At 37.3% G+C, this 121,896-nt stretch overlaps 2 protein-coding genes across 2 annotated transcripts; one reads left to right on the plus strand and one right to left on the minus strand.

The window, feature by feature from the left end:
* Positions 1 to 10,619: 10,619 nt before the first annotated feature.
* Positions 10,620 to 15,858, plus strand: LOC308649504 (serine protease HTRA2, mitochondrial-like; the record flags this gene model as incomplete). The annotated part of the gene is given in 4 exon segments (XM_081295038.1): positions 10,620 to 10,661; positions 14,365 to 14,569; positions 14,572 to 15,306; positions 15,344 to 15,858. Coding segments are annotated over 4 exon segments (1,314 nt in total). The 3' UTR covers positions 15,676 to 15,858.
* Positions 15,859 to 36,359: 20,501 nt separating this feature from the next.
* LOC308649974 (lethal(3)malignant brain tumor-like protein 3) lies at positions 36,360 to 120,892 on the minus strand (the record flags this gene model as incomplete). The annotated part of the gene is given in 21 exon segments (XM_081295895.1): positions 36,360 to 36,513; positions 44,763 to 44,865; positions 46,589 to 46,703; positions 55,599 to 55,709; positions 56,541 to 56,626; positions 61,712 to 61,788; positions 72,385 to 72,536; positions 74,960 to 75,051; positions 75,720 to 75,855; positions 82,382 to 82,486; positions 84,490 to 84,581; positions 86,240 to 86,264; positions 86,268 to 86,294; positions 86,298 to 86,327; positions 88,053 to 88,185; positions 89,376 to 89,535; positions 90,960 to 91,034; positions 91,404 to 91,515; positions 98,784 to 98,900; positions 118,524 to 118,607; positions 120,277 to 120,892. Coding segments are annotated over 19 exon segments (1,887 nt in total). The 5' UTR covers positions 98,886 to 98,900; positions 118,524 to 118,607; positions 120,277 to 120,892.
* Between the last annotated feature and the right edge of the window lie 1,004 nt (positions 120,893 to 121,896).

Consider the following 121,896-nt stretch of genomic DNA (forward strand, 5'->3'; position numbering starts at 1 on the left):
GCCCGTTCGCATCCCGGGCGGCGCGAGATCCCCGCGAGGAGCAGCCTTCCCCGGGGCAGGGGCAGGCAGCACGCGCGCTGGCGCGAGGCGAGGGGGCGGCGTTCACCGGGCTCGGGCCTCGAGCCGCACTGGGTAGCGGGCGCCGCCTCCCGCCAGACGGAGCGCGAGTCGGCACCCGCGCTCATCCGTGCAATCGGCAATCCCCTGGCCCGCCTGCCTTGGTTCCCGCCCCGCGCTCCGTTTTCCCCGCGACTGGAGCCCGAGGAGTGAGGCAGTGCCAATCGATGAGCGAGCGCGCGAACGCCGGTTGCTGGTTTCCCCGGAGCTGGAAAGCGGGCCCCGGAGCGGAGCTCCGTCACTGTCAGAGCCCACCTCGCGGGCCACGCGGGTGGGGCGGGGCGGAGTTGAGAGGGTGAAGGTGGCCAGGTGTAGGGGAAGAGTAGGTGGTTGGAGGCTGGGAACTTGGGAGTTCCTTTCCCTACCCGCCACCCCATCCTGTCCCGGCTTTGGGATCGGCGCGGGCTGAGGGTGTCACCAGTTAGTGCGGGATGGCGGCACCGGGCAAAGGGTCGCGGATAGGTGGTGGGTGGAAGTGAAAGAAGGCTGAGGGGCTGGATCTGACGCCCACGCTTAAGGTGCGGGGGATGAGCAGAGCTAGGTTAGTGTGGAGCAGTTCCAGTCGGGCGGGGAAGCTGTGTGACATCTCGCGGCGGGGGCGGGTGTCTGCAGGACTCCAGCACTGGGTTGGAGCGGACCTTGGGGTCGGATGCTGGAAAGAGGGATCCTTGGGTACTCCCTAATTTCCCTAACACCCCCCCCCCAGCTCCCAACAAATGTGACCCTTCTTCCCTTAGAACCCCTTGACACTTGTAAACATGTCTGTAGTGACACTGGTGCAGCACACCGTCTGCCTTGTTTTTTTTTAAAATGCTTGCTCAGGGTCTTATCTCTTGTTAGATTTATCGGTAGCCTTTATAAGCAACGATAAATTATTTTATTATATACTGTCCTACTGGTTCTCTCTCTTTAGTCCATAACAATCTTGTGACATAAATATTAATCATATTTTATAGATAAGAAAATAAGACTCATAGAGATTAAATTACCCGAAAAGATAGCAAAAAAAAAAATCGCTTGAAACAGTTTTTCCTCATTCCAAAATCAAGATTATTTCCCCTGTGCCACTGCAAACCCAAGCACAATGCTTAGGGCATAGTAAATGTTAAATTTTAAGATATCCTTTTGGTGAATACATAGAAGACTTTCGCTGTATCTGCTCCTGATTTGTCTGCTTTAAGATCCTCCCCCGGAAAAAGGAGAAAATAAATGTTACAAAATTATAATTAAGAAATCTTGTATCATCTGGCAAAATAAACAAATGATCAGAACTGCAAAAATGTTTTCCATTCTCTGGAGAAAAGGAAGCAACTTCAGTGCTCACCCAACAACCTGCAGATTTTTCTGGTTTTAGGATCCTACCCTCCACTTGCTTGTTTCTTGAGATCTTATAAATTGTGCTGTGTTATGGTGGGGTCGCTTACAAAGCAAAGAAGTAGACTGGGCTGCATCCCATCCTCCGCACCACTTTCAGTACCATTCCAGCATCCCTGTCCCCAATACAAGACACAGGATGGATGTCCTCATCAGACCCTTACTATCCCTGCATTAACACCCCTTCTACTCCTACACTTTCTCATTTACCTTAAACTTGTCAGGTTCTCAAAACTTTGGTAAGCAGGCTCCTTTAACAATCTTAAAATTTAGCTCTAACGAGCTTTTGTTTGAAATTTACCATTGAAATTTACTATTCAGAAATTAAAACAAATTTTAAGTATTTGTAAATTATTTTATAATAAAAATGTGTTACACGTTTACATTGCTATTTTCTAAAAAATTAGAAGAGTGGCATTGTTTTCTATCTTCATAAATCTTAATCTGGTTTAAGACAGCTGTTTTCTCATATGCATCCAATCTGTTTCAATATGTGGTTTTGGTTGAAGTATATAAAGAAAAGACTCACAGAGATATATAAATTGGCAAAGGAAGGACTTCGTGTAACATTTGAAATACAGTCTCAGGGCCAATCCCACCAAATATAGGCTAAGTATCCTTAATCTGAAAATCTGAAATGCTCCAAAACATTGAGCTCTGAGGGTCAATAAGTTTCAGAATTTGGAGCACTTTAAATTTCAGATAATTAAATTAGAGATGCTCAACTAGTAAAGTCTACGCACATTTTCCAAAATCTAAAAAACTGAAATATGAAACTTCTGGCCCCAAGCATTTCAGATAAGCGATACTCAACCAATTTAAAAAATTCTTTGTCTATCTTAACATCTTTAAAACCCGAGTTCTTTGTTGTTTATTGGAAAGGATGCAGTAAGTAGATACAAGGATGTTTCATGGAGGAATCTTTTTTATTTACATAAAAATAATTCTAATAGAATATCAGACATTGGTAAGGAAAATGGTATGAAATAGGTATAACCTTTTTATCACCTCATCTACCTACTGGGAATCTAGGCTATTAGATCAAGTATTTCATCTGAGGAAACCAAAATCCACTAAAACTAACTGTAAAATGGTTTGTATTGGTAACAGTTCCCCTGTAGCTAGACCACTGATTTTGTTTGGACAGTCTTCTGATCTGCAACCTATAAATAAAGCATAAATCATGTCCCTGGGACCCATGTGTTTCTTTGTATGTGTGTGCACCCATAGGCTTGTGTTACTGAAGATTTAACCTGTGGTAGTCTCCCACTGAGCTACAACCCCAATCCCCACAACCCTTATTTTAAAATTTTTATGTTGAGACTAATTCTTACTAAATTGCTGAAGTGGGCCTTGAATTTGTGATCCTCCTGCCTTAGCCTCATGTGTCGCTAGGATTACAACCAGAGCCACCATACCACAGATCCATAGGTGAACTACAGAGAGTCTCCTATGCTTTCCAAGATTGTATTATACTTGTGTATTGATATACTTTTATAGGGAGAAGATTATTTTCAGTAGATGAAAAACCATGTCAACCAGTAAAAACATGTTTAAGAAAAATTTAGTAATGCAACTTTTTCAGTTGTTTCTCCAGTGGATCTTCAACTTCTCAAAAACGTGTAATTGGGAGTGAAGTAGTACACAGACTGCCTCTTTCTCCCTTAGCATGTTGGGAAAAGCTCACAGTCCTCTCCACTTTATGGTGGTATGCCCCAAATCTTTTTGTTTGATTTTGAAATTTTCTACTTCTCCCTTGTTTATCATCTTATACAGTGGTTAAATTTTTACTCTTATCACCCATAAAAATTCATTCCAGCCCAGTGTAGACCCTGCTCCACTTATTAGCATTTGAAAATATCATCTACACTATGAGCTAAGACTGGGAATTTGTCTACCATCTTTTATTGGAAAGAAAATTGATGATAGTGGATTTTCTACTTGGCATGCTGCCAAACAAAGCTAAGTCTTTTAGCTAACCCTCAAAGGAATGTTTTTTTTTTTAAAGAAAAACAAATAACACATGTAAATAACTAAAAGGGAAAGAAAAATTCTTGTAAGGATGGTAGTTAAATAAGATTTCTTTACAAGCAAATTGTAATTTCCATTGGAGTTGAATAACATCGGGTAGTAAATGAGATCCATCAATCTAGGCAACATCTATACCAATTCTCTAGCACATTTATTGTGATTATTATTTATTATGTTCTGTGCTCTGACAGCATACCAGCATTGTACCAAGTAGTCAAGGCATAATTCTGGCTCTAAATTAAATAGTCCAAGTCCACAGAGATTTAGTTTTGCCCTCATAAACCCAACTTCTTAACTGTAAAACTAGACCAAAGAGCATGCATGAACTTAACAATAGTAATAAAACTTACCTCTTGTTCCCACCAAGAAAAAGAAAGGAAGCGAGAATCCATTATAGAAATTGGTAGTGAAAAAGCAACACTTAAGACTCTTTATTGTTGCTTAACGTTAATTTTCAAAATGCACACTTTGTGTTTAAGCTCTTCTTGTAACGGATTGAGGATATGAACTGGAAATGCTTATAGGACAGAAATTCATCCCAAGTTCCCGTGAGCCCGTTAGCAGTGAATTTGGCAATTGTGATGGCAGCTGAATGTTTTTTTCTAGGGAAATATTACTAATTTCAGGTGCATACAACTCATTTGTTTGTAATATGCTCAAATTCAAAAAGAACTTGAGGTTACCTAGTATATTTGGCATTTTGTATAGTATACTGTAGTGGGTAAAGGAATAGATCTGAAGAGTTTAACAGGGCTTCATTTGATCATGTGTTTGACCTTTGTAAGAACCTAACTTCTTGTATCTCATATTTCATCCTATATAATGGGGGAGGAGGTGATGAGGCCTCATTTGATGATATGCTTTAAGTGAAATAACAATAATTGTTAATATATGTTGAGTGTCTATGATATGCTACGCATTTAATTCTCAAATAATCCTTTGACATAAATACTATTATTATCCTTATTTTTAATTTTATCTAGGTCACACAGAGGTACATGGCCAACATTTAAACTCAGGTAAGTCTGAATCCCAGCATGCATACTTAATCGTTCTATTGTGTTGTATGTAATGCACTTACAATACCAGACTCTTACTAGGTACTCAGTAAATGGCAGCTGCACCTATTATACCCATAGAGATATAAGCAAAACAGTTCTTGTTATCTAATATCAAATAATTCAAAATAAAATACAATTACTTTCTCTTTTATTTCCAGAAGTAGCCAATACTACTTTATGTTCTGTTTAAATTAAATAGGCATATACCTTTTTTAGAAAAAAAATTTTTAAGAGAAAAGCCTGCTTTTAAAGTTTTATTTCCTTGAATTTGGGAAAACATCAAGTAACAATTAAATAAAGCATCTGTCTGGCTTTTTGTAGCTTGTACTAATTTTTTTCCAGTGACCTTGGAGTCATTATTTATAGTTTCTTTGAAGATCAGAGAACCCTAGGTTGCTTATTGCTCTAATCTTCAGAGAAGATCTATGACAGATTTTTCTGATCTCAAAGAATATATCAAATCATATGAAACTGCTCAGTTACCAGGCCATGAAAACAGAGGTCATTTCTACTAAAGAATAGATTACTCCAGCTTCATCATGAAAAGAATATTCTCCTTGGAAATACCCAGGCGGGTTTGCATTTTGAATATGTACCAGCTGTGATGGAAAAGAACAGTCTAAGCCTTTGGATTCCCGTAGTCCGTGGCCTCCGTTGCACAGCAGGGAACGTGAAAGAAATTGTATCAGAAGCATTTCAACATAAAAATTTTATTTTCATACTCAAATGAATTAAGTAACTAAAAAAAATGTTAAGCACTTTAGAACATTTGTCAGCTCCTTCTAGACACCAAGGCACTTAAATATAGTCACATTATTACTAGCTCTGCTTAAATCCAAACACTCCCGAGATGGTAACCCCAGTTTATAAATACTTATACAAAATTTCACAAATACTTTTTGTCCTTTAAATGCATGGCTTAAGGCAGTTCATGGTAATTAGCAGGTAGAGACCAAGGAGGCTACCTCAGCTGTCCTGTGAATGAGAGGAAAGGGCGAAGTTCCAGAGCAGCTGTGCTGACAGCTCCTGGCTTGGATTCCCAACAGCTCTAACCTTCAGTACTCTGGAGACCAGGACTTAAGGGAATAAAGTTCCTTTGGACATTTTGCCCATTTATCATTGCTTCTCAGCAGAAGCAGGGAGCCAGGCTGCCTATCATGCACACTTGTTATTCTCCACTTCTATCCCACCTTCCTATTCAGTGGATGATGTCTTTCAAGATATCCCTTTTCACATTGTTGTCCACCCTTGTTAGGATAAAGGTTTCCCAGGAGCCTCTTAGGACAGCTTTCAGAACTGTTCTGGCAAGCCACTTCATGGACATCCCTTATTAACTTGGAAAAGACCATATTAAGAATTGATTCACAGCCCTCTCTGAACAAAGAAATGCTCTGCATGCCAAATCCCATCTATAGCCTACAGCCTGGTGCATTTGCTAATCTGGAGAATAGACTTAGAATATTCCGATTCTCCCATCTTCATTGAGAAAGAAGGAAGATGAGAAGGAGAGGAAGTTCCAAAGAGACAGGGACTTTTATCTGTTTTGTTCATTACTGAATCCTTAGCACCTTTATGAAGGCCTGTCACCAACAGATGCTTGATAAACATTTATTGAGTGAATATATAAAGGAACTCAAGAATGAAATAACTCCCTGGGGAAAATGAAAAGCAAAGACGTTAGACAGTGTTAATACAGAAGAGAGAGAGGAAGAGAAGATAGAGACTTGTCCTAATATTAGTGCCACAAAAGCCCTGGTAGCTCTGGAGCCCAAGCAGAAAGGAGTGATGGTTGTTCTTAGGAAGAGCCAATAAACTTCACTGCAGGACAAAGCACATGTATTCTTGTGCACCGATATTCAAGATATTGTTTAATGAGGTTTTAAAAAATATTCTAGCATTGAAGCCATAGTTTTCTATAATGTTTAATGCAAATCAAAACCGCCCTAAGATACCACCTCACTCCAGTAAGATTGGCAGCCACTATGAAGTCAAACAACAACAAGTGCTGGCGAGGATGTGGGGCAAGGGTACTCTTGTACATTGCTGGTGGGACTACAAATTGGTGTGGCCAATTTGGAAAGCAGTATGGAGATTCCTGAGAAAGCTGGGAATGGAACCACCATTTGACCCTGCTATTGCCCTTCTCAGACTATTCCCTGAAGACCTTAAAAGAGCATGCTACAGGGATACTGCCACATCGATGTTCATAGCAGCACAATTCACAATAGCTAGACTGTGGAACCAACCCAGATGCCCTTTAATAGATGAATGGATAAAAAAAAATGTGGCATTTATTCACCATGGAATATTATGCAGCACTAAAAAATGACAAATCATGGGATTTGCAGGGAAATGGATGGCACTAGAGCAGATTATGCTTAGTGAAGCTAGCCAATCCCTAAAAAACAAATACCAAATGTCTTCTTTGATATAATGAGAGCAACTATGAACAGAGCAGGGAGGAAGAGCAAGAAGAAATGATTAACTTTAAACAGAGACATGAGATGGGAGGGAAAGGGAGAGAAAAGGGAAATTGCATGGAAATGAAGGGAGACCCTCATTGCTATACAAAATTACATATAAGAGGTTGTGAGGGGAATGGGAAAATAAACAAGGAGAGAAATGAATTACAGTAGATGAGGTAGAGAGAGAAGATGTGAGGGAAGGGGAGGGGGGATAGTACGGGATAGGAAAGGTAGCAGAATACAACAATTACTAATAGGGCATTATGTAAAATTGTGGACGTGTAACCGACGTGATTCTGCAATCTGCATTTGGGGTAAAATTGGGAGTTCATAACCCACTTCAATCTAATGTATGAAATATGATATGTCAAGAGCTTTGTAATGTTGTGAACAACCAATAAAAAATACTATAAAGGACTTAAAGAAATTAAAACCTATTTTTAAAAATTAAATATTGAAAAAGGGCATATCTTTGGTTATGTTTGGTATACATTTTAGTGAATGCCAGTGTGGGTTTGAGGCCAGCTGCTTGGCATTGAAAACTATAGAACATAGATGGAAGAAATTTAAGAAGGTACAATATTATCTTGTGTTTTGAATTAGATGAATTTGTATGGTTAAAATGTCCATATTACTCAAAGTGATATACAGACTTGATAACAATCACTGTTAAAAATTCAATGACATCACAGAATAAAATAGCCCAAATTATATATATATATAGATCGATCGATCTCCACAAAAGTCATAGAATAGCCAAAGCAGTTATGAACAAAAAGAACAAAACTAGAGGTATCATGCCATGAGACTTCAAAATGTCCTATAAAGCTATAGTAATCAAGACCACATAGTGCTAATATTAAAAAAAAAAAAAAAAAAAAAAGGGCTGTCACAGTGGCGCACATCTGTAATCCCAGCAGCTTGGAAGGCTGAGACAGGAAGATCGAGAGTTCAAAGCCAGCCTCAGCAACCATGAGGTGCTAAGTAACTCAGTGAGACCCTGTCTCCAATAAAATACAAAAATTGGGCTGGAGATGTGGCTCAGTGGTTAAATGCCCCTGAGTTCAAACCTTGGTAACATCCCCCACAAAAAAAAGGACACCCAAACTAGTGGAACAGAAATAGAGAATTCCAAAATAAAAACATGCATTTATGGTTACCGATTTTTTGACTGAGATGCCAAGAAGAGACACTTCAAGAAATACTAATAATTAGAAATTAAACATATTAATAAAAATTTTCTAGTGATTGAATAAAAGAATAGTTTAAAAAACAGTGATTTTCTAAAATTTAATTTTTTAAAAATACACTTTTTTAGAGAGAGAGAGAGAGAGAATTTTTAAATTTTTTTTTTAGTTTTAAGTGGACACAACATCTTTATTTTATTTTTATGTGGTGCTGAGGATCAAACCCAGCACCCTGTGCATGCCAAGCAAGTGCGCTAACGCTTGAGCCACATCCCCAGCCCCTACACTAGATATTTGATGCTTCAAAATTAATTTTTGAGAAAAATATTTTATTGATTGGTTATGTTAATACCTACTTGAATCTGATATCAAAATTACTATTTTGACTTGTACATTTTCAATCATCAGAAAAAGTTGGAACTTATAACTGAGGAGATAGAACTTTGTCTCTCAACAACCAGAGAGAAAATTCAATAAAATGAAAAGTGAAACTGTTAGTTTCTTGAAGAATGATTCATCTGCTTTGTGTTTGAAGACATTCAAGCTTTTGAAATAGTTAATTAGCTAATTGGTTTTGCTATTTCTTTTGCACTGAAATTTGACACTTCTTTACACTCAAATCTATTACTTGTTTATGAAATTCTCCCAATGTATTTAAAATTAAACGTCCTTCCTTATTAAGAGATAGTAAAAGAAATATATTTTGATATATGGAATGATAAAATGATATTTCCCCCAAATAACTAAATGTCCCAGAGCTAATTATTGCAAGTTCTCTTTTTTCCTTTTTGATTTTATTCAGGGTAATATGTAAGACATTATTAAAGCCAATATATAAAATCAATATTTTTAGTACATATTGTGCTTTATTGATACATCTATACTTAAACAACATTAAACTCTTTAAATTACAGTATGTTTTACTATAAAGAGCTACTTTCATCTTATAACTCTTTAATGAGGAAATTTATGGAATAAAACCTCAGGTACATGATCATATACATGCATAGAAACACAGACACATACACACATACACACACAACACAGACACACTCTACTGGAAAATTACATTGGTATTCTAACATATCTACCTACTCAGGCCCACAGGCTGGGGCATACTATCCTCCTTAGTCTCTGCTTTATCCTATCTATTTACTTGGTCCCAGAAAGTTCAGTATCTGAACTACTCAGTCTGTCTTGACTATCCTTTATTACAAACTCCTTTGGGGCCTGAAAAATCATACTACTTTGAACTTATTGAGATTTGCAGTCCACTCCTCATCCTGAGAACACACAGAAGTTCTGCTTATTCTAGGGTCTAAAAGAGCTGTGAGTGTTGGGCAGTCGTGAATACGGACTCATGGTGAAAAGTTCGACTCTATCTAGAACTGATGACACATTCTACTAGCTTTATTGACTACTGCTTGAATTTCCTTGTCCTATGCCCACTGTCACATGTTTCCCCCCTGCTCTCAAATGATTTGTACTACACAAGGTAGACCATGAAGTGGAACCAATTAATAGTGGGCATATGACTTAAACAGACACTTATCAAAAGAAGAAATGAAAATGAATAACAAATACATGAAGAAAATGTTCAACATCATTAGCAATCAGGAAAACGCAAATTGAAAAAACCGTGACCCCAAATAAACTTTTCCTCTTCTAAAATTATTCTTGTCGAGTCTTTTAGTTACAGCAGTGAAAAAGCTAAGACTATAGTGTAAATGGATACCATTGTATTTTATTTATTAATCTTGTGTCTTGCAATCTTCAACATTTTTTGGTTTATTTTTTATTTACTAGTTCTAGCAGATTTTGTGTTGGGGTGTATGTGTATTTTAGATTTTTCTGCATAAAATAACATGTCATTTTTGTGTAAGATCAATTTATACCTCTTTTTCAATATGGTTGTCTTAATCATCATCAACCTCATCATCATCCTTTGAGTTTGAAACCTCCTGTACAATGTTGAATGAGGCATCAAGATCAGACATTCTTGTGTTTTGCCCTCTGTTAGGAGAAAAGCATTTAGTCTTTAATCAATATGATTTAGCCATCAGGTTTTGTATATATCCTTTATCAGGCAAACAATTCCCTTCTCTCCCCAATTTGTTAATAGTTTATTTGTGATTGTGTGTTTTATTTTTGAGATACTTTTTTTTTTGCATCTATTGTAATCAGGTGAGTTTTGTCTTTTATTCAACTGACAGATTGTATTACATCAACTGAATCTGAATGCTAAAGCCTCCTGCACTACTGAGATAAGTCCTTATTTATGATGGACCTTTCGTAAATACTGCTGTATTTGCTTTCCAATATTTTATTAAGGATTTTGTGTCTTTGTATGAGCATTATTGGTCCATAGTTTATTTTTTCTTGTGATGTCTTCATTTGACTTTGGTTTCAGAGTAATTGGTATCAAGGTAACAGTTACAATTGGTACATTCTCCCACTGCCTGTATTATCTGAGGGCAGGATTAGGTATTTTCTACTTTTCAAATATGTATAGAATTCACAGTAAGGCAGTCAGACGGTAGTGCAGTGGCTGATGTAAGTCACATGTACTACTGCCACTGTTAAGTTGATTCTTCACACATTTCATAGTTTAATTGTATGAAAAGACAACAAGCCTAAATGAAGGCAGATAATTTAGTATTTAAACAACAAAAACAAGATAAGAATTATGTCAACTCCCTATGCCCTTAGTCCCACTGGATGACATCAGACCAGAGTGCAGCTGACAGACAACAAGTAGTGTTTTCATGGAGAAAGAGACTTTAAACTATATCGAGTTTTTATAGATTTCCAGATAAATATAAAGATGTATCCTAAGGTGTGCCAGTTGGAAAGTTCTTCACTCAACTGAAATTAGGGTGATGGCCGTCTCCCTCAAGATAGGACTGAGAAATTGCCTTGCCTCAACCTCATCAGGCCTATCTCTCCTTGTTCCAGGAGGAATTACAGGCCATTGCACCAAAATTGGGGTTAGACTGAAGTCAGACCCTGCCTTCAAGACCTGCCAGAAGGGCCTGTGGAGATGTGCAAGGTCAAAGGGGTCCTTGGGAGAGCCATTTTCATAAAATCCACCTGGGCCTGGGCTTTTCTTTGTGGGAAGATTTTTAATTACTATTTTAATTTCTTTTCTTATAGATCTATTCAGGTTTTTTTTGTTTGTTTGTTTCCTCTTCTATTGGAAAAAAAATTTCTTCAATCAGTTTTGAATATTTCTTTCTAGAAATCTGCCCATTTCTTCTAAGTTATCTAATCTGTTGGCAAAGCACTAGAGTATTAATGCTTTCTGTCATTCCTAAAACTGGCAATTTTCATCTCTTTTTACCTAGTTCAGTCTAGCAACAAGTTTGTCAATTTTATTAAACTTGTAAAAGAGCTAAATTTTAATTTCATGGAGCATTTCCAGTTTTTAAATTTTCTGCTTCAGTGATTTTTCTCATTTATATTACCTCTGCACTGATTTACATTTGTTTTTCTGTTTTTATCTGATCTTCTTATGTGGGAGATACCATTACTGATTTCAAATCCTTTTTTTTTTTTTAGCTGCATTCTACAAGTTTTGATAAATTTGCACATTCATTTTTATTGAGTCTTCATTATTTCATCTAACGAATCAGATCTGATGTTCATATTTATTTTGAAGAGCAAACTAACACATTTAAAGATACATTTGTAAAGTTTAGTTGAGTTAAAGGTTTGTGAGGGACATGGCTTTTGATATTCCCAGCTAACAGTGTGGAATGTTTCAATGTGCCAAGAGAAGAATACAAAGTTTCTGCAAGATTTGGAAAAGATGATTAATACTTGATGAGAAATTTCTCTCACTCCAAACAATTGGGTTGAATTTGCTGGTATTTCGGTGGTGAAGCTGTCCTGAAAAGACATTTATTTCTGTTTGCTCTGACTGCCCCATGGTTAAAGAGCAAAAAGTGTGCCATTTCTGTTTGCTCTGACTGTCCCCATGGTTAAAGAGCAAAAAGTGTTCCTAAGGCAGAAAATAGCCCTGTAAGAAGCTGCCATAATTAATACTAAATTCCAAAGGCCCTGATTTTATTACTGGAGTGTTATCATATGCGGCACTAATGTACACACATTAAAAGGAGAGTGGTTATTATTTTATTTCAATATTCTTTAGTTCTTGTTTAACTAAACCTAGAATTAGTGCTGTAATATTTTTTAATAAGAAATATAGGATTCAGAGTGTTTTGAATCTTGCATGATGTATCTTTGATGGTGTTGAATGATGATATTATTCTTACTTCATTATAGAAAAGCCTAGATCATAATCCTGGCTTCAACTAGTGGGGCCACTTTGGAGAAACTAATTAGAGAATGGAAAGAGATAAATCAGAACATAAGGTAGATTCTGAATGCTTAAAAATTTTAAAGTAAGTTATGAAAATAAGAGGAAATATTTAATTTATTAGAATTTGATTTTCTCTTGATACTGGAGGAAAATCACGGCAGCTAGCCATAGTTGTCTTATATTTGTGATGTTGTCTAGAGGATAAATTGACCTCTTCACTTACCTTCCCCAATGCCTATTTTTACACTTCTGTATCAAGACTTTCCATGTTGAAACTCATATTTTAGTTATTTCTATGTATAGTGTTTTTCTCCCGATGATTTTAAGTCCTTAAGGGTAAAGACTTATGTTACATTCATTTTTGATCTCTTATAGTTTATACAAATCTATATCATATATATATATATATATATATATATATATAAAAGTTTTAGTTCATACCCATTAAATTGAAATCAAATGAACAAAGATTTGAAGCTCAAGTGATAAATTTCAGATAGATATAAGAACAGAGCATATGAAAATGACAATGGAATTTTCAAGCAATGTAGAGTCCTAAAATATTGTATACAGAAACAAATGGACAAATAGTGCCTTAAAATGGTAGCCCTAGAAATGCAAGCTTTAAAATGATAAAGTTCTTCTAAATGTAAATATTGTTTCAGTTAAAACTATGTAGACTATCATCACAGCATATGATGTACTTTGAACATGTGAACAAAATCTCTTGGTTTCTAAAAATGAGTAATGTTCTAAAAATTGGAGTAGTCTAAAAGATAGGAAGAACTACTGGTATTTTTGTATGCAATTTCTCGTTCCTAATTATGAGAGTATATGCTTACAGTAACTTTAAGTTGCCTCATCTTTAAAATAAAAATTAAAAAAAGTTAGGTCAGGGACTCTTCTAGTTTAATTTTCTGTATGTTAAATTAGATATTTTAATTCACAATACATTTCTACAATGACATGATGAAACTCATGAGATCGACACATACATTGGGTTAAAATATAAATGTATTGTCTAGCAGCATTCGTATGAAGTGTTATTTAGGTTTTAAATTGTGAGATTTTTCTGAAATTGCTAACTAAAGGACTCAAAGATAATCTTGACTTTAAAAAACAATAAATAGCAGTCATCCATAAACTTAGAGGGAAATAGACATAATTTTTGTAATTGTTTTTCCTTCTCAGTAATAAAATCCATAATTGTTCCTAGTGTCTTCATGTTATTCTATGAGAAGTAATTAAATCTTCTGTGAAGAGTACTTTGAAGATTAAAAAATAGCACTAAAAACGTAAGATTTTGTTGTTATTCTTTTACTTTCATCAGTACTTTTGCCAAGTGCTTTTCTGAACTAAAAAAAAAAAAAAAAATAGCCCTTGAGCAACAGCCAGGATTACCAAAAGACCAGGTAAAAGAACCTATTTAGTACTTAGCTCTTTCACAGCAACTGTGGGTGAGTTATTTCTTGAATTCATTCTGTGGGTATTTTGAGTGCTTTGACTTTATTTGAACTTTTTTTTTTTTTTGGATAGGAGTCTAAATTAGATTGGAGCTGATAAATAATTGAGCTGCCTCCAGTTAGAAGCCTTAGGTAGGTACCATTTGAATGTGGGTTTTTTCGATTCTAAAGAGCTTGGAGCTTCATTTTCTGGGACTCTGGCTAATTTAGGCAAGAATTACCATCCTAGAATCTATATATGTTTGGAAAAATGGATTAGCCATACTAAGAACAACTTTTAATTATAGCAGACACTGAGGGAAAGTTTTAATCTAGATAAAGTTGCTCACTTGAAAGTCATATTAGAAAAGAAAAAAAGGGGTGACTTATGGGACCCCCGGTCTCCGGGCCCGGTTGTCTGTGGGGGTCCCTGAGTCGCGGGCTTGTCTGACGTCTGGGACCCCGGGCCCCCGGGCACGACTGACTGCTGAGACTCCAGATCCCCGGACCCAGGAGTCCTCGGGGACCCCTGGAACCCGCTCGCGCGTGTGGCTGGCGGTAGCTCTGGGCGCTCTGTGCTGCTGCTGTTGTGGGGTGGGGGTCGGGGTCCCCCATCGGTCCTTGCTGCTGTCTCTGCTCCGCCACCCACCTCACCCAGGAGCCAGTACAATTTCATCGCAGACGTAGTGGAGAAGACGGCACCTGCCGTGGTCTATATCGAGATCCTGGACCGGCACCCTTTCTCTGGCCGTGAAGTCCCTATCTCGAACGGCTCAGGATTTGTGGTAGCTGCTGACGGGCTCATTGTTACCAATGCCCATGTGGTGGCGGATCGGCGCCGAGTCCGTGTGAGGCTGCCTAGTGGCGACACATATGAGGCCATGGTCACAGCTGTGGATCCTGTGGCAGACATTGCCACGCTGAGGATTCAGACCAAGGAGCCTCTCCCCACATTGCCCCTGGGACGGTCCGCTGATGTCCGGCAAGGGGAGTTTGTTGTTGCCATGGGAAGTCCGTTTGCACTGCAGAACACGATCACATCTGGCATTGTCCGCTCTGCTCAACGTCCAGCCAGAGACCTGGGACTCCCCCAAACCAATGTGGAATACATTCAAACTGATGCAGCTATTGATTTTGGAAACTCTGGAGGTCCCCTGGTTAACCTGGATGGGGAGGTGATTGGAGTGAATACCATGAAGGTCACAGCTGGAATCTCCTTTGCTATCCCTTCTGATCGCCTTAGAGAGTTTTTGCATCGTGGGGAAAAGAAAATTGTTGATAGACCTTTATTTTATTTATTTATACATGGTGCTGAGGATCGAACCCAGTGCCTCACACATGCCAGACTCCTGGTTTGGAATCAGTGGGTGCCAGCGCCGCTATATTGGAGTGATGATGCTGACTCTTACTCCCAGCATTCTTGCTGAACTACAGCTACGAGAACCAAGCTTTCCTGATGTTCAACATGGTGTGCTCATCCATAAAGTCATCCTGGGTTCCCCTGCACACAGGGCTGGTCTACGACCCGGTGATGTGATCTTGGCCATTGGGGAGCAGCTGGTACAAAATGCTGAAGATGTTTATGAAGCTGTTCGAACCCAATCCCAGCTGGCAGTGAGGATCCTGCGGGGGCCAGAAACACTGACATTATATGTGACTCCTGAGGTCATAGAATGACTGGATTAGCAAGAGTGTGAGGCTCTTGCTTGGATTTCCTCTTGGACTTCCTAGCCTGTATTCTGAGGGCACCTGGGCAGAGGATTTAATGAACCAGTGGGGGGCAGGTCCCTCCAATCACCAGCACCAATTCCTGGGCTCTGAAGAATCACAAGAACACTTTTTATATAAAATAAAATTATACCTAGCAACAAAAAAAAAGAAAAAAAAAGAAAAGAAAAAAAATCCAAAAACATCAAAAGATAAAAATGGAATGCAGTCTTTAACTGATACACAGAGTCATCTCTAAAATTAAATGAATCCAAGATTGCCTCTAAAAGATCCCTTTTAGAAGGCAAATGGCAAGTATACCCAAATTTTTTTTCACAAGTATTAGTCACAAGCTTTGACCATCTGGGCCAGTAATCTTGTTCATTGCCCAGAAAAGCAATTCAGCTCCAGATATTCTTTAATAAATTAGTAAGCTTCGTATTATTATATTTGGCATGTAGATAAAAATTTTAAATAAAATATATAAAATATGTTTTTATTTATATGTGTTTATATGTTATCTGTATGTAAACTTTTCTACTTTTTGTAGTATTGCCAAAATTAAGTTGTCATAGAACTTTATTTAATTAACTTAAATATAATAATAAGTGCTTACATTAATTAAGTATACCTTAAATTCTTACAAGGATATAAACTAACCCAAATTGTTTTCCAATTGTACTGGGATAATCTTTGGGAAAAAGAAAAACATCTAAAATGTGTCATTTTGATTAAAATAGACATGTGTTTTGAGTTGTCAGAAATAAATATAGAAATGAAACTTTTCCTATCTAGGTTTATTAGTAAAATAAGCTGATGTTATCTCTATAATACAAAATTTTTTCAGCAAGGAAAATAACTCAAGATGATTGCTAACTATGCATTGTCTCATTTTCATAAGCAATAGTAGCAAAATTGCTAGTGTCTTAAAATATGTAAGATAAAATTCCCATGTGAGAGATGATTTTCCTATACCAAAATGTTTTACTATTCTTATCATGATGCACAGAAAGTTGAGGCTGAGGGAAATCTCTATTAACTATATAATTCTCAGACCTAACTTAAAAAAAAAAAGAAAAAGCTAAGAGAATTGAAATAAAATTTTTCCTCCTTTACAGTTTCTTATTAAAGAGAGACTGAAGATATTTGGAACAGTTATTAAACATATTCTGTGATGTAATGCAAATTGTGCTGTAAGAAAACATATACTTGTAGAAATTATGATTCATAGACTTCCAATCCACACATTGTTGGTGTGACTGACAGTTCACAAATTGCCAGTGTTCACTGAAAATTAAGGTAAATAAGGGTTAAGAATTCTAACTAATATATATGTAGTTGAAATCAATGGAAGTAATGAAGGAAACAATACCATATGCAAGAATACAAAGAAGGGAAGATGTACTTTTTAGGAAATCTAAAAGGCATGAGAATGTTAAGGGAAACAGAGGATCATTTTTGTTTTAAAGTAGAAAGACTAGTGGATTCAAAGTGAAAAAGAGGAAAGGTACGGGACAAAAACTGAATGGATATAAGAAAGTTTTGCAAGACTTATCGAAGAGTAATCTTTGAAAGTGAATTTTGTGTCTGACCAAGCTGATTAAGATAAAAAGTAAATTATAAGTTTTTCTAAAAATTGAACATTGATATCAAAATTACATTAATGAGAAACTAGAAGCTGATTCTGCTAAGTAAATTTTTTTTTTCCTGAAGTGTTTGTCTGTTCTAAATAGGGAATTAAGAAATGATTTTCGCTGTATTTCAGATAATTGAACTAGAAAACAAAGGCTCTGTTTCTATCAAGATATTTCTTTGTTTTCTCTATAAGATTGAGCCAGGGTCAAATTACCTATGATAATCTACTTAATAAACAGTGATACACACCTGAATTGTAGAAACAAAACAAAACATATTTAAAGATATTCCTTTGTTTCACTTTGTCTTTATTAGGTCATTTATTACTTAAGAAAACTGAATTTTGTAAAATGAGATAAGGGGTTCCCCCCCTATAACTATATAACTTTCTCTATTTGCCTTTGAAGTATTTTTTTTAGTCATCTGATTAATCAAATGACTATTGTGATTCTGTTTTAATCAAGAGCTTTAAACTCTTTGAAATTTTTGATAATTTCTCCAAAACAAATTTTAAAGAAATTCTGATGAGATATTTTTGGAGTATTGGTTTCTTATGGCTCCCTAAAATATCACAAAAAAACTTTATTAATTCTCCTTATAAAAATAGAACTATTAAATTAATTAAGATGATTTGATATGTTAAATTGCATGAGAAACATTGTAAAATAATAAATTATACTTAGCTTTCTTTAAGTTATATTGAGTATGTTGAGTATGTAACCAGTGTGTGTTTCAAAAATGTATGAAATCTGAGAGTCCAGGTGTAGTTATAGTCAGCATACTAATTATTATCTTAAAATATTGTGTTTTGAAGAAATAACAAAATTTCCTGTCAGTTGCATTCTAATAAACTCTCATCAGATCTTTAACCATGGTTATGTAAAACCTTGTCATCAGCTGATAGTTAATTATTTAATTTTGGTATACTTCTGAAAGCTATGCATGGAAGTATAAACCTAAGATCTTTAGTACTGAGAAGATTTATGGAGAGAACACTGGCACGTACAAGTTTTTGATAACTTTAATATCATACCATTGAACTGGGTAAGAATTCTCAGAAATCCATTGAAGAAAGTGGTTGGCTCATTTAAAACATCTAACTTAACATTAAGTAGTGTAGGAATTAATTTAGTACTAGGGAAATGCTTTAGGAGACTTTTAAGTGAGCCAGTAATGAAATTGTTAAAATATACAAATTGAATGAACTCTATAAGATTGAGCCAGGGTCAAATCACCTATGATAACCTACTTAATAAACAGTGATACACACCTGAATTGTAGAAACAAAACAAAACATATTTAAAATAATAAAAATTCAGTGTTAAGAATGGATCCATGGATAGTCTAGATGACCATTGGCCTTCTTGAGTTATTTTTTAAAAAACATTTTTAATTTGTTCTTTACAGATATACATGACAGTATTATTATACATACATGGAGTATAACTTGTTCTAATTAAGATTCCATTCTTATGGTTACACATGAAGTAGAGTTCCACTGGTGGGGTGTTCATATATAAACTTGTAAAGAAATATCCTATTTATTCTACTGTTTTTCCTAATCCTATCTCCCTCCCATTCATTCATTCCCCTTTGTCTAAACTACTGAATTTTTATTCTTTCCCTCCCTACCTCTTGTTGCCTGTTAGCATCCACATATCAAAGAGAACATTCAACCTTTGCTTTTTGGGAATTGACCTATTTCACTTAGCATGATGTAGGGATTCTGACCGTGGAAATGTACAGAGAAGTGTTCCCTTAATGAGCAAACTCCTGGGGGTTAACAGGCACCCTTTTTCCCACCCTTAGAATGCCATGCAATCTCTCTTAGGATCTAGTAATATAGCTAATATATGTGCAATGTCTAGCTGGTATGTAATGCCCTGGGAAGCCTCTGTGTTAGAGCCTCATCAAACTTTGACCTTGATTGCAAGCACATAGCTCCTGGGAATAAAGAAACTAGTTTGTTAGACAATTACAATGTTTCATCAAGCTCTGTTACTCTCCCTGCCTAACAATGACTTCAGACAATGGACTTTCTTGAGAACTCCACGAAGCTCCTAACATTGCATATGGTAACTGTGAAATGTAACTGCAGTATAAGCAACCTTACTGTTACTCTAAACAATAATGTAGTTACCGTACTAATGGCCTAATGTAATGTATTGGTATAAATAAATGTGGCAGCTTGGACAAAGAGCCACTCTGTCATCTTCCCTGCCTCTGCACCTTGTCTCTGTCTCTTCTTTATTATTATTCCCTACAACTGGTGACCAATGTTGGGGCACAAGACAAGCTATTTCCCCCCTAAATCCTCTCAATCCACAGAGAGTTTGGGACAACAGAATCTGCCTTAATAGAGACCCTTGTTGACCTTGACAGGCAATAGGGAAGGGAGTAGCTTACTCATGCCTGGAACAGGCTTCTGACATGCATCGCTTTCATCGGCTAGTACTGACCCCTAATCAGTAGGCTATGGGTAATTCTCCATCTCTATCTGTCACTCAACAACATCATCAGGTCGAGCTTTCTCTCTTATTTGCAAGGCTGGACATACCATAAATAATGCTGATCTTACGGCCTTGCTGACAGAGATAAGCTCTTGTTGTCTTTTTATCCAGAAAGTGGGAAACTAAATTTAAAGGACTGGGAGAAAATAGGTGAAACACTTCATGAGAAGCCACAAACTTCTATATCTATGCTTCAAAGTTTTTTTTTTTTTTTTTTTTAAGATGTGCTTGATAAAACCTCTATTTCCCAACCTGCCTGCTCTCCTCCTTCTGTGCCTGGTTATGTGGCACCTTTAAATCCCCCACTGCTCCTCCCTCAGCATTGACATAGCCCTGGCAACAACTAACTCTGCCCAGAGCTGTCCTGGAGCCTCCCATGCATAAGAAGCCTCTAATTAATTCACTGCCATTGCCTCTGTGGTCTACTATAACACTGTGCTGCCCCCAGCTAGATCCCTGTTAATTGAGTGTTTGGGACAATCTGTGGAGGAAGGGGAGTCTAATAACTTACCTGTCTGTCCTATTGAGATAAATTCTGCTAATAAACCTAAATATAAATATAAACAGTTCCCTTTTGATGTATTCAAAGAGTTAAAATGTTTAAATGAAAGGAAAAATACAAGGTTTGACTCTACTGTCATTGAAGCATTTTTATCAGTTACTATAAGTAGACCTAACTTAACTCTGTTTAAGTGAGCAGTCAAGGGTTATCAGACACAGATATTAATGTCATGGTAATAAATACTTTTATGGTATGGCTTTATGCATGGCCTTAAGAGGCCACCATGGTCTGGGGCAAAGGAAATAAAATAAACAAGTATTCAAAAGCTCCCTGTGGCTACCATGTTCTATCCTTTCCAATCCACAACAAATCATTACTTATAACCAACCATGTGTGGAAACTGTTACAAGATTTACAATATTTAAAACAAAAAGAAAAAAAGAAAAAATAATTCTCCACAAAGTAGATAAACTACAACACCAAGATTTAAGAAAATTATAAAAGAAAAGAAAAAAATGGTTACAACAGTTTTACTTCCCTTGAAACTTCTGCTGGATCTCTAATTTTCCTAGCTTTATATTTAAAATGTAAATTACAGGACCTACAAGATTTACCTTATGAAAAACCAGTTAAAACAAAAGAAAAAAAGTGTCTCTTTTAAATCCAAACTGCTTGGCTAGCTATCTTACCTTATCTTATCTTTTCAGCCAGCTTTCTTAACCAGTTCCTCCCTAATGTTATAACACAGAAAGAGAAAAGTAGAAACATTCTAAAAGTATAAGCTTCTTTTTGAAAAAAAAGTTTTTTCTTAAAAATTTCACAGGCTTTCAACTGGCTCTTATCTGAGCCAAAAGTACATTTCGACCTAATAAAAAGTATTTCAGCGATGTAAATTTTTAAATATTCTATATAAGTTGATGTATTTTTCTGATTGGTCTTGTTTTATCTAACTATAAAGGTTTTAACAAAGGCCAATTTCTCTGGAGTTAACTCTCATATACATTCAAAATTCCTTTTAATAAATTCTAAAAAGATAGAAACATGTTATATTGGGGATGAATATGATAATCATCAAGGACATATATCTGGCTATATAAAACCTTTGATTTCAAGGTCCATTATAGCTATTAAGTTCTATACCTGACATTTCCAATTGTACAGGCCTGTCTTAAATCTATATATTATGTACTTGATATTAAATTGACACTTAAACAAATAAGTGTTCATCAATTAAAATTTAAATTAAAAAAATGGATCCAAATAACTTAATTCAAATCAAGTAATCAAATAAAAATATAGATGTCTTTAAGGTTCTGGCTTATGGGTTTTTCTAGGTGACCAAACAATGACATCTTAATTTCTAAAAAATATATATAATATTCATTACGTGTAAAATTTTTCTTCAACAAAGATGATTAATACTATAAATAATGTTTGTCTTATGTTTTTTGTTATAATTAAAGTAAGTAAATTAAATTTAACATAAAAGAAATTAACCTTCGTAAGTATAGTTTCTTAAATACATAAATTAAAAATTACAGCTGATGCCAAACTGATCTCTCATTTTTTCCAGTTGTTAAAAAAAGGACACTGACTCCTTTCTTTATTTAACTCCTTCTTTAAAATAGGCTTTACAAAAAATTAATAAATATTATCAACAATAATGGTGGATCAACTTTCAATATCTAATGTGCCATTGTCATTGAAAGTTATTGTTAAAACACCTTATGCTTTCACAACAGTATTTGCTAATTATAATAAAAATATATTAAAATAATTACATTGTCCTCATTTTTTCAGGCTATGATATTTTGCCTTTTACTGACATGTATGCTCAATTAATTACTGATAATCATACCAAAACTTTATCCTTACCCGACTTGGACATTCATATTTTACACCTTAGTTATGAAAAAACTTCATATCTCAGGCTGGGGATGTGGCTCAAGCGGTAGCACTCTGGCCTGGCATGCGTGCGGCCTGGGTTCGATCCTCAGCACCACATACAAACAAAGATGTTGTGTCCGCCGAAAACTAAAAAATAAATATTAAAATATTAAAAAAAGAAAAAACTTCATATCTCTATGCTTACAGATTTCCTCTACTATCAAGTTATATGAACAGATATTTTAACACCAATTGATTTTCACATGCCTCATGATGGACAATTTTCTGTTATATCAGGTTTCTTAACTATAGCCATCTTAATTTCTACCATTCCTCTTATAAATGGATTAAAGGAGTATACAGATAAAATTAAATAAAGAAGAGTAATATCTGTTCTTATTAATGATAAATGGACTATTATACCCTACCTCAAATCTCTCCAGAGTGAGAGCATTAGCTGCCATTATCTTAGCGCCAAGACTATTTTCTAATACTTTAAACATTATTAAAGATTCTAAATGTATTTTATTTGTTTATTTTTATGTGGTGCTGAGGATCGAACCTAGTGCTCACACATGCTAGGCAAGCACTCTGCCACTGAGCTATAATCCCAGCCCAGACTCTAAATTTATAACTAAACTTGTTCCTCTTATTTTTATAGCTGTGTTTTGCCTTTGTTTGGATTCCAACTTACTATCTCTTTTTTTTTAACCCTTTAAACTCTTTTGCAGCACCATATGTCTTCTATCTTCCTCTCTCCTATACACAGTCACACCAAAATTCCTGGACCTTTGAGAGAAGGTAACACTCGCACGAATAAAGCTATGAAATCCCTTTGTCCTTTATTTTCAGATACTGTAAAATCCCTTGGATTTTTTTCATCAAAATACTCAATCACTAATAAAAATGTTTTCCATTTCTTCTCAACAGGTTCATGCTATAGTCAACAACTGTTCTCAACTTTTGGGCCCCTATGTGAAAATCTGTAAATCCACGAGGCCTACATTCTAATGCACTTTGACAAATGGATATTACCCATTTCCCTCCTTTTCATCCTTAATCCTTTCTTCATGTTTTTATTGATACTCATTCTGCATTCATTTGGGCTAGTGCCCAAAGATCTAAAAAGATATCTGATTACATTTCTTATTTATTACTCTGCTTTGCCACCATGGACGAGTTTATCTATTTAAAAATGGATAAGGCCCCTACATATACTTCTTGCACTTTCACACAATTTTGTAATCAATAAAATATAATTTTAATTCATAAAATTTCTCCTAATCCTACTGGAAAGGTTTTGGTTAAACGAGCACATCGTATTCTTAAAACTTGCCTTTTAAAACAAAACTGTGATGATTCAGTAAACCTTCTAAGACAAAATTTAATGCTTTGACATTTTCCTTAGTGGATATCCCTACATTAGCTGTCGGGACTTACAAAATCACTATGAAACTGGCCTGTGCTATTGTAAAAACATATGAATCATACCTCTATGACAATTGATATGCTTAATGTAGAACAAAAAAAACATCATCAAACTCTTCTTGATAATCAGGCCACAATTTATTAGTTGTTGCTATTACATCATAAAGGATGTCAGGAGCTTAATAATATGTGTTGCTTCAATTTAATAGTAACTCTATCGCAAAGGAGTTAGACTACCTTAAAGATATCATTTAAAAGGTTCAAGAAGACAATGGAGGTTTAGATTTATTGGATTGGCTAACTTCTTGTTTATCCAACTTTACTTGGGTCAAACAATTATTCATAGGTACTTGTTTATTAATATTGGGATTATTATGTTGTGCTTGCTGTTGCCAATGTTTCCCTACTTTTTTGCCCATGGTGACATTAACAAAAAGACAAACAATTATTATTCATCTGAAAGGCCTTAAAAAACAAGAAAGGGGACATGAAAGGATTCTGATTGTGGAAATGTACAGGGGAGTGTTTCCCTGGTGAGCAAACTCCCAGGGGATCATAGGCACCCTGTTTCTCACCCTTAGAAAGCCATGCAATCTCTCTTGGGATCCAATAATGTAGCTAATATATGTGCAATGTCTAGCTCGTCTGCAATGCCCTGAGAAGCCTCTGTGTTAGAGTCTCATCAAGCCTGGATCTTGGTTGTAGGCACATAGCTTCTGGGAATAAAGAAACTTGTTTGATAGATAATTACAATGTTTTATCAAGCCCTGGTGCTCCTGGATCTGCCTGCCTAACAGTAACTTCAGACAATGGACTTTCTTGACAACTGCACAAAGTCCTAACCTTGAATATTGTAACTGTGAAATGTAACTGCAGTATAAGCAACCTTACTGCTACTCTAAACAATAATGTAGTTATGGTACTAATGACCTAATGTAACCTATTGGTGTAAATAAATGTGGCCTATTGGCAAAGAGCCACTCTGCTACCTTCCCTGCCTCTGCACCTTGTCTCTGTCTCCTCTTTATAATTATTATTTACAGCACGATAGTTTCCAGAACTATCCTTTTACCAGCAAAAGTCATAACCATTCTTTTTTATGGCTGAGTAATATTCCCTATGTACATATACACCACATTTTCATTATCCATTCATCCGTGGAAGGGCAGCCAGGTTGGTTGATAGCTCTGCTCATAGTAGGTCAATTCACAATAAACATTGATGTGGCCATGGCCCTATAGTATGTTGATTTTAAGTCCTTTGTGTATAAACCAAAGAGTGGGAAAACTGGGTCAAATGGTGGTTTCACTCCAAGTTTTCTGAAGAATCTCTAGACTGCTCTCCAGATTGGTTGCACACCCATCGGCAATATATGGGTGAACCTTTTCCTCAACATGCTTATTTCCAACATTTATCATTACTTGTATACTTGATAATTGCCATTCTGACTGGAGTGAAATGAAATCTCAATGTAGTTTTCATTGTATTTCTGTCATTTAGTTTGATACCATACCAATTATTGATTCTTTATTTTACTCCTTGTGTTTTAGGAGTTTTGTTGAGGAATTTGTTTCCTAAGCTGATGTGATGGAGATTTGGCCTACATCTAGTAGGCACAGGATCTCTGGTCTAATGCCTAGGTCCTTGATCCACATTGAGTTGAGTTTTGTGCAGAATGAGAGGGGGGGGGGGGGTTGGTGATTTCATTTTGCTACATATGTATTTCCAGTTTTCCTAGCATCACTTGTTAAAGAGGCCATTTTTTCCTCCAATGTATGTTTACGACACCTTTGTCCAGTACGAGATCACTCTACTTATTTGGGTTTGTCTCTGTTTCTTCTATTCTGTTCCATTGTGTCCATGTTTGTTTTTGTACCAATGCTATGTAGAATTTTTGTTGTTGTTGTATGTTTGTTTGTTCATTTTAAGGCCTGGTGTTGTGATGCCTCCTGCTTCACTTTTCTTGAATAGAAGTGAAGAAAGAGAGCTTCCATGTCTGGTTCCATGTCGGGGGGAATGCTTTCAATTTTCTCCATTTAAAATGATATTGGCCTTGGTTTCCATCTACATAGCATTTGTGAAGTATGTTCCTACTATCCCTAGTTTTTCTAGTGTTTTGAGCGTGAATGAATCCTGAATTTTGTCAAATTCTTTTTCTGCATCTATTGAGATAATCATGTTATTCTTCGATATGGTGAATTACATTTATTGATTTCCATATGAATAACAAAATTGCATCCCCAGAATGAAACTCACTTAATCATGGTGCACTATTTAATATTTTTTGTGTGTGATTTGCCCATATTTTATTAAGAATTTTGGCATCTATGTTCATCAGGGATATTGGTTTGAAGTTTTCTTTCCTTGATGTGTCTTTGTCTGGTTTTGGTGTTAGGGTGATAGTAGGTTCATAGAATGAGTTTGGCAATCTTTCCTTCTTCTCTACTTCATGGAATAATTTTAGGATTGATGTTACTTCTTCTTTAAAAGAAAAAATTCTACAGATTCGGAGAATTCATCTTATCCTAGGCTTTTCTTTCTTGGTAGGTTTTTGAGAGCATTTTCAATTTCTCTACTTGATATTGATCTGATTAAATTTTCTATATCCTTCAGATTCAATTTTGTCTTTAAATTTTTCTATTTTATTAGATTATAAGTTTTCAAAATAGTTTCTGATAATCCTCTGTATTTCAGTAGTGACCATTGTGATATTTGCTTTTTCATCATGGAATTTGGGTCTTTTTCCCTTTCTCTTGGTTAGGTTGTCTAAGGGTTTTATTTATTTTTTCAAAGAACCAACTTTTTATTTTGTTGATTTTTAAAATTTTCTTCTTTCAATTTTATTGATTTCAACTGTGATTTTAAGTTTTCCTGTATTCTACTGCTTTTGGTGTTAATTTGTTTTTCTTTTTCTAGGGCTTTGAGATGTAATGTTAGGTTATTTATTTGTTGAGTTTCTATTCTTTTAATGAATGAACTCAATGTAATGAACTTTCTTCTAGAACTGCCTTCATAGTGTCCCAGAGATTTCATATGTGTGTCACTATTCTCATTTGCCTCTAAGCATTTTTTAAATTCCATCCCTCATTACTTCAGATGAACATTGGTCATTTAATAGCATGTTATTTAGTCTCCAGGGGTGTGTGAGACTCTCCATTTTTTATTTTCTCATTGATTTCTAATTTTATTCCATCATAATCTGACAGAATGCAAGGCATTATCTCTATTTTTTTTTTGTATTTTCTAAGAGTTGCTTTTTGGCCTACGATGTGGTCTATTTTAAAGAAGGATCCGTGTGCTACTGAGAAGAAAGTGTATATAGTCACTGATGAATGAAATATTCTATGTATGTTTGTTAAGTTTAAATTAGTAATTGTATTTTTTTAGTTCTATAGTTTCTTTATTTAGTTTTTGTTTGGAGGATCTATCTGGGTTTGGGAGAGATGTGCTAAAGTCACCCAGTACTATTGTGTTATGGTCTATTTGATTCTTGAAATTGAGAAGTTTGTTTGATGTACATAGATGCTTCATTGTTTGGGCATAAATATTTACAAATGTTATGTCTTGTTGATGCATATTTCCCTTAAGCAGTTTGAAGTGACCTTCTTTGTCCCTCCTATTAACTTTTGTTTGAAGTCCACTCTAACAGTGTGGTTTTGAGGCAGCAGAGTTTCTATCCTGTGGGATTATAGTGTCCCTGAAGGATTGCAGTATGTAACTGCTTAGTGGGAGACAAATAATAACAACAACCAATGTAAACAATATACGGCATTAAACCAGATAGTTCCTGCTATGACATCTACAATTATTATCCACAGTAAAAACAGTAAGATTGCAAATGGGTTTCCAATTTTGAGTGGTGAACAGGGAGCAAACTAGGAGTGATTGAGGATGTGTTGATTATAGGTGGGATACAAATAAAAATAAAATATTATTGGGAGAGTGAATGATACAGCAATAAATATTGGCAGTTAGCAGATAAAAAGAGAAATAGAATCAAGGGAAACAGATAAGTGAGAACAAAATATATAAAATAAAAATTTTAAAAATAAAAATAAAAGAATACAAAACAAAACCACAATATACTAATAAAACATCCTCGTCTTTAAAACATTGATCAATGAAAAACAACTACCTTCAAAAAATTCTAGAGATGAGAAAAAAGAAACAAACATGAATATGTATAAATGTCCATAAACTGTTCAGGTCACAATTAAAGAGAAAGAAAGAAAAAATAAAAAGTAAATAAAATTAAAAGAAAAGAAATAGAAAAAAAAATTGATGAAAATTTATAGAACTGATTCTGTTGGAGTTGATTCTGATCTTCCTTTCTCAGCAGTGATTGGTGGGGTGGGATGGAGTGTGATGTCTGCTCTACCCTCAGGATGGGGTCATTGGAATATTCTGTGAGAGAAAATCCCATAGGCAGAGCTACTGGAGATGAGGTTTAGTCTTGGGTAGGCTCTGGTTTCTTCTTGATTGACAATTGGTCTGAAAATTTTAAATCTATATATCTGCAGGGCCAAGAAGTTGTCAGTCCATGCTGGAACACTGTACCCCAGGATCTCTCCTGGGTTCCACTCATGCAGTGGAAGAGCCAATCCTTAGTTTACTCTGTCACCTGCAGACCCTTTGTTTCCTGGTCACTCTTCGGTAAATCACTCCTGTCCCTGACCTTTCAAATCCGTGGCTGGGTGCTTCTCTTTCAGCTGGTCCTGCAAGCCACCAGTCTTGAGGGGGAGAGGGGAGCCAGGTGGGTTTCCATGACCTGCATTCCCCTGTGTAAACTTCTCTTCACCTTTGATTTTCTCCTGGTCACTTAGGCACACTCTATGCTGTGCAGCATTGGTTTCTTAGAACTGCATTTTCAGTTAAGCTCTAGTTTTCCAGGAATTGGCTCTGACAGCTGCTGGACTCAGTAAAGCAGATACAAAATATTTCCTTCATCTGTACTCCATGTCCATCTGGGAGAGATGTGGCTTCTTTCCCACACAAGGATGTGCAGCATGCCTTTCAGTTTAGTCAGACAATGTCTTTTATCTCTGATCGCTCCATACCCAAGCATGCCTCAGGCTCCTCAAAATGTGGATTCCTTTAATTCCCTACCCTTCCACTTTGCTCACTGGGGTACCACTTTGGTTGGTGCTGCTGCTGGTGATGTCACTGGGAATTTCTCCCTTATTTTATTATAGACAAACTGCTGAGTTCACATTTGCTTTGAATGTCCAGTATTAATTCCCAGTAAAGTCCCCCCTCTTTTTTTTTTTTTTAATCAACCTTCCTGTGAAGCTGCCTATTTGCTTTCTTGGTTTAACACCAAGAAGCAACCAGGAAAGCAACCCCCTCTATGCTACTATCTTGAAAAAGTCCCCCATCTTGAGTTTATAAATAATTTTGAGTTTCTAAATAAGTTTTTAGTTGTAGATGGATGCAATAATGTTATTTATTTATTTACTTTTCCATGGTGCTGAGGATCAAACCCAGTGCCTCATGTCTGCTCTACCAATGAGCTACAACCTCAGCCCCCTTCTTGAGTTCTTAAAGCTTTCATTGTTAGAAGTTTTTCACTCCATGACTCATCACAAATTAGCTCAAGCCAAAAGAAATTATGAAAAAAAGATTGGTGTGATGACTGCTCTAAAATTGCTGGTTTATAACCCCCATGTTTGATGTGTTTGTAAACCCATAACTTGGTACAAGAATCAAATTCTAAGGTAGCACTTTTCTGGTACTGGCTGTATTACATGAATACTTACAAATGCAATTCATTCAATTGATACCTTCAAAGCACATTTTCTGGTTGTATTGGAATTCTACCTTGTAGAATGTTGATGCCATATGGTATCTCAAAGGCTATAAGAAAGTATATTTTATTTAAGTTGCATTCCTGACAAAATACCCAATGATGGATGTACTTATATCATTGGATACTCAATCCATTTTATTCACATGCACTTGATAATTTCATGCCTTCTTGTTTATCTATGGCCTGATTTTTGTAATTTATTTATTGGTTTGAATGTAGCATTTAGACTCTGCTTCTCTGCCTCTGGAGTTTCTTTTTTTAATTTAATTTGATTGTTTGTCTTAATTTTGAGCTCTTATTAAATTTATGTCCTTATTAAATTATTTTGTAGCACAATTCTGGGGAATGATATTTCACTAGGTTTGATCATTTGTTTTTCCTAAAACAAATTCTTCATCTAGCTTTTACATATCATGATCTCTGGGGTTTTTTTTCTTTTTTTTTTTTTTTTTTTTTTGATGTAGTGTGTGTGTGTGTGTGTGTGTGTGTGTGTGTGTTTACAAATGTATGCATGTAGTTCCTTCATTTAGCTTATGCTTCATAGAAGCAGCTTTGAATAGACCTCTCACTGGATCTTATTTGGAGAATATGTGGTTGTAATTTGCCTTTAACTACCATATCTGATATCTTTCTAATTCTGAGATAAATTTTAGAGCCATGATATGGTGTTTCGAGTTACATTTCAGAGCCTCTTTGTGGGCAAAATCCAGACAAGTCATGAACTTGTTAAGACTTGAATATACCCTATGTTGTGTGGGCCTGTTCCTTATTTCCTGACTTGAGAATTTTGTCTTATGTCAAGTTGGAGTTGTACCATTTGTCCTATAGCAGTTGGTTTGGGATTATTTTCTCAATTTTGATTGAAACCTTCTAAAATGGTGAGCTCAGGCAACTCTGCTGCATTTGCTGAGAGCACAAAACCCAGTCACTAATAACACTCTTCAGGATTTCATCATGACGTATTCCTGATTGCTTATCTCTCTACTGATTATGTGATACTAATGAGATTTGTCAGAATTTGACTTTCTTCTTTCAGTTCAGATTTGGAGGCCCTGGATAGGAGCTCTTTGCTAGCCATAATTCTGTTTCTTACCTGGCCGTCACTTTATAAACATCATAGAAGATATGTTGCAGTTCTAATCCCCAGTGCCTCATAAGGTATCTGTATTTGGAGAGAACATTATAAAGAGAGGATTAAAATAAAACGTGGTGATTAGGATGAGTCCTAATTTGATAGGATTGGGATCCTTATAAGGTGAAATTTGGACCTAGATGTGTATAAGGGAAAGACCATTTAAAGACACCAGGAGAAGATGGCCATCAACAAGCCAGGGAGACTGGCTTCAAAACAGAGCTGCTCATCTCATGGAGATCAGAAAAATGGTGAGGAAAAGGAAGAACTGAGGAATGAGATGTCCCCTTCTAGGGAATCAATTCCAATGACCTACCTTCCAACCATGCCCTACTGCCTACAGTTTTTACCAAATCCCAATAATCCTGTCAAATTATGAACCCATCAGTGGGTTAATCCACTGATGAGGTTAGAGCTCATGATCCAATTCACCTTTCTGTAGAGCCACCTGGGCCACAAACTGCAAGTGCCCCTCAGCTCTCTTTTGTCCACCTCTCTATTTGGATTACAGATTAACACTCTCAGCTCTGAGATAGAAGCCAAAATTTATGTGTCATTTATACTGTTTAAACAACAACAGATAATATTTACATTAGTACAGTAAAGCACTTACATAACAGGTAAGAGAGTAGATGTCTGTTTTTTGGGGGGTGGGTGGGTACCAGGGATTGAAGTCAGGAACTCTCCACCACTGAGCCACATCCCCAGCCCTGTTTTGTATTTTATTTAGAGACAGGATCTCACTATTGGTTTTACTTTGAAAACTTTGACTACTAAGACTATTGCTTAGCACCTTGCTTTTTTCTGAGGCTGGCTTTGAACCTGTGATCCTTCTGCCTCAGCCACTGGGATTAAAGTCTGCATCTGTTGAAGCTGATGTCTTTTACACTTTCCTCACTCTTAATTGTGATTATTTTTATAGTTTTGGAGGCTGTATGATATTTTTGGGAGAATTAATATTAGCTGCAAGTGTAGCCTGGTGAAGGAACATTAATACTTTTAAAAAGTGTATATCGTCTCAAAAGATATGTAAGTTATCATTAGAATTATTTTTACATTCTAGGCACCTATTGGGAAAGAGAACAACTAGAAGTTACTTTCTTTCTTTCTGTCAGATCCATGCAGATCTAGAAATTCAAGCCTGAACAGAAAGGGCCAAATGACCGTCCGGGTTTTAGAGGTATCAATGGTGACAAATACCAGTAAATAACATTAAGTTACTTGTTTTTTCTGCATGGAGTACCTTTTCCCCCATGAATCACTACTGCTTCTCCTGCCTCTGCCTCAGCAGAAATGCCAGACTCTGCCTTCTCTGTCCATGGCACAGAGCATGAGAGCTCACTAACACGCCTAAGGAGGAAACAATTATCTTGGCCACTTTCTTTCTGCACCAGGAACACCTGAATTACTTTTTTCTCCTTTTAAAAATTCTCCCGAGGGATACATTTCAATTATTATTAACTTTAAACCCTTTTGCAAGCTAGTAGTGTAGGCATCAGGAAAGTATACATTCATTCATAACTGATTTTTTTTAAATTAACAACTCAGTTAATCTACATTTAATAAAGCAATGCATTGCTCTGAAGCTGAGTTTCCTATGAAACTTTCGACTCCTCATCATGGTTGATGATTCTCATTTCATTTCTGGCAACTATTTGAAACTTTTTATTTTGATCATACTTGCTAAAGTATCTTATTAACCTTTTAAGTACATGTTTTGTTTTAATTCGCTAGCCCCTGATGCTTTTTTCCTTGGTTTCATTTGTTGTTTAAACTTTATATTAACTCTTTCTTACTTATTTCTTCTATTCTCTATTCCATGTTTTCTTCTTGTTGTTTGTGGTATTGGGGATTGAATCCTAAACTGAGATACATCCATAGTCCTTTTCATTTTATATTTTGAAACAGATTCTCAGAAATTGCTGAGGTTAGCCTCAAACTTGCTATCCTCCTGTCTCAGCCTTCCTAGCAGTTCGGATTGCAGGTGCGTGCCAGTATCCAGGTATTTTCTTAGGTTTTTACGTTAAAAGCATATGCCATTTGATTTCAATCTCTTTTCAAATACATATATCTAAATCCCTGTTGCTTCTGCCATACTCACCATATGACTATTATAGTATTTTAATTTAATTCCATCTTGATTTTTGCTTTAATCTAACAATTATTTGGCATTGTTTCTATGGACCTAATTTCATTATATATGGAATTTTGTCTTTTGAGAAGTCAAAATTATTGTAATTTTTGATGCACAAGGAATTGCAGCCTGTGTGATAACACCTTAATGGAATGGGCTGGCGTTTTCATTGTGGTCTAGGGCATGGTAAATTTTGGTGGCTGTAGCCTGTGTGTTTGAACATGATATGTAGTTTTGTGTACAACTTCTTGGTATAGATACTCAGTCAGGCTTCTTAAGTGCATTATCCAGCTCTTCTCAATCCCTCCCTGCTTGTTGGTGATTCCTTGTTTGGGTTCTGAGTGAGGGATGTTCAGTTTATGCCTTTTATTCTGCAGGGTTTCCCATGTTTTTGCTCTACATACCCCACTGTGTGGTACCCCAGATAACTATCTTATTGTTGTCCTGTGCTCTTTGATCCCTGGTATATAATACTGAAAGCATAAAGCAGCCTGTTTCATCTCAACTTCTTCAAGGGAATTTTTTCTTGCACATCCTATATTTGCTTTTGTTTTTTGCAATTGATCTACTCCTTCATAATCTGTTTTTGTGTTCAGTCCTTGAGAATTCTGATTCTTATTGTTGATCACTGAGCATTTCAAATGTCCTTTCTAATTTCTATGAGGATTTGGTGGTAGAAAGAGAAAGAGAAGTGAAACATGCTCATTTCCAGCCTTTAAGACTGAACTCGAAATCTTAGAGTAGTTTTGAATTTAACTTTTCTAAGTGCTAGTGATAATGAGCATATTTGCATATATTTGTTGATTAATTGTATATCATATTCTGAGAAGTGTCTGTTCAGGTCCGTGGCCCATTTATTGATTCGGTTATTTTATTTATTTATTTATTTATTTACTTGCTTAGTGTGTGTGTGTGTGTGTGTGTGTGTGTGTGTGTGTGTATTTAGATTTGTGAGTTATTTATTTATTTATTTATTTATTTATTTAGTGTGTGTGTGTGTGTGTGTATTTAGATTTGTGAGTTCTTTCTATACCCTAGAGAGTAGTTCCGACATAACACTCCAGTGAATTCAGTGCAGCTGAATTCAGAACTGGCAGAAGCACCAACGGGAATCCATTCTTGGTTCCTTGTTTTTTTTTTTTTTTTCTCAGCAAGAGAAACAATAAGAGAGGTAAATAGGGAGCCTACATCCTGGGAACAAATTTTTACTCCTCACACTTCAGATAGAGCCCTAATATCCAGAGTATACAAAGAACTCAAAAAATTAAACCATAAGATAACAAATAACCCAATCAACAAATGGGCCAAGGACCTGAACAGACACTTCTCAGAGGAGAACATACAATCAATCAACAAGTACATGAATAAATGCTCACCATCTCTAGCAGTCAGAGAAATGCAAATCAAAACCACCCTAAGATATCATCTCACTCCAGTAAGATTGGCATCCATTATGAAGTCAAACAACAATAAGAACTGGCGAGGATGTGGGGAAAAGGGTACACTTGTACATTGCTGGTGGGACTGCAAATTGGTGCGGTCAATTTGGAAAGCAATATGGAGATTCCTGGCAAAGCTGGGAATGGAACCACCATTTGACCCAGCTATAGCCCTTCTCGGAATATTCCCTGAAGACCTTAAAAGAGCGTACTATAGGGATACTGCCACATCAGTGTTCACAGCAGCACAATTCACAATAGCTAGACTGTGGAACCCACCTAGATGCCCTTTAGTAGATGAATGGATAAAAAAAAAATGTGGCATTTACACACAATGGAGTATTACGCAGCACTAAGAAATGACAAAATCATGGAATTTGCAGGGAAATGGATGGCATTAGAGCAGATTATGCTAAGTGAATCTAGCCAATCCCTAAAAAACAAATGCTAAATGTCTTCTTTGATATAAGGAGAGCAACTAAGAACAGAGCAGGGAGGAAGAGCATGAGGAAAAGATTAACATTAAACAGAGACAAGTGGTGGGAGGGAAAGGGAGAGAGAAGGGAAATTGCATGGAAATGGAAGGAGACCCTCATTGTTACACAAAATTAACAAAAAAACAGGGCTGGGATGTAGTTCAGTGGTAGAGCACCCCTGGGTTCTATACCCAGCATCACTAAATAAATAAATGGGAAAGCACTGAACAGAAAAGGATTGCATCACTGATAGTATTTCCTCAGGGTAATAACATTTGAGAAAAATACCTAGAAGAAATGAGAACCATCATTTTATAATACCTAGTATAGCATCAAAAATACTCAATAAATATTTTTTAATCTACCAATAATAATTTACTTTCAGGAAAGTTTAACTTTTCCACCAGGAATTATAGAAGCTCTTAATCAATATGAGGTTACTTACTTCCTCTAGGCTTTAATTAAGCAAAAAATTGGTAATGCTATGTGCATTCCTGAATATGTTCCAAATAATCTTATTTAATGTATAAATATAATGTAGCAGTTAAAAACAAAACAAAAAAAAATAATAAATAGAAGGAAGACCAATACAGCAGAGGAAGAGGATTGTGAGGGGAGATGAGAAAAGAAACAGGAAGCACTGGGGAATGAAATGGAGCAAATTATGTTATGTCCATTTGTGGAAAAGTCACAATAAACCAATATCATGCATAATTATAAGGCACTAATAAAAACATAATGAAATATAAACTTTTTTTTCAAATTGATCATCTTTGTCATTTTTTTTTATTCTAACTTCTTGTTATACTACTGATTTGCCCTAGGTGGACCTTTCTTATTGTTTCTTGGTTGGTGGAAAAAAATGAGAAGCAAAGTAGAATTCCATAAAAAAAACTAGTTACAATGTCTGTGAGGTAGTTTTTTTCCTGTATATTAAAACTGCAGCTTTTGCCAAAGTCAATGCAAAAAGTGAATTGAGAAGATGCAATTAAAGCAAGTGAGCACATGTGAGCCCTCAAGAACAAGGCTCCAATGGTCTCTAACAGAAAAGGATTAAATCCTATGACCAGCAGAGTCCTGCCCCTATTTCTCCTCTCTCACTTGACATGAGGTCACTGCTGCTCTGTCATTGTCCCTCCACAAGTTAGAAAGGGACACATCTGCCATTTTCATCATAATGGAATAAGACACTTGAAAACTATTAAAACATACACACAAATCAAAGTAAAACATTACTAGTTAAGATCTTCCTGAAAAGAAGGAAATGCACTAGGAAAGAAATGGAAGACCATTTCTTTACCTACTAAAGACAGTGTTTCCAGCCTTGGGCTACACACTGAAATTAGTTTTTTTTTTTTTTTTTTTTTTTCAAATGGAGGTCAGTCCAGCCTTGAACTCCTGAGCTCAAGCCATCTCCATCTCCCAAGTCCCTGAATTTACAAGTATGAGCCACCATAGCCAGATTTGTGTTAAGGTTAAGAAGAAAACAAGAAGAAGTAGAGGAAAGATTCTTTGATCTGTTGGGAAAATGTGAGTCAGGATGGAAGAGGGGGAGCTGTCAAGCACTGAATCCTACCATCATTTCATAGATGAAGTGCCTTTTCAACAATGCACAAGAAAACATTACCACAGAACATAAAATGTCTAAGACAGGCAACCTCTTCAATAAGAGTGCTTCCCAACAACACAAATATCATCATTTTAATTACCTGATTTCAGGAGATGAAGAGCTCTCATTTGTGTCTGTCCTTTTATTTCTTGGAAATGATGGGCTAGCTGGAGGCATCTCACCACTTAAGCGGTCTGGGAAAATTCGGTCTTTATTCAAATTGATTTCTGAATAGGGACAGTTGGCAGCACTAACAGATTAAAAGAAAAAGAAAAGAACATTTCCATTAGACCATACTTAACTTCTTTCAATTAAATGACAGGCTACAGAGTATAAAATTCTAAAATTGATCTGAGTATGTTATGTATATTTATATATGTTTATACGAATGATCAAACCTATTGTATGAAATACTGTATCTTTAAGACATAATTTAGGTAAAGTCTGATAGAAAACATGCCTTTGCATAGATTCTTAAGAAGCAATTTGCTGCAATCTTTAAAACTAAGCAATGGTCATTAAACATTTTTCTTTGTATTGTTCAAGGGTAAAAAGCTGTGCATATCTCCGAGAAGAAAATGCTTAAAGACATCACAGGAGGGCTCCTGAGAGAAGTAGGAGAGACTAATCTGGTCAATGAGGCACATCTGCTTCCTAAGGGGATCCTCCAGGCTCCAGAGAGTCAAGAGCTACAAAATTTCCTTTGTAATAGTTGCTGCCTCCAAAGGAGGGAGGACCCGCTGTGGAACATTCCCATCCTCAGGTCTGCACCTATAGTTAATGTATTAGAAAATACACACATAAACCTAATCCTATCCCTAATATGATAAGGGACCAGAAGCTGACTTGGACAACCACCCCTGTAGCTCCTTTCTCTTCCCTCCCTGTGCCTGCAGGTCAGCTCTGAGGTCTGAGGATGATGGCTCCTATTATCTAAGCCAAGGAAATCAAGATCATTAATTGTCATTAATTGTTAATTTAGGTAGACACCTGTACTTGGGTGTCTCCAGTCTTCACAACAAGTGAAGAACCCAAAACAAGTGAGAACCTGTATCTCACTGACCTCTCTAACTAACTGTCTACCTTGATTGTTTATAGGAAGCACCCCCAGACTCCACTCTGGGGTTCTGATGGAACTCAGGGCCTACAGAGACTCCTGATGCAAGAACAAGTACTCTGCCACTGAGCTACAGCCCCAGCCCCAGGAAATCTTCTTAAATCTGTAAATGATTTTTCTTTGGGTAAATTATATTCATGTCTTATGTGTTCTTTTCTTTAGTTTAGGTCATAGTGAGAATATTGATAATTACCCAGGGGAAATTTTAAACAATGCTTATTTACCTACCATCCACTAAGACGGTACACACTGATACACACTCCTGGAAGAAAGAAGAGTTTTTCCTACTAGATAATTGTAATAATGGCTTATAAAATTTATCGCTAATATCCTGTAAAAAAAATGCAACCTTTATATCATTTAACTACATGCTACTGTACACTGGTTAAGCAAAAGAAAAAAGTAAATAACACCTGATCATATGTTGATATAAATTCACATAATGTTAACCCAGCAATAACAAAAGCAATAGCCAGTAATATTTATGGAGCATTTACTATCAATCAAGCATAGGGCTAAGTGCTTTTCATGCTACATTTTGCTTACTCTTCCCAACACACTATGAAGAAAGCATTTCATGAGATAAACTAGGGCTTAAAAAGTTCAGTAACTTCAGTCTTTAATTGTTCCAATAATTTTGTATGTATTTATCAAGCAAGTATTTATCAAGTGCCTATTATGTGCTAATTACCTTTCAAGGCATTGGAAATATAATAGAAAATAAAAAGACTAGATCCTGATCTTATGGAGCTGATAGTCTATGGGGAGATGGGCAATGCAATCATCCAAATAAGTTAAAGAACTTCACACTGAAGAAAGTAAAACAGTATGACATAAGAGAGGATGTAAGGTCTCCTGGGAGGAGCAGCATCTGGGCAGAGCCCTAATGGTCAGAAAGCAGATGCTCTGTCCACTCGTAGGGGAGACTGGTCCAGGATGTGGGACACAAAGCCAGAAGTGTTTGAGGGAGAGACAGACCAGCTTGGCCAGCATGTGAGAATGAGGCAAACCAGGAGATGCAGACAGGGTGAGGATCATGCAGGGCCCAGCAGTCTTCAGTAAAAATTTTTACTTTTGGTTTATTGGAAACCATGGAGAGCTTCAGGTAAGGGAATGATAGGGTTTAACTTAAAAAAAAAATCACTCAGGCTGCCTTGTGGCTAGATCTCAAGGGGGCAAAACTGGAGCAAGGTAAGAATTTAAGAGTAAAGACACGATGGAGATGTGCATATATGTGGCCGAAATGGAGGAAAAGTAAAAAGGACCACCATAGCATCTTCTGTGATCCCAACGTGACCTGCTAGTGAACAAGGGATGGCATGTAAAAACAGCCTTTAGGTTTCTGGCTTGAAGAACTGGTGGTAATAGAAACACCACTTTTGTCCTTTTTTTGAGATAAGAATGACTAGGGATAAGTAGATCTGGGGCATATCAGGAATTAGCCATCCAAGCAGAAATACTACTTGTCCAAGGTCATATAATAGTGAAGCAGCTCAGCAGAATGAGTGCTCTATTTTATTCATCTTACTGAGAAGAGGAATACAGAGGAAGGCTGAAGGATTAGGTTTGGGCAGAGAGCAGGGTGCACCAGCATAGTCCCTTGGAATGGTCTGCACAGGATAGGGCTCCTGGGCCGCAACACTCATGCCACTGACCACAGGCTCCCTGCCACGCCCCGACCTATTCCTCAGTTTCATAGAGGTGCGGATGCCAACTCTGACTTGCCTTCATACCACTTCTCAAGATGAAAAACCTGGATGGCAACATCTAACTGGGATGGGAGGGTCTTCTGCCAACACACTGTAACCTCCTGAGGAGGGAAACCAGGCTCCTTCCTTACAGACCCTTACAGGAGGTGGCACCTGCCTAACACTGATCCTGATTTTAGGCAGAATCCAAATGTCTACAAAATGCTTCTACTCAGATATCCTAAGTCACCTAATAAGAGATATGTTTAAGACCAAAATTTATCATCTCTAGTAAATCCTGCTCCCTGTTCCCCATCCCTGAAGAGTAAAAACAGAACTAGCTCCTCCTGCTAACTCCTGTTCTTTTTCTTTCTTCTTTTTTGGTAACAGGGATTGAACCCAAGGGCACTTAACCACTGAGCTACATACCTAGCCCTTTTCTATATTTAGAGACAGGATCTCACAGAGTTTCTTAGGTCCTCACTAAGTTGCTAAGGCTGGTTTGAGCTCACGATCCTCCTGCCTCAGCCTCCCAAGCCACTGGGATTACAGGCATCCACTACTGTATGGCTGGCCTATTCTCTTTTTCTGACAAAGGAAATACATTAACCTGCCTCAGATCTTAACCATCATTGATTCCTCTTATTTTATATTTTTATTGCAAATTTATCTACTTGGATTTTCTGACAACAGAAGAGAAGAAAAAAAATCCAAAGACAATGTTTTTGTTTCTTTTGACAATATGCTGCTAATCCTAGAATAGCACAATCATCAAGTTTCACTTATTGTTAAATTCACTTATTGTGGCTTTGCGATCAGTGAACAACAGTGTGTACGTTCACCTTGGAATATGATGGGACACAAAGCAAATAAAAGAACATAGAGGTCCTGTTCACAGTCCCAACAACACAAAGACTTGCAGGATTCTTAGATGGTTGGGTCCCCAGCTAAACACCACAGGCACAGAGTAGATGACTTACATTACATGCTCTTCAGGGCAGAACTTTCATTTATTGAATAAATGAAAGAAGAACAGATATTTCTTGATCACCTTTGTAAACTTGGGTAGCCAAGAGAAAAGCAGAAATGCTGGTCAGATGATGCTTACTATCTAAATCAATCTCTTTCTGTCTGTCTTTCTCTCTCTCCTTGGGACAACAGATTGCCAGAGCCAAGAAGGGAATCTCAAAATTCTCAATCCAAAGTAGGGAAAATAACCACAGGCTCTCAGCAGAAATTTACTAATGAGCAGGTAAACACCATCCACCCAGGGAGCCCTGTGATGATCAGCTATTGACTTTACACTGACCCTTTCACTTCTTTTGAGCCCTGAGAAAAATAAAAAATGCTTGCACACCATCCATTCTGCCGCTCCTGTGGGGCGGAGGAGGATGCCACTGGCTACTGAAGCAGGAGGTGATGAAGAAAGGGGATGCCACAAAACACAAGCAGCCACAGCCCTAAAGGGATGGCATGCTGTGCAAGAGAGCAGGCAGCCTGGTTCTAAACACTCTCTGCTGCTCTGTCCTCCACTCAGTAAGGATCAAGCACAACTTTCCAGGCTATTTCTTTATCATCCTCAGTAAACTGTGACCTCTCTGGGCACCTTACCAGGCTAGGTGCTCTATGTGTCTTACCTAATTCATCTCTCACAACCCTAGGAAGTAGTTCCTACTACAATACTCATTTTAGCAGATGCAGAAACTAAGGCTTGGACAGGGCAACTGGGCAGTTTCACTCAAATAGTTCTTGGTGGAGTTTGACCATGAGCTTTGGCTGTCTCTTAACTGCTGTGCCATATGGGTAAAGAGTGCATGGGAATGTTGAACAATTTTCTTATTCCTAATCCATGACAATTAAATGGATGTGAAAGTACCATCTTGTAAGCATGAAACTGCCACCTGTTCTCTAGACGTACGCAGCTCAAACGTACCACACACTTACTAAGTACCAGGTACTGTTTGAAGTACTTTATCACATCCTCCTAGTAGTCAGATACTACTGTCACCCATTTTACAAATAAGGACACTGACAGAGAAAGGTGAAGCACTGGCTCAAGGTCAAGGAACTTTGTAAAATAATTCTTACCTGATGCCTTTCAAGGCAAGCCAACACACAGACATATGTCAAGTATTTCAGTACCTCACCCATCCACACTGACTCCCCCTTAGGATAAGAACTATACTGCAATTCATAAATAATCACGTTTTCAAGGAATTGAGGTCACTCCTATGTCTCCTGCTTAAAGGAACACAAGAGATTTGTGATTTTTTTTTATCATATTACAAATGCTGAGTATTCTGTTTACTATTTCTTCTGTAATGTATAAATATAAGTTATTTTTAAAATTGTACATGAACTTTGAAAAGTCACTAGTGCTGATACAAAGAGTTACATTCTTATAATACATGTAATGATTTCTAGTTGTTCATGTATTAAGCTTCTAGTGACAAAACCTTAGTAAGGTTTCATTCTATAAACAATGTATGTGTATTCAATTACACAATTCTTCAGAGCAGAGGAATAGAACATAGGATTACACTGTTCTCTCTTTTAAGGGTTCTATTAGGCTGCATGTGGCTCCATTAGCAAATAATTCCATATCAGCCATTTAGACAAATACTTGCCTAATGGTCCCTCTCAGGGGGGCTATTTTTTCTAGGTAACACTGGTCTGCTCATTAGATAAGGTGAAGGGACCACCTGACTCACTACTTTCCACTGCCATTTTAAAAACTTTATAACTGGAAGCATATTTATTTAAATAATCAGGCAAGATCTCCAGTTTAAATGTTCCTATGATCATTCTCACACTCTGTCCTGATAAAAAACACAAGACAGGCTCTATCAGGAAAGCCAACATACAGACATATGCAGAGACGCAGATGCCCATCAGGGCTGGGGTGAATCCTGCTTCTTCTGACACTCTTCCTGGGCACACACCTAGGCATCGAACCTCAGCCTCCACATCTATAAGATGGTGCCCAATTCACAGACTTGAGGAGCGTATTAAATAGGTCAAATGTGTGAGTCCTTGGAATAGTGTGTGGGAAATCTCTGCTACATCCTACCAAATTACTGCTATTAATGCTGCTTTACTAGGGGGTTAGAATTAAGCAATATGGCTAGGAATATCCCTAGAAAACATGGTACCCCACATCTGACACTCTCACTGATCATTTTTATTCCTAAAAAAAGGTCACATTCTCAAACTTCATTACTGAGATGCATGTTCTGTTTCTAACACTTCTTGGATCAAATTCAATTTATAATCTTCAGAGATGATAGCAACAAATGCTAGTCAAAACACAGCCTTTTCGTTATGTGTGCATAAAACGGACTATATTCATGCTAAAAGAGCATCTTTCCTTGTTATCTAAGCAAAGAATGCATGTTTTGATTTATGCAGTTTCTCAGCAAATTAATCCAGAGAGAATTTTCTCATTATGTTTTCCTAAACACAGCATTCTTTGCAAGGACAAAAATAAGTGCCAGTGAAATGAACCTTTCAAAGAATATCCATGATGCAGCAAGCTATTCCATGAGCCTACTAAAGAAATGGAAAGCAGGCTGGCCTTTTAAGGATTAATATTCTGCCAGAATAAAGAACACTGGGAGTCAAAAATAGGACAGCCTAGTCAGGGATCCTAAGAAAACCCGGTCCAAAGGCTGAGAAGAGCAGAGGGCACTTGGGCAGAAGGTGGAGCCTCCCACCCATTCTGTGAACTGCATTCCTCTGTCCAGAGGCCCCTGACCACCAAAGATCAAATAAAAATTCAATGGCATCCCAACAGCACACTGTCAGTGTTCACCTGTATTTTGAATTTCTTTATTCTTTTCCTTCACATTTGAGCAATTTGCCTTTAGTCCAGTGAATGTCATGGGATTGTATAGTGCTAAGGTAAATGTGACAAAGCTTCAACATTAATTATTGTTTTGTATCTTATATTTTAATTAAATTGTGTATAGCTATCTAGTTCCACCAGTACATGAGTCTTTGAAGGCTAGGTAGATGATGATTCATGGAGTAGTGCCTTGAAAAGCAGCCAGGGGGAGTGGTAAAGAATATAGAGCCTCAAGCTATACAATGCTCCCATCAAACCAGCTATAAGGCGAGTTATGAAATCTCTCTAGTGTCTCAGTGGTTTCACCAAATCTTGTGGGAAAGTAATAGCTCTGATATCATTGGGTTGTTCTGAAAGCTATCCAATACATGTAGAACAATTAGGGCAATCCCTTGCACAGAGTAAATAAATGGTCGATATGTATTCATTGTTCTATTGGCTGCTCACAAAAAATTTACTAAATGTACAATGGCAAATTAGCATGCTCATGAATTGTTTCTGGTATTTAGACTTATTTAAATGCCTGAAAAATTCAGCTGCTTTCACTAGGCAATATTTAATAACTTCCAAGATGTAGTATTTTAAACTCAGTTTAAATTAATCCAGTAAATTAATCCAAAAAAGGATTGCTAAGTGGATACTTGCAAATGGAATCATCATCCTCTGTTCAGATTTTTTATTCTGGGACATACTGATCCTCATAAGAAATGGAGAAGAGTATTGCAAAAAGAAGATAAGCATAATTAGAGGTCACAGAGATGAAAGAAAGAGGAAACTATACCCAGGAGAAAATAATTATACCAATCTTGCAATTCCTATTAATATTTGGAGGATTAGGTAGAAAATTTTCAGAATTTTTAAAGACCTAGATTTACAACCTATATAAACTTGGAGAACTAGATAAATAAGAAATGACTTGTCATAGTAGGTATTTCAAATAACATGAGTTTGTAACACACTGACAAATTATTATTTTAATACACACCAAATGGATGATGTTTTTGTTCCTTGGAAAGTTCCAGTTAAATCACAAGAATTTATTGGTATTTTACTAATATTTTCAGAATATCTACAAAGATCACCAAATCAACTAAACAATAACATTAAATTTAAATGTAGAGATTAGTTTCCTTTTAGTTATGAGCAAGAGAAAAATATTGAAAAACACTTCTCAACTCCACTTTCTCATGTTTGATTATATTTGTGCTTTTTTGTGATCTTCACTGATAATCCACAATATTCTAACCTCTCATTATTCAAACTATTAAGTCACCCAATCACATAATATTCTACCAAATATTTTCAACAAGGCCCCTTCTCATTACTAATGACAAACTTAAAATAACTAGAAGCCACACATCTATAAAACAAGGCAGAATGCCACAAAAAGCCAAAGAGCTGGAGTAAATCTATTTTAAACAATGAATGCATTTTTCTCCCAGCAAGATTTAACTTCAGATATATGCTTCAATTTTACACAATCACCATGGTAACCATGTTTCTTATAGAATCTAAATTTAAAGTTAGTTCACATCTATTAGAATGAAATCATTACATACACACACACACACACACACACACACACACACACACACACACAGAACAGGAAGCCATCATATGACCATTTAAGCATTTGTCATGTGAAGGGCTGGGGTTGTGGCTCAGTAGTAGAGCATATGTGAGGCACTGGGTTCAATACTTAGCACCGCAGAAAAATAAGTAAATTAAATTAATAAATAAATAAAAATAAAGGTATTATGTCCACCTACAACTACCAAAAGAGAGAGAGAGAGAGAGAGAGAGAGAGAGAATAAGTGTCACGTGAGCAGTAGTGTATGCTGAGCACTTACCTGTGAGGGCCCAGGTGTCTGGCTCTCTTAAAATGGCCAATCCCTTTACATCCTGGGGTTGAGCATCCACCATGTTCTGAAGCTTCCATTAACTCTAATGGGCCTTAAAATAAAATTAAAAGAAAAAGAAAGTGGGACAAAAAGTTAAGCAGACATCGCTAAGAATTAAATGTTTAGGATCAGAAAAGGGGAAGAAAAAAGTCCTTAAAAATTCAATTTTTGAATCAAAATATACAAACAGAAAAACAAGCAGATTCTATAAAAGTTAAAACCATATTAAAAATCTCTATTTTTATGGAGTTTTCTCATTGACTTCATTCACAACCTATACAAACTTGTAGAACTGGATAAATAAGAAATAACTTATAGGTGATTCAAATAACATGAGTTTGCAATTTGCCTTTAGTCCACATGATTTATCTTTCTTTCTTCAATAGTGAAATGGTAAACTCTGATCTCTCTCAGAATTCCATCAATTACATAAAATAAATCTTAATGAGAAAATTTTAAGCAATATTTATCAAGTAGATAATATAATTTACCTATACTCACACACTGTGAAAACTTCAAACACTATGTAACAATGCAGGATGAGGATTACAAACCCCCTTTCTGGCTCTTCTCTGTATTCTGACCTTTCATCTGGGCCACATAGGGGAAGCTTTACCCTGCCTAATGTGCCTCTAAACATTCAGATTCAATCTATATGTGTATATGCACACGTATCAAGTTTCTGGTTTTGTTTTGCCATATAAAAGGTACAATACAGATGTGTACTGCTCAGAAGCACTCTCCTTTGGTTTTTAACTTGTCTTATAAATCTTCCCGTGGCAATATTAACATTCTTCATGACTTCTGTACAGTGTCTGTAGTATGGTACACCACAATTTATTTAAACAATATTTCCAAGTTTTGTTATTTTAGACTTGCTGCAATGAATACATGTACCTGTGTTGTTGTGCCCATAAGCAGTTTATAAGCAGTAACCAAAAGTAAAGTAAATAAAGAACATTGATATTTTTTTTAAAAACCTGACTATAGTATATCATATTTCCTATGTTTTTTTTCTAAAAGTTATTTATCCTCCTCCAAAACTGAGACCATGATATGTTAAATACTCTGTTCATCTGTTTTTAAAAACTGAATTAAACTGAAATGTTTATTGACATAAATGTAGATTCCCATGTAGTCATAAGTAATAATACAGAGGAAGATCTCATTTACACTGCCCAGTTTCTTATGGTAACATTTTGCAAAACTCTAAGGTCTACATTAGGGTTGTACATTAAATTTAGATACTCTGACACACTGTCTTTCAAAAAGTTAGTGTGTGTGGTGTGTGTGTGTGTGTGTACTGCATTGTATATATTTTGTTGTGTTGTTGTAGGGTTTTTTGTTTGTTTATTTTGGGCAGTACTAGGTATTGAACCCAGGGGCACTCCGTCACCAAGGTACACCCCTAGCTCTTCTGATTTTGAGATAGGGTCTCAGAAAGTTGCTGAGGCTGGCTCTGAACTGAGATTCTCCTGCCTCAACTTCCCAACTCATGAGGATTACAGGTATGAGTTGCCTCACAAAGCACTAGTTTTAGAAAGCAATGCTTATTTTTTAATAAAAGTAAAGGAATATCTATATACTTTTCCAGGCACTATTTTTTTTCCTTTATGTTTTTGTGACTATGATAATTAAAAATGTAATAAAAAATGATTATATAGTGTAGAAATATTCAGTAGAGATAAAAAGAGAAGGGGAAAGGGATTTTAAAAAATTACGCATGCTACAAAAGCAAATGGAAATATTTGTTCAAGTTATCCTGTGTCTCTTACTCAAGGGAGGCTGAAGAGGATGTCCAGTTTTGGAACACCAGCCTACAGGGTGAATGTCAGGAGAATCTGCATCTATCCAGTAGTCATAGCATCCATTCCAGCCATCAAAGTGAACCTATAGAACAGAACAGGACATTAATGGTCACAAAAATTCCTATGGTAGAAGTTCTGCCCATAGCATAACTTTATATACATTCTCCTAACTTACAAATTCATACCGTGAGACCAAAGGCCCTTTAAATACTTTCAACATAGTATCTAAGCAAAAAATGCCAAAGGCTTCTGAACATCAGTTTTACAGGTGTACTATGCATATCTTTCAACATTATAAGTAATGGGAGTACAGCAAGTATTACAGTATCTTCCTGTGCTCCACATCGAACACCCAATAAATATTGCTGAAACAACTAAAAAAAAACAGGGAAAAAAACAAGGAGAGACAGAAAGGAAGAGTGTAGAGGAAGACCTTCCAAGTAGATGTTAACTAAGGATTTTACAAAAGAATTCAATGCCCTCCTGCAAATATATCCAAATATATACAAAATACCTCTCCAGTAAATGCATTTTTAAATATCTTTTTTTCCCTTGTAAATCAATACAATATCTCTCAAAGATACAAAGAGGTCAGTGTTGTCAACTTTATTGGTCACCATGTAAAAGGGCAGCTGGCCTTTCAGTCAATGTCACTAGGAATGAGTTACATCTTTTAGGTAGCATATATTTTTTTGATCTTTTAAAATGAGAGAAAATACTGAAATGCCTTATATATTTTACCTTTTCCCCCCCCCCAGTGATTTCTTTTTTAAAGTCTACAGATCTCTAACTCCTTCTAAGGCGATATATGCCAAATGGATTAAAAATTCAAATAATAAAAGCTGAACAACAAATATTGTAGAAGATTGCATGAGTGAATTTACTTGTAATCATGACAAGTCACCAAACTCAAACCCATTAAAAAATAAAGACTGATCAATCTGACTACGTAAGAGATGTAAAGCTTCAGAGTGGCAAATACAACCACAACAAGACGGAAGACCCACAAGAAACTTGAAAAACACACAAATTACCCAGGTGATCAAGTACCTTCTTCCTTAATCTTTATTAAAACATATATCAATATAAAAAATTAAAACTCCCAACAGAAATATGATAGACAGAAATAGCTCATTATCAAGAAAATAAATATAAGTGGTTGGTAAACAAATGAAGAGACAATTTCACTTAAAACTAAAAAAAAACCCTACAAATTAAAGCCACAAGATGCAATGCTTCACCAGCTTGCCAAAACTAAAAATGCTCACATTTTGGTGACTCCTATTGCTGGTTAACTATGAGAATAAACGGACACTCCCATAGACTGCTGATAGGAGTGTTAACTGGTGAGACATTTCTTGAGAGATATTTGGCAAAAACAATCAACAAAAATACATCATCATTGACTTGATCATCTCAACAAAACAATTTGTAATAGAAAACAACTAGAAGTAACCCAATGATCCACTATCAGGAAACTGGCAAAATAAATTATGATATGTTCACAGGATAAATAGTATGCAATTATTAAAAGTACATACTTATGGGCTCAAAATAATGTCCTCTGCAATGAATCCACTTTCTCAAGCTTAAATTACCCCCCACCCCCCACCCCCCACCAGATTCAAAGCCTCACAGAATTCCAGGCCTGGAAGAAATCACAGATCCTCAGCACCACATACAAACAAATAAATATCAAAATTCTCTCTCTCTCTCTCTCTCTCTCTCTCTCTCTCTCTCTCTCTCTCTCACTCTCTCTTTTAAAAAAAATTCTACCAATAAATGAGTAATCATAATTTATGACATTATAGTAAGTTTTAAGGATTCTAATTTTCAATTCATCAGAGTAGATCATCTTCGTTGTACTAGACAAGAAACTCTAATTATTTTGATCTTGCCATCCCTAGATTCTTTCTTTTACATAGGAATCAGTGTTAACATAACTCATACTCCCTTTATTGTAAACAACAAAATTTCAAAAAATTTAGTATCTGTCTTTTGTAAATGAGCTCCAATCCTCAACAAGATAAGTGACTCTCTACCCTGGATACACACCAGAATTATCTATGAATACTGGGGGGAAAAGAGAAGAGGGAGAAAAAGGCAGAGCCCACCTTGGAGGTTCTTACTGCACAGGTCTGGCTTGGGTTGTGTCCACCTGTGTGTCATTTACTAAACTCCTTAGTAACTTTGATGTGCATTAAGAATGAAACCCAATGATACTAAGTAGGACATACTGTATGGCAATATAGTCTCCAAAAATCTTAATAGCATCACAGATCAAAGGGTTTCTTTTTAATTTTCCTCAGGTATAAATACAAATAATGTTTATATTGAAGCTATTATATCTAGTGATACCATATCCTTTCCAAGTTTTCATCTAAACTGACATCTCAGTGTGGCAATTTAAAGGTGATCTAAGATTAATATACCTTAGACACTGAAGATAGATCTAATACCATCAACAAACTACGCTAGTAGACAATCTGAAGACTTTTAGAGGCTAAAATTTCATGTATAAAATTTAGTTTAGAAATCAAGAACAAATGCATTCAGAAATATACTATATATGCACAAAAATAAGTATTAATCTTAACATTCTAACTTTAGAATCCTAAATTTAAAAAACCATTAGGTAAGGTTGTATAGTTTCATTTCATCTTTGAAAACTTTTAAGACTTCAGTCTGTAGCATATTAAGAGTTTTTTAACAAACAAAAACATCATGTTATAGAAACGTTTAGTAACCATTCTCCTTTTGCTGGGTACTACCCTGAAATAAAGCCAAAGGCCTAACAAGAACAGCAGCAGAGAAAGACACATAAACATATCATATGACACATTTACAAATTTTACAAACACAAAAGAGAAATATAAAATTATTTGGACACTATTCTATTGTAACAATCCTGAATTAAAAACAATTCAGCAACACTGTTGAATTTTATTATATTTCTAAGGGAAACAGAGTATTATTGATCAGAGCACAGAACAGATAATGTAACTGTTTAAAACTATTATTTAGGAAACTGGATACATTTTTCACCTAGAAGTATAATTTAAACCCTTTAAATTGTACACAGTGACAATTTCAAGATTAAAAGTTATGTTTTTAGAAAGCACACTATTTCTTTAAAAACAAGAAAAGATTTGGCCAGCTTTTGTTCATGTGAAGGCAACTCAGTAAACACACCAAAGACCCAGGAACTTACCTCCAGTCTCTCCTGAAATTCAAGTTATACTTGAAAAGGCATCAACCCACAAGGACAAACTAGAAAGGAAAGCAGCTGATAGTTGGGAAATGACAATGATGATTCTGGGAGGAAAAAATAGGCCAAGGAGGTGCTGAACTACTTAGGGGAGTGGAGGACTGAAACTCGGGTGCCTGCAGAGGGGATCAGAACAGAACTACTCCGTTCCCCGGCAGAAGCTAAGGAGGACATGGGCTGGATACCACAGGTGGGTGAAGAGAAGGGTCTCAAAAAGGGCAAGACTGGTTTCCACTCTGAAGATGGGACTGCTTAGAACTTTATATCTGCTCCTCCACTCCACCCAATTTGGCAAGGCCCTTTTCAGCCACCCTACAAATGAGCAAAGGTTTGCTTTCTAGAGAAAAACCATCATGGGCATGTGATGAAGTGCAACATGGATCGTCTCACGCAGCAGCAGCCAAGTTCAGCCTTCCCCCAGCTGCAGACCAGCAGAAACCGATAGGCTCCAGATGCCAAAGGTGGGGATCTCTCTGGAAGAAGCCTGCCTCTTTGCTTTCCTATGCCATGGCACAACCTACCAGTCAACCCAGGATTTCCCCTTTATCAGTTACCTTAGGTACAGTGGTCAAAAATATTAAATGGTAAATTCAATATTTTTAAAAAGAGAAGGGGAGAGAGAGAAACCGCATTCACATAACTTCTATTGTGAGATCTTCTTAAAATTGTTCTATTTTTATTAGCAAGTAGTGTTAATAATCTCTTATGCTGTCCCTAGTTTATAAAATAAACTAGCCACAAGTATATACATATGGGGAAAACTGTGTGTGGGGGTGTCAGTACTATCTGTGCCTTGACCATCACTGGGGGGTCATAAACACGTCCCCACAGAGAGGAGGAGCAACTCTAAGTCTACCCATGAAAGCAGGCAATGTATGGTACCTCTTTCTTAATATGAACAGAATCAAGGATCACTAGACATTTGAGGAGAGCCAACAAAAGCAGAGACCACGCTAATTAAGAAAGAAATTTGCAGGAAATAAGCAAGGAACAGAAGAAAAACCATCACTTGTATCCTCAGATTAAAAAATAATACTAGGACAAGATATAAAAAGAGATACTATTTGAAAAAGAAGAGGACCAGAAAAAAATCTTAATTTTTTTTTTTTAAATCACAGGTGTAGGGCTGGGGATATGGCTCAAGCGGTAGCGCGCTCGCCTGGCATGCGTGTGGCCCGGGTTCGATCCTCAGCACCACATACAAAGATGTTGTGTCCACCGAGAACTAAAAAAAATAAATATTAAAAAAATTCTCAGGGCTGGGGATGTGGCTCAACTGGTAGCGCGCTTGCCTGGAGTGCGTGTGGCCCGGGTTCGATCCTCAGCACCACATACAGACAAAGATGTTGTGTCCGCCGAGAACTAAAAAATAAATATTAAAAATAAAATTCTCTTCTCTCTCTCTCTCTCTATCTTCAAAAAAAAAAATTCTCTCTCTCTCTCTCTCTCTCTCTCTCTCTCTCTCTCTCTCTCTCCTCTCTCACTCTCTTTAAAAAAAAATCACAGGTGTAATTTAAAATGCAATAGGAGGTTTGGAAAATAGGCTCAGTATTTATAAGCACTTAGAATTAAAAAAATAGAGTGAGAGAGAAAGACTTGCAGAAGAAAGAAGGAAATAAGAGGGTCAACCCAGTGCAGTACCAGAATAGCAGGACTTCCAGAAAGAACAGAGAGAAGAGGAAGCTATCAAAACAATAGGAGAACATTTCCAGAAACTGAAGGACATGAAGCTCCATGGTGAAAATGCACAAGTACTCTGCCTGACAAAGGAAAAGACCCTTGCAACAAGGCACACTACCACAAAGCATCAGAACATCCGCCAGGCAAAGATGGACCTGAGAGCTTCCAGAGTCAAGAGGAACATCGCCCAAACAGGCAGAATCAGAATGGGCCTGGGTGTGCCGAAGCCCAATGCCATGTCTGAGAGGAAGGCAGAACTGTGTTCTTAACACCCCAGGGGGAACAGCTCTTTACCCACAACATCTCGCCTAGTCATGGTAAGAGTCAAACACAAAGCTGGCATGCTGGCATCTTCAGACATGCAAGGAGTCAAAAAATCCGCTTCTTATACCCCCTTTTCTTAGGAAGACACAAAAAGACATGCTTCAGCAAGATAAGTGTACACAAAGAGAATCAAAGTGTGTGACTAGACTTTGAGATTTTCAGGAAAATGAAATACAACTTAGTCGTGTGTCAGCAAAGAGAAGTCCCAGGCTTAGACTATATCCACTCAAGAGGCGGCTGCTGAGCTGTGGGGAAAAGATTTCAAGGAAAGAAAGAAAAGAAAAACACACTTGAGCTTCTGACAAATATTGGAGCATTTGTTAAAAAATTCATGAGGAAGCAGAAGATTTAAAAAATAAAATAAACTATGAAGAGATTATCGGTGCTCAGAAAAACAAAAAGTCTTAAGAAAAGACTATTTGGCACAGTAGTACTAACTCATAATGAGAAGAGTGAAGGAGAAAAAGGAAAGAAAACCAAACCAATATTGTATTGCTGAAAGAATAAGGGAAAATAAGAATGGCTTAAGATATAAATCCCATTGATGAGAGAATAAATTAGTATAACTACTATGGAAATCATTATGGAGGTTCCTCAAAAGACTAGGCATGGAACCACCATATGACCCATCTGTACCACTCTTGGATATTTATCCTAAAGAATTAAAGTAATCACACTGCAGTGATATGTGCATCCCCATGTTTAGAGCAGCACAACTCACAATAGCCAAACTTGGAACTGGCCTAGGTGTCTGTCCATCAAAGGATGAATGGATAAAGAAAATGGTGTGTGTGTGTGTGTGTGTGTGTGTGTGTGTGTGTGTGTGTGTTTTATTCAGCCATAAAGAAAAATGTAGTTATGTCATTTGCAGGAAATAATTGGAACTAGATACCACCAGGTTAAGTGAAATAAGTCAAATTCAGAAGATGAAGGGTCATATGTTTTCGCTCTTACATGGAAGCTAGAGACGAAAATGGAAAACAAAGATGTGGGATCTCCTAAACATCAAAGAGAAATCAGTGGAGGAAAGGGACCAAAGGATGAGGACAGAAAGGGAGGGGGGAATGTTGTGGAGTGGTATTGGTCAGATAATTTTGTCATATGTGTTCATGTACGATTACATAACAACACATCCCATCAATATGTACAACTATAATGCACCAATAAAAAAGTGTGGTAAAAAAATCTAAATCCTGAACTATCATAACAGGAAGAAGCCTTACTTAAAACTGGTGAACTGAGAAATTCCAGGATATATAATATTTTAGAAAACTGTAGATAAAACATCATAAGCAACCACCAAGACTGAAAGTTCTTGCCTCTGGGGAGCCAGACTGGGGACTGGAATGGATGGAGAAGGACTGTATTATGTTCTGTTACAAAAACATATGATAGGAAAACATTCAGAATGTTTTTCATCAAGATGGTCTGATAAAAAGATATTTTATTATAATAGCCCAAAATGTGGAATATTATATATTGTTTAACTTAAACATTGAGATTTTTAAGACTTGATTTTATCTCTGAGAAACTTAAAATAATAAACCACACTAATGACTTAAGTATATATTTTCCTCTTCTTTTTCTTCCTTTGCAAAAAAAAAAAAGAATAAGCTTTCCTGTTGTATCACCTCTCATATTATTAGAAAAACTCCTACTGTTGAAACCTTTTATATTTTTACAACCTCCAGTGAATCTGGAAGTGAGTCACTGCCCCTGTTTACTGACCTTTAAAGGTGATGATACATACCAAGATATTTGTACAGTGTTCACCTTCAGCTGTGACATTCATTCCAGTAATTATGCAAAGGTTATCATCAACTGTACAGCTCACAGCCAGTTCTTTTGGGGAGTGTCAAGTACTGCCAAGGATGTTGTTTTGGAAGAAGGATTCGGTTTCAAGTAAAAGGCTGGATTCTAGCCTAAACCTCTCCTGTTAACTGAGTCCTCTACTTGAGAGTGTTGAACGCCTCTGGGACAAAATTTCCTCATATGTAAAAATCAAAGAGTTAACCTAATTTTCTTTTTATTCTGAAACTAATATATGTTCCTGAAACCATTAACAAGAGAAACCTAATGATTTATTAAGTTTGGCACCCTGAGATAAGCACTGTTATTACTACAATATGTTTTTTTCCAGAACTGTTTAACTGTTCTTCAGAATAAAAAGAAAAAAATCAAATAATATTATACATAATGTTAAACTTGAACTTTTTACTTCTCAATATTAAACATGCATCTGAAATGCTTCATTTTAACATCATGTAGATCTACTTTATCTTGCCATTGGTGCCTGTGTTGTCCTTGGTGTTAAATCAGCGTGTTGTTGCCTACTTTTTTTGGTTATTCCCCAACATAAATTCCTATGACTAAAATTCTTGAATTAAAGAATGAAAAATACTCTAAGATTCTGGTGCCAAAACTTTTCTTCATAACAGCTGGGATATTTATATTCCTACCAGTCATTATGTGAGAACAACTTTTCATGCACCTAAACTAAAATCAGTTTGTACTTTTCAATTCTGTGCAAACTGACTTATAAAGATAGTATCATGCTTAATTCCACATTTTTTTTGACTGCTGGTCTATATTGTTTTTAAAAATACTTCTACATCTAAAATATTATGGTTACTTTATGATTTACACCAGAACCAAACACAATTGATAAAAAAATGCACTTGAAAAAGATTAACACAGGCCTCACATTATTTCTAAAATTTTCACAAATGTTACATGATTATGTAACCTTAAGTACAATTAAACATTAAAATTTATATTTTATATAAATACTACATTGGTTTGGTTTTTTTCATGTTATTTTGAAATTTATTTTCTCATACGTTATCTCATTAGTTAGTGGAGGATGTGATTTTCTTTTTAAAATGAGCTTATGATTAAGGCTCCTATAGCATGGAACTGAGACTTAGTTCTGCCACTGCCAGTAATGAATAAAGTAATTCATTTAATCTTTCTGAGTCCCTGACTCATTAATAAAATAGGGATGAGAGCACACATCTCCCCACATTGCAATTACTACAAATGTCAACTAATGCAAGAACACTGCTACCCTGTAAAATGCCATGTACAACGAATGTCTTGCTGTTATAACTATTATTATCCGAACAGTAATTCCAAACAATCCCATGAAGGAAGAAAATGGATGCTGTTCTGGTTGAAAAGGGAAGTAAATGTTGAAGCCAGAAACAGATAAAACCTTCTACACAGTGCCCCTAATCTGGAACCCTATACTCGCTGCACCACACTCAACAATAAGAGGTTTTTATGAATCTCCATTTTTATTTATCAAGCTATTTATCTTTATTTGTCCTGTATTCAAAGACAGTATATTCTTCTGAAAAGACTACATCTAACACACCTTACAAGAAACATTAATTATTTTTAGAAAAACATACTATTGAAGAATGAAGATATGTTTTCTTTTGAACAGAACATTAGTTTATTGTATCTACATTTCTCCAAATACTCAAAACCTTAAATTGTCACTTATAATTAAAGAGAAAATGTCTGAGGTAGATTCAAGGAGAAAAACTTGGATGAATGCTGACTTTCCAAGAAGCATAGTCACTAACTTTGCGTATTCCTAATCCTACTGTTTAAATACAGGACTTTACAAGTATTTTTCTGAAGTTTCCAGGCATGGCACCTTGTAACAAAAGCCAAAATCAAAGCACACAGAGTACTTACTTTTATTCGGTGATCATCCGTGTCTGCGACAGTTGCTACTCTAATAAACATGGGGTTTCTTTTGTCTACAACCTCAAGCTTCATTTTTTTCTGGAATCCATGTGGAGGTTTCTGCCATAACAAAAATGTCATGAAGTGAGATTCAGAGGAAGAGCAGGTGGGCTGAATGTTACAAAAAATAAGAAATAGTTGAGCTATTTAGGGAATCAGCTTTTTAAACTCTCAAGCTCCCAGACTGGCTCTGGATGGCACCATTCCTATCAAAAATTACTATCCCAAGGACACATGCAAGAGAAACAGTCTGAGTGCCTAGCTGTGGACTGAATACGTAAGGCTGAAGCAAAGGTATTTTAGTTATTTGATTAGCTATAGGGACGATGACAATTTTTAGCTAGAGGTAGCTCAGCAAAACTCAACAAGCATAAAATCCAATTTTAAAAGGGGGAGGAAGAATATTCAAGTGGCTGAGACAAGACACCAAGACTAAGAAGTGTTAATGAGAGAAAAAAAGCAGAAGAGAGCTTCAAAAAAAGAAAGAAAGAATATTAGTAAGATACAACAGATCCTACAGCACAGAAATGGAAAAGGGGGACCCAGAGCCACCTCTACCTCAAACCCCACAGACACATGTTATAGGCAGCAGAAGGTGAGGGGATAGCTGGGCACAGTGCAGGACTATGCAAAGCTTATGTTTTGTAAGCTTCCAGGCCCTTTTCTGTAAAACGGAAGTGTGTGTGTGTGTGTGTGTGTGTATACCAACAACAAAAAGCCAGTAACAATTATGACTTACAAAATTTTTAAATTTTAAAAATATCTCACTTATCCTTTTATTTTCTTCTCAAATGTTTACGAGGACATCCTCTTTTTGTTCTTAAATTTCAGTGAATAAATAATATCATCAACACAAATTAAACAAATATAGTGCAAAACACATCATCTCACCACTTTGAAAGCTCTTGCAGGAGCTGGTAAAGAATTTGTTTCTTCTAAATATTTATCCCAAGAAAAATGTTTCACATTTGGATATCCTACAAAATAAAACAAAAATATTATATCCTATGAGTTTTAACCAACGATAGTGAGAATAACAAAATGCTCTATGAAAAAATTATGAAATATTGCTACCATAATAATCTAGGCAACTCTTATTCACATGCACATAACATCTCTAAATCAGTCACACACTCAGAACTATTTGTTTTTTTTTAATTATTTTTTTTAAAGAGAGAGTGAGAGAGGAGAGAGAGAGAATTTTTTAATATTTATTTTTATCTTTGTTGGTATGTGGTGCTGAGGATCGAACCCGGGCCGCACGCATGCCAGGCGAGCGCTCTACTGCTTGAGCCACATCCCCAGCCCCAGAACTATTTGTAATAATCACTTTGTTCTCATCTAGATCATGATTTCTCTATCATTTTTCAGATGAAAATTTTATATATATATATATATATATATATATATATATATATATATATACACACACACACACATATATATGTGTGTGTGTGTCATTTACACTCTCAAAAAGGATAGGTTTAGACATAAGACACACAAATACATTTTAATCTAGCAGTTGTATACCTTACTAACAAAATTTCATGTATATGTATGAAGACAATGCATAATTATTTGTAAATGTGAAAGTAGAAAAACAAATTAAATAGACACTCGATATAGAAATATGCAAAAATGTAAAGTACACATGAAATAGGATTTATTAGAAAGAATAATTAAGATTTATATGTGTTAATATATGATATTCCAGATACCTCCTCATATTATAAGGTCAAGGAAACACACACAGATCACAGAATATTATTAATAGAAGGTACAAAAATAACTATCATTTCCTCTCTCCCACTGCTTTTTGTTTCCTCCAGAGCCTAAAATCCATTAGGTAGGCATGAGCAGACATTAATGGTGGCCCAGTAGGATAGGAAATTTGCTACACAAAGGGGACTGAGAAAATAGGTAAACATATTAGAGATAATGGAAGCCAGGTTTCTCCCTGACAGAGAAGAAAGGCATAAATATGGACAGAGTAAAACTGGAATGAAGCCAACAGTATTGGATCTGAATCAGAGCTAATAGTATCAATCCATGGTTTCAATATATACAGATGCAGAAACAAATCAAAATATAAGTTTTTGTATATATTCACATATGTGCATATATTTCCTAAGTCCATTGAGAGGCCTGCGACACTCCAGTAGCAAAAAGCACACCTAGCAATCAGATCTTAAGTTTCTAAATTTCAATTTCGACAACACCAAAAAAAAAAAAAAAAAAAAAACACAAGGATCTCTGGAGAAATGTTTGACTGTAGGACTGGGTCAAGGCAAGCTGAGCCAGAAAGTATGATACTCTCAAAAAGTGGTTAAGATATGTCAAAGGGACAGGTCTCCCAATTGCTAAAATTTCACAAAAATCTTACATGAAAATAAATAATGCCACTCACTGATTAAAAAATAATAATCTATGGGTCCAAACACATAACTAAATGAGTAAAGGAAAAGTGAGAAAGCTAGTCTTTTCAGAACAATGTTAAATAATTACAAAGAGTTATGGAATAAGAATAATTATATTTTATCAACTTAGAATAATAATTCATACTAGAAATATCAACAGATGCCAAAACTAGTGAATAAAACTGAGACATGGGATAGTTAAGGAATCTCAAAGTGTATCTCCAAATGCTACATATTAATTACAAATAAGAAAATAACTACATTAGGTGACCATTATCAATTAATGATAGGAAAACTGACATCATGTATCACCTGAGAAGATGGAATGAGAACAAAATGCATAATCTGCTTCTGATCATGAGGAAATACAGTCGTACTGAAGTAACAATCTATAAAATGATTTATTTGTAACTCTCAAACATATTAAGGTCAGAAAACTCAAAGACAACTGAGGGAGACTACAGGGGTCTGCTATTGATGCAAAGCCTAATCCTTTTGCTATACAGGATATCATTGGGACAACTGACAAACTTGAATCAGTTTCTGGGTCAAGCTAGGGTACAGATAAATTCTGTACCATCCTTGAAACTTTTCTACACTTGAAATGTTTTAAAAGCACACACGCAAGTCTATTTCTATCTATACATTTTTAAAATCTGGTTTTAAGAAACATAAGTTGCACAATTTAAGCATTTAAATCAGAATAATCTACTAAATAAAACTGATATATTTGGGCATGGTAGTTCATGCCTGTGATCCCAGTTACTTGGGAGGTTGAGGCAGTAAGATTGAAGGTTCAAGGTCAGTCTTAGCAACTTGGTGAGATCCTATTATAAAATAAAATTTTAAAAGACTAGAGATATTGTTCCATGGTACGGTGCTTTCCCAACATGTGCAAGGGTCTGGGCTCAACCTATAAAACTGGAAAAATAATGATACGTAGACAAACATGTGAGCACACATATAGGGAAAAGTGCTAATGACAAACTAATATTGAAGTATTAAGAAAGAAAGTGAAATAAGCCAATCCCCAAAAACCAAAGGCCAAAAATTCTCTTTGATATGCAGATGCTAACACACAATGGATGGAAGGTGGGGGGAGAACAGAAGTTCTTTGGATTAGACAAAGGGGAATAAAGGAAGACAAAGGGGAATAGGAGGGGTTAGGAAGAGGAAAGAGGAGAATTTATCAGACATAACTTTCCTGGGTTCATACATGAATTCACAACCAGTATAACTCCACATCATGTTCAACGACAAGAATGGAATCTCATTAGAATAATTTATACTCCATGTATGTTTAATATGTCAAAATATATTCTACTGCCATGTATATCTAAAAAGAACAAAAAAAATTTTAAAAGATAACAAAAAATAATTTTAAAATGTGAAGATATTAGTTTTGGGGAAAAAAAAAAAGTAAAGACAGGTATGTTTTCAGAAAAAGTAACACAGGGCCAGGAGGGCTGGCTGGTCAGGGGATAGACTCATTCTTGAAGCAGCCAGGGAGGTTCAAGAATAGCTGCCCAAGGCACCTGGCTGATCAGGATTTCTTTTCAGACAGGCGGTGGGAGAATGAGTCAGGAATTTCCCTTTACACCAAGGGTGTCCTGTTTTGTCATGGAGCAAAGAGCAACATCAGCACATGCCCAGTAAACCACTCTTATAATCTGCAGGTTGTGGTTGTATTTTTTATTGTGGTAAATTACATATAATATAAAATTTACTATATTAATCATTTTTAGGTATCCAGTTCAGTGGCCTTAAGAACATTCATTAGGCCTCATGTACTTTTTCTTCCTCCACCAAATTATAAAAGGCAATGAAAGCACACACAAGGTGTTGACTCTCTTATAAGAAGTTGGCAATAATGTCTTATACCATCCCTTCCCAGGGTACATCACCAGGAACCTCTGTTCACTGTTTTTTTTTTTTTTTTTAATATTGTAATTTATTTTCTCCTCTTTTGTTTCACAAAGCTCTTATACTATTGACATATGGTTCATTGTTTATTTACCAAATTTTTGAGTATGACCAAAAATGTTATAGAAAGAAGGGATTGATATAAAACTAGAAAATATTAGAATTTAGAGTTCTAGAGTATAATCTAAGAGTAGTTTAGATGAGAGTGACAGAGAACAACTACACAAACAGCTAGCTTATTCTGTAAGCTATGGGACACAAGAGGGCTGAATACCAGGCATTTCCAGGCAACACCATATTTGGGCAGTGATACCACTAACACCTTCTGCTAATACTTCATAACTTAAGTCTCTTTCATCTTCAAAACAACCCTGTAAATTAGGTCAGAGGCTTTCCTTTCCTCCCTTTAACATATCAGAAAACTTAGAAGTGGAAGGGACTAGGCTCACCAGCCACAGGAATGGTTGGTCCCCTGAGGAAGAAGATCAGACAGTCTAAGTGAGGCACTGCATCAAGGAACTGAGGACAAGCCTTGAAATGAAATCAGCCCCTAGAATGGAACGAGACTAGCATTTAAAACTCCAAACTGAACCTCTGCTCTCACCTGCTGTCAAGCTGAACCTCTGCTCTCACACGCTGTGGACCACATTCACAAAACAGCTCCTAGCAAAGCTAGGCCTCCGTTTCCTGTGACTGCTGAGCAGCCACCTCCTGTGCTGTGAGGCTTTGTGTTAGCCCGTGTCCCTGCCTTTCCCTACCAGTAGGGACTATGACACCATCCATAGCGAAGTGCTCAAAAACACAGTCTTGACTACAACGAAGCTGCAGAATCTGTTCTTCACCACACAAAAAATAAATTCAAAATGCCACAGAACAAGGATGCAAGCAAGTAAGTTGGGAAGGCCCTAAGGCCAGAGGCGGACAGCTGGAGGACCAGAGAACTTCAAAGAAAAGAGAGGTACCACTACTATAAGGTGCAAATCTATTTCTGAACCAGGAATATCTCTCTCTCTCTCTCTCTCTCTCTCTCTCTCTCTCTCTCTCCCTCTCTCTCTCTCTCTCTCTCTCTCACACACACACACACACACACACACACACACACAAAAGGAAAAGGGAATGTGTGAGCTCTAGGTAAAAACTTTAAACCTTCAAGTGCTCACTTAAATATGAATGGTGTGGCCCAGTGTTAGGTATAATTATAATACACCAATAAAAAGGAAGAAAAATATGAATGGTGTGAATATCATGATGCACCCACAGAGCTGTGTCCCCCCAGGCACCTTTCTGTACTTGTTCAAGCCTAGACAACTCACGTCTGCAGTCAGAGAAAATCTTTAAATTAGACAATATCTTTAAATACTAATATAAAGCCTAGAGATGAATTTCAAGTTAAAAATGAAAGTTCCTTGAAAGCACAACTTATATTTCCAAAGAAGACAAAAAACTGAGACTGATACAAACTTAGCCAATGCTTCACCTACTTGAAGGGACCTCAGGGGTCAGTGAGCTAAGCTTGCTGCATGTTTTACAAACACTGTGCGACTACAGCACAACCACACTTGTTCACTATTATTACCTGTGGCTGCTTTTGTGCTACCATTGAGTTGAGAAGTTGTGACAGACTCTACGGCATGAAAACTTAAAAATATGTACTGTCTGGCCCTTTCCAGAAAAGGTTTGCTGACTCCTGAGGTATATGAATGATACTAGACAAACACAAACCTGGTGGAGTAATAAGGGTCCTTCTATGTTCTTTACACCAACCAACGGGATGAATGTGGGGACTAGATGCTTCACACCTGTAGGTTACATAAATTTAAAAAATGTAATTAGATAAACTCACAAATAATAGCAGAATTTTTTTAAAAAAAAAAGGTTAGAGATTCTGAACACTGTTAGAGAGTTCTGCTTATTATGGTCAAATTTGAAAACAAATTGCTGGACTAAAAATCTTTCGCTCTTCCAATACATCGATACCAAGTAGATTTTAGCAAATAGCATATGCTTTTGACACCATGAGGTTTTCTTTGCCCCACTAATTTTGTTATTTACTGAAACTTCAAAGATAACATTAAAACATTACAAAGGTAACATTAAAATTCGGAATTTCCATTATGTGGAAAAATAAACTTAAGACCATGTGCATACAAGAAAACTAAAATTATTTCACAGCATATGTTCAAAGTTGGGAAGCTCAATCACTTTGCCCCACTAATTTTGTTATATACTGAAACTTCAAAGATAACATTAAAACATTACAAAGGTAACATTAAAATTCGGAATTTCCATTATGTAGAAAAATAAACTTAAGACCATGTGCACACAAGAAAACTAAAATTATTTCACAGCATATGTTCAAAGTTGGGAAGCTCAATCACAGTCAATCACATGCTATTTCCATTACCCATTAGAATGGCAGAGGCCAGATACTAGAACATGCTGTTTCTTTCCTCACCTCTTTCTTCTCCTCTCTGTTATCTTTACTACAGCCACATATGTATTCTTCCAGAGCCTTTCTATCTATATATAAATGTACATCTGACTTCCTCCTAACCGTACTTTTTCTATGTATTCCCCACCTCAACATGCAATATGCTTCACCCATTCACGTGCACACTTCCTCATTCAAATATTGAGTGTCGATGATGTGCCAGGCACTGTACAGAATCTGAGGAAAGTGTGGCAAATAAAACAGATTAAAAGTTGCTGCTCTCACGGCATTTGCAGCATAGCAAGAAGAGACAACAAATAAACTAACAAAATACAGTTGTCCCTCTGTATCTACAGGGAATTGGTTCCAGGATCCCTACAGGTGTCCATATATACAATGGCACAGCATTCACATACAACTTCTGTGTCTACCCTCCTGTATACTTTATCTCCTTTTCTTCAAACCCTTCAAGTCTTTGCTCATGTGGTGTCTTACTTGAGAACCTGTTTTGACTAGGCTATATAAAAGGAACACTTCTGCACTTACATAATTGACTCCTTGACTACATTTTATGTCTACGTAGAGTTGTGCCACCAAAGTATCTATACAGTTGGCCCTTGTTACCACTGGGCTCCACGTCCACAGTCAGCCAACCACAACTGAAAGTGTGGCTAGATCTGTAATGGTTCACCTAGACTGAACATATGCAGGCTTTAGACCTTTTAAAAAATGTTTCTAAATAGAACAGTATAGCAACTTTTTACATAGTGCTAGTACTATACTAGATACTACAAGTGTGCCAGAGATAAAGAGAACTGAGCCACTTAAACATGTATGAAGGAAAACTATACTGGACAGAAAAGACAGCAAGTCCAAAGGTTGTGGAGTGGGAACCTGGCAGGATTATATCAGGAATAGGAAGGAGCAGACTGAGGGAAGCAGGACAACAGAATACGATGTCAGACAGGAAGGGCCTTCAAGCCACATTAGGACTAGGATTTTACTGGGAGTAAACTAGAGTTTTTAGGCAGAGAAGAAGATTAACCTGGTAAATGTTTCAAATTTTTCTGACTTCCACAAAGACAGTAAACCACTCTGGTGGTCAGAAGGCGACTGCAGGAGTGGACCATGGTGGCCTGGGCCACAGGCATGCTAGCCAAGAAGTGATCATATTTTAGACATATATTTAAAGAGAGAACCCAAAGGATTTACTAATGGATTTAATGAAGAATGTGAGTCCACTGAAGAAGCTGAGACATCATAAGGCTCTGGGAACGCACAACAGGAAAATAGCTTCTGTTTTCGGAGGATGAGGGAGACAGCAGACACAATCACTGGTGTTCCAAGTGTTGAATGAGGAATTCTGTTACTGACATGTTTGACAGATAATAAAAGATGTCAAATAGATAACGATCACAAACCCTGGAGTTCAAGGGCAATATCAAGGCCCTTGCAAAAATACAAGTTTGGGAGTCACCAATATCTGAGATCATATTTAATACCACAAGCAGAGCTAAGACATCTAGAGAGTAAGCAGAGTAGGAGGCAAAGTCCACGCAGGACTGATGGTAAATAAGGGGAGAAAAAAAGAGAAGAATGAAATCAAATGGGTCACATGCTGCTGACAGACCAAAGAGCAGAAGAAACAAGAATTGATCACTGAAGTCTTCAATGTAAAGGTCATCAGTATCCTTGACAAGAGCTGTTTTGGTGAAATTGGGGATGGAAAATAGCAAAATACTGAACAAACTGGGTTTAAGGGAAAATGGAAGAAAAGAATGGAAATGGACATAAAGAAAATGTGTTTAAGGGATTCTGTCATAAAAGAAAGCTGAGAAATTAATCACTAAAGAGGAAAAGAGAAGTTTTGCTTTACTGTTTGAGTTGTGAACTTAGGGGAAGATCGGTGAGGTATTTGGGGGAATTCTTTATACTATTTCATAAACCTTTTTATGTTTAAAACTACTTGAAAATAAAAATGTGCTTAACGAGATGAAAAAATAATTACCGGATTTAGGCAAGAAGTACATGCCTAGCAAATTCCTTAACAGGACATTGTTTTAGATGCTAGGGATACAATGAGTATTAAAACAAACAAAAACCCTTCTCTTATATGGCACTGGTAGAAATAATTCAATAGAGAAGGTTATCTACTGATGAAGAAGAGAGAACTCACTCAGTGAGAAGAAATGGAAACCAGTCCCTGAGAGGAGAGCCCAGTCCCTGAGAGCAAGGCGTGTCACCCACAGTCAATCTAAGGGTGGAAATGAGAGGTGCTGCCATGAAGAAGTCTCCTCTGCTTTTTTGGTTTTTTCCTTCCCAATAAAATAGGAATCAAGGTATCAAGAAAGAGGGAGGATAGGAAGAAGATGTGAGAAGTCTGAAGCAGGGAAAAGGGAGAATGAAATTTAGTAGTTTGGAAAAATAGACAAGGATAGGACAGGACTCCTAGCTCACTTCAGGTTGGCAGCCACCAACAGCAAGTCGACCAGTCAGTGTGCCATGTGTCTTTCTCCAGGTTTATTTAACTGCTCCCCTACAGGAATAGAATGGGCAGAAAGTTGGATCCTACTAGGTTTGGGATTTTGCCAGGCAAATACAGTATAAGGAAATGAAGGCTATCTTCATAAGGGGATAGACACAATAATACTACAGAATGCATAGGCACCTAAAGGTAATGTCACAATATGTTTTTGAAAAGCGGTTATGATAGTTCCCCAGGTGTGTTCTCAAAGATGATAGGTTTCCTTAAGTTAAAATACATATTTTTTCATACTTAAATATTTTGACCATGTGACACAACATAATACTTCTCAGAGATTTACATTCACATGAGCATACTAAAGACTATGAAGTTATTCTATAAAGAAACCAGTTTTGAATTGTTTAATGTAGCATTTCCTAAAGACAGTTAATGATGAAAGCCTGCTTTATTAAGCAAACTATGAATATCAGTTTGGGAAATGTTGGTCTAAAAGATGCCAAGGAGCCCAGTCTTCCTCTATTCTCCAGGCTGTATTTATTCTGAGTGATCTGGAAGTCTCAACACCATCCTTGAGATGGGAAACCAGAAGGCAGAAAGCCAGAAGGGCAGCAATGGTTAGAGTTTCCAGCAAATAAGCAAGTCTAATGAGTACTGAAACACAAAGGACTTGTTCAGAGTAAATGAGGTCAGCATATAGTCACCACCTACAAACCAACCTTCCAGAGGATGCAGCCTTGTGCAGTAGAACATGATGAGTTGACATAACCACTATAGCATGCTGATTTTTTTTCCAGCACTTACTTCAGTAAAATATACCTTGAATTTTACAGTTAGATGTTTCTTCCTTTCTTCTTTTATTCTTACATTGTCTCATACCTTCCCCTTCCACAGATGACCATTTTTATTTATATATTATAGGTGTGTATATCATTATTTTAGGAATATGCAAGAAAAACAAATACTGCTAGGTCAATGCCAAATGCATATGGTAATCACTATATTTCTTACATTTTCATAAAATATATTTCAATGCAGAATTCCTTAAGCTGCATTGTTATGAACTGCATAAACAGGGTTATGGGGCTTTATTTCCAGCTACCCTAATGTTTTTGTAAATATTCACTTTGGTTATGGATTATTACTAATGACAAATTGCCTTTACTCTAAAAAAGGAGGCTAATTTACATATGGATTCAATAAAAATGAAAAAATAATAAATATATAACAACTGTCTGATTCTTTCCTTCTCACTCTAATACAACTGTAGAGTACTTTCTAAAAATTATCTACCAGACTCAGGAAGGTTCCTTTAAAGAACATTAAATATTAATAACTCTGTTTTTATTTTATTGGTTTTTCTCTTTAAATAATAATTAAGGAAAATACCATGAGCTATTATGGCCACTCACTCCTGTACTACCTTAGTATTATACAAGATCTTACTACCTATATGTTGATCAAAGTTATTTTAAAACAAGAAAGCCATCTCAATAGAGAATATAAAAATAGGCCCACTTTTACCTATTTTACTTAAACGCTCCCAGTAGCAAACAACACTTCATTCAAAAGTGAGAGGCTGTGAAGCCCACTGCAAAACAAGTCATCTCTTAGTCCCACCTAGTGTTCAAAGGCAGAACTGTCACCAAAAAAGAAAAGAAAAAAGGAACAACCAGTGGTGAAAAGGTCAGCACATCACTGATCTCTGTACCCCTCTATCTTAGGGTTTTGTGTACATCATGAAAGAATTTTTTAAAAATTAAAGTACAGGCAGATTATTAATGAAGACTGTTAAGAGTCAATCAGATCTAAACTAGTAGATAATTAAAAGGGCGAATAATTATATGAATAAAATCCATGAAAAATCTATGTTTATTGTGGAAGGATAAAGTGAACAGAAATGAAGATCATTTATGGAAATGTAAAGAAGCTAAGTGACTTCACCAAGCCCTTGAGTTGGAAAAAAAGAGATCCTCCTTTTATTTTGTTTATTTCACTCATTCATTTTTGGTACTAGGAATTAAACCTAAGGGTGCAAGCTACTCCCCAGTCCTTTTTGATTTTTATTTAAAGACAAAGTCTTGCTAAGTAGCTGAGAGCCTCACTAAGTTGCTGAGGCTGGCCTCAAAACTTTCAATCCTCTTACTTCAGCTTCCTGAGTCGCTGAGATTATAGGCATGTGTCACCACACCCAGACATCCTGGTTTTATTAGCCACAGCCAAAAGCTAAACAAAGATACTGCATACATTCAGAACTTAACCGATCTAGGCATAGGTCAAGCAAGAACATTTTAAGACACTTGCTTAGGGTTGGGATTGTGGCTCAGAGGTAGAGTGCTTTCCTACCATGCGTAAGACACTGGGTTCGATCCTCAGCACCACATAAAAATAAAATACTGTGTCCGTCTGTAACTAAAAAGATGAAAATATATATATAAAGACAATTGCTTAAAGAAAACATCAAAGTATCCTCATTTAAGCAATAATGATTTAGGTTCTTTGAAGAAATGCAGGACACTTGGCCTCCCCCACTCCTTAAACCCAGAGCATGACTCTGCCGACTTATTAACCAGGACCAGACTCTCCTGGCTCCTCATCATATGCTAACTCTTCAGGGCCTCCTTCACTCTCTGCTTTACCACTGAACCCCAAAACTCATCAGGTTCAGTCACCTCTTTCTCCTTTCCATCCCTAATTTGACCAAGCCCATTACCCACAGTAGCTGCTGTAAATATTAATTAATTGCTTCAAGGTGAACATCTCTAACACAGTGATCTGGAAAAGATGAAGAGGATGTCATTTCATCACACAGATTTCCAACTTTCCTTTTATTTCTTCCTTCCAGGCTGAGAGAGACAAAAATTATTGGTGTCTCCACAATCTCAGATACCTCCACTTGCCCCTTGCATGGTGGTCCATGACCTCCCTCTGCCAAACAACCACGCTCAAAACACCCTGTGTGCAGGAAGAGTCCCCTTAAGCAATAATCCTTTTCTGACTTCAGCACCAAACTTCTCTGACTTCCTTTATTACAATCTCTTCACCCTTTTGCAAATTTGTTTCTGCTCCTAAAACTTTTTTTAATTCCCACCACACAGGATGAAATAGGTATTAATATTAATTCCCTCTTTTCTTTAGGGGAAACTAAAGCTTAGAATAGTTAAGTCATTTACGGAAGAACAACATTCTACCCCTGGGACAAAACACATTTTTATCATGTTCCTCCTTTGAAGGAAGAAATACTTTATTACAACCAAACATGCAATATCACATAAAAAAATGTATATAGACTATCTATGTTTTCTGATTCCCACTTGAATACAAAAAGAAACAAGATTACTATCCAAATCAAAGGAGGAAGAAAATCTCATTTCGAAAGTATTTCGAATTGAGAAAGGCAAGCCAATCTGTAACTTCAATTACACACCAATGTAGTTTATGCAGATAAAAACCATTCCAAAATTCAAAGATCAAAGAACATAATATTTAATAAAACTGGAGAAATTCCAGTGTGCTTAAGTAATTTTCAGTGTGCCTTAACTGAATGTTAAGGAAGAGAACATACAGTATTCTTTTTTGACAATTAACAATATATGATTTCATGTCAATAGTCAAAAGTACAAGTAATCCCAAAAAACATTCCATCCTTAAAATAATTACATTCGTTTATGTTTACAAAAGTGTAAAATCAGAGTTATAACAGTCTTTTTCTTTACTTTTTCTAAAAAAAATTCCAGGATCCTTTCTGTTTGTTCCCTAGGCATTTGACACTAAGAAAAATGAGTGTGACAAATTCTTTTAGATTTTTTTTGTTATTTTTTTCCAAGACCAATTTGAAAGGCAATATATCGTCTATCAAATAAGCAATGTGTATAGTACCTTTAAAACACAACAATACTTATGAGCACAAAAATAAACTAATATTCACCCATTTTGTTTAAATCACACAAAATCTTGAAAATAAAAATTCTCCCAAAGTGAATCAGAACTCTAAAAACAAAACAAGGGCTGGAAATGTAGCTCAGGGACAAGTGCTTGCTTAGAATGCACAAAGCCTAGGGTTTGAACCCCAGCACTACAAAATAAAAATTTTAAAAAATAAAAAGGAAAACAACTTCCCCATTTCAACAAATTCCAATAATTTAGTATCATTTATTACTAAAAGGACTGGATCTAGAACTGCCATCTTCACAGACCACCAAACAGGAGCAGTGAAATATGTTTGACCTACGGCAGGTCAGGCTATTTCTAAAATTAAACTTTTCTCATCTATTTACCCAAAATAGATATAAACAATCTTAAATGAAAAAAAAAACAATTTTCAGAAAATATTAAGAACAGAAAAACATGGTATGACAGATAAGCAAACCCATACTGTGGGAGACTCAACAGAACAAAACAATTCAATAAAGATTAAAAAGTTAAAAAAAAAAAAAAACCATAAAGGAATAGGGAGCTATCAATGAAAAGAGATCAAGAAAACATCAAAGCAACTATAAAGAATATGCCTTATTTCACCCTAAAATTAAAAAAAAAATCCAAATACTAATAAGATACCAAGACAAAACTGGGAGAAATGTTTGAGTACGTTAGTGACATTAAAGCTATTAAATAAAAAAAATTTTAAAAATTCATCTTTCAACACCAACTGAATTATTCACACATCAAAACCTTTGTTATCCAGTATACAAAGAACTCAAAAAATTAGACAATAAGATAACAAATAACCCAATCAACAAATGGGCCAAGGACCTGAACAGACACTTCTCAGAGGAGGATATACAATCAATCAACAAGTACATGAAAAAATGCTCTCCATCTCTAGCAGTCAGAGAAATGCAAATCAAAACCACCCTAAGATACCATCTCACTCCAGTAAGATTGGCAGCCACTATGAAGTCAAACAACAACAAGTGCTGGCGAGGATGTGGAGAAAAGGGTACACTTGTACATTGCTGGTGGGACTGCAAATTGGTGCGGCCAATTTGGAAAGCAGTTTGGAGATTCCTGGGAAAGCTGGGAATGGAACCACCATTTGACCCTGCTATTGCCCTTCTCAGACTATTCCCTGAAGACCTTGAAAGAGCATGCTACAGGGATACTGCCACATCGATGTTCATAGCAGCACAATTCACAATAGCTAGACTGTGGAACCAACCCAGATGCCCTTCAATAGATGAATGGATAAAAAAAATGTGGCATCTATACACAATGGAGTACTATGCAGCAATAAAAAATGACAAAATCATGGAATTTGCAGGGAAATGGATGGCACTAGAGCAGATTATGCTTAGTGAAGCTAGCCAATCCCTAAAAAATAAATACCAAATGTCTTCTTTGATATAATGAGAGCAACTATGAACAGAGCAGGGAGGAAGAGCAGGAAGAAAAGATTAACATTAAACAGAGACATGAGATGGGAGGGAAAGGGAGAGAAAAGGGAAACTGCATGGAAATGAAGGGAGACCCTCATTGCTATACAAAATTACATATAAGAGGTTGTGAGGGGAATGGGAAAATAAACAAGGAGAGAAATGAATTACAGTAGATGGGGTAGAGAGAGAAGATGGGAGGGGAGGAGAGGGGGGATAGTAGGGGATAGGAAAGGTAGCAGAATACAACAATTACTAATAGGGCATTATGTAAAATTGTGGATGTGTAACCGACGTGATTCTGCAATCTGCATTTGGGGTAAAATTGGGGGTTCATAACCCACTTCAACCTAATGTATGAAATATGATATGTCAAGAGCTTTGTAATGTTGTGAACCAATTAAAAAAAAAAAACCTTTGTTATCTGGAATTGGCTTGAAAACAATCTTAGAGTTGGGTTTTTAACAGCAGGGTTACAGAGGAAACGACACTGGACATAAGTTGGCAACTGCTGGTATTAAGTAAAAGACATTCAGGAGGAACTTTGGTGGGGCGGTACCAGGCACTCAACCACTGAGGCCCATACCCAGCCCTATTTGGTATTTTACTTAGAAGCAGAGTCTCACTGAGTTGCTTAGCATCTAGCCGTTGCTGAGGCTGGCTTTGAACTCATCATCCTTCGGAGCGGCTGGGATTACAGGTGTGCGCCACTATGCCCAGCTAATCATTTTGTATATGAATATATTTCAATAAATTTTTTGTCACAAACTGAATAAAACATCACATGAGGCAAAATTATGCTTTTGAAAGAAAAACATAAGGGAAAACAACCAAAATATTCTAAAGGATTTGACTCTTACATATAATCACGGAATGACTTGTCTCCCTGAGTTTACAAAAATTCTGTAAAAAGTAAACATATAATAGAAAGCATTTAAAAAATCTGAATAGCAAATAAATTTAAATTCACTCTCTTCTTTCTTAAAACAATTCAAGATAAATATCTAAGAATTCAGTAGGAAGAGTAATGAAAGTTCATTGATGGGTCTATTGAATATTTAAATATGTGCACATTAAAAGTAAGGTCAAGAAATGAGCTTCCCAGAATCTTGGCCATATTGACATAACTTAATGTTCACTTGATACTATAACATTAGCCAAATTTTATAAACACTTTTGTCACTTCTCTAAAATATTCTCACTTCCAGGGTTCTCTAAATAGAACTAAAGACTTAAAAAATGACTTTAACCAGGAAACTGAATTCTAGCAACCAATGAACATGAGTTGGGTATAGAAAAATCCTTTGAGTGTTTAATTACAGTTTGATGGCTTGTCAGGTGTGGGGGTACACACTTGTAATGCCAACTACCTGGGAAGCTGAGACAGAAGAATTGCAAGTTCAAGGCCAGCATCAGCAGCTTAGTGAGACCCACTTATTAAGTCCCACTAATTGACTCAAAATAAAAGGGGCTGGGAATACAGTTCAGTGGTAGGGTGTTTGCTTAGTCTGTGTGTGGCCCAGAGTTCAATCCCTAGTACATCAATAAATAAATCGATGAATTAATAAATAAATAAATGAAATATGAATGCTTTACTACACTATTTTCCAATCACATAATTTTAGAATATGTTGTCTTTACCTTTTACAGTATATCTAAAAATGGTAAGGATTAAAACAATGTTCATCAATTAATGCAGCTGCATTCAGCTATTATGAATGGTGAAATTAGCTACCAGGTATGAAAATATGGAAAATTAAAATAAATTCCTAAAAAAAATGACAGAAGACACTCAGATGAAGGGGAATATGTAAGTCTGTATGTGCACACACACGTTACACTGGGAATGTGGGGGGTGGTTATGGATTTCACTTTCATGGCAGGAAGTCAACTAAAATAAAATCATGAAGTAGCATTAAAAGATGTTATTTAGAAATACATGCAATATGGAGCAAGTGAAAACTGAAAAATCTGAACTAGGAAAGAGTGGGGCAGAGCACTGTTGGCTTTGTTATAAGCTTTGCCTTGTTACTGTTTTCAAACTGTGCACCTAGTTAATGTGGATAAACACTGCATTTTAAAAAGCACACATTAATGGAAAATGTCTCACCAATAGTCATAGCTCTCATCCCAGTTGTCAAAATGTACCAGGAAACAATTGTCCACCATATCTGTTACCGTAGCAACACAGATGAACGCAGGATTCTTTTTGTCTTCAGCCTCAAGCTTCATTCCAACTCGAAAGCCTGATGGGATCACTGTCTATGGAAACATGCAGATTTAATTATAGACAAGCACACACTTAACAACAGCCAAGACCTGTACACTTTGCACCCCTGCTCAAAGGCCCAGCATCTATTTCTATATTCACATAATTTTAAAATCATGTGCTGGTTTCACAGCAGGATCATTCCCCTCCCCCACAAAAAGACAATTAAAAAATACCCTCTATGGTTACACCCAATTAACTTTCTGAGCCTCAAAACTACAACATCCACAGCCTAGCAGAATAATTAATTTTAACATGTGTTTTGGTACCTTAGTTAGAAGACCATGCTAGGCAAGCAAGTTTTATTCATCATATAGTTCCCATTTTGGCTTTCTTTTCCTTGATTAGAGACTTAACAACAAAAGTTATTTCAAAAATATGCACTTACTTAATCAAGTTAAAAATGTGCATGAGTCAGTACAAATTCACTCCCACTTTTGAGAGCTCCCAAAAGAGTACTCTACAGAAAGTAGGTCATCTTCATATATGAAAGGCTGCAGATTATTACAACTTTTATTTAATGCTACAACAGCAGCAAATGAAATGACTGTTAATGTACAGACAGCCATTCAAAATAGCTAGTAATTTAAGGAAATCTATAGATTATCAGTCATCTTGGACTTGAAATAAAATTCAATATGAGTTAGTGCTTGAGGGACAGTAATATGAAAACATCTCTTATAATCTTTTATGAGAAAAATATCCTAACTGCAGAATAGGGTACTCAGATGTCAATTATATCAATTGCAAGGGGTTTTTTGTTGTTGTTGGTGGTGGTTGTTTTGGATTTTTTTTTTTTTAGCCTTCTAAAAAACCCTTTCTATTCAGATTGAAGTATACAGGTATTATTCTAACTAAGCAAAATAAAAATTATTTCTCTTCTTACTATAATTATACAGGGATTGTTATAAAAATCTAGATAGTTACATATCTGAAAAATGTTAGAGAAAATTCTATACGAATTAAAGGAGCAAGTACAAATAGTACACAGAAATTTTTAATACCCATTTTAGTCCTGCAATTATTTATCAGTGTTATAAACTTAAATATTTGACTATTCTGAGGTAGAGAATCTAGAAATAGAAAAATCAGTTGCCTCTTGGATATCAAACTCACAACCTGAGATTAAGTTGTATGCTAGCAATGCACAGAATGTAATAGGACAGGTCAGCACAGTTAATCAAATCCCTGCCTGAAATCATCAGAGAACCAGACAGGGATTAGGAACTCGGAGCAGAGATAGCAGGCTGCCGAGTTTCCACCCAACTGACCTTCCTCCCAGGGGTAAGTCTTAACTGAAAACCTACTGTCAAGGCAGTGTTTACATTTCAACAATTGAGCTATCTTCTCAATTAGAATGTTATAAAATAATAACCTAGCCCATTATCTCTATTAGATCTCTAAACACACACTCACATTCCCACACATTCACTCTCTCATATATCTTAATTTCTCTAATTCAACCTGGCTTATATTCAATTTAATCAGAGAATATTTCATCCATTAGCCTGATGCCTTCAAACCAACTGGTTAATGTCATTTCCCAAATGGAGGGTTTTTCCCAGCTCCCAATGTTTATTTCCATTTGGAGTGAACTCTGTTCATGAAAAATGACTGCCACTCTCCATACTGCAACTCACTGTTACTGAGCAGGTGCATATGGGAAGGAGGAGAAGCTGGGCTACAGGGTGCACAGCTTCTGCTCTGCCAGAGGGTCCAGTGTTCCCTGGCCCTAGCAGGTAGAAAAGGGCAGTAAATCCCTTAAATTCTGGGGCTAGGATCAAGAAGTTCATTTGTCTGCAGAAATAGGTCATGTATGTTGTAAAGATGATATTTTGATTTGCCTTCTGCACTTTCTGATTAGAGAAGAACTTGGGAAAGAAAAGAGCCTCTCAAGATTCCAGGCTTCTCAAAGATGCAGAAAAGAAACGGAACGAGAAGTGGGAATATAGGTCAAGATGTAGTAAAAATGCACATATCCTGCCTTGCTTCTGTTACATTGTAAATAAAGCTGTAAACCACAGTGAAGTACTTCATAGACTCCAGTGACCTCCTGCGTGCAAACCCAAACAGGGCTATAGTCATCTCACCATATGAATACCATCTGAACACCACTTCTAATTAAATGATGGCAACCATAAAGTAATCCACTTTGTATGCATCTTTAAAATATTACACCTGGATTTGAACTATGTTGCCTACTATCACTCAATAATAAGACAACCTTAATATGGCTATGACATAGTATTTATTCATGAAGATTTTAAGTTAATTTTAAAGTTTAGTAATGATAAGAGAACTCTATTTACCAAGGCAATAAAATTTATGATAGCTCCTTGTTATCACTTGTAATTTATCTTATAAGACTCTCAAAAATCACTTCCTTTGAAAGAAAAAGTATTCTGGATGTACTTACTATATTCTGATTTTCAAATAATGACTTAGGAGCAGCTTGGGCTTTACATGTCTTAAGATAGGTCTGCCAATTAAATTCTTCCTCTTTGTATCCTACAGTAAAAGCATATATGAACAGATTAGTAAAATATCAAAACATTTTGCACTTAACTTTTCCAGTCCGACTTTTATCTGTAACTTCAACATGCCAAATTCAAGCATTTGCACAATTTTTTTCAATAAATAAAATTTAATTCATAATTTATAATTGCATTTTGAGACATGAGCTATGTTTACTTTCAATAAGTTTTAATAATCTTTTTCAATTCTAAATGAATAGAGATGGCTACAAAGAAAATTCGTAAGGAAACAAATACATTTTACACCTATGCGCACTTTTTTTGATCATCAGGCTGTTTCTGTCAGAATTCAGTTAGAATCCTCAGCAGTACAGTCTGTGAGCTGATTCGAATGGATTTTATTTTTTCCCTCAAAATATTCTATTTCGGGGGAATACTATAGGCACAAGTAGGAAGTTGAAGAAATATTAATAAAGCAGGTAGGATCTTTTTAGCTTATCACCACAAAAATGACAATTCAAGGCTTCTGAAGTAAGGATATTAGCAAATCACCAAAGAAAAACCATCCTTGCCTTAATTTTCATAATTTTATTAAAGTTAACATTGCCTCAGAAGAGGAGATTGAGCATTTTAATTATCTGATAACATCTAAACAAATGGGTTCTTACTGATTTTAAAATATGAAACAAAAAGTGATAATACCTTTTGGAGGATGAAGTTTATGGCCAGTTTTCTCACACCACCCAACTGGATGAATATCCAGAGCATCTGCATTTACCCAGAAGTCATAACAATCAGAATATCCATCAACGTGAAGCTTTATTCGGTATCCACAAACCTGAAATAGGAACTCAGGTTGAGTAATTAAAGAAAAAAAGTACACATACAAAAACTAATTAACAAGGACATCAAGGTACGAAATAGCCTACGTTCATCAAGCCACCCTCATTAACAGCAACAAAAACAACTATACAAATTACAAAATCTAAAGGCAATATTGCAAAGAGCTGATGTTCTGGCCACATTTCTAGTACCATTAGAAGCACAGAGATATGGGGTGAAGAATAATTTTCCACAAATACAAAATATCTTCTCTCCATTCCCTGAACTGTACCAGCACAAATCACCATGGTGAGCTGGCAGGGCTGAAGCCAGACCAGCAAACTGGACCCAGCTCAAGCAGGACCCAAGGTAGAGGCTCCTACTCTGCATATTACAGGGCAAAGACAGAGGAGACACAGAGAGAAGTCACCTGAATCCTCTCTACCAGCACCTGGGCTAAAAGAAAGAAAAGCTGCTTCCAGGTCATACTTAGGCTAGACAGGTTCCATGCAATGCTAGTAAGAACTCACAATGTAACCCTCACTGTACATCTGCCTACACGACCACAATGAAGGATATTCTGGATTTATGGGACCTGTCTTGGGTAATAGTCTATCCTGGGCTCCTATAAGATTCAGCCCCTCAATGTTCTTTTCACAAGCACCAGTAGATGAGTTCCAAGTGGAACTCCCAAACACGCCAGACCTCTAACTACTCCAGGAGCACATATGTGTCCTGCAGAAATCCATCCAACAAGCCTGAGACCAGAGTACACAGTCAGAGCAATTAATTCCAAAAGAATGAGGCAGTTGTACAATTATTGTCATGGAAAGATCTCTAAGACACACTGTTAAGCTTTAATTGGCAAACAAATTATATAGGATGAGTCTGTTTTTGATAAAATTATACGTGTGGGAGAGTCTGTGTGTGTACTTAAGTATCTTTGGCTGTGTGTATATACATACATATGTATGTATAAAGTACACATTTATTTTTTAAAATACTTTTCATTGCAGGTGGACATAATACCCTTATTTTATTTATTTATTTTTATGTGGTGCTGAGTATCAAACCCAGTGCCTCACATGTGTGAGGCAGACACTCTGCCACTGAGCCACAACTCCAGCCCTAAAATATGCATTTATACATACGCATTTATGTATACACTTACAAATATAAGTTTACTATGTAAATTCATACTAAAAAAAAAAGCTTGATGAAAATTTGCCAAAACATTAACAATAACAATGATTTCTTCTGGAAGTGCAGTGAGAAGAAAGAGGCAAAACAAATAATGCCCTTTTTTTAATTTTATACATTAGTATTTTTTCAATTAGAATGTATTGATACATAAGATTTACAACTAATCTGACTTCCCTTGGAGACTACAGAGTCACTGCATTGAGAAGAGATTGGCAACTCTGGGAAACACACTCTCTCAGAAAGGGCAGGGCTGTTCCTACCTGTACATCCACCCATGCCAAGAGGGAGTTCATGGGCTGCTTCTCTACCCTGCCTTGCATGCAGCATTCTGTGGTCCATGGGAAGGAGCTAAGCCCCTTAGTCACCTACAGCCTCTTGTGCCCTTGTAGTAGCACGGCTCTGAGCTTCTACCCCTTGACTCGCCCCCTTCACTTCTCTCCATGGTCTGTCAATATACCTCTTGGTCTCTGGAATGCTATGCTTTGGGAACAATCTCAGATATCCTCAGCCTCCCTGCCCAGAGATTCACCCAGTCATCCCTCTAAAGCTTTTCCTCAAGGCTGCTCATTTCTTCCAACTCTCCAGCACAGACTCATGAGTACTTGGCCATCCACAGGGAAACTCACCCAGGACCCTGGTTTCCTTGTGCCTTTCATTTCCTCTCCATTTGGAGACTCACTCCTGTGATCTGATCTGCCTGCCATGAGGAACTGCTCTGCCTCTCAACACCTATACTAAAAAGTCCAACCCTGGGAAGACACCTTCTGTTCTTCCAGTTTGCTCACCCAGCTATTCTCAATACACTTCTGCTTCTATCTCAGCAAACAAGAACCTTGCGTTGATCCTTCTATCTTCTTCCTAGCAGCCCCTCACCAAGTCTTGCTTCTGTAGCAATCACTTAAAATATTTTCTCACCAATTTTTCAAAACTCTGGTCCTGATATCATTCCTGAAACTTCATCTGGCTAAACTTCAATATCCTAAGGGTGTACGTATGCCCTAGCTATACCCACTATACCCAGTCTAGTGATTAGTGCTGGGAAAGAAAAAATGATATACGGTTGGTTTTCATTATTCATGCATTCCAAATTTCAGAATACACCTGCTTGCTAAAACCAATTTCTAATCCACAAAATAATACACCAAGTGTTTGTGAACATGTGCATATACTGTGGCAAAAAAAAAAAAAAAAATGTGAGTCACCCAAGGCTGACAAGGCGGTATTATCTTCTTACTTTGGTCTATACTGTAAATGAGTCTCCTTTGATGTGTCTTCTTAGTAATACAATGCGTTAGCTTTTTGCAACTGTGATCTTACAAGAATAACTTAAAGGAGGGAAAGTTTATTTCAGACCCATGATTTCAGAGGTTCAGTCCACAGTTGGCCAACTCCACTGGTCTGGGCCTGAGGAGAGGCAGAAGGGCGTGGTGGAGGAAAGCTGCTCAGCTCATGGCAGTCAGAAAGCAAAGAGAAAGCAAGAAAACAAAATATAATCCCCAAGAGTACCCCCCAGCCCCTATTTCCTCCAGCCATGCCCCACCAGCCTTGGGTTACCACCTAGTTCACTTCAACTCTGAACACTCCTGCAATGGGGAACCATGCTTTCAAAACATGAGCTTTTCAATGAACATTTCTAGATCCAAACCATAACACATGGTTGTCACATTTTTGTTGATGTCTGCTCTTTAAACCCAAAGAGGTTGGTGATATAATTCAATGAAAGAGTAGTTCACTTAGCCAGCATAACGCCCTAAAGTTCCACTCCAGTACTAGAAAGAAAAAAAAAAAGGAGGGGGGGCCCTGAATGCCAGAATGCTGTGACGTGCCTTACAGAGAAAATACATGGGTTATATAAGCTTCATCTAGACATGAGTTGTAGTGTTGCTGGCTACGGGCTCACTATTAATGAAACAAAAATATAAGCTAAATAAGGAGTCTTTAAACAGAAACTCATGTAAATCAGGTTATCTATTGATCAGTTTATAAAAATACTGTGCCCAGAGCCATGAAGGAACCTAACACTGTATGTCCTCTGGAAGCAACAGTTCCCTGTGCACTAATTTGTGAAACAAAACCATTTCAAATAGTGACAATAAACTCCTGAGAACCACCCATGACCGAGTGCTGGGATGGCCCTGCTACATAGGAACACTCCCAAACAGCTCTGTCTACTCCCTTTCCCATGCTGCACGACAGCCTTCAAATCCTCTCCTACAGCTGCCCATCCCACTATTTCCACTCCTCACTCCCAGGCAATGATTCACCTTCTGTGTCAAAGATGCCCCTCAAGTGTCTTCCTCCAAGTGTACGACTTGCCTGTGCTCAGGAATAGCAAGCTGTTCCCCCTTCTTCTGTTCAAATGCAGGAAGAAACTCCTCCTCAGGGCTGAGACCTGTACTCCCCTGTGTATCTGCATCCCATCTGCTCCCATCCCCTGTGTCAGCTGCTCTCTCAGAACCTTCCAGGACCAGACTCACTAGTGGATTTCTCAAAATTCAAACTATTTATGGTTTCTTTCCATTACAAAAGGAAAAAGAAAAGAGGAAGAAAGAAGGGGAAAAGGAATATGGAAGGAAGGAGGGAAAGTTTTAAAAATCAAGAAGAGACTTGTCTTTTAGTCTTAAACAAATTTTCATACATCCTTTGTGAGAATGTAACAACTGATATACTATGAATCACCAAGTAACAACACACATCAAAAATGTAAATATCCAAGCCTGATGTGGTGGCATTTGCCTGCAATCCCAGCAACTGAAGGCTTAGTGGGGAGGATCTCAAGCTCAGAGCCAGTCTGAGAGACTTAGTGAAACCTATCTTAAAACAAAAAATAGGGCTGGGGATATAGCTTAGTTGGTACAGGCTTGCCTTGCATGCACAAGGCCCTGGGTTCAATCCCCAGCACCACAATAATAATAATAATGGCTAAGGATGTAGCTGCAGTGGTAGAGCTAGTGCCCCTGGGTTCCATCTTAGTATAGTGGGATGTGTCACACACACAACACACACACACACACACACACACACACACACACACACACACACACAAAAGAGAGAAAGAAAGAAAGAAAGAAATTTAAATGTCCATAAAATGTCCAGAACTTCTCACCTGGCAATTCTAGGAATGGATCTGACAGATGTACTTACATAAGCAAAAACATATCAGATATAAAAGATATTTATCCAAGTACTTTTTGTTAATTATAACAAAGAAAACCACACAGTTGTTATCAATTTGAGAGTAATTAAGTGAATTAAAGCAATTCCATGAAATGGAATAATACCCATGGCCAAAAGTACATACATATATTATATATGAAATATATAATACATATGAAGTACATACATATGTATATAATATATGTGTCACAAAGAAAAATATGCATAGAAAACATCTAGAAGGACACAGTAAACTTCTCAGGTCATGCTCTCTGGGCTACAAAAGAGGAAAAGGGGATGGAATAGAGAACTAGTGCTTTCACACTAGTTGATATTTTCCCAGTGAGCAAACAAAACTTCTATAATAAAAAAAAAAAGTCTGGAGCTGGGCATGGTGACACACACCTGTAGTTCCAGAGACTCAGGAGGCTGAGACAGGAGGATCTCAAGTTCCAAGCCAGCCTCAGCAACTTAGCAAGGCCCTGAGCAACTTAGGGAGACCCTGTCTCAAAATAAAAAATAAAAAGGCCTGGGGATGTGGTTCAGTGGCTAAGTACCCCTGGGTTCAATCCCTAGTACCAAAAACACACACAAAAAAAATCTAGACAAGGTAAAATACATCTCCTTCAAAAACCAAGAGCTGGAACACACACACACAGCTAAACTTCTCAAAGACAATCTATGCTTAATCCAATTCTGCTCTACTTAAATTCAAATTCAATTCTGCTTTACTTAAATGGGCTGGCTCAGGACACAGTGACCTCATCCTTCTGGAGAACAAGCACAGCATCTGACACTATTCTCCCCTTCCTTTCTATGGCAGACCCTGCTCCTGGCACCCTTCTCTGTCTCTAGCTACTCCTCAGAATCCTCCAGCTCATCTTCTTCTGCCTGATCCTTATTCTTCAAGGGCAGCGCTCACACCTGGCCCTCAACCACTCCAGGGTTCTCATCCTCTTCAAAGGACACTGTCCATAAAGAAGCTCTCCCCGGGCTGGGGATGTGGCTCAAGCGGTAGCGCGCTCGCCTGGCATGCGTGCGGCCCGGGTTCGATCCTCAGCACCACATACCAACAAAGATGTTGTGTCCGCCGAGAACTAAAAAATAAATATTAAAAAAAATTCTCTCTCTCTCTCTCTCTCTCTCTCTCTCTCTCTCTCTCTCTCTCTCTCTCTCTCTCCCCCTCTCTCACTCTCTCTTAAAAAAAAAAAAAAAAAAAAAAAAGAAGCTCTCCCCTTCCAACTCAGGGGTTCTAACAAAGACTCCAGAGTCCAAAAAAGAGAAAACACACAATCTGAATCACACTGTCCCAGTATTCTCATGCTGTATATAGAATCTGCAGAATACAGTGTTTTCCTTTCACTATATATGTGAAAGACAGAGGAATGGCCTCCATCTCAAAAGCTTGTTTCCAATATAAATTAAGAGATGGAAGGAAGCTGGATCACTACCTGGCATGTGCTGCAGGTTAGAGTAACTGTCGTTATCACTCACTATAATTGCCATCATCCAACTGTCATATACTATGTGCTCTGCAAGAGCCAAGCTCCTTACAAATTCACCAAGTCACTGAAAGAATATTATGATAACTAAACCTAGTAGCCAAGATCATCTTATTCTTTGGGGAAGGTTTTTAAAAGATGCATAACCTTGGATCACAGGAAGGAGCAAGGAGGCAAATAAAGAAGGAAAAAAAGAAATCAAAAAGAAATGTTCCCAATAAAACTCTGGACTTATAGTACATATGGAGAAAGAGATATTTGACGTAGCCACTTTTTTGAAAATTTTTCAGAGACACCCCAAAACACACACAAAAATATAAATATCTGTTGGTCTGCTCCTTATGTTAAGGAATGTAGCATGGAAACATTTATGGAGTCAGAACTGAGGCGAAATCCTGGTTCCACCACGATGAGGCTCTGTGGCCTTGTACATATCACCTTCACATCTCTGAACCTTAGCTCCCTCATCTATAGAACAAGGATAAAAAAAAAAAAAAAAAAAAAAAAAAAAACCCACAATTGGCACAGATCAGAATTCTCAAGAAGGTAGAGGAGATAACGTACACACGACACTGAGCGACCTGCCTGGCATGAAGTGAGCACTCAGCCCAAGGCACAGTTTTCCTCATAACACCCAGGATCACCATTTAATTTTAAAAATAAGAAAGAGGCAAAGCTTACCTCAGCCACAGTAAGGACGCAGTACATGGACTGATGCTCAGGGTCCACACCTTCCAACTTCATGCCAACTTTGAATCCATTTTTGTTATATGGGAAGGACTGGTACTGAGAAGCAATATGACAGCAGCTTTAGTATCACCTCAAAGGCCCAGTTATAAATGTGAATAATTATCATTCCTAAAGACTCTTTAGCCAGAAAAATAAGGGAAAAAAATTAAAAAAACAACTAAATATAAATTATAACAAAATATCCAGAATAATTCAATGCAAAATGGACAAAGATTAAGGCAAGTCATAGAAAAGAAAGTTAAGGTTTACAGCCTTTGTCTTTCACACATTTGAAAAGATACTCAACCTCACCTATTAGTTGCACAAATTAAAATTAAACAAGGATGTCTTTCACCTATGAGACTGGTAAAGAGCTGGATAGGTGGCTCTAGGAAAACTGGTAAAGGTATGCATTGCTAATAGGAACGAAAACTGGTACAATCTCTAGTAAATTCATAATATCTGTAAAAAAAAACTGAGTATTCTCTTCAAATCAGCAATTCAAAATTTTAGGAAATTACCTAACATACAGGTGCAAAATGACAGGTGTACAAGGTCACTAGAGCATATAGTGAACGTCTGAAAATATGTATGTGTCTGTGTGTCAATCAGCAGGGAACAGTTTCAATTTTTATGGAGCAGATGTAAGACACAGTAATACACAGGAGTATAAAGAATGATCAAGGGATAAACAAAATGAAGTGGAATAATCCACAAACTATGAAGTTAAACAAAAAAGCAAAGTCCAAAATGTATGGGACACATGGTGTCACTGGTTTAAAAGAGGGAGAAGAGGATTTAGATATGCAGGTTGCTAGTATGTACTTAAAAATTTCTAGGAAGGAAATAGAAGAACTAGTACTGGTGGTCACTTCAGGGGAGGCAAATGTTGTGCTTAAGAGGACAGCGGCTTAGTGGACACCTGGCAAACCTGGTGCTTAAGAGCACAGAGCTTTAGGGAACAGCTGGAAAACCTAGTGCTTAAGGGGATAGAGCTTTAGGGGACTTTGTGTTTTATGTTCTTTTGGTACTTTTATATTACGAATCACTTGAATGTATTACTGATTCAAGTAATTAGTTGTACTTTCATAAAGAAGAGGAAAAAAAATCTGGTAAAGATCCAGACTTACAGAAAATAATTATCCAGAACAAATCCATGTGTAAAACAAATTCATTGTTTAAATTAAATATTGTCATTGTTGATGTAACTACCCTAATACAGAAGGAGTTTTTAAAAAATGGTGACATGTTTTAAAACCTCCTCATGTTCATTCATGAAGATATATAAGATATATATGATAGATTTATTACATAACCACAATTAATTATAACTAAATAACTTAAACCAAAGGTTAGCAAACTGCAGTCTGGGAGTCAAATCCAGCCCACCGTAAGTTTTATGAATAAAACTTTGCAGGAGTGAGCTAACCACCCCCTGACTCTGCCACGTTCCACACGGTGCCTTCATGCTACACAATCAAGTTGTGCTGATGTAGCAGACACCAGCAGACTAAAATATTTACTATCTGGCTCCTCTGTTTTAGCCTGGGGCAGCAGTTCATACTCAGAACTACACCTGAAACCTACATTTTTAACTAATTTAAAAATATTCTATGAAAAATATTTCATTATTACTAATGCAATATAGTTACCCATTTTTAGATGTTTCTTTGTTATAAGACCTAAATCTCAGTAACCCCTTTTCATTCTCTCTGAGCCATGATGTTAACATGAAATTTCATGCTAGTTTTTCTTTATCCATTAATTTTCCAGTAATAGTATTAGTATTCCTATTCAAAATCATAACTGAAAGTCTAGTAAATGTTGATAGAAAATCGCATGTGAGTGCCACACATGCCCCACATGGGAAAGCAGGCATGCACTGGTGCTAACTGGCCTTGGAGGTGCCCTTCTGGGTCACACACACATGAAAAGCAGTGTGTTTGAGAAATTATCCCAAGTCACATTTCCTAAACAGACAGCGGAAATGACAATACTAATCCACATCAGTATTCGAGCCCCTTTCGCCCTTACACACAGTACTTCTAGAAAGGTCGTACCTCCTTGAACAGCTTTGCAGGCACTGCCACTGCTTTCTCCTCCTCCAGATAGGATGCCCAGCACCAAGCTTTCTTGCCTTTAGGAGGCAAACCTGAAAGACAAGTGAGACTGAATGATGGCATTTCCAAATCTAAGAAATCCACTGTGTATTTTGTGACCTCTCACTTCCAACTGTACTATTCCCCTCTCTTCTCTTACTTCCATGGCTCGTATTTCTTTCCAAAGAAAATGAGAGCTGTGGTGAATACCCACTGATATGAGGGTGGAACAAAGAAGCAGAAGAGCTTAGAATAAATTAAGGAGACCTGTAGGAAGCAGAGAGAGGTCAGTCCATGGAACCTACAGGAAGTGAAAAGTTCTAAAAGCAGGATGCTCAAATTTTTTTTTCCTAAGAGATTATGAAGTAGAAGACTGAAAAAAGGCCAGTGCACTGAATGTTTAGGGAACATCCACTGATCTTAGAAAAGGAGAGGAAACAAATTGATGCAGTGAGAGTCAGTATTTTTCAATTCAGGAAAAAATATGTAATTGATAAAAAAGGGAGGTAGTTCATATCTATTTTATTTTTGATTAATCTGATAAAAATATTAAAAATGAGGGAAGGAGTACAACAACTTGATGGGTAGGAAAGTCAGGGGGAAAATATTCAGGGGATGCACTGAAACAGGCAAAAAAAAAAAAAGAAGAGAGAGAGAGCCCACAAGGAAAAAAAATCAGGACATTTAAGGGAAAAAAAATGATTAAAGGAAAAAAGTGCTAGAAGAACCAAGGGGTTGAAATTTCATCCAGAGCAGAAATTAAGCGGAAAGGAAAGAAAGGTTGAAGAAATAAAACATTTTGAGACAGAGTGCTGAATAACTCAGGCATTTCATTTACTCCCTTTAATCTCACTGATAAAAGCCATCTCTAAAAAGATGTAAAAATTACGTTGTTCTCTTGAAGCAGGTGAAAATATTTCTTTTTGAAAAATTAACAGGAGAATGAGCAAGGAACACTTCCAGGCACCAATGGAATGATTTGCAGGAACCGTGTAACTGCAGGTTGGGAGCTGGGCTGTGCAAAGAGGAGTGACCTAGAAGGAAGGACTGGCAGGGCAGATGCAGCAGGCCCCGGAACCAAGCTGCACAGAGGCTGCCATATAAACGAACCAAGGTCCATGCCAAACAGGGGAACGAGTGTGTGCAGCCGAATAATGAAGCAAGGGCTGCAGCCTGGATTCCTCCTGAGAATAAAATGCTGCCTAAAGAACTCAAACAGGAAAAAGGTTCCATGTCAGGAGTTGGTTACGCTGAGAGGGAACATGAAATGAACAAGAACAGAGGTTTTGGAGAAGGAACCATCTACCCAATAGGGCGGGGGGTGTTGGGGGGTGATGTTTGCAAGCTTGCCATGAACCTACTTGAAAGTTACTAATTCCCATCTTTTTCTTTAAATCTACTTCCTCAAAGTCATTTTTAGTGAGAAAACTGAATCAAAGAACCACAACGAACCGACGTGATTCTGCAATCTGCATTTGGGGTAAAATTGGGGGTTCATAACCCACTTCAATCTAATGTATGAAATATGATATGTCAAGAGCTTTGTAATGTTGTGAACAACCAATAAAAAAAATGTAAAAAAAAAAAAAAAAGAACCACAACGATACTTTAACTATGACAGTATACAGAATAATGGGGACTAGCACTTACTTAGACGAACTGTTTTCAATTTCACTCAGTTACAAGCAAAAGTATTCTCTCATCAGCTCACCCTGCTTTAAGACAGCCGAGTCCCCTCATCTTTTCCTTCTGGCTCTCTGTGAACTTCACCTCAGGATCCTTCCATCTTGTTTGTTCTCCTACAGTAAAAAAGGAAAACTATGACTTTAAAAGTTCATGAAACTGGCACCAATGAAAAGCAAGAGACCTGTCAGCAAGCTTATTTTCTTGCTGTTCTTTTCAATTTCACTTCGCAAATTTGAAGGAAATGTAAGAATATCATTCATTTGAGTACTGTGTTGCTTTTGGCCTGAGGTCTCCAGAAAAAGACAACGCTTCCAAGGATTACACTATGGAAGGGCATAAATGCTGCCCCCTCCTCCTCAAAACATAGTTTGCTCTCAGCTTCATGACCACTATGTTCTGGCTCTCCTCAGACCTCACTAGCCCCCCTCTCAGGCTCCTCTGCAGATGTGTCTGCCAATCCAGCCCCTTCTCTCCTATATCTGACCACTTTCCTTGGAATCTCAAGGTCGTTTCTATGCCAAACACTCCTAACCTTCATCTCCAGCTCCCTGCCCTAACTCCATGTGCCTGTGTCCAACTGCACACATGGGATTTTACTTGAGAGATTCATGAGTATCTTAAACTAATGATGGCCAAAGGACTCCTGGTTCTCTGTGCCACCCCTGCCTTCCTATTCTTAATCTAAGAAATTCTTAGAACTTCTGAGTCTTCCCTTTCCCTCCCATAGCCTGACAACCCTACCTCTACCAACAGTTCTAAATACACTGACTTCTATCTTATATAGCCCTCTGACCTGTTCTATTGCCAGCAACTTCTAACTGGTTCCCTTTATCATATCAAAGCATCCCTTGCCTTCAACTTCCCATTACACCCAGGAAACAATGAAAACCCATTACTCTGGTTTACTATGAAGGCCCATCTTCCCTGACTACACAAAACCTCTTCAGCCTCACCTCACTCCATTCTGCCCCCATCCCTGATGCTTGACTATCTTGTCTTTTTGATATTTCCTTGATAGAACATGCCATGTATGTTCTCACCTTAGGCTTTCCCCTAGAAGTCCAGCTGCCCCAAGGGCTGCTCGCTCCTAACTGCTCAGCACTGGCTTCTCATTACTGAGACCACAGTGATCATCTGAAAACCCAACTTAGATGATTCAGCCAATCCTAATGCCCCATTTTAATTCTCAACATAACACTTAGGATGGATATTACTCCTGTTCATTTACTTTATCTATTATGTCCCCCTAACAAGAAGAAAATGTCTCTGCAAGGAGAGACCCTGGCCTCTTTACTCTTTCATTCATCCCCTATACTCCACACTTGCAGAATAGTGTCCAGCAAATAACTGTGGCTTGATGTTGATCTTAAGTGAAGCTTTATGACCTCTAAGTATTCTTTTCATATGGAACCACTCAGACATACTTTAGGGATAAGATATCTATGTTTTAATTAGCACAATTTGAATGATTTTTTTCCCCAAAGGTACTTGATATTTATGTGCCATCTTCTGTCTACTCATATAGTTTTTTGAGCACTACTTGCAATTTATCAAAATGGGTTTATCATTTTGCAAGGTTTTGTTGTTGCCTCTTAGCCCAGTAGTAAATTCCAGCACCTCCCACTTCCTCATCTGAAAGGAAGGTACTATTACTTATTATTCTCCTTTTGAGAGGAACACAGTAAGACACAAAGAGGCCAGGCAACTGTCAAACAGTAACAGTAATAGAACAACATTTGAACTCAAATAACTGGCTCAAGGGCAGTACTTGAGACCACTACGCCACCCACTTGAGAAGCATCCCCGTGGTCCTTGGCAGTTACCTAAGAGATACTAACCATTTCATCATCTCTCTCATCTCCATCCTCCTTGGGGTCGGCCTTCAGAGATAATTTTGGTTTTTTCTTCCGACTACACTTAGGATCCTCTTCCTCGTTGTCTTCTCCTACATCCCTTTCTTCCTTCTGGTCTCTGTTGTGTTTATAACCCCAAAATAGTGACAGGAAACAATACCTATCAAACATCTACATGTTGATTATCAATTCAAAAATTATTTTCAAAAATCTATCTCCAAAGGAAATATATTTAATATTTAATCACCAGGAGAAGTTCATAGGCAATAGAATATCACATTCAGAGAACAGTTAAAATCACTATTATGTAGGACACTCTATCAGGGTAGAAAGTATAAATTACCTTATTTATCAATTTTAAAAGGGGACCAGCAATTTTAGTGAAATAGATGCTAACAAGTATACAATTATTTGTCTGCCATGTCTGCCATCCAAAGAATAACCAGTGACTTAGAGGTACTTATCTTCAGATCAATTTTAAAGCAAGGATCTAGCAATATTAAGAATGGGAAAATAACTGAAAAGGTGAAAAGCAACTTTGTATAGCATCAGTTGGCAACCAAAAAACAGAAAATTCCAAGGCCATGAGGATTTAAATATGTGGGAAGCTCCACTACACTTAAACATCAAGTCATCTGTCTATATACACAATTACATGCAAGAAATATACCTTCTTGCTGACTAGCTCAACCCTGTCAGGGTCCCCAAAAGGGAAGGTCACACAGCACCTGTCTGCACCCTGAGATCATCCTAACATGACTCACTGTGCTACCCTCCATGGCCACGTTCACTCAGGTGACTCACTGCCAGCCAGTCAGTGGGAAGCTTTGTTTCACTTGTGGAGTTTTAACTGAATTACCTAAGAACTCCCGAAATTACAAACAGAACTGTGTTTCCATACATACTATTATCATTAAGATGTGAGTGTATCCCAGAAAAACCTAAATACTCTTAGCTGGGGTATAATCAAGTTAATGTAAATGTAAGGCTGAAGGCAGAGGCACCGTTGTACTGCAGGGAGAACACTGGCAGTACAATTCAAATCAGGTGTGACAAGAGTCACTAGACCAATAAAAAATAAAATAAAATAAATAAATAAATAAATAAATTAATTAATTAAATTAAAAAAAAAAAAAGAGTCACTAGACCTAAGAAGGACCCGGGTTATGTGTCCCCAAGGGGGAAAGTCTCTGAAAAAGAAAGCAAAAATGGGTGACACAGCAGAGTGCGCAAAACCTCTGTATTTAAAGGCACCATGATGTTGGACTCCGAAACCCACTTTATAGATGGAACAGGGCAACAACCTACTTGTCTTTGACATGCCGAGCACAATTCTGGCTGCAATAGTTTCCTCCAGAAAGACACTCATCTACATTGCCATACTGACAACAGTTCTCACAGAATTGAAGCCCTTCTACTTTCAGTGGATCCTTCAGCCTGAAAGGCACCCCAGTCTTCTCTGAAAAGACTAGAAGATGAACAGAAGAAGAAAAGAATTAAAACCATGGCAGAAGACATTCCAAAATATACGTATAATTTTCCTTCTAATAATTTTGTTAGGAACACAATGAAGAATCCTGTTTGCTGAAGGAATGGAATATTGAACTACAGAATTTGGGAGGGAGAGGGAAATGGTCTTGGCAGGAAATGATTTGAATTATTTCTATAATAAAATAATCTGCCAAAAAATAAACAGATGCTTGTACAAGGCTTTTTCAATGGAGTTCAAAGCAAAATTGAGAAAACTTCGTTAATCACTCAATTCCAAAGATACAATAGTCAGTCTCTAGAATTCTAATCTATAGGTGCATCTCTGATAAAATCAAAAGGGTCATTTATTGTCATTTCATGTTTCTAGCCTTTTGATGAGTAATTTTGTTTTACTTAATTAGCATCTATTTTACTTTTAATGTAGTAGATTTTCTGAATCATAATTACACAAATCATTGGGTAACTTGCATTTCATTTTGCCTAAATCATTAAACTAATCATTCATTCAGCAAACATTTATAAGGCAACAATTTATGCTACACACTAGTAACGACAGTTATAGACCTTTCCCAAGACAGCTCACAGTCTAGAGGAGGAGACAGGCAAGAAAACCAATATTTACAATAAAATGTGATGCATGCAATAATAGAAGCATGAACAAGTTCCAGAAGTAGTGCAAAGGAAGAAGTGATTCATTCGGCGTGGGGTGAGGTCAGGGAAGGATTTTCTGATACAAAGCCTCAATAGGGTTTTGATGGCTGAAGAGAAATGTGCCAAATGGACAAAGAGAGAAATGGCATTTGAGCCAGAAAAAACAGCATGAATAAAGGCAAGGAAGCATGAAACCACAAGCTGAGTTGGGAAAATCCCACACAATTCTGTGCTGCTGGCACTGGCAGGACACAACACACACAGAGAAGGGGACAGAAAGGAAGGAGACAGCAAGCAGGTGGGTGCAGGTCACCCAAATCTTGGTATGTTTTGCTAAAGAGGCAAAGAGAAATCAGCAAGTGTCAGATAAGCAATCTACATAATTCTTCTGACTTCAGGGTGCAGGGTAAGTTGGAAGGGTGTGAGATTAGAAGCAAAGTAATTACTTAAAAGACTTCTGCAATAGTTCAGGTAGGAGTTGATAAGGGCCTAAATTAAGGCAGTAGCAGTAATAATAGAAAAGGCCAGATCTGAGACATATTTAGGAAATAAAAACCAAGAGCATTAAGTAAGAGGATATGGGGATGGGAAGAACAAATTCAGGATGACTCCTGTATTTCTGGCCTGTCCACTGGGCGGATGGTGCTAGGTCAACCGAAACATGGGTTACGGAAGAAAGAACAGGTTTGGGGGAAAGGGAGAAAGAAATAGAAAATGAATTGCATTTCAGACATGTGTACTTTGAGGTACCTGTGGGACATCCAGGTGGAGATGTCCAGTAGGCAGGTGGAAATACGGGCCTGGAGCTCGGGGGAGAGGTCGGGGCTGGAGATAATAGATTTAGGAGTCATCAGCATATAGGTGTTAGTTACAACCATCGGAATAGATGAGAAAAAAAGTGGCAGGCTTTGGCTCAATCACCTGTGTAGGCGATTACAACTTGGATTTACTTGATAATTTCAAACTAACTTTGTGCTATTACAGATCTGGCATTAGGAAAGAAGACAGTTTATAGTTATTTAAAATATTTTAAAAGCTGGCTCCTATCATTTTTCATTACAGAAATTTACCTAAGAACATGAGACACAAAAATCACCCAGGACTTTCAAATTTCCAGCCTGTTTTAAAACCTTAGATATTCTCATTTCGAAACTCTCAATGGGAATAAATAAAAAGCAGACGACTCCTTCTTACCTTCTTGAGCAGTTGGTACCATCCAAGTGGTGATAGCAGTTGCTTTTTTAACATTTTCCATTTCACTTTCATCTGTAATAACTTCCAAGGCTCCAAACTCATTTACCCGAAACTAAGGATGACACAGCAGAAAGAGGCAAGATTTACAAAAATGTTCAGGACAATAATTATTACATGACTCATATATAGTCTTTATACAAATTAGCTATGTGTTAAAAATTAATTGAAACAATTGCATCTTGGACAAGGCTTTCACCAACATTAAGACCTTTGCATTCTGCAAATTTCAAATTGGGGGAAGGAAAACAGAACACAGGTGCAACTGAAGCTATGCAGTCCCATAGATTTTCCAGTTGTATTTTACTTGTATTGATGTCTCCCTCCCCAGAGCTGTGCTTCCTCTTTCTTTACTGCCTTTTAATATTCTCCATTATTAGGCTGGAGATATAGCTAAGTTGGTACAGTGCTTCCCTTGCATGCACAAGGCCCTGGGTTCAATCCCCAGCACCACCAAATATATATATATATATATATAATCTCCATCCCCCACTATTAAGTCATGTGTAGTGTGGTGCACACCTGTAGTCCCAGCAACTCAGGGAGGCTAAGGCAGAAATGTTTCAAGTGTGAGTACAGCCTGGGCAACTTATCAAGACCTTGTCTCAAAAAGTAAATACTGTTCAGTAGCAAAGCATTGGAGATTTAATCCGCAATACAAAAAGGAAATATAATAACAAAAAGAATAAGCCAGGCCTAGTGGTGCACACCTGTAATCCCAGCAGCTTGGGATGCTAAGGCAGGAGAATCGAAAGTTCAAAGCTAGGCTCAGCAACTTAGCAAGGCCCTAAGCAACTTAGTGAAACCCTGTTTCTAAATAAAATATAAAAAGAGCTGGAGATGTGGTTCTTGGGTTAAGCACACCTATGTTCCATCTCCAATACCAAATAAAATAAAATTCTCCATTATCTTCATCTCTAGTTTACAGAACAATTTTATCATTAAAAAGTAAAGGTATTTTGATTACATGGACATTCACATTCCTAATATTGAAAACTTCCTCTCACTTTATGGCAAGCTTCAAACAAAGTAGTTTCTGCAATAACCTGAGTTTACTGTTTGTGTGTTGGATGCCTGACAGTCACCTCTGTGCATGGCCCTGAATTCACACATTCTAGATACAAGTTTACAGGGAACATGTGTGTAGAACATTTAGCATGATATAGCAGTCTGGAAAATGGCAAAATTTAATGAGGTGGAAAAGAACTAAAAATAAGTTAAACTAAAAAAAGAAACAGAATTATTCTTACTGATCAACTCTGGAAACAGAATATTTCATAATAAGGCTGACAGTACCATCTACTGGGCAAGAGTAGAAAAAACAAGCTGCCATGATAATTATTAATTAATGATATTAAAGAATGTGACAAAATCAATTCTGAATTATGATTTTTTTAAAAAAATAAGGGAAAACTTGCTAATTAGGTTCAGGTAAGATGTTTTACTTTACATGTTAATTTATATGCACTTTTAAGTATTACATGTTATTTCATATATACTTACTTGATAAATGCAAAAAATAGCATCAAATATTTTCATAAACAGAAAGGCTGCTGTGGCTGAAGTTGTAGATTTCTTGCTCAACTGGAAACCACTTTGCATTTCAAACACTAAGAAACAGAACACTACTGAATGGAATCTCCAAGTAAAAATGCACAACTATTATATTTAGAAGGATATGGCTCAAAAACTTTTCAAGAAAAAAGGTAATATCCCCACAACACAACATTCAACCTGTCATCTTTTCCTTCTAATATTAATTGCCAGTAACTGATTCACAGTCTAAATACAAAATAAAGATACAATATCACTAGGGACAGTAAGCTTCTCTAAGTCAGAGATCTGTGGATAGACTTCAAGGGTTGATGCATGAGATGCTTTCAAAATTATGGTTATGTGCACATGTATATTCTGGGGGTGGGGGGTGGAGACCATAGGTTTCATCATATCCTCTAAGGCATCCTGTAACCCTGAGAAAGTAAAGTACATCTGCCCTTATCAAAGTTAGTTATCTCAAAAATCAAAATCCTCAAAGCATTTTCAAAGCAACCTTATCATATGCAAAAGGACACAGAGATCAACTTTTTCTGTGTCTTCTCAAATTCACATTCACTATGTCTTCTACCACCCGTTACTGTAGAAAAATGTGAGCACACAGTTTTAGGCCTTGTTAACATTACCAAAGTCCCAATGAAAGGATTCCAGGAAGACTGATTTGCTAACTTGTTTTTTCCCCCAAGTAAACAGTTTCTGAGGCTGGTAATGCTTTTATGGCTTTGGAATGATGAGAAACTTCATCTCTCTCTCTCTCTCTCTCTCTCTCTCTCTCTCTTTAAATTATCAGTTCTTTTAATCTAGAGATCTCAGAGCAGTACAAAAATTTGCCAAGTGGCTCCCTTCTATAATTAAGAATTTCCAAATTTTAAATTTTACAAAAGGGATTATCAAGCAAAACAAACACACCAGCTGACATGGTAATGTCTTCTGCATGTAGATGTAGCCAGGTCAGTCAGAAAACAATTATGTCTGAAATTTATAAGGGGTGGCAAAAGTGTGGTTTGTTTGGCTTGGCCTGAACCACCTTTAATTGATTCAAAATTCTCTTCTTTATTTTTGCTTTAGGGACAAAGGCTCTGTTTTCTATTTTTGTTTGTCTTCAATAATAGATCATTAGAAGACACTACTGAGGTTATTCTTATCATTTTATTACTTTCAATGCTGACATTTTAATTCTAATTACCAATGTGTTTTAAAGGCAAAGATGTCTGGTAACTAAACAGCTCTAAATATTCATCCAGGAGGGCAAAACTGAGCATTAAGAGAGCACTGAGCTTTGCAGCCACATGGCCTTGCTCTCAGCTAAATGGCAATTATTCTTACTAGATAAGATGCTATCACTCTCAGAAGAGTATCTGCATTTTACTGAGGGACTTTCAAAGACTAAATCCTTATGACCCAGAGGAATAATTCTCTGTGGATAAATTTCAGACATCATTAGAAGTTCAGGTAGAAAAACTGCTTTGGCACTGGGAACCCTGCCAGGCTCTTTTCCACCACCTGCCTTTGCTGATGGCTGGCCCTAAGACATTAATCTACAAATGCTTCTCTGCATTTAAAAAAGAACAAATTAGGCAATGGTAAAGTTTCCAAAGCTTGCTTAGGCAAAAAGTGCCTTGTTAATGACCACAATATTTTCCAGACCACTGGTGGAGACCTGCTGTTCTCCTGTACCACTCTCTGGATTTTGAAGTTCCTGCCTCTTCTAGATACCCTTCTCTCTTGCCCTCCTCCCATTGCTGCCCCTAGAAGTCTTCACTGAATCTCTATTTTCAGCACCCAAAGACCAAAAGAACTCTGCTTTTCAAAGCCTTCCTAATTTCTTCAGCTGAAATAAGTTTTTACCTTCTCTATCCCTGTAAATTTTTCTTGTATCTCTGTTGATATGAAAATATTCTCAGTCTTCAAGCAGCAGTATAGTATAAGATTAAGATAATCAACTTTAATACTAGAGAAGCCTGTTCTCAAGATCCAGCTCTGCCAGTAAGTGATGTGAGCCAATGCAATAACCACTCTGCACCTCCTTGTCTGTAAACTGACCTGCAAGATAGACACTACCCCCAAAGGAGTGCATAAAAGGATGAAACAAGACGATGCAGGTAAAGTGTTCATCAGAGAGGAAGTTCCCTTATTCCTCCCACATCTGTCCTCAAAGACAAAGTTTGCTCTACTTTATCTAAGGGTTAGTTGGCCTAGGGAGGGGAAGGGGGAATTCCAGCACAGGGAACAGTAAAAGGGGTCCAGAGTATGAAATCTCAGTAGTTTGGTATGGATAGAAAACAGAGGTGCTGAGAAATAAAATGAAATGTGCCCAAAGGGAGGCCAGATCACAAAAGAAAACAAAATCATATCCTACAGAAAATTTCAGGGGACTTGAACTTTGCTGTGAAAGATACCAGCAAGTGCAGAAGAAAGACATAACTAGAGTGGCCGTGATCATGAGGCTTTCCCAGAGGAAAAGCCTTTCAAAATGGCCACAGCTGAAGCACATAAAAACCTGCTCCCATGATAGAAAACGGAGTGAAGTGTGGCGGACCGTCTGAAGCTACTATACTGTTAGGAGAACCCCATGCCCCTACTCGTGAAAAAGCAGGTATGGCTAGTATCCAACAAGCAAAGCATGATGTGAGAGGGCAGATTTTACAACTGATTCAAAGTTCTCGTATTTTAACTTTCTGCAAAATCATTTCCTCAATCAGATCTCTTAAGCAACTCAGATTTTAATACAACAAGCATGTGAATTACATCCAATATAATATAATCAACAGGCTAGTCTCTGAATTTTAGATACAATGAGTAATAAAGCCATAAAGTCAAAAATAATTTTCAAATTATTTTCTGAAGTGAAAGTGTCAAACTGTCTGCAGCACATAACGGGAACCGGACACCTGGCAATGACCCAGTAATTAGACGAATCTAAAAGTCATATCAAATAACCCAGATTATAACACCCATTAAGTGGTTTAACTACCTGATTGCCTTAAGAGGTATAAGCTGATTTCTAAAGGTCATTGCTTAGAAAACCTTAAAGCAATCCAAATTTCCTACAGGTAGAAACTTCAATCTCCTGTCAAAAGCTAACTGAACACAGTAAAGGATATATATGAACTCTCTGTTCATATTTATGCAAATTTTCTGTAATTCTATAATTATTCCAAAATTTAAACTTCTTCCTAATTGATAAAATACAGATTTTTGTTTTATGACTGTATAATAACACTATAGTTTGATGTTAGCTGAGAATATTCAGAATTGGAAATAGAAATTTAATTTTTCTGTGTCTTCCTTCCCCAGTATTTCTTCTTCCTCCTTGATTTCCAAGTGTGTTATACAATGTATGGATAGAAAATACAGTCATTTTTCGTTACAGAGTTGAAAACCTAAGCCCAATAAAAGTACATGCCATTGCATTACTGGACTGTAGAATAGAAAGATTCCACACTCACGTTTATTCCATGCCCATTGTTTCACATGCTTCTTACCTATTATTCTGTGTTTTTAAAAGGTGTATTTTTTTAGGGGCTGGGATTGTGGCTCAGTGGTAGAGCATTTGCCTAACATGCACGGGGCCCTGGGTTCGATCCTCAGCACCACATAAAAATAAATACCTGAAATAAAAGGTGTATTTTTTGCAGGGGAGTGATATTGGTTAAATTATATTGTTATAGTGTGTGCATGTACAAATATATAACAACAAATCCCATCATTATGTACAACAATAATGCACCAATAAAAAATGGGGGGAAAACAGCTAACTGAACAATAATTGCAAATGTCTCCATTCACTTGATGTTAAAAAAATAAAAAAAGCCATTAAGGAATAAAAATACAAGAAAAATTAAGGGAGTGCAGCAATAAAAAAGATACTGTAAGGCCATAAAAAATTGGTTAACTGTTTATATACATTAGTTTTTTTCAATCCTCATAATCATTTTTATGGTTGTAAATCTTATTATAGATTCTAAAAGCCCCATTTGACAGATATGGCTTCCAAAGCTTGGGAATTTTAAATAATCTGACAAAGTTCTGGTGGCTCATATATATTTGGCTTTATTAGAACTTGAGAAATATTTTTTCTTACTCAAAAATTTTCAGTACTCTCTATCATATCATGTCCAGATGGACACTTGGAAAGTGCCAGAGCAGATAAAATCCTTAATATTTGTTTAATTCCTTATTTTATAGAGGAAAATTGATCTGAAGAGTTTAATTAACTTGTTGAAGGTCAGACAGAAGTAAAATTAACACCCCAACTTTTTTTTGTAATTTTTTAATTGCCACAAAATATTTCTGCATATTTATAGTACAGTATAATAATTCCATATATATGTATACATATATGTATGTGTACATACATATATGTATCACACACACACTCAATGTATAATGATCACATCAGGGTAATTAATATTTCCATCTTCTCCAAACATTAATCATTTCTGTGTGTTGGAAATCTTTGGACTCTTCTTTTGAGTTACCTTAAAATTTATCTTATCATTCAGTTTTAGTCTAGTTATCAACTATTATGCTATAGAGAGCTAGAATAAATATTCCTATCTAACTGTATTTTTGGTATTCATTTAAAATAAATCAATTTCTCCAGATTTCACTAAACTCATTGCAATATTTCTGTGACAGTAAACTTGAGATGTTGGAACACTGCACTTAATTAAACCTAACCAAACTAAAATCTCAAGTATTTTTTCCAACGACAGCCAGATTGTTCAAATCACCCCACTGAGGATGAGTGAGGGCAGGCTTGGCTAAGATACCTGTCAAACAGCCACGAAAAGGGATTAGATTCCAAGAAGCCTCTATCAGGGGGAAATTTTTCTATTCAAGATAGTTCAGGACACTAAGCCTTAAAGAGGCCAGTCAGATGACAGTCTATTAGGGAGATCAGAAGTTCAAACACCCAAATGACCAAACACAGACAGAAAGTCTAAAAGGCCACCTACAGGTTCAAGGTCTCAGTGATAGAATCAGAGCAAAAGTAAATCAGATATGAGAGGTGGGGGCAGTTGGCTCCCCAGATGGATGCTTGCACAACCATGTTTCACGGTGCAGCACAGATGGACCTAGAGTAGAACAGGGTCCTGGGGAAAGGGGCAGGGCAAGCATGTACAACAGAAGCAGAATGAAACTCCTGAAGAGGGTTCTCATCTAAAAAAAAAAGGACTATGACTTACATCGAAGTCCTGTTTTGAACAAGTGATTATACAAAAAACAATTATTTACATTATAAGTAATTTAAGAAAATGAAAGTCTGTTTATTCAGTATTTTAACATTATTTTATCCAGTTTTTAAACAAGAAGGCTAAGACAAAGAAAATATAGTTATTCCAAGTAGCAAAGCCCATTACTACAAAATCCAAGAAGCTAAGATTTCTATGAAAATCAAAGTTCTGCACTTAATCTCTTCATCTCTGCCATTTCTGTATTTACTGGCCCTCATGATCGAGTCAAAACTGAGATGATCCTCCTGGAAGCTATAAATTAACTTCTGTAAAATAAGAACATGCTACAGACTATTCTTATATTCTTAGTCTTCCAACTCAAGTAACAAAAGCTTCTGCCAATCCATCAGCATTCCAACGTGTCTTGTAAATTTACTGTTGATGTGTGAGCATGACATAAAACCCAAAGCACTGTGCTTAATGCTTTTCTTATTTCACATATGTATTCACTTAAAAATAAACACATACAGATGTGCACACACACACACACACACACACACACACAATCATAATAATAAGGAGAGCCTACCTTTAAGTCACTTCCTGGTAAGGTGCCCACTCCATCTTTCCAGTCCATAACACTGAATACATCAAACTCTTGACCACTTGTGCTAGAGACAGACTCAGTCATGATTTATTTTTTAACCTAGAAGGGGAGGGGGAAAAAAAAGAAATATCACTAAATATTCCACATGCAAATCATTTTTAATTTAGTAATCACTACTTCAATTTCCAGTACACAATTATCTTGATTACACTATCCCATAGTCGTAGATCTAATAATAATTGTTAACTGAGCTTGGGGTAAAGCTTAGTGGTAAGAACACTTTTCCTATCACACATAAGACCCAGGGTTTGATCCTCAGCATCTCCCCACTCCAATCCCTATAAAATTATAGGAAAATAATTTTATAAGTGCTATGGTAAAATTGTGCTATTATTAAAAAAAGAAATTCATTCATTCATAGCATATTCATTTAAAACAAAAAAAAATCATCCTCTTTGGGTACGGATATTATACAGCAAGAATTTCTTGCCTTCTAAGGATGTTTTCTTTTCTAAGACACTGAAAAGAGAGTAGGTGTGGATAAAGAATAAAATGTATACAGTAGTCTGCCTTTATCCTAGGGATACATTCTAAGATGTCCAGTGGATGCCTAAAAACACAGTACCAAGCCCTACATGTACATTTTTCCCCATACACACATATTTATGACAAAGTTTAATTTACAAATTAGGCACAGTAGGAGATTAACAAAATTTACTGTAAGTCTTAGCAATTGTAGCATATGACCTTTTTTCTTTCCTCATTGAGAATTTTCACCTTTTCACTTACAGGAAACAATTTATGATTTCTCTTTGGCATATTCAAACTGTCAGCATCACTACTCTTACACTTTGGAGCTGTAATTAAGTAAAATGAAGGTTACTGGAACATAAGCACGATGATACCACAGCAGTCAATCTGACAACTGAGGCAGCAACTAAGTCACTAGCAGGTGGGAAGTGTATACAGCATGGCCACACTGGACAAGAGATGATTGATGTCCTGAGCAGAACAGGGCAAGATTTTGTCAATTACTCCACACACCATTTAAAACTTTTGAATTTCTTATTTCTTGAATTTTCCATCTAATATTTTCATATAGCTGCTGACCTCCAATAACTGAGACACCCAAGTAATTGACACCCCAGAAAGCAAAACTGCGGACATAAGGAGACTACTGGATAAAATATTGATAAAAAATAAAGAGGCCAATTTGAGAGTTAAAAAGAACAGGGAAAATTTAGTCCATTATTGACTGTCATCTACACTACATTTATCAATTAAGTGTCTGATCTACTAATGTAACAAATACACAATGTGATTGAGTCAGAAAGTAAACAGATTTATTCAATTCCATTGAAATAGCTGCAACTATGTTGCTTTAAGAAACAGGAAAACAGTCTTAAGATGTACAGCAAACATCAATAGTAAGGCTCAGTTAAGATAACCAATTTGGCCAGGGGCAGTGGTGCCCATCTGTAATCCCAGAGGCTTGGAAGGCTAAGGCAAGAGGATCCCGAGTTCAAAGCCAGCATTAGTAACTTAGCAAGGCCCCAGCAACTCAGCAGACCCTGTCTCTAAATAATATAAAAGAGGTCTGGGGATGTGGATCGATAGTTAAGCACCTCTGAGTTCAATCCCTAGTATCAAAGGAAAAATAATAAGAACCAATTTGGCCAGGTGTAGTGGCAAGCACCTGTAAATCCCAGCTAACCCAAAGGCTGAAGAAAGTTCAAGGTCAAACTGGGCAACTTAGCAAGACCCTGTCTCAAAAATAAGAAAGGGCTGAGGATGCAGCTCAGTGGTAGAGCACTTGCCTAATCCACTCCAGGCCCTATGTGGAATAAAAAAAGGCCAATTTGACTAGCTAAACCAATAATGCTTTTATTTTCATTTTTTAATTACAAAACTTTCCATAATCACATCATTGGTGGTAATACTGATATTTTCTGAAACTCTCATTTGTTTAATATGAGATAAAACAAGTCAGTCATTATGTGCATATCATAGACAAACTGACAAAAGGATCAATGGATCCTAAATTTGAATTGCAAGTATCAATATAAATTCATGATGTATTATGCCTATTTTCCAGCTATCCAATCACTAATCAATGATAATGAGCAGCCTGGTTCTCTGATTTAGGAGAAATTGTATTTAGTTACCACAATCTTCCCAGAAAAGGAACTGATTTCTGCTCAATGGCAGAAAATGTCCCAGATGAGCCTGGGACATCTTGTCAAATAAGAAAGCAAAGAAACTATCAAAGACAAGGGACATCACAACCAAAGAACTTAAGGGCTAATTTGAAGAGGCTCCTACTAGACAAAATAAGGCAAAGTAGTACTCTTACTAGTTGCAATTAATTAAAATACATCAAATAAATTTAAATGCATGAAGCCAGGCACAGTGGCACAGGCCTGTGATCCCAGCAGCTTGGGAGGCTGAGCCAGGAGGATCATGAGTTCAAAGCCAGCCTCAGCAACTCAGTGAGGTCATAAAGCAACTCAGTGAGACCCTGTCTCTAAACAAAACATAAAAAAAGGGCTGGGGATGAGACTCGGTTGTTAAGCACCACTGAGTTCAATCCCTGTATGAAAAAAAAATTATAAATTCATATTAATATTCAAAACAAACAAAAAAGAATATTTCACTGATCACCTTTTTTAGTTTAGGAGGAAACCAACTCACTATTTGGAAAAAGAAATAAGCATTGGTGAATTGTTTGAGATGGAAATTAAAGCTGCTTTTTGCATGGAATTCCATCTTTATTTAACAAACTGTGTTTATTCAGGTTTGGATATTAGGTAAATATTTTGTCAAAAATAAATGAAGTGAGGCTATCACATCAGAAAAAGAAATACTAATTTGAGTATTCCAGGGAAAAAAAAAGAATTTTTGAATACTTATATCTATCACCATGAATTTGACAGCTTCCCAAAAGACTTCACAAAGGAGATAGATGGGTGGTGATAACAATAAATGTGATACTTAAAATACTTCATAACAAAATTTGTTAACACTTGAATGATATATACAATTCAGTGAAGAAATATTTTCCTCATGACCAATGCATGATGTTACAAAACTACGCATGGATAAGGGATTCATGCAAAATGCCAGACAGACCAAATGGATTTCAATGCCTCAAAATAAGAAAAACTCAACTGATAAGATTTCAAATTACATTCGACTAACCTTCAAGAAACCATCACCTGTCAAGTTTTAGTGTGGTATCAAAGAAGAATGTACACTTATTATTGAAAAGACTAGTAAAATATTTCTCTTTTCCAACCCTCTATATGAAGCCATATTTTCTTCATATACTTCAACCAAAACAACAGATTTCAATAGACAGTGCAGAGGCAGATATAGGACTACAACAATCTTCTATTAAGTTAGATATTAAAAAAGATCTGCAAAAATGTGAAGCATGCCACTGCTCTGTTTTTTTTAATTTTTATCTTTCATAAAAATATACACTTATGTATAGTCTCATGTACTGGGTTTATTGTTGTTATTTTAAATAAACATTCCAAAACAACCTATTTCTAACAGTAAATATTAGTACGTTATATAGACATGTAGATCTATCTGTCTATATCTATATATCATCCAAACAATCCCTCATTTTTAACCATTTTTAAGTGTAAAGGCAATGTGAGACCAAAAAGTCTCAAAGTCACTATTTTACAGAATAAAAACTTATCTTTTTTCCACAAAGATGAAATTGCAAGGAAAAAACTTGAGGAGGAAAATTGAAACAGAGAAAAAAGATATTTAAGATATATATCAACCAATCCCAATATTACAATTCATAGATCTGGTCTGGACCCTGATTTAAACTATTTTTAAAAAATATTATTATATAGGGCTAGGAATATAGCTCAATTGGTAGAAAGCTTGACTTGCATGCATAAGGCCCTGGGTTCAATCCCCAGCACCACTACCATAAATAAATAAATAAATAAATAAATATTTATTTATTTATTTATTTATTTTATATATAGAAGAGGAACTTTGAATACCAACTAGCTATCTGATGACATCAGAAGAAATAGTGTTGCTTTTTTAAAGGGGTGATGCTGGTATGCACTTTTTAAAGGGGAGCTGTGCCTATATTTTAGTGATACAAGTGAAATGGTAGAGGAATGCTATAGAGTAAATAATGGGGTGAAATGGTGAAAATAAGACTGGCAACATATAAGGAACTTCCAGATGTAGGTAGGGTCTGTGGCAGCTTATTATACTACATCCTAAGCTTTGTACATGCTTGAAAAATATCTTTCCAAGTTTTTTTAAATGTAATTTCCTTATGTGTGTTTAAAAGGTTAGGTTTGTGGATTCTTTGTATAAAATATTATAGCACTTTAACCATTTTTAACATTAATTTTTCAATAGTCAATAGAAAAAAAGACTACTTGGGATTCCTTGATTCCTTGAGTGATAGCTGTCTTCTGTTGAAAAATTTTAGGTACTTCAATATTCTTTCTTTTTTCTTCTTAAATATTAAAAAAATATGAAACATTAGACATTTCAAAATGTATATCCAGTTTTAATTTGAAGAATCAGATTCCACTATCATTAACTTAATCCTCAAAACAGGAACTAGGATGTGAAGACATAAGGAAGAATTAAATTAAGAAATTGTAAGAGTATGAAATAAATGAAGACTTGCACTTAAATTCTTGTATGCTCCTCCCTCACCAAATGGATAAAGACCAGCCTTGACTCCCTATCAAGGGACGTAGGAGTGGCAACTTTTTTCTGACAGAGGGTAGTGATAGAATAATTTTCCCCCTGCTGGATAAACTGGGTAAAACCAGAGTCCCTGGTCTTTTTCCTACCCAAAAGTCATACATGTATAAAATTCACAGCAGTAAAATCCTGTCTGTCCAGGAAGAGAAATCTAAAAGCTAACATTTCACAAAACCTGAAGTTAATGTTCATTACGAGTTTTAGGAAATAATCAGAATAGGCTTTTGTTATATAAAATATTAATAATGTTACAGTGTGCTCAGTCTGTAAGCATATTATCTAAAATTTGTAAAGCTTGTTTCATCCATTTTTTTTTCATTCTAAGGTTTGTGGACTTTTTTGTACAACACAGAAATATTATTACATTGTTTTTCGCATCGTCATCTAATTTTGAGGCCACTGGTGGCTTACTTTTTCATGAGAAGTCTGAATGGCTACAACAGATTTAGTGTTTTCAGCCACCTTTCACTCAGGTAGAACAGCCTGCATGCAATACTATCTTAAGAAAAGCTACTGCTTCTACGACATCTCAAGTCTTTCTTCCTCATTTCACCCTCCCCATGTACGTACGCTTACATACAAACATTCGAAGGCCTTTCACTTCAACAAATCATGCCCAAAAGACTTCAGCAATTTTTTTTCAATGCTTAGAAAATGTTCTTGCTTTTGTTTTGTTCCTGTAATTACCACCTGCTACATTCCATAATCCTATATGTAACCTGTATTCTACAGGCCATAAAAAGCAGGTAGATAGGAGTCATAATACAAGGAATAGAGTTTCTCATTCTGCAGAAAATCCCACCCCCAATCTCTTGTTAAATGCTGCTGAGATTTCCTAAGAAAATGTCATAAAAGTGCACCACGATGGGCCTCTGTGCTTTCAAACAAGATTCAGCATTTTTCTCCTACTTTCTGAGTTCTAATGGTCTCTGGCCTCTACTGATGTCAGACAATGCAGCTTTTGGGTTCAGACATCTACCAAATGTATCAGTGGAGCTTTCAATTTCCCCTAATATACATGTTATGGCTGACCGTGGTAAAAACGAAGGCATTGATGCCCAGCAGGCCCCTACCAGTGCCCACTACAGATGTCTTGCCAAGGAACTGATGACTTCACTGAAGACAAGGGCCATTGCTGCTAACACCAATACAAAAGCACTATCTTCCCAAAGTATCTTTTTTTTTTTAATTTTAATTTTTTATTTTTTAGGTATAGATGTGGTGCTGAGGATCGAACCCTGGTCCTGCCCGTGCTAGGCAAGCGCTCTACCACTGAGCCACAATCCCAGCCCAACAAAGTATCTTTTTACAAAACAATTCACTTCAGCTTTCATTCATTTTTATTATAATCTTCTTGCCCTAGCCTCCAACCAAAGGTCTAGAGAGCAGCCTAAATGACATATGACACTATCCACAGAATTACCTCCTGTATGTCTCTCCTACCCCATTCCAAGTCTCCAAACCACAGCTGTGCAACTTGACTCTCCCTGGAGATAATTCTATTGGATGAAACTCCTCACTTTCTCATGTAAACAAGTCCCTGGCCACCCCAGTCTACCAATACCACTTTTGTTAGGTGGTAATGAAACTGGTTTTTTGGTATTGCTTTGTTTTGTTTTTGCACGGCTGGGGATTGACTCTAGGGCCTTAGGTATGCTAGGCAAGTACTTTCCCACTGAGCCACGCCCCTAGGCTACTTATTGATATCTTACATTTAAAAATCCTATGTTATGTGTATGTACAAATATGTAACAATGAATCCTGCTATTATGTATGATTATAATGTACCAATAAAAAATATGGAAAAAAATATTACATTAAGGTGCTGGGGATATAGGTCAGTGATAGAGAATGTGCTTATTAGCACAGACAAAAAACAATTCTGTTATCAGACTATAGGGAAACAGGACTTCTCATATTCCTTGATGAAGGCATTATTAAGTTGAAACAACCATTATGCAGATCAATATTCAAGATCATAACCTCCAACTCAGCAATTATACTTCTAGAAATTTATTTTATAAATACTTGTGCATATATGTATAAAAAATTATATACAACTTAACTGTCCATCAATGGAGAAAAACTATAGTAAATTCACACGATGACATATAATGCCACTGTGAAAGACAACAAGAAAAAACTTCACACCGTAATAAAGAATTCCAAGACACTATTAATAGTACCAATTCTACACAAGGTACAAAAACTGCATGTTACACTTTATGTAAAACAAAAACAGATAAATATAAATATGTATATTGCTTGTATATGTATAGACCAACTCCAGAAGGATTTGTCAAAAACCACTTCTATATCCAAGAAGCAGCAATGGTTTGCTAAAGGACAGTCATGGGAGGAAGCCTTCTCTTTGCACATTTTTATGTCCCTTTTGAACATATTTAAATTTTTCTTAATTATAAAAATGTAAGTTTTTAAATCCTGTTTCATGTTTATTTAAAATTATGTTATAAGCTGGATGTGGTGGCACATGCCTATAATTCCAGTTCCTCTGGAGGCTGAGGCAGAAGGATCGAAAGTTCAAGGCCAGCTGGAGCAACTCAGTTAGATCCTGTCTCAAAATAAAAATAAAAAAGGGTTGGGAGTATAGTTCAGTGGTAGACTGTCCTTCGGTTCAGTCCTCAATACCACAAAAAATTTAAAAATAAGACATGCCTTTTATAACATACATATGTTTATCATGAAATTTGTTAACTGATGTCAAAAACTGAATCTATCACCTAATAGTCACTAAGGGAAATCAACTTCTGCAATGCTGTTGGGTAAGTTTATTAGTAGGTGTTAACTATATGTGCATGTGCATCAACTCAACAGCTGAATGGGAAAAAGAAGTGTAGGGTTCACTCCTGCACAACCAAGGTATGCATTCCCAGACTGTATACTGATGGTTTCTACTATTCCTGAGTGACACCTGAGGTTCTCGTGACATTTCATAATTTTCCGTTTTACACAGACATGAGTCTGAATCACACATACCATAAAGAGGGGCAGGGGCAAGATAGTCTGGCCTGGCCAAGATCCAGTTATGCTCTTAGTCACAGTGCTCCGTCTTAGTGCTGTGAACACTGTAAATAAAGTGATAAAAACTCTGCTTCTTTTTAAGAAATGAAACAAACAGAATTAACTGCTAGTTGAGTCTAAGAGTTGATGACAGAATGAGGGGAATACAGAAATGTTTATGAAAGTAATAGGCCCTAGCCACAAAATAGAAGTTTCAGATAAATTAAAGACTGAAATGTCAAAAGCAATGACTCAGACACACTGTGTGAACAAAACTACCAAATGCTCCAAAAGTAAATCAGTAGAAAATACATGTGAATTTGTGTCAATAAGTTCTCCAGACAGTACCAATATCCCTCATCAAATGAGAGAAGCAGTTAAGGGTCTAGAAAGATCATTTAAATATTTCAGGTATACTTTTAGTAATTTTTTGGAAGGAATTATGTGCTACAATGTTTTTTAAATTTTGAATTGTAACTGGCTTGGGCCATATCCCTCACAAATGTCAAGAATCTACTGCATCTAATTTTGACATAAAATGAGTTTATGTCCTTCATCATTCCTCCCTCATACCATTTCTTTGCTCCTGTCTGCCATGAGTGGATAACAGAGAGGGTCGGTGTGAGGGGCACAGTCTCCCTATGTGCTGAGCTCCTGCTGCAGACTCAAAATGAGGAGCCTGCCTGGGCTGAGATGAGGAGAAGTGACCTACCAGGACACGGCACAAAGCAGAAGAGTGGGCCCTGTCTGCACCCCAAGAGTCTGAGCCTGCAGATATGGGGAAAAACAAGGATCACTGAGAAAAAGCACTAAGTGTAGCCTATTCCTGCTCAACCCATCATTCTCCCCAAATTATATTTAAAAGAACAATGAGTTGATGTCCATTAAGACTAGCTAAATAGTTGTAATTATTTTATGTTTTCTTTCTTTAGAGTTGCATTTTATAGCTTTGTAGCTAATTGGTGCAAATTCAAAATTAAGGTACAAAGATACTGTGGTTATGAGCTGAGAGTATAAAATGGGAGTAGACATTACCTCAAAAGCAGAATCAGATTAAAATTCTAAGAACCAGAATCAGATTGAAATTGTGTCATTCAGATAACAGGCATGAGATATCAGGCCTGGTGTTGATGAACTAAGCCTTCCAGATTTTGGTTAAGAGGGCAACATTATCTTCTCTAAAGAGCAAATCAAGAATGCTAACCCTAAAATCATTATCATGCACACACACAAAAAAAATGAAAACAGTATAGAAGAGGAACATGGCAATGAGAAAGGCCATCCTCCACTGTGGGAGTCAAAGGCCTTGATGCCATGATGATTACAGTTAGGCCATTAACTAAAGAGGGCTTTTGGTTTATTTCATAGAAATCATCAGTTACCAACCAAATGCTACACCTGGCACAGAGAAACACACTCAAAAGTCCTTAATATCATTCTTCAGTTATATCAACTAAAAGGACTCTCTCACTGTGACATGCAGAACTGCTCTGAACCCCCATCCTCACTCTCTTCTGGCTCCTTGGCATCTTTCAAAGGCACGAATCAAATGACTTCACGAAGTATCCTTCAGACCTGCTGTACTCTCACAAGTCCTTTCCATCCTTTACCCTTCCCAAAACTAGTACTTTCCACTCCTCCTCTTCATTCCACTTCCCAAAGTTTGACAATTGCTTCTTCTGTGACTGTGGATGAGTTAGTCACTTAATCAATTTCCCCTCTGTAAAATGTAGAGGATCACAGAATCTTTCTTTACTGAGTAATGGTGAAGATTAGATAAACCAAGTAATATGTTAGCTATCCTGTAGACAACAGTCAAATATAATGTTAACTTCTTATTATAATTATTGACTTTAACAATTATCTGGGTTCATAAGAGCTCCTTAGCAATCAAAAAATTAAATAGCAGTTTTTCTTTTCAACTCATTTTTAACTTAAAATTAATTCAAACATTTATTAATTTACTTATTTTTGCAGTACTAGGGATTGAACTCAGGGATGCTCTATCAATGAGCTACATCCCCAATGGTTTTTTAACATTTTATTTTGAGACAGGGTCTTGCAAAATTGATAAGCCTGGTCTTAAACATTTTATCCTCCCACCTGAACCCCCTGAGTCACTGAGATTACAGGCATGCATCACAGCACCTGGCTAGTCAACTCATTTCAATAACATCCAAGATAGTAAGTCACGTGTGTTCAAACCTACATCAGAAGATGTCAAGATTACTATGTTAAAATTAGGTATTATATTATTAATGATATTAATAATAGCTCCAGAAAGACCCCCATTTTTGTCATAAAGCAATCCATCCGAAGTAATGTAGAAAGATCTGCCATGTGAAAAAGGCCTGAAGCCACCCAATCCCCAGAGAAGCCCCACATGTGGTCATGAGCTACCACACTGGCATGACTCCATTTAAACAAGACTAGATGAAACACTAGGACATTATTTCCCAACGTCTGCTCCCCAAAACACAATTTTTAGAAAGCCATTCATTCCTATCCCAGATAAAATATTCAGTGATAAAAGACATGCAATTTCCCAGCAGCCTTTGGGAGATGCACACTGGCTGTGGTGCAGACACCTGTGTAGCACTAAGTCCACAGTCACTATGGACTTATAATCACTGTCACAGCACACTGAGTTCTACAGAAACCCCTCTGTGGAAAATAACATGAAAGTAGGTAGTGTTTTACAGAGTGGATGTCATTCATCTTCAAGTTGGATGCAACTTGAAGGATGCTACCTTCTGACTTAGCTCCCAGACTGCAGCCATGTGTGGAATCCTATGACGTCTCATACTGAGGCATGTTCTTTTAGTTCAGACTTGAGAAAATAATGCTGAAAAAGATATGGGCCCTGCATCCTGAGACCGCCCTACAGCTTTTGACGTACTCTGTGATGATGTCCTTTACAACACCTAAGGACCCAACATTTACTAAGAGAACTCCGTGTCCACCAATACAAGGCCAAGTGGGGTAATCAGACTAACCCATTAACACTGAGACACATTAAAGGAACACGGAGATGCTGGGACAGAAGGGGTTCCTTAATGCCTTGTCATATTAAAGGATCTCACCAATACCAGCCTACTTGACCTCCACAACTCTTTCAAGACTGATAAGAACTATTTCCTCATTTTACAAATAAGAAAATTAAGAAATAGACTTTTATCTCTTAAGACGGAGCCCAGGATGCTGTAATTTCGTCAACAGAGAAGACAATGAGATGGTGAAAGGCAAAGGCTCTGCAGCCACAGCACCTGGATTTACATCCCAGCCTCGTGATTTACTACGACCTGTACACCATAGGCAGGGACCTCCCCTCTCGAGCCTTAGCTCCTTCAGATGTAAAGTGGATTAAAATATCTACTTCATAGAGATATAAAAACTTTTTTTAAAAAATTATGCAAGTTGGAATGCTTTTCACACAGAGGACACTCAGTCTATAAGAGCTTCAGTGATTGTGAACAAAAGAAAACAATCTTCTCTCCAGTGTCCATGCGCCCTCCAAGCACCAGATCACCAGGTATGTGCAATAACAGAGGGCAGGAGATGATACCTGTACAAAGGCCAACACCTTGGCTTCATTAAGCCCTATGTACATTTTCAGGAGTCCAGAGATTGGGGGTGGGGGGAGCAGTGTTTAAGAAAACTGCAAGACTCCGAGTTGTCACGGACAAGTAGATTTCAGAGTGGATTTGGGAGACTTTGTATCCTAAATGTAAGATCAATAAGCATTAGCTTAGCCACGTTCTTCTAAAGAAAAGAACATTTTGACAACCAAAAAATAATAATAATAAAAATTAAGATAAAAAAGCTACCCCAACAAATTAGGCCATTGGCAACTTTACTGTGATGTTTGTGCTCTGAAAACATTGAAACCTCCTCACATGCCAACAGTGGCTCCTGAATGCGCTTCAAGAGACAGACAGCGGGTGCAGAGGCAGACAGCATGCACTGGAAGGACCGCGGCAAGAGGCTGATATGAAGAGGAGAGAGGAAAGCTAAGGATCCTCCCCACAAGGCTCCAGTGACCCGGCCAGTCTTTCTCTACACAAGCCCTGGTTTGTGTATGTGCACCTAAGACATGAGGAGAAGAGGCCAGGAAGACAGCGTGGATACTCTGATTATCATCACACTGTGTCATCACCATCTGCATACAAGAAGTACTGATGGAGACCTTGATTAACTGGGCTTTATAATCCCTTGTGAAGATTCACAGTAGGTATTGATAAAGGTTATCAAATGAATGGATGAAACAGGGGAAAACACGACAGATTAATGGAGAGGAGGGTTAGAAAGACAGGAAATCAGAAAAAAAGAAATTTATTTGTCCATCGGTCTCACATTCCCCAGTGAAAATTCCAACTAACAACTAGGCTGCTAAGTATTTATTTATTTACCTCCTTGGCAGAAGCATAACATCACCACTCCAAGAAACTCTCCTTATTTAAGCGTCAGTGAAGAACACATCAAAAGAAGTTAAATTCAAACCTCTTAAATGGGCTTATCCAATAAGAATGAGAAAAATCCAAACTAACACTTGAAGCATCTTTCAACAAACACATATTGCTACAAAGAAAATTTTTCCTTTCAAATCAAGCATGACAGATACCAGCTTTGATATTCTACTTACCCTGCTTGATAAGAACTCTGAATCACACACATATTGGAACTGAAATCTGTGGTAAAGAGATGTGAAATTTTGCCCTGAGGGCCCAAGTTCATAGATTTTAAGCTGGCAAACTCTAGATTATTTCAATGTGAGAACGGAAATCTTAATCCTATCAAGAACAAAGCCTTCAAAATCTGGGTCTTCTATTCTCAACCACGCGTGGACAGCAGATCTTGAGCGTCAACTAATCCATCTACCTTTAAATATAAAATCAGCAGGAAGAATGCTTCCTCCTCAATGCTTTCTCAAGAAAGCGCCCACTTGACCTCCTCACCATACTCTAGTGAGAATGGTCCTATTTATAAGGTGGCAATGGTTCATCTGATTTTTCATCTATGCTGCCATGGAGATGGTGTGCAAAGGAGTACACCAAGGGTAACTTAACAAAATCTCAACTTCCTGCCCCTGTTTGTTACTGTTAAGAAGGATGAATTATTGAGATTCTGTAACCTCACCTACTGACTTCCTCTAAAAGAGGAACAGAAAATGAAAAATGCCTTTCAAGAAAAAAAAAATGTACTCAGAAAGTGAAATCACACTAACTGACACTAACAGGCCTATGGCCTATTTAATACACTCTCACCAAATGCTTTAATTTGAAGTTCATCTTCAATGTATGCACTACAAGATATCTCAATGTGAGGCAGAAATTTCTTTAAAAATGTTATCTCATCAACATACTACACTAGAAAGATAATAATAGAAATTTTACACCCATTAGAGGGATTCAAAGGCCATAAAAAGAACAAGAACCTGTCTGACACAGATATTTCTATGCTTCTGCTACATATGCATGAATTTAAATTTTAAAAGAAAAATTAAAAGTAGTGCCTTGTTCTTTTTTATTTCCCTTCATAAATTTTTTTCAAAAACACTAAAAGTGGTATCTTCTTTTACTTATTCTGCTTCATACTTTTTATAGAACATAGAGCTAAAATTAAGATTTACACTTGATTTCTCTTATGTCATAAGTTAGATTTGATCAGATTTTATTTCTCTCCCAGAAGTCATGCCTACAGCTAATCTTGATAATCATTTGTGACCAACCTGCTTATCAACATAAGCCTCAAGTTCACCAAATATGACCACAAATCAACAGGGTGAATTATTTAGATCATTTAACAATCAGACCAAATTGACCACTTAGAAATTTCAATTCATTCTTCAGGGTGCAACAGTGTAACACATGGGGAAAAATACAAAATATTTCCTGAACATCCTATTAAAGAAGGTTGGGAGTACACAACAGATTAATGTTCTAAAACATGAACAAATTTAATTCCATAAATTTATATATAACATAAACCTGTTGTCCCACCTTGAAAGGGCTGGGACAGTATAGGTGCTCAAAAAATTTTACTGAATAAAGTTCAAGTTAGGAGAAACAAACAGGTGTGGTGATGCATACATATAATTTTAGCAACTTGGAAGTCTGAGGCAGGAAGCTTACAAGTTCAAGGCCAGCCTGGGCAACTTAGTGAGACCCTGTCTCAAAATAAAAAATGTTTTAAAAAGGGCTTGGGGCTGGGTGTTGTGGCTCAGTAGTAAAGCGCTTGCCTAGCAAGCATGAGGCACTAGATTCAATCCCTAGCATCACATAAACAAACTAAATAAACAAAATAAAGGTACTATGTCCATCTACAACTAAAAAACTATTAAAAGTTTGTGTGTGTGTGGTTTTGGCGGGGGGGGGGGGGGGGGGGGGGTAGGTGGGGGCGGTGCTTGGGATGTAATTCAATGGTAGCATGCCCCTGGGTTCAATCCCCCATATCCATTTGAAGAAAACAAAGGAAAAGTTTATTACCTCTAATCAATGCTTGTAGTAGCATCCTGCTAAGTCAGACCCAGATACCTGGGTGAGGCACACAACAGGGAGAAACCACCCAACCAGGCAAAAGAGACTCCGTTCCAACATGCAAAGATGGCCCCTGGCTCTCTGATTACAGTAATTCAGAATTAGTGTATTGTTTTGAGTATCTTCTTATTTACATTTCATCTTCATTTTTATTTTGATTCTAGGATACTACAACTGCCCTTCATTCCTCCCCATTATTATCTCTGTTTTATTTTCTTACTTCTTTTAACAATCCTAGCTTCAGAGTAAATTCCATCAACTTTTGAGTCCCCTCTGTAAACTTAGCTCCCATTCTTTTTGATGACTGCTTTATAATGGGTTCATGAATTAGACCAAGGAGTTTTGTTTTGTTTTGTTTTGTTTTGTTTTTTTTTGGGGGGGGGGGTTGTTTTGTTTTTTGGTACCAAGAACTGTACCCAGGGGCACTTAACCACTGAGCCACATAGCCTTTTATCTTTTTCATTTTGAGACAGGATCTCGCTAAGTTGCTTAGGGTCTCACAAAGTTGCTGAGACTGGCTTTGAACTTGCATTTTTCCTGCCTTCCAAATTGCCAGGATTATAGGCTGCACCAAGGCACCCAAGGTATTCTTTTCCAAACAACTCAACAATGAATCTTCTCAATTCTTGGTTTAAAAAAGGAAAGGAAAAAAATAAAAAGATGAATTTTATTCCCATTTATTTTTCTTATATTTGCTCATTATTGTTAATCTTAGTATAAGCCATGTATAAGAGCAAATATATTAATCTGAAAATGTGTTTTCTTTGAAATAGCCTAGGAACCACTGTTTTGAAAATCAAAAACCTAAAGATAAAACAAAATAATCCCATGCCAATATCATTTTACCTGGTTCTACCCCTTTCAAACAGCATAATATAAATATAGACAAGTTACTAAGTATCTCCAAGCATGAGTTTGCATTAATAGAAAAAAATAATAATACCCAAAGTTCAACATTAGTGAAAGTAGTAGAAATAATACCTCTTGCCTAGAGCAATATGTGGACATCCAGAAGGTAAGCACTAGGTATTTGGGGGGTGAATAAATAAATAAGTGAATGAATAAAGCACTGAGCTTAATTCTTGACATTCAGAGAGCACTCAAAGTATACTTCACCTTAAATATTAATACTATAAGTGTTTTGCAGAGGTTACTCCACCTGCCCCATCACTATCACAGGAACATATATTACCACAGTATTACCATGGTACCCATGACTTCATCTCTACCATTCACACATATTTAACTGCAGCTTTGTTTTGTAAACTATCATTTTATGTATATGATTTATCTCCCCAGATTATAAACATGCTGAAGCAAGGACTGATATTCTATTTCTTGTAGTCCCAACACATTCATTCATTCAATCCTACTCCAAGTGTTGACTGTGTGGAGCACTCCCCAATATCGATTTGCATAGTATTTGTTGACTCCATACAAAGTACTGACTGTAAATATGACAGAAACAAGAATAACACAGAAGGCATTTTACTGTATTCATATAATATGCATGCAATCCTTACAATAACCATCTAAGCCCTTAATTCCAAATCCACTTCTGAGGAAGAAACTCAACACCTTAAATATTACCCAACTTTATTCACATTCCCTTCAAATTTCCTTGTTCTTTCCTCTAAACTATCCTGTTTCCTAAATGGGGATTTCTTAGAGCTAATAAATTAAATTTAGTTGTTAGGTACCAATTCCTGGTGTTTCTTTCCATCTGCTCCCTGCAATAACTGCTACAATCAACACTAACTAATCCATCATCTCTTCTATTGACTCATATCTACATATATCAACTAAGAAACTTGACACAGTCAAGAGAAATCCTGAGAACATCCCCACTGGATAATGAAGCCCTTAAGAAATGTATCTTCTGCAGATCCCTTGAACTTCAAGACATCATATAAATAGAGTATCTTTGGGGCTACGGGTGTGGCTCAGTGGGTAGAGTACTTGCCTAGAATGTCCAATGCCCTAGGTTCAATCTGAGTACTGCAGAAATAAACAAACAAATAAGTATATATTTTTAATACATATCTTCACCCATATTATAATCACCCCAAATCCCTGTGAGGAACAAATACCTCAATAATAGCAAACAGGAACAGTAGTAATGAGATATTCACCAGAAATTCGCCTGTCGACGCAGTGATCAAAGAGAACAAGTCAACCCAATCCATCATTCTCAATCATATTTCAGGCATTCCTTGACAAAAGGTGAAAAGCTGCATACTAGCTTCTGAAGGCTAATCATTAAAAAAGAAATATCCTGTACTCTGCCACATGTACATGATTACAAGCCAGGGTCCTGCATCGTCCAGCCCCCAAATCCATGTTTCTTAGCTCAATGGCTTCCACAGCTGCTAAAACTCTTTTTCTTTTTTGCTGGTACCATGTGTAATTGTTACAGTATTATTAGTGGAATTCAGAGCTATGGCCACTTCTGGAGAAGATCAAGAAAACTCCACAAGGGCAAAGATCTAGTCTTTTAGAATTCATACTATAAGGATGGACAAAAACTTGGTAATTACCTAGAAACACTGCTGGATGGATCACTCAGTGTCACATCCTTGAAAACCCCAGAGTACTCTCATCCCACACCACGTAAAATAACTTCTGTAAATATCCCATCTTAACTGCATCTACAGCAAATCGTGTTGGTTGAAATAGTATATAATTCTTAAAAATAAACTAGCAAACAGAGCAGGGGAAATTATTCAGGAACCAACTCTCAATTACTCAGGGACTAATTAAACAGGACATATTTCTTCTTTCCTCCACTAATGGGTTTTTAAATTTGTAAAACATTGATTGGATAATATATAAAAGAGAGATGAAATAAAACTAAAACATGCCAGAGTTTATTTTGTCAAATTCAGAATCATCAAATTAAATATAGTGACAAATAGTACCTGTGAGGTATTTTTCCATCTAGATTTTAGAGACATGGCTATAATTAGAATGTGGTAGCAAAGGGTTCTAGAAAACAGGTGGGAAGAGCCCATGTGGATCTTTACCTAAATCCAGTCATTCACGGGAATCATTTTCTGGTCCACATAATTAGTTTAAATCACAACTAGCCCAGATACCTATTTTCTCATTTTCTTCTCCCAGCAGACTCACGCAACAAAAATATTAATTACAGTACGTGAATTCCCTTCACACCTACTCTTCTTCTTTAACCACCCTACCATTTCCACAATTAGGCAACATTTTAAAGTTTTTCTTTCATTTGCCCCTTCTCCTTATTAAATGACTAGGCTGGGATAAATAAATTTTAGGCTTTGTACCCAGTATCATGTTAGAACATGTTCCTCCCCTCCAAGAGTCAATACTATCAACGATAAGTTACTTTTTGCTCGAGGAAAAAAATATTGCTGGAAATTTTTTGACAGGTATATATAATGCATATACCAGAAGCCAATCTAAAAACTTTGGCCAGGAATTAAATTACCATGTTCTGCCCTAGACGACCTACCTTCTGCCCATCACAAAGCCTGACTAAGGCACAATGATAATATAACCACCACATGTTTGAATAATTCTTTAAAGTTTTCAGAATCTTTTGTTATTTAATATTTAGATTTTTTTAAAAAGTAACTATTGTTCCTATTTTCCAGATGAAGAAATCTAGGCTAAAAGAAGTAATATGACTTACACAAGGTGATATACATTAAGTGACAAAATTCTGTCTTCTGATGCCTATTCTGACATTCTATCCAAAGCTATAATGACTCTCCCAAAAAGAAAAACAAGGGCTGTCTTCAGCTCAGCATGTCCAAACATGAAGCTCATCTTTCCAGGAAACACCTACTAATCTGCTTCAACCCTACTTCTGTCTGCATGATCTTGTAGTTGTCTTGCCCCATGGGTCTCCGCTGCATTACCTACACATTTACAGAGACCACATCTATATACTTCATAATGACACTACTCAAATCAACCCACAAGCAAAAATGACAATAAGCTCCTGTTAAAAATCATTTTCATACTGGTAATTTTTGGTTTGACTTCTAGAACATACCTGGCCCAATGATGATTATTAGTCTTGCTCAGAAAAGTAAGTCTAATCTCTGTTACATTTTCTTTGTGCTGAACAATTAGTGACCCAATTTAGTACTTACAGCAGAGAAGGAAGGAAACAAGCAGAAAAGGAGAAAGCAAAGTTAAGGAGGAAAAACAAAAAAAGCAAAAGAGGTATTAACAGTAGAAACCACTATGTTCTGTCCCACAAATGGTTGCCCCCCCTGCCTAAGAATAATCTTGGTAGGGGGGCTGGGATTGTGGCTCAGCAGTAGAGCACTCACCTAGCACATGCAGGGCTCTGCATTCAATCCTCAGCACCACATAAAAATAAAATACAGGTATTGTGTCCAACTACAACTAAAGCAAAATATTTAATATATATATTAAATATATATATATATAATCTCTTTGTCCTGAGAAATAGGCCCTAGAATATGGAAAGTAAGCCCCTACCCTCCAAATTACTAAAAAGACCATACTGGACAATAATGATATTCTCCATGGAGATATATTCAAATGCTGACAAGACCAAGGTAACTCACTGGAGCCTCACCATGACTCTATGCCATGCTATCTGGTACACATCAGCCCTATTTGGATTCAAGCCATAGAAGTTACTTAAATGTTATTTAAATACTCCAAAACTCTCATTGTAAATTTTACCTACAAAATTTTACTACAGACCCCCCATCTCACCAGTCTTAAAAGTTCGAAATCTTATGGCTGGACATATATAGCTCAGTGCTGGAGCAGTAGCCTAGCATGTGCAAGGTCCTGGTTCAGTCCCCTATAGCACCCCCCCTCCCCCAAAAAGTTCTACAGTCTTCCATATCACTATATACCTACATAATAGTTACATTGTTTTATAATTCCAGTTACCCCATTTTTCCAAATTCAAAGAATAAAACAATTTACTCTCAGAAAATGTGTTGAAATGCTAATTAAGAATCCACTAAGTAAGCCAAGGGAGATGGCTCACCAACTGAGGAGGCTAGCTAGGGTAGAACAATTACAGGAGGTCAGCTCAGCATCTTAGCAAGACCCCCAGAAACTTAGTGAGATCCTGTCTCAGAATTAAGAAGTAAAAAGGGATTGGGGTGGGGGGTGTATAGCTCAGTTACAAAGTGCCCCTGGGTTCAAACCTCAGTACTGAAAGAAAAAAATCTAGGAAGTAAGTGGATCTCACAATTATCCAGGACAATTTCATTCTCCCTATTGTTTCATTCAGCTCTCAATCACTTTCACTCATTCAAAGAAGCCCCCACAAACCTGTGCTTTTCTGCTAACCCTGGCCCATACTCTCCTTTCTGATTTCCAAAAGCAGCTTTTAGCATTTAAGTACATCAAGCAATTTATATCAACAAGCAAATCTTACCTTGTGGTGGTGAAGAAACACAGAATTGTCTGGTGATCTTCACAATTGCTGTGCACCCCAAAGACTTCTTTTAAGAATCTAGCACTGATTTTAAAAGAGGAAAGTAAAATCAAAAGTACTGTCATCAAAAAGAAGCCTTCAAATCCACAAGTAATGAGTTCACATTTTCAAACACTGACATGCATAATTCCACATTCTACCACAATTTTATGTTAAAATAAAATAGTTCCAGATAAAGTGAAACTGATTTTAATCATTTATATCCTTCCCATATCCTAAATTCACCCAATGACAAACAGATGAAAGTTTTTTTTTTTAAGAGAGAGTGAGAGAGGAGAAAGAGAGAGAGAGAATTTTTAATATTTATTTTTTAGTTCTCGGCGGACACAACATCTTTGTTGGTATGTGGTGCTGAGGATCGAACCCGGGCCGCATGCATGCCAGGCGAGTGCGCTACCGCTTGAGCCACATCTCCAGCCCAGATGAAAGTTTTAATTTTAATTTCCTTTATTATTTTTATCTTTAAAATACTTGAAACTTGACAAAACACATGCTGGCAAAAGACTAGATATTACCTAAGCAGTTTTTACCCACATATTTCAGTGTATTAAATCACAGATTATACAAAGTATTAATAAATAACGTTTTACAGTGAAACAAAATTACAATCTAACTAGAAAGTTCTACTTATTTTGACTATATAACTATATAGTTAAAAAATGAAATACTAGCCTTAAGTTATACTTATGGGAGAATAAAATGACCAATTCATATGAAAGGCAAATTTCAAAGATCTTTTCCATTTCTTCCAAGTTTTAAACACATATTTCATTTTCTATTTTTATTAACATTCAAAATGAAAAGTGTCTGCTTTGACTTGTGAATATAAATTGATGGAAGATACGAACGATGACAAATACAAAAACAATTGTTTCTTTTCCAAGGAGGGCCCAATCTCAAAACCCAGAATAAAAGCAAAGTGCTTTTCTCATATAAGCCATGTCGAGTGGAAACTACGGCCCTGAATCCTCAGAATTCATTGCTCTCGGATTTAACAAACTTTCTATTTCTGATCAGCATCTTTTCACACAACATCTGGCTGCTCGCTCAGGTCCTCTAATTACTTCCACGTCTGAACGGGCTACGTAGCTACAAGTAAAGGCCAAACTTTGCTCTCGGCCTTCCGAACTTAAGATGCGTTTAACCACTAGAGGTCTCCCCTTGGCCAGTTTTGCACGTTCGCTATTTTGCTGCACTTGAAACTTTCCGGAGAAATGCTCTCTACTCGAGTCAGTGTTTTTCTAAAAACTTGCGCAAAAATCCACGCGACCGAGATAGCCAGTACAGAGACTGTCGTGCTCCCAACACTAATGAAGACATCACAAACCACGATCTAGAAAAATCAAAATTAAAATTCGACGCACTGGCCCGAGCCGAAGCCCCCCCCCAACCCCAAATCTTATTTCTCATCTCAGTTTCCCTTAACTTAGAAAAATTAAAAATCTGTTTTTGTTTCTGTGCACTTTGAATGATCTCGAATGCATTTTTCTGGCCGTAGCCCCGAGGTGGCCAGGGAGCGGGCCAAGGGATGCAGGGAGGGGGAAGGGCCGTGCTCACGGCGCCCGAGGAAGTTGCATAAGGAAAGAGACTCCGTTTTTCGGGTCCCCTCAAAAAATCGGCGGGGAGGGGGAGGAAAAGGAAGCGGGGTGGTGGCGGCAGGGGGACTGATAAGGGAAACCGAAGCGACGTTTACCTTCGTCTCCCCGTGGAAGGGTGGGGCAAGAGTCGGTCCACGCGACCCGGGAGTGCGGCTCGTTACCCCTACCTCTCTCCCAGCGCAGATGGACAGACAGACACCCCCAACCCTGCGCGGGGAAGGCGGAGAGGAAACCGCCCGCTTTTAAACTTTCTCTCACGGTCGCGCTGTGGGCCGTGCTCTAACCAGAACCGGGGGTTAAAATCATAGGGCCTTTTTTTTTTCTTTCAAGGTAATTAAAGTTTTACCAGTCCCGAAGTTGCACCCTCCCCCCGCCCGTGCCACCGCGCCCCCTCCCATTCCAGGGCTCTCAAGTTTTCCTCCTCCTCCCCCCACCAGCTCGCGGGGCGCGCGGCGGATGCCTCTGCTCCTGCGCTTCCCGATCCCCACCCCCGCCGGCCTCTACTTCCCCCCGCCCCGCCGCCGCGGCGCGAGGACGGCCCGCCGGGCCCAGGACGCGAGTGTGCAAAGCCCTTTATTCCGGAATGGCACACGCACGCGGCGCGAGGCGGGCGGCGGCCCCGGCTGCGACCCCGCTCGCCTCCCCAATTTAAGGCAGGCGTAAACAAGTTGCAGGAACAGCAGCCCCGCGCCTCCCCCAAGCGCAGCCCGCCGCCCCGGCGCGGCCGCCGCCTCCCGACACACGCCCGCGCCCGCACCCGGGCCGGCGCGGCACGGCACGGCGCGGGCGAACGCCGCGACGGCGCGGGCTCCCGGCCCGGCCCGCGGCCCGCGCCCTCCCCCGCGCGGACGGCCGCCGCGGCCCGCGCCGCCTCGCTTCCCGAAGCACTTTCCTGCCTCGGGCAGAAATAAACCGGAGGGTTTATTTTTGTGCAACTTTCCCAAAATGGCGGAAATTGGAGCTGATCTATATGAAATTCTCACACACTCGGTCGGGAATGGGGAGGCGGCGAGGAAGCAAACGCAAACTCTCGGCCGCCGAGCCTGGCCGCGGGTCCGTGTGTGTGTGCGTGCGTGTGAGTGTGCGTGTGCGCGGTGGGAGTCGGGGGAGGCCTTTCCGCCGCGCGCACACACAGCACACGCCGGGGAGACGCGCCTGCACATTCAACCAGTCCATTCTCCGCAGCCCGAGCAGGGAGAAAGTGGCCCGGCCTCTTTTCCCACTGCCTGGGTCTCGGTACTTGTACTTCTCGCACTCGCTCGCTCGCTCTCCGGTGAGCGCCCGGCACAAAGGCCACACGGGCGGAGGGGGCCGCAGGGGCGGCGCGCGGGGCTCGCGCCTCCCGCCGCACCGATCCGCGGCCCCGGCCGCCCCCGCGCCCCCCGCCGGCGCCCCTGCCTCGGCCGCCGCGCTGGCCGCTTGGGTTGCGGCTCCGCGGCGCCCACCCGGACACGCACCCCGGCGGAGCCCGGCGCCGCCGCGCTCCCCCACCCCGCGCCCGGTGTCATGAAAGCGACCAAAGTGACAAGCTCGGGGGGCGCGGGGGAGGGGGCCCACACGCATCCCGCCGCCTGCGCGCGGGCGAGAACCTGACGCGGCTGTCTCGCCCCGGCTCCCTTCCGCACGGCCCCCCACACCCTTCCCCGTGTGCGCGCAAAGAAAAAAAATACAAGTCTCTCCTCCCCCTCATTTTTTCCTTTCTCTTTTCTCTCTCT

Source organism: Spermophilus citellus, assembly GCF_964194105.1.
Source record: "Spermophilus citellus genome assembly, chromosome: 5".
Lineage (NCBI taxonomy): Eukaryota > Metazoa > Chordata > Mammalia > Rodentia > Sciuridae > Spermophilus > Spermophilus citellus.